Source organism: Caretta caretta, chromosome 1 (assembly GCF_965140235.1).
Source record: "Caretta caretta isolate rCarCar2 chromosome 1, rCarCar1.hap1, whole genome shotgun sequence".
NCBI classification, from domain to species: Eukaryota; Metazoa; Chordata; order Testudines; family Cheloniidae; genus Caretta; species Caretta caretta.
In genome coordinates this window covers 306,633,286-306,777,464 of record NC_134206.1, presented here as the reverse complement: position 1 = coordinate 306,777,464, position 144,179 = coordinate 306,633,286, and the positions used below count along the sequence as shown (strand labels likewise).

The window sequence follows — 144,179 nt, the reverse complement described above, 5'->3', positions numbered from 1 at the left end:
GGGGGGTGAGAAAACCTGGATTTGTGCTGGAAATGGCCCACCTTGATTATCATGCACATTGTAGGGAGAGAGGTCACTTTGGATAAGCTATTACCAGCAGGAGAGTGAGTTTGTGTGTGTGGTTTTTGGAAGGGGGTGAGGGGGTGAGAGCACCTGGATTTGTGCAGGAAATGGCCCACCTTGATTGTCATACACATTGTGAAGAGAGTGGTCACTTTGGATGGGCTATTACCAGCAGGAGAGTGAGTTTGTGTGTGTGGGGGGGGGGGGCGGAGGGTGAGAAAACCTGGATTAGTGCTGGAAATGGCCCAATTTGATGATCACTTTAGATAAGCTATTACCAGCAGGACAGTGGGGTGGGAGGAGGTATTGTTTCATGGTCTCTGTGTGTATATAATGTCTTCCACGGTATGCATCCGATGAAGTGAGCTGTAGCTCACAAAAGCTCATGCTCAAATAAATTGGTTAGTCTCTAAGGTGCCACAAGTACTCCTTTTCTTTTTGTAAATTTAGGTCAGAAATTAGGGTTGTTTCTCACAATGAGGGATGCAGAGCAGTAGCTGACTAATCAGCCTGGATTCCCTTTCGGAGAACTTGTATATCTGGCTTTTGATATACACTGAATATCTGCTCCCTGCTTTAGCTGATGGACATACCAACACTATTTTCCCCTGTGTTCTGCAAGTTTTGGATCCTTTCAATGGGTTTACTCCACTCCCTTTGTAATCTGCTAGTTTTGCTGATCGTGGACTCAAGACACAGTGTGGGGGAATTTCATACACAACAAATCACTTTCTGATTTTATATGTTAAGATATAACCGTGGCACTAAAATTTTCCAAAGCCATTTTTGCTCCCCTGACTTCTTCCCCAGTTTAGATTATCCAATCCACTTACCCCAATTTCTCTCAAAAGACATAGGCTACATCTACACTACAGCCCTTACAAACTATCTTATGGGACTAGATAGCTCAGGGGATTAATAATGTGCTATAGGGTTTGTGTCATAAATATAAAGGGAAGGGTAAACCCCTTTGAAATCCCTCCTGGCCAGGGGAAAGCTCCTCTCACCTGTAAAGGGTTAAGAAGCTAAAGATAACCTCGCTGGCACCTGACCAAAATGACCAATGAGGAGACAAGATACTTTCAAAAGCTGGGACGAGGGAGAGGAACAAAGGGTCTGGGTCTGTCTGTGTGCTGCTCTTGCCAGAGACAGAACAGGAATGGAGTCTTAGAACTTAGTAAGTAATCTAGCTAGGTATGTGTTAGATTATGATTTCTTTAAATGGCTGAGAAAAGAATTGTGCTGAATAGAATAACTATTTCTGTCTGTATATCTTTTTTGTAACTTAAGGTTTTGCCTAGAGGGGTTCTCTATGTTTTGAATCTAATTACCCTGTAAGATATCTACCATCCTGATTTTACAGGGGGGATTTCTTTATTTCTATTTACTTCTATTTTTTATTAAAAGTCTTCTTGTAAAAACTGAATGCTTTTTCATTGTTCTCAGATCCAAGGGTCTGGGTCTGTAGTCACCTAGGCAAATTGGTGAGGCTTTTTACCAAACCTTGTCCAGGAAGTGGGGTGCAAGGTTTTGGGAAGTATTTTGGGGGGACAGACGCGTCCAAACAGCTCTTCCCCAGTAACCAGTAATTGTTTGGTGGTGGTAGCGGCCATTCCAAGGATAACGGGTGTAATATTTTGTACCTTGGGGAAGTTTTGACCTAAGCTGGTAAAGATAAGCTTAGGAGGTTTTTCATGCAGGTCCCCACATCTGTACCCTAGAGTTCAGAGTGGGGGAGGAACCTTGACAGTTTGATTCTAAGCAGCACTCAGTTTTGTATGCTGAGTGCAGCAAAACAGAGATCTCCCTGATTCTCTGCCCCAGCCATGTCCCTGGCTCAGGCTAGAGCTTGCTCTAACTTGTACCAGCTGTCAGTTGTCTCCAACAGACCATTTGTGAATAGCAAGAGTGCCTGGCAATCTGGCCACTCCTCCTTCTGACCTCAACATACCACCCACCATCTCTGGCACAAACCCCTAGACTTGAGCCTTTGCAAAGGGAGGCTATGCTCCATTCCTCTTAGCTGCCTGAGTGTCACAAAAGGAGCAGGCCAGAAAATCTGGCCTCTAGAACCTTTTACTTCCAAATTGTTGATTCAAATGTAGCCCTGGTCACTATGCTACGCTATGCCTACACAGCAACTAAATACTCCCTTCTGGTCCGTGCCAGCTGACTTGGTCTCCCAGGGCTTGTGCTACAGGGCTGTTTCTTTGCTGTGTAGACTGCCAGGCTTGGACTGAAGACTGAGCTCTGGGACTCTGTGAGGTGGGAGGGTCCAGAGCTTGGGCTATTGCCCAAGCCCTGAAGTCTACACAGCAATGAAACAACATTGCAGCCTGAACCCCACAAGCCTGAGTTGGCTGGCACAGGCCACCCATGGGTGTCTAGTTGCTGTGAAGACACACCCCCAGTGATCAAAAGTTATTACCCACTGATGTCTATTCACTAGCCTATCTCAATTGCATTTTCCACTCTCAGTCCAGGCCCCAGTAGATGGGTGTCCACATCACAAAAAACAGCAGCAGAATTGCCATCCTGTTGGCAGGCTCAACAGACTAAAAGGGCAGGAGAAACTGAACCAAGCCGGTCCCTCCATAAGGCTTATTGGCAGAGTACTGTGGGAAGCTTGCCCATGCGGTACCTATTCTGTGGTTAATTAGAAGCATTGAGGCTCCAGGCATGTCAATTTAGCACCTTATGATTACTGAATTTAACCACATGTAACCAAGCCCTCACTTGCAAAGCTGAGAGACCCCAGCTGTCAGCGAGCGAGATCGAACATGGGACCTCTGGAACTTAGTGGATGAGCTTCTACCGCATGAGCTAAAAGCCAACTGCCTGTTAGCAAAGGCTATAGAACAGACTCATTTTATCTTTCTTTCTCTCTAAGTGGTCTCGGTGCCACTAGATGGGACAGAACACCACACCCAGGAGGTGTGTGGGTTACCTACAAAAGGGTAAAAAGAAATAAAATGATGAAAGTGTCATCTCAAAGGAAAATGATAGAGTGCCTGGAAATGGTCTTTGAAGCTTAATTCTGTGTGGCCAGACCATTTCTATGTTCACAGCTGTGGAAAAACCACTCACTTATACCCTGGTGGGGAATAACCACAGGGGGAAAAATGATTTCAGAAAATGAATTTGACAACATTATCTCTTATATCTTTATCCTTTCATTGGTGCATTTTTCATGTAGGCCACAAGTCTTCCTTTAATAAATTATATATCTTGACCCTGGGTTCTTTTCCTGTCAATTAACTTCTGTCTTTGAAAACAACCTTTTACATAGAGCTTCTCCTCATTGAATTTGGCTGGTTACTTTACTTTTAGTGTAATTTAGAAAGTGGATGCCCATTTCTTGTATCACATTTATTCACATTAGCTATTTTTACCTGTTCCTTTCCGATCCTTTGTTTACATGGTTTAGTGTCTCTTACCTCCCTGATGTCTATAACTGGCACAAATGCAGAAGCATGACTCATTTGAACATCTGATCTTAAGTGAAAATATTTGATCCATGTTGACAATTATGCCCCTCAGGCGATGAAGTTTTTTTAGACTGCAAAACAGAGACACTGTTTGTATGCTCCAATTCCCCTGTTCTGTTGTATTTAATCAGGGAATATGTAGAACCTCTTTGTTCTGTGAATCCTCATAGATAGAACTTCCTTTAAAAGTGGCTGGGATTGATAGATGAGCTGCCACTATTCTGATATTTCAACAAGGCCTAAATATTTTCTTAAAGGGCTTGTAAAGATGGTAAATGGAATGGAAATAACTAAATTCACCCCTTCAGGTACTTTGAATCAAGTCTGTATTGCCAATTTTATTAGAAAATAGCATAAACATTTATGAAAAAAGAACTTTAAGGCTGCCAAGTCAAGCACTCAGAAATTAGGAAATATCAAAATTAAGATTACACTCTTTATTAATAATACAGACATTAATGGTAGTCTTTAATAACATGATCACACACTCTTTTTAAAAACAGCACTGCTGCCTCATTTGGTGCACTAAATAAACCACGCTCACTGAATGGGTAGTTATTCAATATTTCTTTTTTTCCACATCATTTAGTGAGTAGCCACAAGCCTTATTTACTGTACACCAGCCAAACCCTGCACTGAATGCAGACTTATTTATTTCATCATGGGCTTTTCTATGGTGCTCTCACCACAGTAACAGAATGTTTCAGAAACATTAATTTATCTTCAGAACACCCCTGTAAAGGGGGAGGGTACTCTATTTCCCCCCTTTTTACAAATGGAAAACTGAGACATTGAGGCCCAGATTCTCAGAGTTATTTAGGGACCTAACTCCCACTGATTTCTATGGGAGTTAAGCACTTCAATATCTTTGAGGACCTGGGCCTGAGTGATTAAGGTAAAAATTGTCACATGTGCCCACTAACTTTGGGTACCTGATTTAGGAAATCTAGGGCCTAATTTTTTCAAAGTGCTTAGCATTTTTATAGCACAGCACCAGTTGACTTCAGATGCAGTTGTGAATGCTCAGCATTTCTGCTAATCTAGTCACAAGTGTCTCAAGTTAAGCACACAGATGAGTTAGAGACCACTTGTGAAAAATGTTGCTTAGTGACTTGCCCAGCATCACACAGAAACAGGGGCCCTATATCATGTATTTAAACACTGGATTGTGATGCATATGCACAAGGAATTGAATCAAGGTTTCACAGGCAACCTGAATTCTGGCATCTCCTAACATTTGAGTCCTTGACTTTGCAATCAATGTTCGTTTAAGGTAATTTTTTGGACTTTAAATTTCTAAAAAACTGTAAAAGCACAGTGAAAAACACAGAAATTCCATCATGTGGCAGCATATTAAACTCCACATGGATCATCAGCAGGGTTCGGACCTTTAGATTCACAGCATAGACCTCTGCCACTTGAGCTAATAGTAGTTGTTATCCTCAGTTTGGAGCACCCAGCAGAGGGTGATGAGACACACATTTGGTAGTGTGGTTTGTAGTCTCTTAGAGAAAGGTTGAGACTCAGGAATTCTGGATTCAAGTCTAGGTCCTAGAGAAGAATGTGCACTAACAGTTATACATGCTTCTGCCCCTGTATCCTCCTCTGCTCTGATCCCCTTTGCTCTTCCCTTGGCTGTCCTGCCTGTCTCCTTCCCTGGCCCTCCCTACTCTGCTCCTATTTCCCCCTCCCCGCAATTTGCTGCCTTTACTACTTCCCTCTCCTCAACTCCTCCCCATGCTCCTCGCTTCCAAACCACACTACCAAATGTGTGTCTCATCACCCTCTGCTGGGTGCTCCAAACTGAGGATAACAACTACTATTAGCTCAAGTGGCAGAGGTCTATGCTGTGAATCTAAAGGTCCGAACCCTGCTGATGATCCATGTGGAGTTTAATATGCTGCCACATGATGGAATTTCTGTGTTTTTCACTGTGCTTTTCCCTACAACTCGTTCCCTGAACCCCCTGGCTTCTGCCTCTATCTCCTTCCGTGCCATTGTCCCCCACAACTCTTTCTGTGTAGAGCCTGTGCACCCCCCCGACACACACACCTATCCCTCCCACGCCTCCTCCCTCTTCATTTAAGTCAAGCTGCTTCCCCCTTCTCCTCCACGCTACCTATGCACCTGCAATGGGCAGATGTGACAGTGTAGGAGAGAGAGTTTCAGTTGTGGAGCCCAGTGCTGCGGCTCCAGGATGAAACATGTTCAATCACTCTGTCGGGATGGTGCATGTCCAGTCATGCAGAAGAGCTGTGGGGGTATGGAGCATGCTCAGTGCAGATGGAATTTTTGAGACTTTAACTGCTAAACTCTACAAGTCTCTACTGAGCATGTGCAAATGGAGATTTTCAGAGGCTTTTTAACTTGGCCAAATTTGGACAGATTTTCATGGAGACAGCAAAAGGCACTTTCCTGACATCAGGTCAACCTTGCTGCCAACTTTCAAGTCCCTGATACATAGCATGGAAGTATTAAACTTCTCAGTGAAACAGCTGGAAGGAATTTATCACGTGCAAAAACAATGTTTTTTCTCTTAACCTCATTTGGGGAAAACAGCTGGATTATTTTAGCGGCAACTAAAAAAATTTGGTAAATTTGGCCACTTATATTTTACTCAAAGAAATTTCGAGATGGTAATACCTTTTAAGTACTTTTCTTAATGCATAGTGAAAAAAAGTGCCACAACCATAATTACTGCTTATGCACTGTAATACAGCATTGGATAGTACAACATTTTCTGTGGAAAACAACAGATATGAAATGATTTTGCTGAAAATCTGTTTGAAAACCTTACCCGTCAATCAAACCTTTTTTCCTTTCTGTGTTTTCCTCCTTGGGGCTGTGCTGGACTATCTCAGATCTCACATTGCAAGTGTCACATCCCCATGTGTTACTATAAACAATGTGAGTGGCGCAGGGCAGGGCAGTTCAGTGTGTGTGCAGCATCAGAGCAGTAGGTGACTGGATAAGATCACCCCTTGCTGGATTAAATGGAAATTGGGGAAACTAAGGCCATGGAAAGAGTGTGTGTCCACGGTGCTAGTAACTTTGTACAATGGCCCCACACAGTCACTGATAATCTTTAAAGAAGATTTAAAACATGTATTATTCACTAAAATAAAGAAAATATTAATCACCAGGCTACCAAGTCATTCTCTTGGTTAGGACACTCCCCTAGGATGTGGGAGACCTAAGGTCAAGTCCCTGGTCCTTCTGATCTCAAAGGATATTACAGACAGGGGGAGCAGTACAGTCTTCATTCATTCCTATCCATGGCTTGTTCCTCCACTAAGCTCAGCTGGTTGTGTGCCTGTGTATGATGTCCTGCCATCTAGCTGGTGGTCAACCTCTAAATCCAACTGAACATTATTTCTTTTCAGCATGTCTTCTACATCATCTTAATCCACACCCCATCCTTTTAATCTTTTTGACTGCAGCCAGTCCTGTTCCCTGACTTCACATCCAACCCTCCTTCTAACTTCTTCATTTGTCTTAATATCATTTCACTTCACACCTACCATCTTTTGAAGAACTCCTCTGTACTGCGTCCAGCCTTCAGGGAGGATAGGTCCATCAATGCCTATGAACCAAGATGCTAAGCGATGCAATCCCATACTCTGGGTGTCTCTAAACCTCCAACTGCCAGAAGCTGGGACTGCATAACAGGGGATGGATCACTTGATAATTGCCTAGTTCTGTTCATTCCCTCTGAAGCCTCTGGCACTGGGCACTGCAGGAAGACAGGATAATGGGCAGGATGGACCATTGGTCTGATCCACTCTGGATATTCTTATTTTCTTATGTTTATGTTCTTCTGATAGCTGTTTCACTTAATGCAGCTGCTTCTAGTCCATAGAATAACACTGTTAGAACACTGGGTTGATAAATTTTCACTTTGGTACCAAACGTAATGTTTTTATTAGTTCATAATTTCATTACCAGCTGGGAAGCTCTTGTAGCTAAAGCACAAAGTCCCAGCTCCAATGACTACTAAATTATTTATACACAGTGGAACACTTCAGCGGGAGAGCTTGAGAGAGACTCACCCCAGAATATCCAATAAGCCAGTGACTAGGGCAATCTCCTGCAATGTGGGAGACCCAAGTTTCAATCCCTTCTCCATGTCAGACAGAGGAGGGAATTGAACCCAGGCTCCCCACCTCCCAGATGAATGCCCTAACCACAGGGCTAACAGTTATAAGGGAGGTGGCCACCACCACCCAGAAAAATCCATTTTGGATTTTTGGGTCAATTTGTTCTTCCTGAAGTGTATTCTTTTGATTCACCAAAATTTATCATGTTTTTTGAATTTGGTTTGACCCAAACTTTTTTGTTTAAATTCAGAACTATCAGCAGACCAAGAAATCATTCATTTGCCCAGTTTTAGTATATGTGCTGGTCTGTCCTCTAGGGGTTAGCAGCAATGGGACAGGTGTTTTACTCCTATGGAGTGTCAGTGAAACACTGGTCTTATGCTATATTAAATATATTAAAAAGAGAGGGTTCATGGGGGCAGAGATAGAGGCTCTAGTGAAATCCAGCCAGATTGATCTCTCCCTTACTTACACTCACACACACGCTCTGCCATGAGCCTACAATTTTGACTCTGAAAATTTGGTGCAGTGTGTTCAGCAAAGAAGGACTTTCCCAGCTCTAGGAAGTCAGATGGCACATTCTTATGATCTGCTTGAATGACCAGGCTAGGTGTGGACCCAGAATACAAGCTAAGTGTCACTCTCATGGGGTTAACAGACATGCTGCAGCATCTCCTTTGCAGGCCCCAAAAAGACAAACAAATCATAGATAAGTTCAACAGCACTCAGAACACAGACTCCTTGTTAAGAAAAGTCCTTCCTTAAACCACGTGGTTGTAGGAAAATATTTGGTGGGATTTCTGCTATCTAGCTGGCCTTTTGGTGGAGTCAGTTTTGTTTAAAATTGAGGATTTTACAAAGAGAGCATTGAAGAGAGAAGGAACGCTGTTCAGAGCGCTCGTGGCATGAGATGTATGTTTTGTGTCACGGATACCAAATGGAGATGAAAACACAGTAATTCTGCTGTGTGTTTGGAGCCCCAGGCATGTTGCTGTGTTTCCTTTATTTGTTTTACTACTTCCCCTCAAAACTTTTTGCATCATTTTGGAGCTTTTCCCAAGGTGTGGTTTGTGTCTCCTGTTTGCTCGCTGGAGGCCTTGCATTCTCTTCAGTGGATGGCATTAAGTTGCGTTGCCATGGCAGAGGTTATTTGTTAAAAAGAAAGAAGGCAAAGAAACAAATACCATCTCCCTCGTGTTTGAAGGATGGTGAGGAAAATATGTAACATCTTAATCAAAAACTATTTGACTAGTGCATGAACTTTAGTTATCTACACATTGAACCATGGCAGAATTTGGCTCCTTCAAAGGTACTTGAACTGGGCAGAGCCCATTCCACAGCTCTGACTAATCCACTTGTCATGACTGGAATATTTAGGGTTGTTTTTTATGTCCAGGTAAATCAAAGCATAATAATGAAGGCTCTGAAAGTAAAAATACTTTAAAAGCCCAGGGTGCTGAATTGGGTGGCTCCATAGTGGTAAAAAATCCACGCACTTGACAAATGTCTCTGTTTATTGTTAGGATTTTTTCCAAGTGACTGAAAGCCTAGTTGAAACCTGACAACTCTTTCTCCCCCTCACATTCCAGCTAAGGAACCAGTATGTGCTAAGATAACAGCCTAGTGCAGAGACTCTGATTATGCTGAAATTTTACATGGAAGTTGACTTCATCCAATTAATAAGAGCAGGAAATAGGTTTTGTTTTCTCTTTGGAGGGAAACATTAAGTAATGGCTTTATCTTAATTGGGCAGGCATTGCCCAAGGGACCAAAATTAAGTGGCTGGGGGCCAGAGGAGTGCTCAATAACTGTAGAATTAATACCCTGATAAAAAAAGAATTCAAATTGGTTTTCCAGCTTAAAAATAATAAAGTTCTACATGCCAAAAAATGTAATACAATAATGGAAACCCCGGAGATTATACAATGGGACCTGATTGTGATCTCAGTGCTCCATTTGTATTCATTTGCAGTGTGAAACAAAGGAAGGTGTTTGGATCCTCTGTCTTTATATAAAGCCTCTGCTACAGCACTCAGGCAGGTCTTGAACCAGGCTTCCCACAGTCTTGCTGCCAAATCTACAAAAATTTTCCTGGCTGACAGTCAGGAAAGTACAGCTCGGGTGGTAGGATGGAAAGTTAAAACACTCTGCCTGGATACACTGAAACATATACAAACACTGCTTGACGTATGGCATTGATTCACTCTGCACAAGCTGTCCTAAGGGGAGAGAATTGTGAAGCTCTTTAAAGTCATTTCAGTTAAGAGCTTTAGATGTTAACAAGAAGAGTAACCTAAACACTCATCAAGGCAGTTTCACTCAGGGAATTAGCACTGTCCAGTCAGACTGTAACAATCTTCAAACTAAGGGTGGGTTTGACCCTTGAATGTACAGCAGCGGGTTTATTTTAAAAAAAACAATGATTGAAGTTAGTATTATTCACTGTGCGATTAAAAGATTTCCCTGAACATTAAGGACGCTTAAGGTTACTCTTCCAGACCAAGGTTAGATATTCTAATAGCATAGCCTGAGGCACAAGCTGGATTTTATTTACAGTAGTGCCATCCAGTTAGCACCAGTTACCACAGAAAACCTCTGCTCATGGGACAGGAAATGTCTCACTGCCATGGGGAGCATAACACACATTTGCCTTGTTTATAAAATATCACTGACCATGAGAACCGTATTAACTAAGGGGAAAACGCTGCTCTCTGCCTCCCTCGATTCTGCAGAGGATCCCCTGGCGGCAGAATGTGTGGTTCCACTGTGCAAGAGGAGGAGGATCTTGATCTGGGGGGCTGTCGCAGAGCGGGCCCTGCTCCATGTGAGTTCCATGCACAGCACCATGCAGGAGAAGATCTGTTGCTGCACACAGCTGCAATCTTCTGACCTGTAAGGGATTGTATTCAGGCTAGAATGCACTACTTCAGCTGCAGGACTGAAGCAACCTCTGCAGAGCAGATCCACAGCAACTCTGGGTGCCCGAGGGGGAAGCGATGGCCCTACCCCTACCTCTGTACATAGCCCAGCTCTGGGCTGAAGTTATGTCCTTAAGCACAAAATCCTGCAAGCTGCTATGTCAGAATGTTAGTAGGAGAAAAGAATGGAGGGCTATTTCTGCTGCCCTCTGTGACACACCAGGGTACAGTCCAGACCAGTGGTGGGCTGTGTCACTTCTGCCATGCAATCTTGGGTGCTTTACAAAGCCTTGCTGAAGTAGCTCCCAGCTGGGCTGCTGACAAACAGCCTTCCAACATGCAAGCCATGCCCTGAGTATTTGTGAGTAACTGCAGCCTGCCAGCCGCAGTTCAATTACACTCTGACACTCACCAGCCTTGGTTATACTGAAGGATGACCCTAACACATCTCCAGTCTCAGATTTCCCCCAGAAATGCCCAGCTCTTACCCAGCTCTTACCTGGACAGTACAAATATTTTAAGTCCGTTATTCCTTTAAGGGAATAATATGTCATTTAATTATCTCAAGTAGTTATTCAGAGACTTCAGTTCGAACACACTGGATTAGATAAAAGAGTAAAACAAGTTTATTAACTACAAAGAGAGTACAATAAGGCATAAAAGTGAGAAATAGTTGCAAGAAAAATAAAAATAAAATGCTCACTAATGCCTATCTTAATAAACTATATCAGTGTGATGCACTGTACCTCAAAGAAGCACCCTTTAACTCCCATATTCGTCATTTGTATATGGTTTTGATATTTCATACAAAGCATGCCTTGTAAGGAACCATATGAAAGGTCATGATTTGCTGAAACTCATTGTTCTGTCAAAATATGAATATAATTATTGTGTATTAAGTTATGAGATTTTTCTATATGGTTGTTATTGAAATTTGTGGTAAGATACCCACAGCTAGCTCTCCAGTGGCAACAAAGGAGGTGACCCAGACCCAGGTGGGTTTTAAATGACCATCACCAGCATTGACCAGCAGAAGAGTTACAATTTAGTAAGAGACAGTTGCGCAAGGACCACAACCTGGGGATTGCTCAACTCTGTGACTCAGCAAGGCCCACCAGGACATGTCTGGGCCAGTACTTTTCCAGGGACACGAATTGAAAGTGTAACATAAGGGACAGTGGCATCATGAGTCCACCTCTGTCCTCCCTCACCTACTCTGAAGACAACAAGAACACTGGGAAGACAAAGGTTTTGAACTGGGGAGATTGGTTTTAGGCTGAGAAGGGAATTCAGCCTGTGTATTAAGAACTGTAACCTGCCTGAAGTGAAAAAAGCTGTTTGATTCAAATCTTACTGAATCTGATGAAGTTTAGGATTTAGAATGTGTGTTTATTTTTTATTTCTTATGTAACTATCTCTGACCTTTATGCCTAGCACTTATCACTTAAAATTTATCTTTCTGTAGTTAATAAACTTATTTTGTTTTATGTTTACCAGTGAGTTTGTCTAAAATTCTTGAGGAATCTGCTCAGATTACAAAGGCTGATGCATGTCCACTATCCTTTGACGAAGTGGTGAACTAATTAATGAGCTTGCGTTGTTCAAGAGAAGGTTTTGAGCCCTGTAAAATGGTACATTTCTGGGGGTGCAAGGCTGGAGGCATTTGCTGGTGTCTCCCTCTGTTTAGTTCATGAACGGTTTAGAGAGCATTCATGCAACTTAGCTGGGTGTGTCCCTGCATGTTATGGACTGAGTGATCACAGCACCTGGAGGGGTTTGCTACCTGTCACTAGCAAAGCATCGTGAGAGACAGCCCAGGCTGGTGAGTTAAGAGGACACAGCAGTCCCAGAGCACCAGGTTGTACCCCAGGTATCTGTCGCAATCAGATTTAAGCAAAGTTTCTCATCACGTGCTTTCAGCAGTCTTACTGACCATACTGTGTAGATCAGGGACCTTTTCTTTCAGAGTCTAACAAATGCTTTTTATAGCTTCAGCCCCCCTTTTGAAAAACATTTCTAGCTGAGAACCAGGAGTCAAAAAGTCTATGTGGAAGGATATTCCCTGATTGTTTTTTCTCCTGTTTGAACGTCCTTTGTCTTTGCTTCCTGCCTGATGACTCTGTTTACCGCTTAAATGTAAATTAAGCAGTGCACACAATCCTTTGTTTAGGCCAGACCTGTTTGCCAACTTCTGTTTGGGCATGGCTGTGGGGTTTGGAACACATGTTAATAACACCATGCAAAGGAATATTATAACTTCTCATACAATGTTGCCACACATACTTTATCAGTATACTTTATACTGACTTGCAAATTATGAGTTTTCAAATGATAGCTTACAAGACATGCCTCATACAAAAATTATTACAGTAGTGTGGAGGGTGTGAACACAGGGGTGTATTCAGTCGCACTCTCCCCTTACAAAACTGCAATAAGGTTAGCCACTGGCTGACCTGGAGGCAGCAGGTGAGGCTTTGTCTTTGGGTATGTCTACACTACGGAATAAGGTCGAATTTATAGAAGTCGGTTTTTTAGAAATCGGTTTTATATATTCGAGTGTGTGTGTCCCCACAGAAAATGCTCTAAGTGCATGAAGTGCATTAACTCGGCGGAGCGCTTCCACAGTACCGAGGCTAGAGTCGACTTCCGGAGTGTTGCACTGTGGGTAGCTATCCCACAGTTCCCGCAGTCTCCGCTGCCCATTGGAATTCTGGGTTGAGATCCCAATGCCTGATGGGGCTAAAACATTGTCACGGGTGGTTCTGGGTACATATCGTCAGGCCCCCGTTCCCTCCCTCCCTCTGTGAAAGCAAGGGCAGACAATCGTTTCGCGCCTTTTTTCCTGAGTTACCTGTGCAGACGCCATACCATGGCAAGCATGGAGCCCGCTCAGGTAACCGTCACCCTATGTCTCCTGGGTGCTGGCAGACCCGGTACGGCTTTGCTACACAGTAGCAGCAACCCCTTGCCCTGTGGCAGCAGACGGTACAGTACGACTGGTAGCCGTCATCGTCATGTCCGAGGTGCTCCTGGCCACGTCGGCTGGGAGCGCCTGGACAGACATGGGTGCAGGGACTTAATTTGGAGTGACTTGACCAGGTCATTCTGTTTAGTGCTGCAGTCAGTCCTATTGAACCGTCTTATGGTGAGCAGGCAGGCGATACAGATTGCTAGCAGTCGTACTGTACCATCTTCTGCCGGGCAGGCAAGAGATGAGGATGGCTAGCAGTCGTACTGTACCATCTTCTGCCGAGCAGCCATGAGATGTGGATGGCATGCAGTCCTTCTGCACTGTCTGCTGCCAGCCAAAGATGTAAAAGATAGATGGAGTGGATCAAAACAAGAAATAGACCAGATTTGTTCTGTATTCATTTGCTTCAGCCCCTCCCCTGTCTAGGGGACTCATTCCTCTAGGTCACACTGCAGTCACTCACAGAGAAGGTGCAGTGAGGTAAATCTAGCCATGTATCAATCAGAGGCCAGGCTAACCTTCTTGTTCCAATAAGAACAATAACTTAGGTGCACCATTTCTTATTGGAACCCTCCGTGAAGTCCTGCCTGAAATACTCCTTGATGTAAAGACACCCCCTTTGTTGATTTTAGCTCCCTGAAGCCAACCCTGTAAGCCGTGTCATCAGTCGCCCCTCCCTCCGTCAGAGCAACGGCAGACAATCGTTCTGCGCCTCTTTTCTGTGCGGACGCCATACCAAGGCAAGCATGGAGGCCGCTCAGCTCACTTTGGCAATTAGGAGCACATTAAACACCACACACATTATCCAGCAGTATATGCAGCACCAGAACCTGACAAAGCGATACCGGGCGAGGAGGCGATGTCAGTGCGGTCACGTGAGTGATCAGGACATGGACACAGATTTCTCTGAAAGCATGGGCCCTGCCAATGCATGCATCATGGTGCTAATGGGGCAGGTTCATGCTGTGGAATGCCGATTCTGGGCTCGGGAAACAAGCACAGACTGGTGGGACCGCATAGTGTTGCAGGTCTGGGACGATTCCCAGTGGCTGCGAAACTTTCGCATGCGTAGGGGCACTTTCATGGAACTTTGTGACTTGCTTTCCCCTGCCCTGAGGTGCATGAATACCAAGATGAGAGCAGCTCTCACAGTTGAGAAGTGAGTGGCGATAGCCCTGTGGAAGCTTGCAATGCCAGACAGCTACCGGTCAGTTGGGAATCAATTTGGAGTGGGCAAATCTACTGTGGGGGCTGCTGTGATGCAAGTAGCCCACGCAATCAAAGATCTGCTGATATCAAGGGTAGTGACCCTGGGAAATGTGCAGGTCATAGTGGATGGCTTTGCTGCAATGGGATTCCCTAACTGTGGTGGGGCCATAGACGGAACCCATATCCCTATCTTGGCACCGGAGCACCAAGCCGCCGACTACATAAACCGCAAGGGGTACTTTTCGATAGTGCTGCAAGCTCTGGTGGATCACAAGGGACGTTTCACCAACATCAACGTGGGATGGCCGGGAAAGGTACATGATGCTCGCATCTTCAGGAACTCTGGTCTGTTTCAAAAGCTGCAGGAAGGGACTTTATTCCCAGACCAGAAAATAACTGTTGGGGATGTTGAAATGCCTATATGTATCCTTGGGGACCCAGCCTACCCCTTAATACCATGGCTCATGAAGCCGTACACAGGCAGCCTGGACAGTAGTCAGGAGCTGTTCAACTACAGGCTGAGCAAGTGCAGAATGGTGGTAGAATGTGCATTTGGATGTTTAAAGGCGCGCTGGCGCAGTTTACTGACTCGCTTAGACCTCAGCGAAACCAATATTCTCACTGTTATTACTGCTTGCTGTGTGCTCCACAATATCTGTGAGAGTAAGGGGGAGACGTTTATGGCGGGGTGGGAGGTTGAGGCAAATCGCCTGGCTGCTGGTTACGTGCAGCCAGACACCAGGGCGGTTAGAAGAGCACAGGAGGGCGTGGTATGCATCAGAGAAGCTTTGATAACCAGTTTCATGACTGGCCAGACTACGGTGTGAAAGTTCTGTTTGTTTCTCCTTGATGAAACCCCCCGCCCCTTGGTTCACTCTACTTCCCTGTAAGCTAACCACCCGCCCCTCCTCCCTTCAATCACCGCTTGCAGAGGCAATAAAGTCATTGTTGCTTCACATTCATGCATTCTTTATTCATTCATCACACAAATAGGGGGATGACTACCAAGATAGCCCAGGAGGGGTGGTGGAGGAGGGAAGGAAAATGCCACACAGCACTTTAAGCACAGCACTTTAAAAGTTTACAACTTTAAAATTTATTGAATGACAGCCTTCTTTTTTTTGGGCAATCCTCTGTGGTGGAGTGGCTGGTTGGCCGGAGGCCCCCCCACCGCATTCTTGGGCGTCTGGGTGTGGAGGCTATGGAACTTGGGGAGGAGGGCAGTTGGTTACACAGGGGCTCTAGTGGCAGTCTGTGCTCCAGCTGCCTTTGCTGCAGCTCAACCATGCACTGGACCATACTGGTTTGGTCCTCCAGCAGCCTCAGCATTGAATCCTGCCTCCTCTCATCACGCTGACGCCACATTTGAGCTTCAGCCCTCTCTTCAGCCTGCCACTTACTCTCTTCAGCCCGCCACTTACTCTCTTCAGCCCGCCACCTCTCCTCTGCTTTTCTGCACTCTGACATTATTTGCCTCCACGCATTCGTCTGTGCTCTGTCAGTGTGGGAGGACAGCATGAGCTCGGAGAACATTTCATCGCGAGTGCGTTTTTTTTTCTTTCTAAGCTTCACTAGCCTCTGGGAAGGAGAAGATCCTGTGATCATTGAAACACATGCAGCTGGTGGAGAAAAAAAAAGGGACAGTGGTATTTAAAAAGACACATTTTATAAAACAGTGGCTACACTCTTTCAGGGTAAACCTGTTGCTGTTAACATTACATACATAGCACATGTGCTTTCGTTACAAGGTCGCATTTTGCCTCCCCCACCGCATGGCTACCCCCTCAACCTTCCCCCCTCCCTGTGGCTAACAGCGGGGAACATTTCTGTTTAGCCACAGGCAAACAGCCCAGCAGGAATGGGCTCCTCTGAGTGTCCCCTGAAGAAAAGCACTCTATTTCAACCAGGTGACCATGAATTATATCTCACTCTCCTGAGGATAACACAGAGAGATAAAGAACGGATGTTGTTTGAATGCCAGCAAACATACACTGCAATGCTTTGTTCTACAATGATTCCCGAGTACATGTTACTGGCCTGGAGTGGTAAAGTGTCCTACCATGAAGGACGCAATAAGGCTGCCCTCCCCAGAAACCTTTTGCAAAGGCTTTAGGAGTACATCTAGGAGAACCGCGAATGCCAGGGCAAAGTAATCCTTTCACATGCTTGCTTTTAAACCATGTATAGTATTTTAAAAGGTACACTCACCAGAGGTCCCTTCTCTGCCTGCTGGGTCCAGGAGGCAGCCTTGGGTGGGTGCGGGGGGTACTGGCTCCAGGTCCAGGGTGAGAAACAGTTCCTGGCTGTCGGGAAAACTGGTTTCTCCGCTTGCTTGCTGTGAGCTATCTACAACCTCATCATCATCATCATCTTCTTCGTCCCCAAAACCTGCTTCTGTATTGCCTCCATCTCCATTGAAGGAGTCAAACAACACGGCTGGGGTAGTGGTGGCTGAACCCCCTAAAATGGCATGCAGCTCATCACAGAAGCGGCATGTTTGGGGCTCTGACCCGGAGCGGCCGTTCGCCTCTCTGGTTTTCTGGTAGGCTTGCCTCAGCTCCTTCAGTTTCACGCGGCACTGCTTCGGGTCCCTGTTATGGCCTCTGTCCTTCATGCCCTGGGAGATTTTGACAAAAGTTTTGGCATTTCGAAAACTGGAATGGAGTTCTGATAGCACGGATTCCTCTCCCCAAACAGCGATCAGATCCCGTACCTCCCGTTTGGTCCATGCTGGAGCTCTTTTGCGATTCTGGGACTCCATCATGGTCACCTGTTGTCATAAATATAAAGGGAAGGGTAAACCCCTTTGAAATCCCTCCTGGCCAGGGAAAAGCTCCTCTCACCTGTAAAGGGTTAAGAAGCTAAAGGTAACCTCGCTGGCACCTGACCAAAATGACCAATGAGGAGACAAGATACTTTCAAAAGCTGGGAGGAGGGAGAGAAACAAAGGGTCTGTGTGTCGGTCTATATGCTGGTTTTCTGCCGGGGATAGACCAGGAATGGAGTCTTAGAACTTTTAGTAAGTAATCTAGCTAGGTATGTGTTAGATTATGATTTCTTTAAATGGCTGAGAAAAGAATTGTGCTGAATAGAATAACTATTTCTGTCTGTGTATCTTTTTTGTAACTTAAGGTTTTGCCTAGAGGGGTTCTCTATGTTTTTGAATCTAATTACCCTGTAAGATATCTACCATCCTGATTTTACAGGGGGGATTTCTTTATTTCTATTTACTTCTATTTTTTATTAAAAGTCTTGTTGTAAGAAACGGAATGCTTTGTCATTGTTCTCAGATCCAAGGGTTTGGGTCTGTGGTCACCTATGCAAATTGGTGAGGCTTTTTATCCAACATTTCCCAGGAAAGGGGGGGTGCAAGTGTTGGGAGGATTGTTCATTGTTCTTAAGATCCAAGGGTCTGGGTCTGTAGTCACCTAGGCAAATTGGTGAGGCTTTTTACCAAACCTTGTCCAGGAAGTGGGGTACAAGGTTTTGGGAAGTATTTTGGGGGGAAAGACGCGTCCAAACAGCTCTCCCCCAGTAACCAGTATTAGTTTGGTGGTGGTAGCGGCCAATCCAAGGACGACGGGTGGAATATTTTGTACCTTGGGGAAGTTTTGACCTAAGCTGGTAAAGATAAGCTTAGGAGGTTTTTCATGCAGGTCCCCACATCTGTACCCTAGAGTTCAGAGTGGGGGAGGAACCTTGACATGGTGGCATAGTGGTGGTATTAACCTGAAATCATTTTGAGATCCAGTTGAGATTTTTTGAACTAGAAATACAGATTTTAAAAAGGAATTTTTTTTTTCCCTTTGGAAAGGAAGTCCAGAAAGCAGCTGAAACTGAAAGCAGCTTGTTTTTTCTCTGCTTTGTGGCCAAGCAGAGACAAAAGGGGATTATCTTTGTGAATCACAGGTTTTCTTTGCCTGGAGGCAGGGTACTTAACTCCTGCAGGGAAATTCACAGTCTTCCAACCCAGAGTTTTTTTTTTCTTTTCTTCCTAAAAGTAAATAGGGGGTGTGTGTTCTACCCATTTGCTTTTTCTTTGGGCTGGGTAAGCAGGTTTCCAAGTAGTTGGAGGTTTTTTGCTTTAATTTGGGCCCAGAGCAGAGACAAGGGAATTGTCTTTTTCTGTAGGCTGACAATCACTATCAGAGAATAGGTATTCTATTCCAGCACAGCAAAATTTTACAGCCAAGTTTTGTTTGTTTATTTCTAAACCTCGGGTGTAAAGTTAGTTAAAAACAGAGAGGTTAGAATGACAAAATCCGCAGCTCTACTACAGCTGGAATTAGCCAAATTTCAGGCTGAGGAAAAACAAAGGGAACATGAAAGACAGATAGAACTCATGCAGCTGGAGAAGGAGGTACAGGAGGCTGCCCACAAGAGGGAAATGGAGGCAAGGAAGCATGTGGAGGAGGAGAAGGAAAAAGAGAGGAAGCATGTGGAGGAGGTGGAGAAGATAAAGGCTCAGCAGAATATACCAACAAACCCTAGCAATCCTTCTCCAGGTACCACTTCCCAACCCAGAAAGTTCCCCACCTACAAGGCAGGTGATGATACTGAGGCCTTCTTAGAAAACTTCGAAAGGGCCTGCCTTGTTTACAAAATCTCTACTGACCAATACATGGTAGAGCTGAGGCCGCAGCTCAGTGGACCCTTAGCTGAGGTGGCAGCTGAAATGCCTAAAGAACACATGAACAAGTATGAACTGTTTAAATCCAAGGCGAGAGTCAGAATGGGGATAACACCCGAGCAGTCTCGTCGGAGGTTCAGAGCCCTAAGGTGGAAACCAGACATGTCATTTACCCGACATGCCTACCACATTGTGAAACATTGGGATGCCTGGATATCAGGAGCAAGTGTTGAATCTCCAGTAAATTTGCCCTTCCTAATGCAAATGGAACAATTCTTAGAGGGTGTTCCTGAGGAAATAGAAAGATACATCCTAGACGGGAAGCCCAAAACTGTAATCGAGGCAGGAGAGATTGGAGCCAGATGGGTGGAGGTGGCAGAGAAGAAGAAAACTGGTCGCAGTTGGAGCAGAGACCAGAAGGGACCACCCCAGACCACACCCTATTACCGGGGGCCGCCAAAAGCCCCACCTACCTCCCAAAGAACCCTCCAGACCCCTTATCGTCCCACCACCCCGTTCTCCAGCAACCCTCCTCGCCCCAGTGACCCGTCAGCTGGATGATGTTTTAAATGTAACGAGCTGGGGGCATGTAAAGGCCAACTGCCCCAAGAATCCCAACAGATTACAGTTCATTGCACCGGAATCACACCAGAGGTCCACAGGCCCAGATACCTTCCAGATACCCTTGGAGTGGAGGGAAACTGTGAGTGTGGGCGGGAAGAAGGTCACCGCATGGAGGGACACTGGAGCACAAGTGTCAGCTATCCATGCTTCCTTAGTGGACCCCAATTTAATCAACCCAGAGATCCAAGTGACGATTCAACCCTTCAAGTCCAACTCTTTCGATTTGCCTACAGCCAAGTAGCCTGTCCAGTACAAGGGCTGGTTAGGAATGTGGACTTTTGCAGTCTATGATGATTATCCCATCCCCATGCTGTTGGGGGAAGACTTGGCCAATCATGTGAAGCGGGCCAAGAGGGTGGGAACGGTCACCCGCAGCCAGGCTAAACAAGCCGTGAGGCCTAGCTCTGTTCCGGAAACTTCTATCAGGACCCAGTCAGAGGTGATGGACCCGGACCCCAGACCAATGTCTGCAACAGCAGTAGTGGATACAGTCCCAGAGACCCAGACGGAACCAGTCCCAGAACCAGAACCAGCCGAACAACCAACACCAGACCCCGTGTCAGCACTGAATCCAGTACTTGCAACCTCAACACCAGAGGGCCCCACCGAATCTGAACTGGCAGCAGCCAATAACCCTACACAAGAGGCTCAGCCGGAGCCTGAATCCCAACATAGTGCACCAGCGGAGAGCGGTTCACAGTCAACAGAAACAGCTCCATCCCCTATATCGCTTCCAGAGGGACCAAGCCTAGGTCCACAATCCAATGAGGGACTGATGTCTCCAGCATCAAGGGAACAGTTCCAGACCGAACAGGAAGCAGATGAAAGCCTCCAGAGAGCTTGGACGGCAGCACGGAGCAACCCACCGCCTCTCAGCTCTTCTAATCGATCCAGGTTTGTTGTAGACAGAGGACTTTTATACAAGGAAACTCTTTCTGGTGGACACCAGGAAGACTGGCATCCTCAGAGACAGTTGGTAGTTCCAACTAAATACCGGGCCAAGCTCTTGAGCTTAGCCCACGATCACCCTAGTGGCCATGCTGGGGTGAACAGGACCAAAGACCGTTTTGGGGGGGTCATTCCACTGGGAGGGAATGGGCAAGGATGTTTCTACCTATGTCCAGTCTTGTGAGGTGTGCCAAAGAGTGGGAAAACCCCAAGACCAGGTCAAAGCCCCTCTCCAGCCACTCCCCATCATTGAAGTTCCATTTCAGCGAGTAGCTGTGGATATTCTGGGTCCTTTTCCGAAAAAAGACAGCCAGAGGAAAGCAGTACATACTGACTTTCATGGATTTTGCCACCCGATGGCCGGAAGCAGTAGCTCTAAGCAACACCAGGGCTAAAAGTGTGTGCCAGGCACTAGCAGACATTTTTGCCAGGGTAGGTTGGCCCTCCGACATCCTCACAGATACAGGGACTAATTTCCTGGCAGGAACTATGAAAAACCTTTGGGAAGCTCATGGGCTAAATCACTTGGTTGCCACTCCTTACCACCATCAAACAAATGGCATGGTGGAGAAGTTTAATGGAACTTTGCGGGCCATGATACGTAAATTCGTAAATGAGCACTCCAATGATTGGGACCTAGTGTTGCAGCAGTTGCTCTTTGCCTACAGAGCTGTACCACATCCCAGTTTAGGGTTTTCCCCATTTGAACTTGTATATGGCCGTGAGGTTAAGGGGCCATTGCAGTTGGTGAAGCAGCAATGGGAGGGATTTACACCTTCTCCAGGAACTAACATTCTGGACTTTGTAACCAACCTACAAAACACCCTCCGAACCTCTTTAGCCCTTGCTAGAGAAAACTTACAGGATGCTCAAAAAGAGCAAAAAGCCTTGTCATAAATATAAAGGGAAGGGTAAACCCCTTTGAAATCCCTCCTGGCCAGGGGAAAGCTCCTCTCACCTGTAAAGGGTTAAGAAGCTAAAGGTAACCTCGCTGGCACCTGACCAAAATGACCAATGAGGAGACAAGATACTTTCAAAAGCTGGGAGGAGGGAGAGAAACAAAGGGTCTGTGTCTGTCTGTAGTCGTCTTGGCCAGGGACAGAACAGGAATGGAGGCTTAGAACTTTTAGTAAGTAATCTAGCTAGGTATGTGTTAGATTATGATTTCTTTAAATGGTTGAGAAAAGAATTGTGCTGAATAGAATAACTATTTCTGTCTGTGTACTTTTTTTGTAACTTAAGGTTTTGCCTAGAGGGGTTCTCTATGTTTTGAATCTAATTACCCTGTAAGATATCTACCATCCTGATTTTACAGGGGGAATTTCTTTATTTCTATTTACTGCTATTTTTTATTAAAAGTCTTCTTTTAAAAAACTGAATGCTTTTTCATTGTTCTCAGATCCAAGGGTTTGGGTCTGTGGTCACCTATGCAAATTGGTGAGGCTTTTTATCCAACATTTCCCAGGAAAGGGGGGGTGCAAGTGTTGGGAGGATTGTTCATTGTTCTTAAGATCCAAGGGTCTGGGTCTGTAGTCACCTAGGCAAATTGGTGAGGCTTTTTACCAAACCTTGTCCAGGAAGTGGGGTGCAAGGTTTTGGGAAGTATTTTGGGGGGAAAGACGCGTCCAAACAGCTCTTCCCCAGTAACCAGTATTAGTTTGGTGGTGGTAGCGGCCATTCCAAGGATAACGGGTGTAATATTTGGTACCTTGGGGAAGTTTTGACCTAAGCTGGTAAAGATAAGCTTAGGGGGTTTTTTCATGCAGGTCCCCACATCTGTACCCTAGAGTTCAGAGTGGGGGAGGAACCTTGACAAGCCTGGGATGATAAACATGCCAGAGAGCGTTCCTTCAAAGTAGGAGACCAGGTCATGGTCTTAAAGGCGCTCCAGGCCCATAAAATGGAAGCATCGTGGGAAGGGCCATTCACGGTCCAGGAGCGCCTGGGAGCTGTTAATTATCTCATAGCATTCCCCACCTCCAACCGAAAGCCTAAGGTGTACCTTATTAATTCTATAAAGCCCTTTTGTTCCAGAGAATTAAAGGTTTGTCAGTTTACAGCCCACGGAGGAGACGACGCTGAGTGGCCCGAAGGTGTCTACTACGAAGGGAAATGTGGTGGTGGTGTGGAAGAGGTGGAAGAGGTTTAACTGGGAATTGGTCCTGCTTTGTGCAGGGGGTTGGACTAGATGACCTTCTGGGGTCCCTTCCAACCCTGATATTCTATGATTCTATGATTCTATGAACCTCTCCATGACCCTTGGGCGTATGCAGCGACAGCAGATCCAGGAGCTGTGCACTAGATACGCGCCAACGTTCTCAGCCACCCCAGGACTGACTGAACGGGCATACCACTCCATTGACACAGGTAATTCTCACCTTACCGGGTGTCTCCTCAAGCTAAAACTGCTATAGAACGGGAGATCCAGGATATGTTACAGATGGGTGTAATCCGCCCCTCTGAAAGTGCATGGGCATCTCCAGTGGTTCTAGTTCCCAAACCAGATGGGGAAATACGTTTTTGCGTGGACTACCGTAAGCTAAATGCTGTAACTTGCCCAGACAACTATCCAATGCCACGCACAGATGAACTATTAGAGAAACTGGGACGGGCCCAGTTCATCTCTACCTTGGACTTAACCAAGGGGTACTGGCAGGTACCGCTAGATGAATCTGCCAAGGAAAGGTCAGCCTTCATCACACATCTCGGGCTGTATGAATTTAATGTACTCCCTTTCGGGCTGCGAAATGCACCCGCCACTTTCCAAAGACTTGTAGATGGTCTCCTAGTGGGATTAGGAGAATATGCAGTCGCCTACCTTGACGATGTGGCCATATTTTCGGATTCCTGGGCAGACCACCTGGAACATCTACAAAAAGTCCTTGAGCGCATAAGGGAGGCAGGACTAACTGTTAAGGCTAAGAAGTGTCAAATAGGCCTAAACAGAGTGACTTACCTTGGACACCAGGTGGGTCAAGGAACTATCAGCCCCCTACAGGCCAAAGTGGATGCTATCCAAAAGTGGCCTGTCCCAAAGTCAAAGAAACAGGTTCAATCCTTCTTAGGCTTGGCCGGTTATTACAGACGATTTGTACCGCACTACAGCCAAATCGCTGCCCCACTGACAGACCTAACCAAAAAGAAACAGCCAAATGCTGTTCAGTGGACCGAAAAGTGTCAGAAGGCCTTTAACAAGCTTAAAGCGACACTCATGTCTGACCCTGTACTAAGGGCCCCGACTTTGACAAACCGTTCCTAGTAACCACAGATGCGTCCGAGCGTGGTGTGGGAGCAGTTTTAATGCAGAAAGGACCTGATCAAGAATTCCACCCTGTAGTGTTTCTCAGCAAAAAACTGTCTGAGAGGGAAAGCAACTGGTCAGTCACTGAAAAAGAATGTTACGCCATTGTCTACGCTCTGGAAAAGCTACACCCATATGTTTGGGGACGGCGTTTCCACCTGCAAACCGACCATGCTGCACTGAAGTGGCTTCACACCGTCAAGGAAACTAACAAAAAACTTCTTCGGTGGAGTTTAGCTCTCCAAGATTTTGATTTCGACATCCAACACATCTCAGGAGCTTCTAACAAAGTGGCTGATGCACTCTCCCGTGAAAGTTTCCCAGAATCAACTGGTTAAAATCGTCCTTGAGATGTGGAAAATATTGTTAGTCTTTATGTACTTGGTAGTATATTTAGAGATGCATGTGTCTTATTAACTCTGTTTTTCCTAGAGCTCCAGGAAGAAAGCCCAGCCAGTGTTTCACCCTAGCTGAGATTTGGGGGGCGTGTCATAAATATAAAGGGAAGGGTAAACCCCTTTGAAATCCCTCCTGGCCAGGGAAAAGCTCCTCTCACCTGTAAAGGGTTAAGAAGCTAAAGGTAACCTCGCTGGCACCTGACCAAAATGACCAATGAGGAGACAAGATACTTTCAAAAGCTGGGAGGAGGGAGAGAAACAAAGGGTCTGTGTGTCGGTCTATATGCTGGTTTTCTGCCGGGGATAGACCAGGAATGGAGTCTTAGAACTTTTAGTAAGTAATCTAGCTAGGTATGTGTTAGATTATGATTTCTTTAAATGGCTGAGAAAAGAATTGTGCTGAATAGAATAACTATTTCTGTCTGTGTATCTTTTTTGTAACTTAAGGTTTTGCCTAGAGGGGTTCTCTATGTTTTTGAATCTAATTACCTTGTAAGATATCTACCATCCTGATTTTACAGGGGGGATTTCTTTATTTCTATTTACTTCTATTTTTTATTAAAAGTCTTGTTGTAAGAAACGGAATGCTTTGTCATTGTTCTCAGATCCAAGGGTTTGGGTCTGTGGTCACCTATGCAAATTGGTGAGGCTTTTTATCCAACATTTCCCAGGAAAGGGGGGGTGCAAGTGTTGGGAGGATTGTTCATTGTTCTTAAGATCCAAGGGTCTGGGTCTGTAGTCACCTAGGCAAATTGGTGAGGCTTTTTACCAAACCTTGTCCAGGAAGTGGGGTACAAGGTTTTGGGAAGTATTTTGGGGGGAAAGACGCGTCCAAACAGCTCTTCCCCAGTAACCAGTATTAGTTTGGTGTGGTAGCGGCCAATCCAAGGACGACGGGTGGAATATTTTGTACCTTGGGGAAGTTTTGACCTAAGCTGGTAAAGATAAGCTTAGGAGGTTTTTCATGCAGGTCCCCACATCTGTACCCTAGAGTTCAGAGTGGGGGAGGAACTTTGACACCTGTGCTGATGAGCTCTGCATGGTCACCTGCAGCTTGCCACGCTGGCCAAACAGGAAATGAGATTCAAAAGTTCGCGGTTCTTTTCCTGTCTACCTGGCCAGTGCATCTGAGTTGAGAGTGCTGTCCAGAGCGGTCACAATGGAGCACTCTGGGATAGCTCCCGGAGGCCAATACCATTGAATTGTGTCCACAGTACCCCAAATTCGAGCCGGCAAGGCCGATTTAAGCGCTAATCCACTTGTCAGGGGTGGAGTAAGGAAATCGATTTTAAGAGCCCTTTAAGTCGAAATAAAGGGCTTCATCGTGTGGACGGGTGCAGGTTTACATCGATTTAATGCTGCTAAATTCGACCTAAAGTCCTAGTGTAGACCAGGGCTTTGTACGTAGATCTGTGTTTGCAGATACAATGTCACTGCACCCCCACACAAACCTTTTGTAATTGTTTACCAGACGTATGAAAGACTGTACCTGTTTCTTTGGTTTGGGCTACTGGCCAGTTTACAATGACTTCAACTTTCAAGTGATGAGGGGATACTAGACCTCCCCCTACCCAGTGTCCCAAATAAGGAACTCTGGCTCCTCTAGTTTTACACTCAGAGGCTTTTATGGTTAGGCCTGATTCTTTGACCTTTGACAACACAATCTTTAAGTGTTTGGGGGTTTTTTTTTGTTTTGTTTTTTGTGATCAGCTCAAGTGGGAGCTACTTCAGCAAGGCATTGTAAGGCACCCAGACCCTGGTCTGGCCTGTACCCTGGCATGTCACAACTTCCCATCCAGATTCCTCCACAGGCGTGCATATATTTAGGAGAGCAACACTGCAACTTAATACTCAGGTGAGTCTCTCAAGTCAGGCAGCATGACCTCCAAGGGGCATGGTCACTGGTTTGGGGATGTGATCAGGCCCACAATCCATGCCAGCATACACATTATGACCTGCATCAGGTACTAGGTGGGAATGTTATCTGGTAATTTTTAAGAGTATTGACCTGCACAACACCATGCATTTGCACCCCAGCCCTCAGGATGGGTTTGGTCCCCTCCACACGGCGAACACTTGTTTGCTCCCAGCCCTGAAAGCAGCTCCAAGTAGTAAGCAGAAGCATTGTGATTAGTGTTATGATTTTCCCTCCACAAAGGGCAACCATACACTTCCCAGTGAGGATGACTTTAATATTATGTCAACAGTCCAAGTAAACAAAGTTAATAAATTATGAGCCCACTAGAAAGCACAGTGTGTACAGGAATGCCAACGCTTAGGGTTCGAAAAGCACAACCAGCTAAAGTTAGGCAGCAAAGGACAAATTCATTCCTTGAAGTTAGGTACCAAACTGAATAGTCTTATGCCAGAGATTAGGTTCTATATATTTTCCATATTATATTATATTTTCCATTTCAAAGGCCCAGGAAAGCATAAAGTAGATCAACAACTCCATTGAATATATGAAAGGAGGAATTAGTTTATTGCTTTATTCCATCTGACTGGGGTGCTTCATTTATTGTATAATGCTGAGTGTAGTTTTAAGTGATGTTGGGACACCCAATGTTTTGGATAAGCACCTTTTAGATGTAGAAATCAACATACACAAAGAATAAATTTATAGATTTTAAGGCCAGAAGGGACCAGTAGATCATCTCACCTGACCGCCGGCATAACACAGGCCATAGAATTTCATCCAGTTACTCCTGTAATGAGCCCAACAAGTTGCCTTTGACTAAAGCATATCTTTTGGAAAGGCACCCAGTTGTGATCTGAAAATAGCAAGAGATAGAGAATCTACCATTCCCCTTGGTAGTTTGTTACAATAGTTAATCACCCTCAATGTTACAAAATTGTACCTTATTTTAAGTTTGAATTTATCTGGCTTCAGCTTCCGGACACTAGTTCTTGCTATACATTTCTTGGCTATTTCTATACAGGTGTAACCACATGCCCTTTCCTGGTTACTTTGTGAGGCCAGTCTGCAGCCAAATCTGGTAAAGTTCAAATAGAACATCCAAACCCCTAGCTAAAAGTATTTAATAAAGTATTTAAAAACAATAAAAAATGAATAAAAACTGGATGGGAATAGAAATAGCAATGAAGACAATAGTACAAAGAAATAAAGCTCCATTGATTAAAAAGATTTAAAAACCAGATAAAATGTGGAGGGAAAAAATAAGGAAGTGTAAGAATAGTAGAATCAATGGAATGAGGATCCGTGATGTCTACTTAATAGCTATCATGTCAGCCGTGGAATATGAAGCAATTCTGCATAGATTTTCTTTAGACTGCTTATTTCTTTCCAAACCCAGAAGCTTAAGTAGTTCCATATTACATTTGCTCCATTTTCCACAAGCCCCAAGTACAAAGCCATGAAAGGAGACAATGTTACACCCAGAGATCTTTTTGATCTCCTCCTCCAGCTCAGAGTAGTTGTCCACCTTCTCCCCCTGGACTGCCTCCACACTAAAGGAATTATCCTCCCAATGGTCTGTAACATCAACCACAACAGCTTCACAGTCTTGTACAAATACAGTATCTGTGTTGTTGTAGCCATGTTGGTCCCAGGATAGTAGAGAGACGAGGTGGGTGAGGTAATATCTTTTATTGGACCAACGTCTGTTGGTGAGAGAGAGACATGCTTTTGAGCTTGTCTCTCTCACCGACAGAAGTTGGACCAATAATAGATATTACCTTGCCCATTTTATCCCTCTAAACACAATATCAGGCTTTCTTAAGTTACCATCCTTATTCCTGACGTGTGGTTCAAGAACTGCCTTTCAGCCCAATTTGATCAATCGACCAGGCATAAATTATCCAATTGTTTCTTATAATCCAGGCCTCTTTAGTTTTAAAACACTGCCCAGAAATATGGGGAATTGTCTCCTTGACCAAACCACACAATCTACACAAAGCATTAACAATTGGCCAACCTCTGGCCAGTGTGTCCCTCATAGGGTACAAGTTAGTTCTTAATTGAACTGTAGCTATGAGAGCAGATTTATCTAAAAAAGGAATTTTTTAGAAAGCACTACTTGTAAGATAGTTCTTAAAATAGTGAATACCAATTCCTTGGGATTTTAAAATTCTCCTCTTATTAAATTCCTCTACTCTCCATGTTTTGGGGTTGGGCATGGAGGCACTAACATTTAAAATCTTTTCCACTAGGTCTTTAACAGCATAAATAAATGACAAGTCTACTCAGCTGTCTTCGGAAGCCATTGGTCTTCTCCATTTCTGAATTAACATATCAGGAATTTATACCAAAAATTTAGTAACTGCGAGGCCACAATCCCTAATGCTTGAATAAAACAGCCCATCAGTAGTACATTATGAGAGAGGAAAAATATTTGTGATTGTCTTTCTAACCAATATATCTAAATTATTTAAACATTTAGAAGGCCCATTCAATAATAAATTATAAAATAATCTGCACGAAATATAAACTTTTAAATTATCAATTTTCAACTGATTTAAGAGGATCCCTATAGAAATTGTTATACCAGTCCACCAGTTTAATTTCACATGATGCATCAACAATCCCAGTCCAAGGTGACCTTGGCACCCAAATATTTTTCAAATTGTACTGGCTCCACATAGTCTATCAATTCAGTCTAATCTCCAATTATAATTTGGGTTAACAATATAAATTTTACAATGTGTACAATGTGGAATCCCATGGTCTTCTTGATATTAATTTTAAACTGGTACGGGTAAAAAATTGATTTAAGATTTCTAAATTTTCCTTCATATCCCTATAGCATCCACTAAGGATAGCTGCATCATCAGCAAATGCCAAAGTTTTGATTTTTTCCCACTGACATAAAATCTACCTTTGTCAAAAGGGGATCCAAAGCAATATAAAATAATATTGGAGATAAGGGATCTCTTGTTTCACCCCACTGCGAATTGGGATAGATTCAGAGTATTCCTTACCTACATACATTTTTATAGAGCAATTAATATAGAGATCTTTGATCATTTCTATACATCTTTCACTAATGCTGAATTTCTTAAAACAATAAATAATATGTCCACGGCCTATACAATCAGAGGCTTTGGCCGAATTTACAAAAACTGTCGCAATTTCATCCCTTCTATGTTTAGCTCCTCTAATTAAATTATTTAAAATAGATATAATTTCCCCACATCCCAGAACTGAAATAAAACCTTTTTGTCTCTCACATATTTAAATTGCGCAAGTTAGTTGGGTCACTAACATTTAGAATGTATCCTGAGCCAAACTAATCCAATAGTTATTGGTTTCCATGAAGAGAGATGAGCAAATTTGTCAGGCTCTTCAGATTTGGGGATTAAACATGTCTTATTTTCCTTCAAATAATCTCGGATTTGTAAATTGTATATATATACAATTATATATATACACACAATTTACAAATCAGAGATTATTTGATTTATATATATAATTGTTCTAATTATGGTAGAATTTAAATTAAAAATATCCCAATGATCATTAACTGTAACTTGATTGGGACCAGGGGCACTAGCTTTACAAATAGCTTCGAATGCCTCTTGAACTACATCAGCCGATATTGGCCTCATGAGGAGGTTGCTATCTGTCTGCTCTTCTGCATGGGGCCATCCTACCATTCTACCATGCCCATCTTGTCCAAAATCTCTAAGTAATGTGGTTTAACCTTATTCATAGAAATACAGCGTTTAGCCCTATCAGGATCACTCATAATAATATGTGCTAATCTCTATCAGGGTCAGACAATGGGCAGCCTGTGTGCACCGATCAGCTACTAAATTGTGGTCAGGAGTTGAGTAGCAAGGTCGGGTCGAGCCAGGTCAGTATACAAGGAAGATGGGGTCAGGCACCAAGTTGCAGACAAATAGCAGAGATGAGGTCAAGCCAGGTCAAGATATCAGGAAGTCAGGGTTAGGCACCAGGTTATAGACAGCAAACAAACAGCAGAGTCAGGGACAAACCAGGGTCAGAAGCCAGAGTCTAGGGTCTATAGCAAAGCAACGTTGGTGCAGAAGGAAGCAGACAGCCTGCATTATTGCTCAGAGTGCTCCCCATGATGGCTTCCTGGTTTAAATACCAGCATAAGCCAATCAATGGGCTGTGCAGGGCCACCACTCAGGCCCTGCTGGGTGGTACTTCCTGCAGAGCCTAGTGTCACGGGGTTTTCCATCAGAAACCCAACCAAAGCTTCCAATGGCAATGCAGAAGCAAAAGCAACTCAGAACCCTCATCATTGTTGGTTCTTACACTCTCTTCCCTTTGCATCTATTCTTATTTCCATTAGTATTATTTCTAGCCCTAATGGGATGCTCGATTAGGTGAATGAACAGTTCTCGGAATTTTCAGCAAGGATTTACACAGCTCTTCCATCATTCCCCAACCAACTGAAGTCATCTGCAATCTCCAAAGGCTTTCTTTTATCTCTTTCAATAGATTTAAGATCTGTTCTACATTGCTGTCATTATTAAGAGCCTTAAGCACGTTGATCTTAGGATGTTCCTTTAATAATTTAATGCTTTCATGTAGCGATGGGACTGTTTGTTTTTTCAGAGAAGCCTGGCTGTTTATAAATAGCCAGAGCTTCGCAAACCAGCTGAGCGGCGGCAAACCAGCAGAGCAGCACACAGCAGGAGTTTGCCTGGGAGTTTGCCTGGAGTGAGCCCAGTGAGGCTTACATCTTGCCAACGTCTCTGAGGAAGCTCATAGTAGGAAGGTGATATGGAAGGGGAAGGGGGGTTCAGCTGTTGTGACCTGCACTGGATGTGCCATGTTTGTCTTTCTTCCACAGGACAGAAGCAACTTTGTCTGTACAAAGTGCAAGCTGGTCTCCATATTGGAAGAGAAGATTGAAGGTCTGGAGCAACAGATAATGACCCTGCGTTGCATACGAGAATCTGAGGATTTTCTGGACAAAAGTCAGGATATGCTTCTATGGGCACAAAGCTCTAAAGATTTAGAGCAGGTTGCACAGCGGAGCCAAGAGGCCAGTGAAGAAGCTTGGCAACATGTGACCTCCAGAAGAAGAAGGGGGAATGTCCGGGTTCCAGCAACGCAGACACAGGTAACTAACCGCTTTCATGTTCTCTCCACAGGTACCATTGCGGAGAGTGGACTAGATGATATGTCTGGGGGGAGAAAGCAGAAGGAGACTCCACTGGTTGGAAGGCATGAGATGCACTGTCCTGAGATTGGGGGTTCCACGACCACCACTCCCAAGAGAAGGAGGCAGGTGGTGGTGGTCAGGGACTCTCTCCTCCGGGGGACTGAGTCATCTATCTGCCGCCCTGACCGGGAAAACCGAGAAGTTTGCTGCTTGCCAGGGGCTAAGATTCGCGATGTGACGGAGAGACTGCTGAGACTCATCAAGCCCTCGGATCGCTACCCCTTCCTGCTTCTCCACGTGGGTACCAGTGATACTGCCAAGAATGACCTTGAGTGGATCACTGTGGACTACATGGCTCTGGGAAGAAGGATAAAGGAGTTTGAGGCGCAAGTGGTGTTCTCGTCCATCCTCCCCGTGGAAGGAAAAGGCCTGGGTAGGGACCGTCGAATTGTGGAAGTCAATGAATGGCTACGCAGGTGGTGTCGGAGAGAAGGCTTTGGATTCTTTGACCATGGGATGGTGTTCCATGAAGGAGGAGTGCTGGGCAGAGACGGACTCCATCTTACGAAGAGAGGGAAGAGCATCTTTGCGAGCAGGCTGGCTAACCTAGTGAGGAGGGCTTTAAACTAGGTTCACCGTGGGAAGGAGACCAAAGCCCTGAGGTAAGTGGGAAAGCGGGATACCGGGAGGAAGCACAGGCAGGAATGTCTGTGAGGGGAGGGCTCCTGCCTTATACTGAGAATGAGGGGCGATCAGCAGGTTATCTCAAGTGCTTATATACGAATGCACAAAGCCTTGGAAACAAGCAGGGAGAACTAGAGGTCCTGGTGATGTCAAGGAATTATGACGTGATTGGAATAACAGAGACTTGGTGGGATAACTCACATGACTGGAGTACTCTCATGGATGGTTATAAACTGTTCAGGAAGGGCAGGCAGGGCAGAAAAGGTGGGGGAGTAGCACTGTATGTAAGGGAGCAGTATGACTGCTCAGAGCTCCGGTACGAAACTGCAGAAAAACCTGATGTCTCTGGATTAAGTTTAGAAGTGTGAGCAACAAGAGTGATGTAGTGGTGGGAGTCTGCTATAGACCACCGGACCGGGGGGATGAGGTGGATGAGGCTTTCTTCCGGCAACTCGCAGAAGCTACTAGATTGCACGCCCTGGTTTTCATGGGTGACTTTAATTTTCCTGATATCTGCTGGGAGAGCAATACAGCGGTGCATAGACAATCCAGGAAGTTTTTGGAAAGTGTAGGGGACAATTTCCTGGTGCAAGTGCTAGAGGAGCCAACTGGTGGGGGAGCTTTTCTTGACCTGCTGCTCACAAACCGGGAAGAATTAGTGGGGGAAGCAAAAGTGGATGGGAATCTGGGAGGCAGTGACCATGAGTTGGTTGAGTTCAGGATCCTGACACAGGGAAGAAAGGTAAGCAGCAGGATATGGACCCTGGACTTCAGGAAAGCAGACTTCGACTCCCTCAGGGAACGGATGGGTAGGATGCCCTGGGGGACTAACATGAAGGGGAAAGGAGTCCAGGAGAGCTGGCTGTATTTCAAGGAATCCCTGTTGAGGTTACAGGGACAAACCATCCCGATGAGTCGAAAGAATAGTAAATATGGCAGGCGACCAGCTTGGCTTAACGGTGAAATCCTAGAGGATCTTAAACATAAAAAAGAAGCTTACAAGAAGTGGAAGTTTGGACATATGACCAGGGAAGAGTATAAAAATATTGCTCGGGCACGTAGGAATGAAATCAGGAGGGCCAAATCGCACCTGGAGCTGCAGCTAGCAAGAGCTGTCAAGAGTAACAAGAAGGGTTTCTTCAGGTATGTTGGCAACAAGAAGAAAGCCAAGGAAAGTGTGGGCCCCTTCCTGAATGAGGGAGGCAACCTAGTGACAGAGGATGTGGAAAAAGCTAATGTACTCAATGCTTTTTTTGCCTCTGTCTTCACTAACAAGGTCAGCTCCCAGACTGCTGCGCTGGGCATCACAACATGGGGAGTAGATGGCCTGCCCTCTGTGGAGAAAGAGGTGGTTAGGGACTATTTAGAAAAGCTGGACGTGCACAAGTCCATGGGGCCGGACGAGTTGCATCCGAGAGTGCTAAAGGAATTGGTGGCTGTGATTGCAGAGCCATTGGCCATTATCTTTGAAAATTCGTGGCGAACGGGGGAAGTCCCAGATGACTGGAAAAAGGCTAATGTAGTGCCAATCTTTAAAAAAAGGAAGAAGGAGGATCCTGGGAACTACAGGCCAGTCAGCCTCACCTCAGTCCCCGGAAAAATCATGGAGCAGCTCCTCAAAGAATCAATCCTGAAGCACTTACATGAGAGGAAAGTGATCAGGAACAGTCAGCATGGATTCACCAAGGGAAGGTCATGCCTGACTAATCTAATCGCCTTCCATGATGAGATTACTGGTTCTGTGGATGAAGGGAAAGCAGTGGATGTATTGTTTCTTGACTTTAGCAAAGCTTTTGACACGGTCTCCCACAGTATTCTTTGTCAGCAAGTTAAAGAAGTATGGGCTGGATGAATGGACTATAAGGTGGATAGAAAGGTGGCTAGATTGTCGGGCTCAATGGGTAGTGATCAATGGCTCCATGTCTAGTTGGCAGCCGGTATCAAGCGGAGTGCCCTAAGGGTCAGTCCTGGGGCCGGTTTTGTTCAATATCTTCATTTAATGATGTAGAGAATGGCATGGACAGCACCCTCAGCAAATTTGCAGATGATACTAAACTAGGAGGAGTGGTAGATACGCTGGAGGGCAGGGATAGGATACAGAGGGACCTAGACAAATTGGAGGATTGGGCCAAAAGAAATCTGATGAGGTTCAATAAGGATAAGTGCAGGGTCCTGCACTTAGGACGGAAGAACCCAATGCACAGCTACAGACTAGGGACCGAATGGCTAGGCAGCAGTTCTGCGGAAAAGGACCTAGGGGTGACAGTGGACGAGAAGCTGGATATTAATCAGCAGTGTGCCCTTGTTGCCAAGAAGGCCAATGGCATTTTGGGATGTATAAGTAGGGGCATAGTGAGCAGATCGAGGGACGTGATCGTTCCCCTCTATTCGACATTGGTGAGGCCTCATCTGGAGTACTGTGTCCAGTTTTGGGCCCCACACTTCAAGAAGGATGTGGATAAATTGGAGAGAGTCCAGCGAAGGGCAACAAAAATGATTAGGGGTCTGGAACACATGACTTATGAGGAGAGGCTGAGGGAACTGGGATTGTTTAGCCTGCAGAAGAGAAGAATGAGGGGGGATTTGATAGCTGCTTTCAAGTACCTGAGAGGTGGTTCCAGAGAGGATGGTTCTAGACTATTCTCAGTGGTAGAAGAGGACAGGACAAGGAGTAATGGTCTCAAGTTGCAGTGGGGGATGTTTAGGTTGGATATTAGGAAAAACTTTTTCACTAAGAGGGTGGTGAAACACTGGAATGCGTTACCTAGGGAGGTGGTAGAATCTCCTTCCCTAGAAGTTTTTAAGGTCAGGCTTGACAAAGCCCTGGCTGGGATGATTTAATTGGGGACTGGTCCTGCTTTGAGCAGGAGGTTGGACTAGATGACCTCCTGAGGTCCCTTCCAACCCTGATATTCTATGATTCTATGATTCCCAATATGCTCCCAACAAGTTCATTCTCAGGAACTTGAACCACACTCATTGATGCTTCTTTAACCCTCTTTAAAGCTAAATTCCTCCTCTAATCTGCTATCTGTTTATTGGTTTTGGTGTTCAATTGTCTGTCGATACATCTATTAATATTCCTCACACTGGCATATTTTATTTTTGGATTAAAAACTCAATTTCTTCCTGTGACCAGACCCTAGAACAGTGGTTGGCAACCTGCAGCCCGTGGACTGCATGCGTCCTGTCAGGGTAATCCACAGGCGGGCCGCCAGACCATTCGGCATCTGGAATATTGTATCCAGTTTTGGGCCCCCCACTACAGAAAGGATGTGGACAAATTCGAGAGTCCAGCAGAGGGCAACAAAAACGTTTAGGGGACTGGGGCACATGACTTACGAGGAGAGGCTGAGGGACCTGGGCTTCTTTAGTCTCCAGAAAAGAAGAGTGAGGGGGGATTTGATAGCAGCCTTCAACTACCTGAAGGGGGAGTTCCAAAGAGGATGGAGCTAGGCTGTTCTCAGTGGTGGCAGATGACAGAACAAGGAGCAATGGTCTCAAGTTCCAGTAGGGGAGGTCTTGGATGCAGGGGTGGCAGATTCGTAGAAATTTTGGTGGTGCCCAAACTCCGCCCCCCCAAACTCCGCCCCCCACCTGCCCCAGGCTCTGGGAGGGAGTTTGGGTGGGAGAGGAGGTCTGGGGTGCAGGTCCTAGACCGGGGCAGGGGATTGGAGTGCAGGGTGCAGGCTCTGGGAGGGAGTTTGGGGATGGGAGGGGATGCGAAGGGAGAGGGTGCAGGGGTGAGGGCTGTGGGGTGTGGCTGCAGATGAGGGGTTTGGGGTATGGGAGGGGCAAGAGTAGGGGTGTAGGGGGTGAGGGCTCTGCCTGGGGCTGGGAATGAGGGGTTTGGGGTGTTGGAGGGGGCTCAGGGCTGGAGCAGAGGGTTGGGGTGCTGGGGGAATGAGGGCTCTGACTGGGACTGGGGATAAGGTGTTTGGGGTGTTGGAGGAGCTCAGGGCCAGGGTAGAGGGTTGAGGGTGCAGTTGGGGGGTGACAGCTCTGGCTGGGAGTGTGGACTCTGGGGTGGGGCAGGGCTGGGGATGAGTTTGGGGTGCAGACAGGCTACTCCGGGATAGGGGCCAGAGAGGAGGACTCCCACCAGCCCTTTCCCTGCCAGCAGCAGCGAGTTCTGGGGGAGGAGCCCCCCTTTCCCGCCCCCCAGCAGCTCACTCACCCCCAGCACTGTCACTGCATGTGCTCCTAGGGCTCCTCTCAGGTCCAGGAATCTCCCTCGCCTCCCCTGTGGTGGATGCCGGGGGGTGCTGCATGTGCCTCCTCCTCTGCTGTTGCCCCTGACTGTAGCCTCACTGGGGCTGAGGGATGGGGCTGCCTCCTTGCCCAGCATGGGGCAGGAGCGGTGACTGCGGGTGGAGGGGCCCCCTGTGCTGGTGAAGCGTCCCTCCAGAAAAGGGAAGGGTCTGAGGTGGAAGGGCAGGCTCAGAGGCAGTGTGCCCTGGCAGTGGAGATGGGAGCACTAGGACGCTGCGGCAGCAGTTGCTGCAGGGAGGCAGCATGGAGGTGCACAGAAGAGGCAGAAGCAGGGATGCTTTGCTCTGCGGCCCGGGGAGGCGCGCGGGAGGGCCGGGGGCAGCAAGAGGGGGCTGGGGGACACTCAGGGGAGGTGCAAGGGGGGGGCAGCAGGTGTAGTCGGGGGGGACACTCAGCCCCAAATACCGGTGGAGATGGGCCCCTGGGCTCTGAATATCGCTGGTGCTAAGGCACCATGTGGAGATATAACTTGCCGCCCCTGCTAGGTTGGATATTAGGCAAAAGTATTTCACTAGGAGGGTGGTGAAGCACTGGAATGGGTTACCTTCCTAGGGAGGTGGTGGAATCTCCATCTTTAGAGGTTTTTAAGGCCCTGCTTTACAAAGCCCTGGCTGGGATGATTTTTGGGGTTGGTCCAGCTTTGAGCAGGGGATTGGACTAGATGACCTCCTGAGGTCTCTTCCTAATCTTCTATGATTCTATGGTGTGATTTTTGGTTTGAGTGACCTTTTATCATAAAGTTCTGGATGGCAAGATAAGCTGGAGAGTCTAAGGGGACTGCCTGTGACTATATGGTAAGACTGGTATAGTGATCCAGGAGTTCACATTTGTTACTGACTTGGTGAAATCTCAGTATAGAACACACCACCAGCTTGGGTTATCTGCCCTGTTTCTGACAATCTGCCCTGAGGTAGGCACTCACAGTTGTGAGGCATTCCAGACAGTGTGACAAAGATCTTCATGAATAGGAACTGTAACCTCTATCATTCCCCTAACATACTTGTTGGTTAGAGCATCAAAGCTGGCAGTGGGGACATTGTTAATCTGATCCAGTGCAAAACTGCTCTAAATAAAAATATTAATTAAAATCTCCATGGTTTTTAAAGGTATAACCCTTACCACAGGGAGGTTACCCTTTCCAGGGACGCAGATGTACATGGGGCTGCCCTGCCCAATCCCCAACCCCCCAACCTAAGGGGAAGGTCACCCTCTGAACTCAGCCCAGCGACTGGCACTGGTTTCCCACTCTCACCATGAGAAGGTTTGTGGTAGGACATGCCACTCAGGGTCTTTCCTGATCGCAGGGGCCTTGAAAGCTATCTGCCGAGTCCTAATGGGAGGGTGAAAGAGGGGTTGGATCTTCAGAGTGGTGCCCCTACTTGGTCAGACTTGCACCTCACCTTCCCTCCCCAATTACCCAATCCACCTCTCCCTCTCCAGGCAATTTGGGGGTGGGGGTCCCTCAATCTCCCAATCATCGAGACTTGACAACTGCAAAAAATCCAAAACATCTATTAAAAAAATCTGATGACAGCCATAATCAGAAACAAAAACAAAAAGTGGAACCAACTGCAACTATTCCACAACCCACTGAACACCACTTCTGGGAGAAATCATGGCACCAATACCTACCACATGGACTCTACATGACACTCAAACAACCTCAGCTTGTCAAGACTACCCCTAACTGTAGCTGAAGTATCTGTTTGCTCTAAGGGACTGAACTTCTGCCCAATCAAAGAATCTGATATCATACTAACATGGAGAACTAGAAGAATTCTTCACTGACTCTGCCTCGAAGAATTCTTTCACAACAATGACAATGCCACTCACAATTATCACATCCCCATTGACAGTCATAAATCTGTTCTCTACAGCCAGGCACTCAGATATCATAGAATAAGCTTGAGGAGAAGGTCTGGGATATACAGCTTAACACATTCAAAATTCCCTTTTTCTGGCCTTCAAACAACCCCCCGGCCCTCCAAGCTCATCATCAGAAGCAAGCTCTCCACACACCAGGACACACCATTTCAAAGTGGTACCAGACCCTGCCAGAACAAGAGATGCAAAACCTTCAGACATATCTCCCCTGCTACAATGATCCACACACCACAACGCACCTTTCAGGATCCATGGTTCCTACATAGGCTTATCACAACATATCATCCTGTGCACTAAATGTGGGGGAAACCAGACAACCACTAGGCTCTCGAATGAACTCACACAGGAAAATAAAAAAAGAGAAAAACACCCTGCCACCTGTGGGTCAATACTTTTCATAAAGCAATCACTTGATATCTGACCTATCAGTCCCCACCCTCAAAGGAAACCTGCACATAGGGTGACCAGATGTCCTGAATTTGTAGGGAGAGTCCCGATTTTTGGGTCTTTTTCTTATATAGGCTCCTATTACCTCCCATCCCCTATCCCGATTATTCACATTTGCTGTCTGGTCACCCTACCTGCACAACACTTTCAAAAGATGAGCCTTGGAGCTTAAATTCATAACTTTGCTAGACACTAAAAACCATGGACTGAAAAAAGACACTGGATTTATGGCTTATTACTACACTCTGTAACCCATTCACCCCCTTTTTGTCCTGTGACTGCAGAAGAGTTAACGGGCCACTTCACCTTGAATGGTCCCTTTAGAATATGCGCTAACCACTTAGGCTAAACTATCTGTTCCATGTTGTATTGAGCTGCAGCACACTAAAGGCATGTCTACACGACCCACATTACAGTGTGGCCACGGCAGCGCTGTGACATGGGCAGTGTAGACCGCTTTATCGCTGGGGGAGAGCTCTCCCAGCAGTAACCCCCCCCCCCCCCCCGAATGAGTGGTGGTAGCTTTATCAAGCGCTGTCTATACTGGCGCTTTTAGCGCTAAAACGTTTGTTGCTTGGGGGGGGGGCTGTTTTTTCACACCCTTGAATGACAAAAGTTTTAGTGCTGAAACTGGCAGTGTAGACACAGCCTTAGTACCTTTCCCAGACCTCAGGAAGATCTTTCTATAGCTTGAAAGCTTGTCTCTCTCAGCAACAGACTTTGGTCCAATAAAAGATATTACCTCATCCATCTTCTCTCTCTATTGAAAAGACACTCAACAACTCATGGTTCAACTAGAATGTTTGATGCAGAGATCACTGGGTGAAATTTTGTGACTTGTTCTGTTCTATTATATACTGATTCTATACTGCACTTATCACTACATGCAGGAGGTCAGACTCAGACTAGATATTCATAGTGGTCCCCTTTGCCCTTACAGTCTATGAATAAATGAGATTAATATTTAGGCACCAGTGTTGAAAATGTTGGCCTGTGTGAACTGCCCAAGATTGTACAGTGACTATGTGGCTGAGCTGGGAATAAAATCCAGGAATCATGACCTACAGCACTCTGCTCTAACTCCTAGAGATCACTGCCTCATGGCTATTATGGAAGTGTCTGAAAATGTTACACCAATAAAATAAAAACCAGCCGGATCTTATTAAAGGGGAAAAGGCAAAATGCCACATTTATTGTGAATACAGAAAGAATCATAGTAAGCAGTTAGTTATAGCTATAACATTCCATTCAATTTCATATTTATTCACACATTCATTCACACACAAACACAGGTTCTGCAAGGTTGTTATCATAGTTACCAGCCTTAGAGTTGCCCATGCCAAGCCACTGGCCAGGTGGCCTGGACATGAGGAGGGAGCAGGGCCTTGTCAGGTGCACATCTGATGCTCCTGGAAGTTGGTTTGCAAAATCAGACCCCAAAGCTCTCACTTTTTAGAGTCCAATTTTATAGGAATTTCTTCCTATGCCAGTCTGTGGGAATTGCTTCATCATGCTGTTGCTGAATCAATCAGCAGATGGCACATTCCTGACGGCTCCGTGCTGCCAGATGTTATCTTGTTCTTTGGTTCTCCCGTTCTTGAGGCTGTTGGGTGGATTCCAGTCTGCCCTCCGGGGGTCCTCTGGTTATTTCCACTTGATGTCTTCTTCAGCTGATGGACACTGGATTCTTAGGCTGGCACCTCCCTGATCATTCAGTTATTATCCACACCAAGCATCCATCCACATACATCCTCTAGCTCTATTTTAATCACAATTGTTAACACAGCGAGATGAATACAACAAAAGGGTGGGGAGTCTCTGGGTGCTGTTTCTGTTGTTACAGAGTATTGCTTTGAGTCTCTCTCTGTGTGAGTAGTTGTTGTTACAAAGAATTGCTTTGAGAACAGACTCTGTCTTAGAATGTACTAACACAATTAGCAGCTTGCAAGTTTCACACAGAGAGGGAGAGAAACAGTACCAAAAACCAAGAGACCTCTTAATTAGTAATACCCTGGAATTTTAACAATGGGGAATCAAACTCATTTGTGATTTTAATACAGAACTTCTTTAATATGATCCAACATTTGAAAATACCAATGAGGTTGGAAGATATGAAATTCAGAGAAGTTTCAGTAATACCACAAGGAAGAGGTGGTATCAGTACTAAAGAGATTACAGGACCTTATTCTGAGGCTTCAGACTGTAAATCAACAACTTCACTGGAATCAAGGAGCCCTCCTTTTAATATTTTGGTGGCCAGAAGGAGCACTTGGTGTGGTATTACACTAGATCAGCTTTTCTTTGAAGGATTGTTATTGTCTTGCCAATCAGCCTGCCCTCCAAAAACTAAACTTTTAGCTCTACCATCAGAATCATAATAAATAATAAACTATACCTACAATTTCCTCATTTTCCCCTCCTCAAAATATAAAGGTAAATTTGCAGAGCTAGGATTAAAACGCTTTATTCATTACTGCCTTTGCAAGAAAATAATAATTTTTTAAAAAAGAATAAAAAGGCAGAAAAAAAGTATAAAACACATTTGTAGAAAGGAAAAAGGAGCTGTCAAAAACAGGAAGTCCCTGCAAATATTTCAACTTCTTAACCCTAAAGTATTATTCAAGACTAACAATATAATCTTTAAGAATAATGTGTCCCATGAAATAGCCATTAGAAGGCCAAACAAAAAGGAATAGTTGTAAATCAGAGGGGAAAATGCCCAAGCAAATAAAATGCCCCTTAATCTCTGAATGTTACATAGAATTTACCTTAACATCCGATCCTGATTTCCTTGTTTGCTGTCTAGAAGAGTCATTAGTCATCTTTTGGTCTTACAAATAAGGGACCTGAGTCTCCTATACTTACACTTGTGTAAAACAAGAGTCATTCCATCGAAGTCAGGAGGTGAATCAGGTCCAATATGGTGGTAGTTGTAAGCAGAGCATGATGATAGCATAAGGGTTGGGTTAAGGCTTAGTGCCCCTATGGTCTGCTTGACATTTGGGAAGCTCTTACGCTATAAGTTTTTAAACAACAGATCCTTTTGGATAGGGACTTTTAATAATTGTATGTTTGTACAGTGTCTAAAAACAATTGGGTCCTGAACTAGTTGAGGTCACTACACACCACTGCAACATGAATAATAAATAATAGCAAAAATAATGGTGTATATGGTTTAGAAAGGTTGATTGATTTTAGGTCATGTTTTTTAACTTTGGGATTGGGATTCAGGACGCCTGGGTTTTATGCCTGGGTCAGCCACTATTTTCAATGCTATCTTAGGCTCTTAACTTCACAGTGCCTCACTTTCCCCAACTGTGAAATAGATACAGTACATTTCATGAGCTGTCATTCATTAAAATTTTTATGCAATGTGAGAGTGTTGGGTGAAAAGTGCTATAGAAGTACAGATTAAGATTAATTACTATTATGAAGCAGGCATCTGACATAATGTGAAATGATGTGGCTAATAAAATCCAGGAAGCTCGACTTCTTTGGTTTGGACATACACAAAGGATGAATGAAGAGGGCCTGATGAAGATAGCATGCCAGGAGAGGGAGGTAGGAAAAAGACCCTGGGGAAAGCCCAAGGAAGTGATGGATGGATTACCCCATAGAAGATGATAAGCAGGTGGACTTTAGTGCTGTTTTAGAGAGACGACAGAGGTGACACTTGAAGGAAGGGGGATGTGGGGTCATGTTCCTCCATCCCCCGCAGATTTCTGCCAGGGTTTATATTTTTATTTCCTTTTTGTGGGAAATGGGTTCAAAATTCATGCCCCCACATTATCAACAGTTTCTTGTCTCCTCTGGCATTGATGGAGGATCCTTGCCTGGGGACCTGACCCCAGTTGATGGGATAATGGAAAGAAGAAGAAATTTGCCATGAGTGTGGCTTACATTGTATCTGGACATTATAAGTAAAGCTGTGTGGAGGAGTCTCCTGGCATATAAGAAAAAGAAATTTTGTCCTCCTGGAGGATTTTGAGATTTCAAAATTTGTCTTTGTTCCAAATCAGAACAAAGAGCAAAATTTCCAAATTCTCCATGAAAGAACATTCCATTTGTTTTTGTTTTGGCTCAACTGAAATATTTTATTTCAACTTAGACAGTTTTATTTTACATGATAATATAAATTATAATACAACATTTAAAAAAATGAAACAAAAAGTCATTTCAAAATGAAAAATCAAAACATTTCATTCCAAAAATGTCAAAATGGGACATTTCAACATTGTCAAAACTTGTTTTTCAAGTTTTGTCCAAAATATATTTTTGTGTAAAATTGACACCATTTTTCAAAGTGTTTCAATTTTGGCAGGACTGCATTTTCCAATGGAAAAAATGGTCTCACTTAAGTTTTTCCAACCAGCTCTAATTATAAGACCGCACCCAGTGCAAAAATGAACTACTGGATATGGAACTCTAAACCTTGGTGTTCATCCTCCAATGTCATCAATATGTTACTGAAACCATTTGAACAAACTCATCCCTACTGTAACTCCATTGAAGGGAAGGGCTTTAAGCTAAACCAAAAAATGCCACTCTCATACCATAATAAGAGTATCCATACACTGAATTGTTATAACTGGTAAAACTTTCCTGTGTTGACAAGGCCCTATACAATCAGCTCTGAAGTGGCTTGCATGATCACTGTTAATGACACAAAGATCTTCTCCAGGAAGTGAGTTTGCTGCCTCTACAAGTCTCCTTGTCTCTGCAAGACTTAGTTGTTTTGGTTAGCTGTTTGATCTGATCTGGAGGTGATGGACACATTTCTCCGGGTCTAGAGTTTACCCTGTGTTATAGGGTGCTTATGCTGCCTCCCACTCTTGGGAGCTGGAATAATGCAGAGTAACTTCAGCAGGGTTTGGAGAAGAGAACATGCTGCAAACGGTATGGCTAATTTCCTCTCTCCTCAGAAACAGACTCCTCCCAACATGTGGCCACAAAGGGTAACATGGGGTCCAATTAAGGGTTGTAGGGGTTAGCATATGTTATCAGCACTTAGTCTCTGTCCCAGTTCACAGCTACCTGTGCATTAACAATGCAATAACCAATATAATGGTAGCTTTTTTCCATTGTTTTTGTATAAGAAATGCAGTATTTTGTGTATTTAACTATGTATATTACTATGAACAAAAAATAATTGTTGTATATGTTTAGGAAAGGTTGAGAGGATAAAGATGAAATAAGCAAGTAAAACTATAACAGCAAAGAATGGAAAAATGGAAAGAAGTCAAATCAAAATTAGTTTCCAAAGTACACAGTACATATATCTATCACTAGTTGCTAAGGTAAATGCTTCTGCTCCTAAATATTTTCCTTGTATCTGCAATTAGGGAATCATTAATTTAGTCACTGAAGTTATTAAATGTACCCCTTACAGCTTTTTTCCTGATAAACTCGACTAGAATTTTAATATTTGTGATAAGATTGTGCTGCATGTCATGGCAAATTGCAGTATCTGAAAACAGATCATAGACATCCATCCTCCTTCTTAAATAACAACTTCTACCAATATGGCTCTTGAGATGCACTCTCCTCATTTATGGGGTTTTCATTACTCCATGGAAAACTTACTGGTTTCCAAAGATGAAATTAAATGGACAAAACTCTGCCTGTAGCAATAGTTATAGCTTATATATTAGGCCCAGATCTGCAGCTGGTACAAATTGGCATAGCTCCTTTGATTTCTGTGGAACTAAACCAGCAGATGATCTGATTGTAGAAGTTTACATTTTGTCCAAAAAATCATGGCCAGACTCGAGGTTTAGGAATGCAAGACAACCTGGGGCTCATGTATTTGGGGGACCCCCTCTGTGAGTGTGATTGCTTGGGCAGTCTCACCTTCTGGCAGCAGAACCAGAGCTGGAGGAAATTCACGGTCTGATCTCCTCCTCTGGAAGAAGAAATGAAGGGGACAACTCATGACGACTCAACCACACCACTGGCACGTTGGGGTTTCACAAAGCACCAGACCAGCTCTGCCAGATACTACTATTGTAGCTCACAAAGTGATTAAAATAATAGAATCTTTCTTCCTTTCACCCTCCTTCTCTCATTCATCAAGACTACATCAATCCCCACATTCACATATTCTTATCACAGCTATGACGGAAACTGTTGGCTTTTCTAATATCTGCTCAGGTTTGGTAATTACTTTTTTATCTCATCAAGTATGGTTAATGAATTGTACAGGCTGGTAGGCCGGAATTCCTATGACATCATTTAAATTAGAAAGTGAATAAATTAGAAGATGATGTTAGGCATACACATTTTCCTTTCCCTGCAGTTTCTGCTTGATCTCTGCTAGATGTGCGTTCTAGTCAGTGCTCAGATCTTCATTCCAACAAGTCCTCCTGGTGTTTGGATCATTAACTCACACCCACAAGCTGACATATCAATGGTTGGTGAAGAATGCCAAATAGAATATTTGGGAAAATGCTTGTGGTTTGAGTTTTACAACAAATGGCAGAGGATTTCAGCTTAATATGCCAACTTTATGTCCCAGTTAGTAGTTCCTGCCATCAGTTAATAGTTTTCCTCTTACTCTTAACTATTGTGGTTTTCTTTCGTATTCTTATTTGTCAGAACCTGAATCTGTATTGTTCTGAAACATGTTTGAACTGGGTGAGCACATGCTTAGTGTGGGAGACTTAATGAGTGTTAAATATTAAAAAAAACAAAATGGAGGTAAAGGGGGAGGAGAAGAATTACTGCTCCAATTCTCCATTCCCCATCTCCCCTTATCTGCAGTTTGAGAGCTACTGCCACTTTTTTGACCCCCATGGATCTGCACCTCCAATGCCTCTCTTTGATCAGCTGTCTGCTTTCCATGTTGCTTGACACAGTGTAAAGCAGAGTGGATTGTGCAGCACCAGACAGCAGAGGTGCAGGATCAGGTGTTGTACAGAAAATGTTGTACAGAAAACACTGTTTGCTATAATCCTTCATGGGCCTACTCATCTCAAATGTTATGAGAATGGATCATCCCTTTGAGGCCCAATGAGGGTCAATATATGTTGAGAGCAGGAAGTTCTTGAATTCCTCTAGGAAAAGACAAGGTTTAACACATAGGACTGGGAAACAGCTGAAAGCAGTTAGCCAGCCTGCAGCTTACTTTAAGAAGAGGAAGTCAGCTGGGAGTAGAGAGCATAGACCTGGAAAGGTACTTTGCTCCAGAAACTAGTTTGTATGAAAGATGTTTTACCAACTGCAAGTTTAATACCTGTTAGAGAGGATGGATAGTCAAGCTGTGTTTGAGTCTTTGCTCTGCCATGGACTTCCTATTTAACCGAGGGCTAAATCCACACTGTGACTTCAGTGTTGCAGCACCTAACGTTTAGCCCCCTTGCCACCTGCTGGAATCCACAGCCTCAAGTTAGGCGCCCATGCTCCCTGTTCAGTGCATAGAGAGAGAGAAGTGCCTAAGGGCAGGTCTACGTTATGGTGGTGGGCAGAGCACAAACACTGCATGAGTAGCTAGTGCAGATATAAATAGCCAGGTAGATGGTGTGACACTACTTAGGCAAATAGAGTTGAGCAGAGTGCCCTAAACACCTGAACCGTAGCATATGTACCCTGCACTGCTCTTCAGACCCAAGTTGTGCCTCTGACATCTATACTGCTATGGTTAGCAGTGTAGAGTCCCACTGCCTCCCTACTGACCACTGGACCCTTTCCCCACTGCAGTGAAACACTCTGGCAGCGGCAGAGGCAGTGGGGAAAATCTCCCTCATCTCCTCACTGCTGGAACCTTTCACTGTGGCTGGGAAAGGATCTGGCAGCTCCCCCCAGCCAGAGCCTTTCCTTGTTACAGTGAAAGGCTCAGGTAGCAGGAGCCTTTCCTGCTCTACCCCCCACCAGAACTTTTCACGGCCGAGTATAGCTATACACTGCAGTGAGCGTGGATACAGGCTGCATTTCACTGCGGTATGTAGCTACATATACCCTACACACTGTCACAAGTGTAGCCAATGTAGACAAGGTCCAAGAACGGGATCCACAAAAGCCATCATGCCTAGCATGGAGCTGCCTATGCTAGCCAATAGGAAATGCCAAGAAAAAGGGTGTGGCCTAAGTCCCACCCCTCAGAGGGAGCCAGCCATCTATCTCCACATGTGATTCACAGCCATGAACCTTCTTCTGGAGATAGGCACATCAGCTGGTTTTTTTTTTTTTGGAAGAAATGCAGTGGCATCAGGAGAGGAAGAGGCCTTTCTTAAAAATCTTTACCCCACTGGTTAGGGCACTTGCACAAATTCAATTCCCCCCACTCCTGATGTGAAAAAGGGCTTTCAGCTTGGGTTTCCCTACCTCTGAAGTAAATGCCCTAGCCACTGGACTGTAGAGTCAGTCATGCTTTCCTGGTGGCCCAGTGCATATTTAATTATTTATACAATGGGACAGCTTCATCAGGAGAGACTGAGAATAACCCATGCCAGAGTGTTCCCTAACTCAATGGATAAGGCACTCACCTGAGGTGGTGGGAGGTGAAACCCAAGTGCAAATCCTTTCACTGTATCAGGCAGCAGGGGAAATTGAACCCAGGTCACTTATTTTCAGGGTGAGGGCTGTAACCACTGGACTAAAGGTTATTGAGACCTTTTCTGGCCATTTTGTGTGGGTTTGGCATGCTCAGAGGATGCCGACTGTGTCAGGTCCCACAGGCAAGATAGGCACAGGAATACTTAGCTCCAATAGGATTCTCAAACTAAGATATGAGATAGGCATCTGTACTGAGACAGCTGTACTCATTGGTAGAAACTGAGGCACTGAGGGGACTTATTGGTAGAAATTTAGGCTCTCAGGGACTTTGGGTGCCTACAGCATTATGCAGCAGCTGAGCAGGGGCTTTGAAGAACTCAATGATTGCTGAATCACTTAGATGCCTAACTCCTTTTGTGGATCTAGACCTTATTCTCTCTGTACCTCAGTTTTCCATCTGTTAAATGGGGATAAAAGTACTTCTTTACCTCACAGATATGTTGTGAGGATAAATACATTAAAGGTTATGAGGAGCTCAGTTATTATAATAATGGGTACCTTAAATAGGTCTGCTGGTCATATACTCTTCTTTCCAAGACCTTTCTAAATCTGAAGCTCTTTAGAGTTCTCTGTGGACATTCCTTATTCCTTTGACTAGGAATTTCTTATGCAAATATATTAATCTTAGCAAACACAAAGGGAATGAGCGACAGGGGGTGGATCACTTAATGATTACCTGTTCTGTTCATTCCCTCTGAAACACCTGGCACTGGTCACTATCAGAAGACAGGATACTGGGCTAGAGGGACCTTTGGTTTGACCCAGTATGGCTGTCTTATGTTCTTATATGTTCTAAAGTATGTTTAGACAGCTAAGTTATGACATGACACATCCTATCTGCCTAAAAATATTCAAAGCATGGAAATAGGAAGGGGAAGGACTTGTGCATTCCCTTCTTCTTTCTGATAGCCTCTAACACTCAATAACACTCCAATGCTCGATAAAGCTCTCAATTCCAACTCCAACAGATACCCGAAAGCAATACATATCCCAACTTCATCAAACTTGCACTTTAACATAAAACCTTGACAGTGACAATGAGAAATGACTGAAATGTGAATCTGTTTTGGTGATTCATACCATAATTTATAGATTATCATAGTTTTTAAGAATAAAACCTGTTTTAAAGTGATCTTTTCACTGTTAGAAACATCCCATATCCCCACATAGATAAACAGCCAGCATTAAACCCCTTGACCTTCAGATCCCTACTGTAGGCCCTTCCTAATGGATTAATTGCTAACCTCTTTGTAGACAAGCCACAGGAGTAGGACTTGATACAAACGTTCACAGTAGGTTATACAACTATTTACTAGTCAGCAGTAGAATACTGGTAAGCAGGAATCCTAGATTCTTTCCCCAGCTCTGGAAAATAATTATATTAGCGAGACATAGGCTAATAAAAACTGGTTTGATCTGTCTGACAGGGTAGTGTGGTTCAGTAGCTAAGACGGAGGTATGCCCTGATAGAAACCCGGGTTTACGGCCTGCCATGACCTTGCATAAACTCTCTACTAACTTATTTTAAAAAACGCAGGAGTCTTCAGCAGCTCTTCCCTTCCTGTGTTCTAGATTGGGGTTCATGGCTGTTTCTATCTCTGGACAAATAGGCATTTATTTGCTCCCTCATTTTGCCTGAATGAAAAGTGGCTAGCATGCCTATCAGCTTCAGTAAGGTCTGTGATTGGCCATAGATCAAAGACACGTTTGCTGATAGCCACCATATCAGTCAAACCCTCTCGGATGCTACTCTTGCATTCAAAAAGTTTGACAAATCCTTGTTAATTTATAGCAACAGCATTTGATTTTTTACTTTTCCATTAACTTTCTATTGAAGTGTTTCGTTTTATTCATATCATTCTAAGTATTTCACCTGCTTCCTCCTGTGAACAATAAAAGATAGATAAGGGCTCAAGCTGCAGAATTCACATCCAGATTTTGATCCTTCCAAATTGAGAAGGCAATTGGATCTGGATTTTGGATCAGGCCCTTCCTAATAAAAACATTCTTTTGCCTGCTGCTTTTATTTTCCAATTTTATGTCCACCAGTTTTTTCATGAAGCCAGTGATAGCATGAAACTTACATATCAAGATGGTAGACACCTCAGAAATACCTACAATGGATAGATTAGATAGAACAAACCTTAAGCATTTGAGTTTAAACAGGACTGAAACTGAAAATGATATGCACTTTACATTAATTAGAGAGATTAGGTAATATAGATTAGAATGAACAAAACTCAAGGTAGGTGAGGTAATATCTTTTATTACACTAACGTCTGGTGGTGGAATGTATAAGCTTTCAAGCCACAAATACTCCTGGGGGACTTCTGTGCCAAAAATTAAAAAGTCTGCTCACAATTCTGCAAAATTCTGCATATTTTATTTGTCAAAATAACACAATATAATCACACCAGTTTCAGTTATTTTGGTAGTTTATTTCAAATTATCTGTCAGCAAGTATTTCTGTAACAATATAGACAAAAAATAAAGGAAATTGTTTTTTGACAAATAGATTCCTTACTAGCCACATTAATACAGAACATTGAGTAATAATTAATTTAAATTACAATACAGAAACTTTTTTTCTGCACCCCTCAGAAGCAGTGCAAAGGCTTGGGGGAGTCAGGGGAAATGGAGGAGCTCAGGCAGTGGAAAGGAACCTGGAAGTGAACCTGGAGAGTTGTTTGGTGTGGGTGGGAGAAGTATGCAACAGGATTTTGGGGGGAGGGATTGTAGGGAGTTGGGAGCTTCCCCCATGCAGACCCTGGCCCCATCTTTTCCCATTCAGTCAGGCACATCTTCCCCTGTTCCCATATGTCCCTGCACCCCCAACCCCCATCCCCGTATGGCCTTGCAGCCCCCCTCCCATTCAGCCCCTGGCTCAATGATGTCATCCCACTAGCTCCTGAGCCCGCGCCTCAGTCTTTTCCCCTGCTAGCCCTTCTGAACCCCAGGCTATGACAGCCCAGTAGCCCCGTGTGGCCCGCTCTATCCAGTGCCTCCTCACCTGGCCCCACTGTGAAGAAAACAGCCTCTCCTCTGGCTGGCTGCCCTCTCTTCTAACACCAAAGCAGCAACTGGTGGTGAAAGATGTAACTGCAGTGCCTTGCCAGCAGAATCTATATTCTGCAGAGAAAAAATCTGCAGGGGACATGAATTCTGTGCATGCGCAGTGGCCCAGAATTCGCGCAGGAGTATACACAAAGCTCTTCTTCGGGTCTGGGGATGGAAATCAGAGTGTCTTAGCTAAATACAAGTTGGGACAGATTGCTAAGCGTAAGGGGTAACGTTGTAGGCCACTTGAAATGGAGTGGGCAATAGGAGTTAGATTGTTATGCAAAAAGATATGAAATGTGCCATTAAGGATTAGCATGAAGATGTGTGTTACAAATTGTCATAATGAGCCAGGAAACCAGTGTCCCTCTTGAGTCCATGATATTTAGTGTCTAGGGTTGGTCTATGCCAAAAAGTTACATCAGCGTACCTACATTGCTCAGGGGAAAAATCTAATCTATCCCCTGCTGTAGACAGCCTTAGGTCAACGGATGAATTCATCCATTGAACTAGCTACTGCCTCTCACAGAGGTGGATTACTTACAGCGATGGGAGACCCCCCCCATCCTGTCTCTGTAGGTAGTGTCTACACTGAAGTGCTACAGCAGCGCAACTGTAGCTGAGCCACTGCAGTATTTTAAGTATAGATAAGCTCATAGCCATGCAACATTATGAATTTATGTTCCCAAGCTTGCCTTTTGAGGGTATTGTGCAGATTTCATTTGAAGATGAGTATTGAAAGATCAGATATGGATTGATTATTTTGTGCAAAGGGTTCTCCCATTGGTGATACAGTGTTTTGGTCTTTTGTCATTTTTCAATGTGAGTTCATTTGCGAGCATAGTTTTTGTTTGGTTTCACCCACATAGCTGGTGGGGCCTTTGATGCACTGGATGAGGTACACCACCTGTTGTCATAGGCATGTGTAGGACCCATGCATCTTGGAAGGTGTGTTGTGAAGTGTATTGATCATCATAGCAGTGCAGATATGTCTTCAAGTTTCACATCTGTTGTTCTGGCAGGGTCTGAGGCCGAATTGAGTTGGTGTGCCTTGGTCTTCAGGGAGCTTCCTTCTGATGATGAGCATTGTGAGGTTGGGGTGTTTGAAGGCCAGAAGAGGAGGGTTCAGGAAAGATATCTGTTAGGAAATCAAATACTGGCTGAAACTGTTTGATATAGGATGATAAGTGACACCTAGGCACTTATGCTCAAATGGCTGTGTAAATCAGGTTTTCCTGAATCCATTGGAGGGAGGGAGTGCTATTGATATGACTTGGCCTTATTGACACTTTGTGGGGAGGTACAGGTAGGAGAGAGGATGAACAGTATAATTTTGGAACGTGATATCTCTCACTAGCTTTGAAAGCTTATGGCAGTGGTGGGCAAGCTGTGTCCTGCAGGCCGCATGCGGCCCATCCGGGTAAGCTGATTTTGGGCCACAAGACATTTTGAGGACATTGACCATCCACAGGCATGGCCCCCCCACAACTCCCAGTGGCTGCGGTTCGCCATTCCCGGCCAATAGGAGCTGCGGGAAGTGGCGGGCCACAGGTTGCCTACCACTGGCTTATGGCCTAGTTTGTATGTGTATGAATAAACAAACATGAGGAAAGAACCTCATGAGAATGCAGGTCAAGGAGGACAGAACTAAGAGTAGAAGAATGGGGGTTTTCTTTGTGTGAGAATAACAAGAGAGAGCCAAGACAGTGAAACATTCAGACTATATTACTTCCTCTACATATACTGTCATCCTCCTCAAGCATTTCCTGGAAGTAAAGTTCTCCAAGTTCCTATACATAACCACACTATAACGCCCCCTATTGGGAAGTTATTTATCATTACATCCCTTTTGCTAATGGATACCATAATCTGCTTATGCATTTAGCATTCCCACATAGAGTCTATCTTATCCTATGTATAGCTCAACATCAACTTAGTGCTGCTAACATGGGACATAGAATTGGAATTCTTTGCATATGAGTCACAACTTACACATATTGCTCACAGCTTTGGTAGCCAGTGAACAGATTGCAGTTTATAACCTCCTCAGGGATTTCTACTGACTTTCTCTGATGGGATCTCCAGCAAAAAATAAAAATAAAGCCTAGGAACTCGGTATCCAAACAAATGTTGGTTAGGTGGGTGATCTTTCCATCCTTCTAAGACTATGTCGACACTAGAGAGCTTACAGCGGCGCAGCTGTACCGATGCAGCTGTACTGCTGTAAACAGTGTCGTGTAGCTGCTCTATGCTGATGGGAGAGAGCTCTCCTGTTGACATAATTAATCCACCCACAATGAATATGTCCATGAGAGAAGGTAGGTATGTCCATGAGAGAAGCTGTCCCGCTGACATAGTGCTGTCCACACTAGCACTTATGCCGGCGTAATTTGTGTCATTCAGGGAGGTGGAATATTCACACCCCTGAGCAACTTAAATTTTGCCGACATAAGTGGTAGTGTAGATGTAACCTTACTGTATAAGCTATATATCTTATGATACTTAACAGAGTACTACTTTAGGCCAGGTCTTACAGACCTATATTGGTATAGTTATGTCGCTCAGGGTTGTGAAAAATCCATACCCCTCAGCAACATAGTTATATCAATCTAACCGCCTCCATTCCCCAGACAGCACTATGTTGATGGGAGAGCTTCTCCCGCCGACATAGCTGTCAATGAGGTGGATTAATTCTGCCAATGGGAGAAGCTCTCCTGTCAGTGTAGGAACGTCTTCACTAAAGTGCTGCAGCAGCTGCTGTTGTGCTGTACAAGTGTTATAATTCCTATGCCACATGCTGTGAAATGCAGTTTGTCATAGTAAATGTGATGACCCACTTTCTAACAGAATTCCTTTTACAGTCGATGGCATTTTGAAAAATAAAGTAGTTTTAATATGGAACTTCATAGCTCTGGTCATTTATTTTTAGAAGAAAAACAAACAAAAAAATCCCCCCCACGAATAAAGAAAAGCGGGGGACTGAATAAGAGAGAAGAGTGGGAAGAGGATGGTAGAAAAAGAAGATTGCAGGTCATACACTCAGCTGGTGTAAATCAGCCTAGGTCCAAGTTAGAAGGGTACTGTCAACTCTGATGTTCTGTGTGATCAGAATGATCTACCTGTGTGAGGAGCATTACAGAATGAGGATTTTAGACCATTTTTATGGGGGTCTTTCATACAGCAAGAAGGAAGGGGAACATGTGTTTTTAAAAATAGCAGTATACGATTGTAAAAAACACAAACATTATCTGAGGATTTAAAGGTAGGTATGGTACCTAAAAGCTGTTTTAACATTTCTTTACACAATGTTTTAGGTTGATGATGTCTTTTTAAGATTGGCTGAGGAGGGCATGAGAAGAAGGATGGTCCATTTGTTAGGATCCTGGATATCAATTCTCTCCTCCACTATTGACTCTCTCCAGAATGCAGGGAGTTAGGCTGTGTGACCTTCAATAAGCTCTGGTCTATACTACAGAATTAGGTTGATATAAGCGTCTACATTAAAATTTCTTTTCTACCAATACAACAAGGAGTCGGATGGCACCTTAAAAAAGGTTTAAGGTGCCATCGGACTCCTTGTTGTTTTTGTGGATACAGACTAACACGGATACCCCCGATACTTTTCCACCAATGTAACTCACCCACTACATCAACTTAATAACGCTGCCACCACGAGAGGTGTAGTGGTTAAATCAATGTAGTTAGGTCAACATAGTGTCAGCATAGACACAGCATTGCTTATATTGACTGTGGCTGCCTTTTGAAAACTGTCCCACAGTGCCCCACACTGACAGTTAAAGTGGTGCAGCGCTCCTGCTGAGGACACACACTGACGACACAAGAAGTGATTTAATTACAGTGGTGGCTGTACGTTGACTTAACTTAGGTCTACTTAATTTTGTAGTGCCCAAAGTCACTTAGGCCCAGATACTCAAAGGTACTTGCTCTGCTCAATGTTGCAATGCCTAATGCCTAGGTGGCCTGCCCCCTAGTGGAATCCTCTGCCCTGAGTTAGATAGCCAGTTTCCTCTATGCAATGCATGGAGAGAGTTAGATGCCTAAGGAAGGGATCCTCAGAAGCCAGGAAGCTAACTAGGTAGTTGTCTGAGCTAGCCAGGAGTGAAATGAAGAGTAAAGGGGTGGGGAGAGGAGAAGGTTTTAGGTGCCCTTGCTGATAGGCTAGAGATAGGTACCTCCTTCCTCAGGGGATCCTCTCCCCAAGTAAGGTGCCTAACCCAGGTGACCTGCTTAGGTAGCCTGTGCCCTAGCATCTGAAACCCATTTGGACATGACTGAGATCTTTAACAAGAGAGAGCACCCAGAATAGCCCAGTGGCTAGGAATTCAGAGCATGGACTTGAACCCACATCTTCCACATTCCAGTTGAGTACCCTAACTAGGCTACAGGCTATTCTAGGGTAGATCTTTTGCAAGCTTTCCTGGTGAAGCTGTTCCACTTTGTATAAATAATTAAATATTCCAGGAAGCCAGGACTTGACTACGGGTCTCTCACATCTGAAGCCAGGGCTCTACAAACACACTGAACTTTAATTTCCCCAATACTAATTTCTTCCTACTGTTACTCACACCTTCTTGTCAACTGTCTGTAATGGGCGACTCTCTTACCACTTCAAAAGTTATTTCTCCTCCCTTGGTATCCTGCTGTTAATTGATTTATCTCATTAGACTGACCTAACACTTGGTAAAGCAACCCATCCTTTCATGTATTTATACCTGCTCCTGTATCTTTTACTTCACACATCTGATGAAGTGGGTTCTAGCCCATGAAAGCTTATGCCCAGATAAATTTGTTAGTCTCTAAGGTGCCACAAGGACTCCTCGTTTTTTCATAAAAATGTCCAACTTGCTCAACCCTGGCTGGCTTTGGTGGCAGGTATCAAGTCTTAGCTGTGCTCTGAGCATGCATACAGGATTGGGCTACACTGGTGACATAGGTGTTCCCCCACCTAGTTAGAGAAACCCGCTCCAGGGCTTTGGCTTGAGCTAGGACTCTGAGCTAGAGAGCAGCATCAGCACTTAGGAGGCTTTGTGAATGTCGACCTGTGGAAAACTAGGTGCCTATGGAATTAGGGAGCAGCTGAGTGGTGGTTCTGAAAATGTCAGTGGTGCCTAAATGGTGGACTTAGGCAAATAGTCACTGAAGTGCATTTGAGGAGCTGTATATCATGTTCAGTGGAACTAGAGTCGGAAGGCCTGTGTTCCCTGGAGGGACTGTTATTGAAAGGATACCAGAAAAACAGGGATGCAGGGAGTTAGGCAGGAAGCAATGCAGCCACATGGATGTAGCAGTGCACATGGCTTAATAAAGTCCCACTTATTCAACTTAACGTGTTCAACTTCACTCTTTGGAAATGAAACAATCTGGGCCTTAGTCTCTCTATGCCTCAGTTTCCTATCTGTAAAATAGGAATAATAAGACTTTCCAACCTCACTGAAGATAAACATCTTAAAGATTGTGAGGTACTATGGTGATGGGGGCTATAGATAGACTGATTTACAACTGTGGTGATTTAATAAAAAATATGAATACAGCTGGTGAAATCCTGGCTCCTTTGGAGCCAATGGGAGCTTTATCATTGACTTCAATGGGTCCTGCAATTCAGCTGTTTTTTATAAAACAACAGAGCAAAAGAAATGAATTAACAACTTTGTATCTTATTTATCCTAACTCATTTTAAAAATTTAAAAAAATATTAAGTAACCATTTCACTTTATACTACTTTTATTGGCCTTAATGCATATGCTTTCCCAATTAGATTAATCTTCAGATAGTTCTTTAACTCAAAACCCCCTTGTTATCTGAACGAGCCTTCTCAGGTTTTTCTGATTAAAACCCTCTTATCTTCCAAATGCAATTCATTAGGGTTGCAGACACTAACCTAAAGTTACAGTATGTTCGAAAGCGAGCTGGAGTTGGGGAAGGAAGCTTGAAAGGAGGGTGTTGTATTTTCATAGGTTCTAATTTTCCAGACTAAGAATCTAATTAGCCAACTCCTCCACTGCTCTTACAAATGTGTGTACAGTAAATGTGTGTCAGTAGCTTGTACATGATTGAAGTAGAATAAGCCATTGGTTCTAATTAGCAGCAGCTGGGATGGTTTAGTTTTCCCCAGCAACACCTGTTTGATTGGGGTCCTACACGGAGTGAACTATTTTAGCAGTACAAAACGAGGTTATATTATTTGGTACATTTTAATATTTGTGGGTATTAGTCACAGTTGCAGTGACTCATCAATCTGGCTCAAAAAGTGAAAGCAGATTTGCCCTTTATTGGGTTTGACAGTTGGCAAATAATTGTTTCCCCTCCCTGAATCAGACTTTTATTTACTTAGAGTAATCAAGAAGGAACTGCCTGTTTTGTGACCTTCTAGGCTGGTGAAAGGGAACAAATGATTTTTTTTGGCATCAGAAAGTTAACAGAACAATGCAAAACAATACACAAATGGCTGTGCTTCATTTGGCTGATTGGCCTGGGCATATCTGCACCTCACATTATTCCACTTGGTCTGTAGAAATTATTTTCCATTAGCAAAACCAACCATTTGTATATAAATAACAGGGATTCCATACCTCATAAAACAGTGTCAGACTTATTCCCCTTCTCTGGTAACTTGGATTGCCTTTTCATATATAAGGCATTGATGTTTCCCCAAATGTCTGTCATTGAGTTTTTGTTGGAGAGCCAATAATAAGGAAAGTTTACAGCACATATGGCGATTAGACAGCAATGCTGCTGCCAGATTATGAATACTTCTCATGCAAATTATAGAGAAGAAAATTGGATGACAATAAAGGAAAGTTGAAACCAGTTCATGGACAGTAGTACTGTGGCCAAGAAGCAATGTGGATAACAGACTTAAAATGTGTACAGAGATTGCTTAAGGACATTGGAGGTGAAAGAATTTAGAAGAGGCTAAGAATAAACTATCCAGAAATAATTAACTGCTCAGCGCTTTTTTAACCAGATGAGGAAAATTTGAGGAACTAATATTAGAAAATTATATGAAGGTCCAAAAAATATTTTTTTAAAAAGAATAACTTAGCCAGAATGAAGTACACAAATCCACTTCTGAATGCTGGAATCTTGTAAACATTTTACTGAGACCGATCAACGAGCTGCAATAAGTTCGGTGAAATCCAGCTAACATTTTTTTCATTGCTTCAGATGTGTTTATTGTGTGGCCTTTTCTTTCTCCAGTTTGAACTGGAGAATGCTTTAAAATGCAATTAAAATATTGGTACTTAGTGAAACTAACAAGATGAACAATATGAAAATGAGCTGAATGTGAAATCTTGGCTCCATTGAGGTCAACAGGAGTTTTACCATTGATTACACTGGGGCCAGCATTAAAGTTAAGCACTTGGGCCCAGAGTTTTAAAGGTATTTAGATGTAGCTGTGCTCAGCAGTTGATGGGAACTGACAGTTGATGGGATGTAAGCTCTTATGAACCTAAATCTCTTTTGAAAATGAAATTTAGGCTTCTAAATCAGTTAGGCCTTACAACACTGAGCACAGAATGCCAGATTCACAAAGGTACTTCGGCACCTAACGTCCATTGAAATCAATGAGAGTTTGTGAATCTGGGCCTTGCTTAAGTGCTTTTCCAAATTAGGGACTAATTAGAGTTGCCAACTTTGTAATATTTAAAAACTGGACACTCTAGCAGGAGTGCTGGAAACTCCCCTGTCCCGCCTGTTCCACTGAGGCTTCACCCTGCTCCACCTCTTCCGCTGACACTCTGCCCACGTTCACTCCTCTTACCCCCCCCTCCCCAGCACTCGCTGCTTTTCCCTGCTCCCCCTTCCCTCTACCGGGGTCAGGAGGATCTCACTTGCACAGCTGGGGCTGGGAGCTGCAGCCACCCGACGCAGGTAGGAGGCAGCCCTGGCTGAGTAAGGGCTGGCGCGGATGATGACCTGGTGCCTCTGCTGCCTGCAGTAACTGGACTTCAGGTGTCCAGTCAGTAGATCTGACTGGACACTGTCAGATCCCCTTTTTGACCAGACATTCTGGTTGGAAACTGGGCACCTGGCCACCCTAAGGGTGATGTCAATCAATATTATCCACAAGGTGTTGGACTTTGTAGCCCTTTCCCAGGTACTAAAGTTAAGTTGTCTCCTAACAGCATCCTCGGATCACGTTTTCATTCCCTTGTGTCCATAAACTAAATCTTTAATAAAAATGGAGACTCTTGAATCCCTCAGTCTATCCCCATGTTCACATGGACCCCAGCAGGTCTACATAATAGTAAAATGAGCAGGATGTGTCCTATTGGATTCATTAGGAACAGGATTAAACCCAGAATGACAATTGTTTGTGATGGATGGTGTACAATGGTGTACTATGTAGCTGCTGTTTTTCTGTGTGCCCCAGAGCCATTGGGCATATTGGTCATTTGATCAGCAGAATCACAGGACTTTCCAACAACATGACAGTACATATAATATATGGCACTTAAGAACAAACAACAAGGAAAAATGCTTGCAAAATAGTTAAGATTTCTAAGGGCCTGTCTGATATGTCTGTGATAATTCCTAAAGGAATTTGGTAAGGGGGAAAAAGGCCACACTGTTTTTGTTTTGTTGTGTTTTGTTGACAATCTCTACTAAAGCTCCGTTGTCTTTAAGGAAGGAGTATGAAATGCTATATAATAACTGATTTTCATTTTCTTTCCTGGGGTTGGATTACTTGTAAATAGAATGAGTAACAGGGCCAACCACATAAGTCATCTCAAACCAAGGTATCAGGTATTTGTTGTGTAATATCTTGGAGGATGTTAACTGTGCATTAAGATTTAGATCATCATTTGAGGCATTCAGTCTTTTAAAGAAAGAACTCTTTTTTCCTGATCACCACAGTAAGTGACTAAGTAACTGAGAGACACGATGCATGCAGAGAAATTCTTATGCAAGAACATACTGTATACCATATAGACATTTAGACTAAATTTGAAAGTGCATGCCTAGGTTGCACTTTCAGAGCGTGTTCCAGGTTTCAGATGATGGTTAAGGTCCCATCTACACTAAGTAATCTGTGTTATAGCCAAGCAAGCAGACAACTGTATTATCTAATGACTTGGTTTTAACTGTAGTGCAGACAGACGCTATATATGGGTCACTATTTATGCTTTTCTAGCCCACACTTTTCCATTAAGCAACCACATAAGGAACTGTCTAGGCCTCATCCCATGCCAAACAGAACACAAACCTATATTCCCTTCTACACCTTTTTCTATCCATCTAGACATTTTAGGTGCTTTACATGACCCTCGTTACCGTGGTATCTGGCACTTCACACTCTAATTTATTTGTCCTCATGGCACCCCTGTGAGGTAGGAAAGTATGTTCATTTACAGATGGAGAACTGAGGCACGGAGAGATTTAACCTCCAACCCTGCAAACATATGTTTGAACACATTACCCATATGGTTAAGGTCAGGGCCTAAGCAACTTGCCTAAGATCTTATAGGAACAGCTGTTCTACACTACAAAGTTAGGTCAGCATCGCTCACAAAAGTGCAGTGTAATTAAGCCAACCTAAGCCTTGATGTAGACGCTGCTACTTCCATTGACCTAGGTATGGCCTCTTGGAGAGTTGCTTTTACTACAGAGACAGAAAAATCCCTCCAGTTGCTGTAGTAAGTGTCTGCACGACAGAGGGAGCAGAGGTGGAGCTGTGCTGCTGTAGTGGTTCTAGTGTAGACATACCCTCAAGTCTGCAGCAGAGCCAGAATTGAACCCAGTCTCCTGAGTGATGGCAGACTATCTGCAAGGTGCTAGTGGAGCTGTCCCTAAACCCCCTACTCTGCTTAGAAAATCACTCACAGAATTCTTAGATAATTCTTCTGGATGAAGATCTACTACTGTCATCTTTACATTTGTTAATTGACCGGATACTGTCAGGTCCCCTTTTTCTTCTGCAGTGCACTGTACATAGTGCTATATCTTAAAACCCAACCAGTAATTGAATCTTGTGCAAAATATCACAGCTCCCTGGCTAAGTAGTATGATTCATCATGAGCATATTACACAGCTATTCTGTGTGCTTCACTAACTGCCAGTTAGGACCTGTGGCCTATCTCCCTGGACGGCCACCCTGAACATGCATCCACAGTTGCAAGCCTTTGAGACATTCAGGTTGGGGCTCCCTTGGTGTGCAGAGAAAGAGGGGTTGTTGGCAGGATTGTCCCTAAAACAGCTTCTCAACTTTGAAACTTGCTTTTCCCCACCTTAATCCAAAACAGCTCAAATCTGGTGACTATTAAGGCATGCTGCAAAGCCCACCTATTCTCCCTGTTTTTGGGAGAGAGGAGAGAAATCTGAGGTTGAGCACTGGTGGGAAGAGAGATTTTTCATTGCCTCTTTTTGGCTGTGCTATTTTTGTTCAGGTTGGAGAGGAGAGGGTGAAATGGATGGCATTGTAAATTAAAATAATATTTGTATTTGCAAATATTGCCAAGGGCACATAGGGCCATGAAGAAATACTGTTATCCTTTTTTGTAGAGATCAGAATAAATAAATCAAAGGAGGCTTGTAGTCATTTTGATTTTGTCTTTCAGAAGAGTTTTTTATTCTTACAATTAGGAGAAAACATGGGGCCAGATTCTCAGCTGGTGCAGTTCCACTGAAGTCAATGGCTCTATGCCAATTTATATCAGCTCAGGATCTGACCCATAGGCTGTTGGGAGTCTACTCACATGCCAAGTAGCTGCTGCAGCTGCAAAGAAGTTCCCAACGATTCTCCCTTCCCAGTATCTGTCAGCTTTACAACCAAACCAAGGCTGCGTGCTTTCACCCATATCTGGCTATGGTATCTCTGAATCACTTTTCTGGAATGTAGCATAGGGAAGCTGGTGCTGTCATAGATAGGGCCAAGTGCTTCATTAGCAAGGGAAGACTGCACCACACTGGAAAATCTTTTCCCCCAGTATACACTTGATGGTACTCAGAATATAAGATTGTAGAAACTAGTTTTAGAGCCTAATAAAAACCATCCGTATATTATCAGCATTGTTCGTCATCAGTGTGGAACATATTCATTTGGGTAGAGAGCCTGAAAGCACTCCAATGATATTCTGAACCCACTTCTAGGCAAACAAGTAAAGACCCAGATCCTCAAAGGTTAGGCTCCCAACTTCCCTTGATTTGAAATCAGTGGAAGTTACAAGCTTAGTACCTTTCAGGATCTGAGCTTAGGCCCCAATCATGCAGTGAGCTTTATGTGGGCTGATCCCTGCACCTATGGATATGTCTACACTGCAATTAGACACCCCTAGCTGTCTGATTATGGTGTATAATCAGGAGTATTATTACATCTATACTTGTGTTTTGATCGTATTTCATAAATACCTGTTTTTTCCCCATCCTGCCTACTAAAAAGTATGACATTTAAGAAGGACTAAAACAAAGTTGCTAAATATGTGAAACATATTTCCACATTGTGAAATAATCAACTCAATTTTTAAAAATAAAAAATAATAATCTCAAAGTACAGAGAAAACAAAAAGAACAAAACCACGTGGCAATTTTCTATTGACTCAAGACCAAGAAGTTAACACCAGGATGTGCGTGATAAAAACAAACATGGGGGAATGCAAATCAATAGCTGTCTTCAGACCCATTTACTCAAATGAGTGAGGAGTTACTCACCTAAATAATTCAATTGATTTCAATGAGTTCTTCCTCAGTGAGATTCAGGGGTGCACAATCTGATTCAGTTATTTGGATTGACATTCAGTGTATACCAGGGATCGGTAACCTTTGGCACGCAGCCTGTCAGGGAAATCTGCTGGCGGGCCGGGACGGTTTGTTTACCTGCAGCGTCCGCAGGTTCGGCCGATCACAGCACCCACTGGCCACGGTTTGCAGTTCCAGGCCAATGGGGGCTGCGGGAAGCGGCGTGGGCCGGGGGATGTGCTGCGGGAAGCGACGTGGGCCTTTCTTGTCCATGTTACTTTCCAGAGTGATGGGAATTAAAGGAGTACCCTGAGTGCGTGCATCTCTTGGGATTTGGCCCTAAACTAATGAATAGCTGAATATTAAACAACCAAATAGTATTTTCAGTTAGGTTTTGATTAAAATCTACAGAGACAAGAATATTTAGAGCAGAGACATAATCTCCATCATTAGCTCACCTGATGTTCACCAGTAGTACTGATGCATATTTGTCTTATGAGTTGTGTAGTGGGGTAGTTACCCACTCCTGCCCTGTCGGGCTTAAAAGCCAGCCCTGGGAGAGAGCCAGGACTGAGAGCAAGAAAAGCTAGGCTGATTGGGGAAATGGGCCACGCTCCAATCAGGCCGCAGCTGGGCCTATAAAGGGGCTGCTAGGCTGATGCTTAGCCAGTCTCTCTCTCTCTCTGTGTTCAGAGAGGGAAGGGCCTGGCTGCAGGGACCTGAGGGAATACCTACATTGGGGCAGGGCTGAGGGGGAAAGGCCAGGGGAGCTCCGGCCTGGAAACCCCCAGCTGCGAGGCCTAGATTAGGGCCTATTAGGTACTGGGGTTTACTGCCGGGGGCAGCACCCCAGTGGGAGGAGGCACTGGGTTCTGGGAGGGACTGGGGCCGGCGGTAAGGCGGATCACCAGACGGCAGAGGGTGCTCCAAAGGCTGATGAGCTAATTCCCAAGGACAACCAGTCGGAGGCGCCGCCGGGTAAGTCTGGCTCTATTACAAGCTGGTATAAAGTGGAAGTGGGAAAAAATAGATATCTGAACAACGTGGAGGACACACACTTTCCCATTCCACTACTCTGTGAGGTGATGAGCCCCCATAACTTCCATTTAAGTCCTCCCACTGGATCAGGCTGCTAAGAAGCACAAAATTGTCTGTCGCTAGGTATTTTCCATACTTTTGATTTTAGCATGTCGACTTACAATCACAGTCTCATCCTCGAGGCTTTTTGTTACATAGCAATCTGGATAAGTGTTATGCAGAAAATATGTTGCACTTTGACCTTGAAAAGTTAAAAGGTATTTATACACAGTAGACAGATGATAACATTGTTCACTTACTGACTTGTACGTCTGGGTTTTGAACATGGTTAAAGTGGCACAAACATTATTGTGCTACAGCAAGTACACTGCATTTGTAACAAAGCTCTAGAAAATATGACTGATTTATTTAAGCTGCCTGGTTTAGTTTTCAAAATGGCATGAAAGAGTAAAATACATCTTTTCCAACAACATCCTTGTTTTAAGGAAGAGGAGGACTGAATAAGCAACACTGCCTTGCCTTTTATTGTATTGTTTGAGTTGTTACAGATATAATCAAAACAAAGTGAAGAAAACACTTCAGATTTTGAAGATCATGTTACATGCTAACGTATTTACATGTTAGGTAAAACACCGCTTTACAGTCTGCAGGCTACAGTGCCACAGTAACTGTATATCAGTCAAATCAATGGGTTCTGCCTATAGGGAGAAGTGGGCTGAAGAAGGAATAAAGAAACTGTCTTAGGGTATGTCTACACTGCAATGTAAGCCCAGGGTTAGTGGAACTTGAGTGAACCAACCCTGTGTTTCAGCGTCTACACTGATTGCTGAGTCCCCGTTGAGAATTTTTGACCCTGATCCCCCAACCTGGGGCACCAGTGTCCACACTGCAGTACACAGGCCTGCATCCAACCAACCATATCCCAGACTTCCTGGTGCCCTCCAGATATGTGGCCACCATAGGCGCCAACTCCATGGAGCACCCAGGGAAAAAAATTAGTCCCTTCCCCCAGCACCTCCCTCCCGCTGAGCAACTCCTCCCCCTTGCTCCCAGCACCTCCTGCACGCTGCAGAACAGCTGTTCAGTGGCATGCAGGAGGCGTTGGGAGCGAGGGGAACGAATGGGAATGGGGCGCACTTGGGGAAGGAGGCAGGGAAGAGGCAGGGCAGGGTTTGGAGGAAGGGATGGAGTTGGAGCAGTCCTGGGGCAGGGGGTGGGGTGTAGGCTGAGAGGAAGTTGGCACCTATGGTGGCCACTCTAGGTTTTTAAGATGACAAGAAAATTGGACAAAAATTTAAATTAATTTCACTTTCATTTTCTCTACGATTTTGTCTTGCGCAGGTGAATGCAACTTTGTTGTTGCCTGACTTTTGAGCACGTCACTCTTAATTTAGGTTTGTGTGTGGAATTTCCTAGGTTTTTAAAAAAACAAACAACAAAATGAAGACAGATTCCATGATGCGCAGTTATTTTCTAGAAAAAAGAAGATCCCTCTGCCCTATACAAGAACATATGCATACTCAGTGAGGGAAGGGTTTTCTATTCCTTCTTTATGCACCTTTAAATATTTGATAGGAGGAGGTAGCACACTTTCTTAGACCTTTGTATCCACCCTACATATTGTGTGTAGTGAAGCAGAGTTTCTTCTCACCCCTGCCTCCATCCATATACATGCATTGATTGAAAGAAGGTAAGATCGGGTGGAGGCCTGCTACCTTCCACATGCAGCACCATTTAGAAAAAGGCTGTTTTCCTTTGGACATCTTCACCCTCCCACAGACCCCTCTATATCACAAGCACACATACAAATCTGGTGAAATACTGAGAGATCTTATTCATCTGAAGTTTCCATTCCACTGATCTATGCGCACATGTGCTGTGCCAGTGGAATATTGGTATATCCTTAGGTTATTGTAAAACAAATATAGTTGACATGCATGAAGTACATTTTTAACCCTTCATAACTCAGCTAAATCTCAGTACTGAATCTTCTCAGAGCACTAAAAGGCACATAGGGATATCTCTGAAATTACAAACCCCTCCAACGCGTTATTAAGGATCTACAACCTATCCTGAAGGATGACCCAACATTCTCACAAATCTTGGGAGACAGGCCAGTCCTTGCCTACAGACAGCCCCCCAACCTGAAGCAAATACTCACCAGCAACCACATACCACACAACAGAACCACTAACCGAGGAACCTATCCTTGCAACAAGGCCCGTTGCCAACTGTGCCCACATATCTATTCAGGGGACACCATCACAGGGGCTAATAACATCAGCCACACTATCAGAGGCTCGTTCACCTGCACATCCACCAATGTAATATATGCCATCATGTGCCAGCAATACCCCTCTGCCATGTACATTGGTCAAACTGGACAGTCTCTACGTAAAAGAATAAATGGACACAATTTAGATGTCAAGAATTATAACATTCATAAACCAGTCGGAGAACACTTCAATCTCTCTGGTCACGCGATTACAGACATGAAAGTTGCGATATTACAACAAAAAAACTTCAAATCCAGACTCCAGCAAGAAACTGTTGAATTGGAATTAATTTGCAAATTGGATACAATTAACTTAGGCTTGAATAGAGACTGGGAGTGGCTAAGTCATTATGCAAGGTAACCTATTTCCCCTTGTTTTTTCCTACCCCCCTCCCCCGCCCCTCAGACGTTCTTGTTAAACCCTGGATTTGTGCTGGAAATGGCCCACCTTGATTATCATACACATTGTAAGGAGAGTGATCACTTTAGATAACCTATTACCAGCAGGAGAGTGGGTTTGTGTGTGTGTGGGGTGGGGGGGTGAGAACTTGGATTTGTGCTGGAAATGGCCCAACTTGATTATCATACACATTGCAAGGAGAGTGATCACTTTAGATAAGTTATTACCAGCAGGAGAGTGGGGTGGGGGGAGGTATTTTTTCATGCTTTGTGTGTATAAAAAGATCTTCTACACTTTCCACAGTATGCATCCGATGAAGTGAGCTGTAGCTCACGAAAGCTTATGCTCAAATAAATTGGTTAGTCTCTAAGGTGCCACAAGTACTCCTTTTCTTTTTGCGAATACAGACTAACACGGCTGTTACTCTAACATCTGAAAATGATCCTCCATAATGAAAATGTTTGGGCAGCTTTAATGATAGGTATTAGTACACACTCTGCCGATATGAAAAAATGAAATAATACCCAACGCTTCATCTTTAAAGCATTTTACAAATGTCAATTAATTCCAGAAGATTCCGTTAAGTGTTGTCATCCCTATTTTTAAAATGGGGACGCTAAAGCAGAAAGGTTTTCTAAGGTGGGTAGTGGTGAAAGGGGTTAATGAAAGAGCCAAAGAGTATCTGGTTCCCTGTCCTGTGCTTATACCACTAATTCTTTAAGTGACCAATTAGCCTGTTATGCCAACATAAGCACGTCTGATATGACTCGAAGTTTATTGCTGTAGTCGCTTGCAATATAAGTATGCCTGAGGTTTTTTTTTTTTTAAAAAAATCCTATCCTTTCTATACCTCATGCACTACCACTGAACTTACTTTTTGGTTGAAGACCAAACTTAGGCCTTCAAAGAATATTAGGGTTGGAAGAAACCTCAGGACATCATCTAGTCCAACCACTGCTCAAAGCAGGACCAGCACCAACTAAATCATCCCAGCCAAGGCTTTGTCAAGCCAGGCCTTAAAAACCTGTAAGGATGGAGTTTCCACCACCTCCCTATGTAAACCATTCCAGTGCTTCACCACCCTCTTAGTGAAATAGTTTTTCCTAATATCCAACCTAGACCTCCTCCATTGCAACTTGAGACCATTGCACCTTGTTCTGTCATCTGCCACCACTGAGAACAGCCTAGCTCCATTCTCTTTGGAACTCCCCCTTCAGGTAATTGAAGGCTGCTTTCAAGTCCCCTCTCACTCTTCTCTTCTGCGGACTAAATAACCCCAGTTCCCTCAGCCTCTCCTTGTCAGCCATGTGCACCAGCCCCCTAATAATTTTCGTTGCCCTCCGCTGGACTCTCTCCAATTTGTCCACATCCCTTCTGTAGTGGGGGGCCCAAAACCGGACGCAATACTCCAGGTGTGGCCTCACTAGTGCTGAATAGAAGGGAATAATCACTTCCCTCGATTTACTGGCAGTGCTCCTACTAATGCAGCCTAGTATGCTGTTGGCCTTCTTGGCAACAAGGGCACACTGCTGACTCATATCCAGCTTCTCGTCCTCTGTAATCCCCAGATCCTTTTCTGCAGAACCACTGCTTATCCAGTCGGTCCCCAGCCTGTAGCAGTGCGTGGGATTCTTCCTTCCTAAGTGCAGAACTTTGCACTTGTCCTTGTTTAACCTCATCAGGTTTCTTTTGGCCCAATCCTCTAATTTGTCTAGGTCACTAGTCTACACTACAGGGGAAATTCGATCTAAGCTACGGAATTTACCGACGTAGCTTAGATCTACTTACCACGGGGTCCACACTACGTGATGTCGACGGGAGACGCTCTCCTGTCGACTCCCCCTACTCTTCTCGATCTGTTGGAGTATAGGGGTCGACAGAAGAGCGATATGCGGTCGATTTAGCGGGTCTGCACTAGACCCGCTAAATCGACCACTGATGCATCGATTGCCACTCGTCAATCCCCCGGGTAAGTGTAGACAAGCTTTTAGTAAAAGCATTATTAGGCTATATGCTACAGCAATGGTTCCCAGACTTTTGCAGTGGTTCATCAGCGGCATTTTTGTTTTTTGGGGGATGGGCCTACCTCCCTGCTCCAGGAGTTGCCGCCTAGACATGACAAAGGGGAGGCCAGCCTAAATGTGAGCAAGGGGCATTACAACCTAGCACACAGGGTCACAGTTCCACTCCGGTTTGGCCTGGCTGACCCTCCATCACCCCATGCACAGGTCACAACTCCTGGACCAGGAAGCCAGGCCTAGCCCTGCAGGACTGGAGCCACCACTGTGGGTTGAGTGTAGGGTGTGCTTGCTCTCCAACCCCCACCCCTCCCTCTGGGACCTCCCCTCTACACTGGGCCATCGACCTATCTAGAGTCTGGTCAGGACCCTCTGTTTGGGAAACACTGCTCTACAAGAATTTTTTCCTCCCCCCTCCACTATAAGCAGAATCCAGTTAAAAAAGTAATTCCACCAACACACTCACAATGCGATTACTATAGAAACCCTCCTTGCTGAGTGGTAATAAATCACCAGCTGTTTAGGATACCAGTTTTGGAAAGGTTTGCATGTGGCGTGACCCTGTACCACTCTGGAACACAGTGTGCATTCCAAGTTTGTTCAAGTGCACATTTTATAATTGTGCCTGAAGGCACGTTTAAAGAGCTTACATTAAGAGCAGAACTGAGCTTAGGGCAGTGAATTCTACAACTATCAGAACAAAATAAGCTTTCCTTCTTTCTCCTTCCCCAGACTCCACCCGGTTCCTCAAAATTGCTGGCCTATTTACAGATGTTTAAGAGAACCTCTGTGTTGTTAGAATGTTTACACCACAGAGCATTTCAAATGCAGTCTGAGCTACACAATCAAGGCCCACCCCAAAGACAAGAGTTGTACTGTACTATTGAAGAATGTACTGGTTCTATGCTCTACCACCATACAAGGCAGCTCTGCATTCCTGCTGGTAACCTTTCATTACCTCTTAAGTTTCCAGATCACTGCCAAACTTCTTTAACTCCACGGAATGATTACAAGGCTTTATAAACATAAACCTCAGATTCTGTTTTGCGGTTCTGTACGGGAATGCCAAAATGAAGGTAATAACATATAAAAGAGGACTGAGGCCCTATTTAATAATAGTAATAATCCTTTGTATTTCTACAATGTTGTATATTTCTAAAAAGCTTTACAGGTTTTAGTGAATCAAGCCTCAAATCATTACAATGAGGTAATGTATTTATCATGCCCATTTTACACAGGGCTAAACTGAGGAACAGGGAGTTTAAGGGGTTTAGCACAGGAAGTGAAGGGGGATGTGGGATTAGAGTTTAGGAGTTCTGGTTTCCAGTCACACTGCTTAGTCTAGTGGTTCTCAACCTTTCCAGATTACTGTACCCCTTTCAGGAGTCTGATCTGTCTTGCATACCCCAACTTTCATCTCACTTAAAAACTACTTGCTTACAAAATCGGACATAAAAATACAAGTGTGTAACAGCACACTATTACTGAAAAACTGCTTGCTTTCTAATTTTGTCTGTATAAAATTTTAGTTTGTACTGACTTTGCTAGTGCTTTTTTTGTAGCCAGTTATAAAACTAGGCAAATATCTAGATGAGTTGATGTACCCCCTGGAAGACCTCTGCAATATGTGGGCCCCTGGTTGAGAACCACTGGCTTAATCTACTAAAACCATGCTGCCACCTCATTCCTTAGCTCTTAAAAAAAGTACTCCACCATAAAGATCCAAAGGCTTCAGTTTGCAGTAATGCTGCTGTGGTGTTCTGGAAGATTGAGTTGGAACAGGCTAGGATTTTCATTTTGTTTTTAAATAAGGGATTTAAGATACAAATACTAGGATCTAGAACTAAGTTCCCTGTAAGGTGTGCTCTTGCGCAGGAAGCCACCAAGTGGTACACACTTAACTCCCCCACCCATGGGGCTGCTCATGTAATTACTTATGACTGTGGGGTGAGGATGGCAAAATCAAGGCCAGAGTGATGTGGCATTGTTAACTAGTAAACCAGATGGCTTCATTATTTAAAATAGTTATTTGATAGTACGTGGCTTAACCTAGCCTTGGATGTATTTTATTGGGTTGCTATCAAACCCACTGCTCTCAGGGCCCCACCACTATCATCACAGTGGAGAACTCTGCATGGAGCCCTCATTGGTGCCACACCAGCATGACTCAGCTGGGGTAGTGTCTGCAGGGACAATCACATACAGGGAGCTGGACTGAGCCCAAATCTTCTGTCTTCCAGGACAGATCCCAGGTTGCCTGAACATGCTGGTTCGAGAAAGGGAGAGGCCACCCTGTCTCCACCAACCCAGCAGATGGCTCTCTGCAGGTGACTCCTGTTCCGGCCTTGTATTTTTATATAGGTTTTTGCACCACACATCGCTGTAGTCTCTGAGTGCCTTCATAACTGCATTAAGCACTGTGACCACACATCTGTCACATGTTTGTTCTCTCATCCTTCCCCCCCCCCCCCCCAGGGAGAAGCATGCGCAGTGAAGTGTTTTGTCGTCAGGGGTTTATGTTTATTTTTTAAATGTATTAGATAGATATAAACACATAGCACCAGGTATAACGGAGAAGGTAAGGTTAAAGAACTGTGCCTTGCATTTGGAGCAGAAAGTGGCAAGGTTTGTGATGGCCCTTAGGCTCGGGGTGAGTTCATTCCGGGCTCAGACCATTCCTGAGAAGGTTCTAGCTCCTGTACAGACAAACTTGACTCTTATGGTTGAGAGTTTCATTGTGGCTGAGGAGTGAAGTTGTTGACCGTGGTGGTCTTCATCCCAGAGCTTGACTGGTTTTGGTATCCTAGACCCAGGCCATGGAGTGCCTTGAAGATAAAGACCAAGACCTTGAACTGGATTTCAAAAGTCTATCGGAAGTCAATGCAAAGTGTGGTGGGAGGGGTGGGATGTGCTCATGGTAGCCTGTGTTGCTGAGGGGATAAACTGCAATATTTTCTACTAGTTGGAGTTTCCTAAGTGCTGGAAGTTTCATGCCCAGGTATATCAAATTGCTGTAGTCCAGCTGAGAGGCAATGAAGGGACAAACAACTAGGCTAGGGTCTTTGTCCCTGGGGATGGGGCAGGGGTTGGGTCACAGTGCATGGGTGCATAGCTATAGTGAAGGGGAAGGGTCCCAATGCAGGAGTGGAGCCTCAGCTTAGCTTAAGTCAGCCCTGAATACAACAAAAAGGTATGCCTACACAGCATAGCTTGTGGGGTTCATGCTATGGGGCTCTTTTCATTGCAGTGTAGACTTCTGAGCTCAAGCTGGAGCCCGAGCTCTGGGACCCTCCCACCCTGCAGGGTTCTAAAGCCTGGGCTCTAGGCCGAGCCCGGAAGTCTACAAAGCAAAGAAAACAGCCCTGCAGCCTGAGCCCGAGTCAGCTGGCACAGGCCAGCTGTGGATTTTTCTTGGCTGCGCAGACACACCCAAATTGTTAACAGGTAGGTAGATCAACTTTTGCTTTGGAAGCACCTGGGACCCAGGCGGGCATGGGCATCCCAGGAGCATGAAGCAGAGAGAGAAAGTAGATTAGTCAGAGAGCAGCATGTCTTTAGGCTAGCTGGAGAAGAGAGCCAGGCTGGCATGCTTGAGAAAGCAGTGAGCTCGTTACTACAAAAACACTGGCTTCAGCTTGACCAATTTCATTAACAACTGTTAGTCACTCATAAAGATGAATGTGCATTGCCTCAGTTTGGCAGTTTTGCCTAAAACCCACACACAGTGCCATCTATAAGCCTCAAGGTCTGAAACCGTATCACTTAATCACTACACCCAGCCCCTCTGGGACGTCTGAATGTTGCCATTAACCTGGGAACAGCAAAATCACATGACAGCTGAAGGACAGAAAGTGAACATCTTGGCCAATTAAAGGATCGTTTAGGGAGGTCACATGCTATTACTAGAATGGAATTTGGTCAGACATCAAAGCAGATTCACCCACCACTTGCAAAAAAAGCAGCAGTTACATCATTAGAAGCGATTGGGACCTTGTTTTATTCTCATTCAACAGATGGCATCTCCAGCAGCATGACAGCTCTTTGGTTAAGTACTAATTCAAAGAGTTATTCATGGAATCACCTTCAGCACTTCCTATAGCACATTTGTTTTCCTTGGATGTCTCCCATCTAGCTACTGACAGCCTGAACCTGGTTAGCTTACAAGATCACAGTCCATGGTGGTACAGGTTCAGGGACATGCACTTTAGGTATGTCCTCCTGGCCATTAGGATGTCCCAAGCCCAAGAAGGTGGTACAATTTTCCATAAAGGGTCCAGGGAACATATGTTTGTGTCCTGCTAGACTTGTAATACTAAATTGGTTATTGTTCATGTAATTTCAATGGTATTATTTTGCAGCACACTCATAGGCTCTCAAAGCACTTTACAAAGGCCTCAATGCTTTTGTGCTGTTCTAGCATATCATTCTCATTCAGCAGACAAGCTGAGAGAAGTCCTATCCCACAGGGCTCCCACTCCTGTGCCTTAAACACAAGACCTTTGATACAAAATTGGAACTAGTGGTATTTGAACAAAATTGTATAAATTCATATCAAGATCATGATCACTACAGAGTTTGAACAGACCTTTCCCTTCTGTATTCTAAAGTGCATACAAAGACAACACCAACAAGTATTGTCTTCAGAACAGCGTGAAGCTTAAAATAGTTACCCAAAGACTATTTTTTGTCCTTGAAGTTAACTCCCCCTACTGCAGTAAAGGCATATTTACATAAATTAAAAGAGTGGAATAAAAATTATGCAACTTAAGTTCAGCAAAGCTTTTTTATTTGTGAGCATTAAGGTACATACATAGACGTGCAATTCTTAAAGAGCTGAATTTGAAATTTGCATAGTTCTTTACAAAGCCAACATCTCTCTCATTCATGTTTGGCACCTGTATTACACAGATTAAGACATTTCAGCATACAATTGTTATTCTCAGAAAATAAACGAATTTAAATTTCAGTCCCCCTCCCCCCAGAATCAGATCTCCCCAAAATAATCACAATATTTAAATCCATTTTGAGTTCCAGAGTAAGACAAGTTAGTATACAACTGTAAAGTTTTTGTTCAAATATAAATACTGAAAGGGTCTTGTGAGAACTATCCATTTTGTTTCTGCTTCTGCTCAGAATTTACAACATATCCCATTAACTTCTGGATAAAAATTCAGATCACTTAAAATGTAAAGTCCTTCACCTTTTGTAAAATGCCAGATTCTCAGAATGAAATAGAGGTGTCATTCTGTGCCATGCCCCTTGATAAACTGCACAAGTTTGGAAGAGGGCATTCATAAATACCGGAAAAGCCAGTTTAAAATTCTTTTTGGGCATATCCTTTCTCCTCCTCCAATAATCAGACTGGCCTAATCTTTTTGAACTAGCAGAATGAAGCCTCACTCATATATTCCAGCTTGACAACAGTTTTGTTTAATTTTCATGTACACCTACTAAAAAGTTAAGTTGTTTTCAGGGAAAGTAAATTAAGAAGATTAAGTGACACATTGCATTCCACTTTTATTGAGTTCTATAAATCTGGGTGCATTTTTGTTTTAGACAAAATGTGTGGCTTTAGCCAAGTGCTTGATGAAAGCAGGAATGCTTTTAAAACTGTTAATTTACTGCCCTAACTGAAGCGAGAAACCTGTATGTATCATTCACAAAGACAGCCACACCCAGGAAATATGATCTGTTAGTTCTAAGCTTGTTTTCTATCCTACATTGTACGAGAGGAGGAAAGTCTTCTTGGTGAAGACAGCTGTTAAGGTATGTAGCTCACATCACATTTTTCTACATATCTGGGATATGAAAAAGTTAGCATTAAGTGCTCAAAAGCAATACCATAAAGAATAGAGAAATATGAAACTTTCACAAAGTATTACTTATAGTTAAAGAAAGCAAGTTACAGAGCAAGTTTCTTGGTTATTCATTCAGAGTCTTTGGGAATAGGCCAATTTTTAAATGCCCAGATATTACATTTTACAGTAGAAATGCAATGACTTTGAAACATGGTGATACTTCATTTCATGTACACATACCACTCTTAAGACATCATTTTTTTCTTACATTCTACTGAGCAGAAGACCATTCCTTCTATTGGCATGAATTTCTGGCCAATTAGACTCTTGCTACAACAGGAACACAGGAAGCACTCTGTTGTGGCATGCCAGTTGAAGTTGTTGTAGGTTACACGCTGAACTTCTGGATCAATAGCATTATGGCAGCCTTGGCAGACCTGATGAGTGAAAACAGCAATCAAATTATAAAACACATTCTCTCTCCAATTTGTGGAAAGGGTAGAACTCATGGAAGGCAATAGGAATTACTAGCTGTGAATGACCGATGCACAAAAGGGAATAAATACTGTAAGAACTCTTCTGGGCCAAAAGGAAGCTTTAAAGCCTAATTCAGCTATCAGATGGTTTCAAGTAGTCAGCGTACATATTAAAAAAATAAGCAAATGAGCAGGCACTAGTGTTTAAAAATTGAAACAAAACAATGAATCAAAGAACCCATTGCAATAGAGCCTAACCTTAAAACATTTATATAGCGATGGTGACTTGAGGCGCCAACCAGGACAAGTCCTCATTGTGCTACATGTTTTATACAGCACCATATTAAATGCCATGGCCAGGGTCAGTGTCATTTTTTGGAACAGCTTGCCACTGACAACACAGCATTGACAGACCTGATGAATTGCATAGCCACCGTAGGGGAAGTTACCTCACACCATCACTGACCTCCGCAATTACTTGCATTGTTCATCCACTGATTTCTGTAACACAATTCAGTATGGTCAGTAGCTTCTGTTGTGACAGATATGGCAATCTCCTGAAGTATTCTGGACAAACCTTACTGAATTAAGTTTAAGTATCTTAGGAGTTCATTGTATTACAAATGCAAATGTGTTTGTATTATTGTGGAATTTTAGGTAAGGTCTGTGGAGGGAGACCTGACTAATGTAAACTCTGGAAAGTGTTAGGAGCTTCAGAGAACTGTCTGAAACAATGTACCCTCTCCAGTTATACAAGAACTCAGCCTTTGGAAACCCTGCCCTGAGGAGGGGGCCTTTGTCAGCTGATCACCTGTTACACGAGAACAAATCAGAATCCCAAACTGTATAAAGGATTTTTAGATTCATGAACATTCTTGGTCAGAGCAAAAAGGTGTTATGAACTTGTGACCACAGAACACCCCCTGTATGGGGTTTAAGGATGTTTCATCTGCCAGACCCCTTGTTGGAATTGGAGTGAGCTTTGGTAAGCTTATTAGTATGTGTAGGTTCTTTCACCTTAAGAATAAATGTGCTTGCTTAGAAAGGGCTGTGCAGTAACTTAACTGGGGGCAATTATGCTGTTTATAGCCTCCAAGGAGAAGGCAAAGCAGGGCTGCCTAGGCAATCTGACCTGCTGGGGAACTCATACAATGAAGGCAGGACCCAGCAGCCTGGAAATACCCAGGTCAGTAGGGAGAGAGACATGTGTCTCGGCCCAAGAGAGGTGACGGCTGGGGAGCTGGAAACCTGAGAGCAGATGCCCTTGATGGACCACAGAGGAGGAATATGATTGCAGTTGCCCTCAACTGTCACACTTGTGAGCAACCTAATATTTGTCTTACTACCACACCCCTCTTCCCTACTGGGATTATGGCCCTAAGTTTCTTGTGCAATTCCACACCTCCTCTCATCCCTCTGGTAGCATTGTGCAGCCTTTAAAGTAATAGGAACTGCAAAGACTACTTTGGAGTAGATTAATTTGCTTTTCACCGTAATACACTATAACTCTTTGGCCTGTATCACAAACCAGTCCTGAAATCCTTACTCTGGTAAGACTCCCATTATAACCACGTATTATGGTGAATGGTATTACGGTAACATTTCCAAAAGATAAGGTCCAGGTTTGGATGGTCAGTTACAGTCTTAAAGCCACACCATGACTAACAGGTTTTCAGAATTTAAAGGGATATTTTATTTTCATTGTATACACTGGATTTAAAATGCCCATTAAAAATATTCTCTCAAAATATTTTAGTTGCATTCTTAAATGAGCATTTTCACTCCAGTACGCACAATGAAGATTTGTTTTTAAAATTCTATTACACACATACTCACTCTCTCACCATATGGAATCCCCAAGTGGAATGTTTGTCTTACCTATTGTTATTGGACATACAACAGTCCACAGAATAAGATTCCCTATGATGCTAATTCTAAATATCTGGATCTATGTAACACTGCAAAATATAAGACAGAAGCAGGCTGAAATAAAAACTTGCTAATTTGGCCAGCCCAAAAGAAGAGGAGAGAGTCAGGTCAACATTTGACAAATAAACGTGCACAAACTAGCAGGAAAAGGCAAAAGTTTCTGGATAGATAATTTAAATGTTGAAGTTAAAAAAAATGGTAGCAAAACTCTTGAGTAACTAACATACACAAGCTCATGCCCCCACCCCTACTTTTTTGATTAGGCCCTCTAGTGCTAGGTTTTTTTAACCTCACAAAACTACTCCAACATTATCCACCCTCTAATCTGTTTTAAACCACTTTCAGGTGGATGAAATCTGAGGCGTGGATTGAATCTGCAGATTCATGAAGATCTTAGGGTATGTCTATACTGCTTTTTAAAACCCGCAGCAGTGACTCTCAGAGCTCGGGTTTACAGACTTGGGCTTGTGCTATGGCACTAATGACAACTGTTTAGATCTTCAGGCTCAGGCTGGAGCTCAGACTCTGATACCCACCTTCCTCCCTCGGCTTCAGGGCCAGAGTGTCTACACAACTGTTTTTAGCATGTAGCAGAAGCTGTTGTGGGTTTTAAAAATGTAGTGTAGACACACCCTTTAGGGGCCTGTATACAGGGAGTTGTACAGTTGCAGTTGAGGTGACAGTCTGACCAAGGAGATTCAAGCTCAAAAGTCTTCTTTGAAGAGCTTGCTTCAGTTCACAGTTATATTGTGCCCAGACCTGGCCTGCAGGCATTGTTGTTGTTGCAAAGTTAGTTAAGACTATTCAAGGACCAAAATGCTGAATGTTGTTGGCACTGTTCCAAAGGAAGAACAGCACTCTGATTTTATATTTCCTTTCCCAAGTGATGCAACAGCTATGGATGCACCACCAGAGGAAGCCGGACTCTTATCAGTCGAAGTGTTTTGTAGTTTATTTCTACGATATATTGTTTCCAAGAATCTTAAAGTGATTTACAGTCAGCCATTCATGAACTGAGCCTCACACCACCACACCATAATGGCTGTGCTTTAGCTACTAAACTATGCATTCTCCTCAGACTTAACCGTTAAGTAACCAAGCCTGAAGTACAGGCCTTTTGGAGTTATGCAACATTCAATTAAAACAATGTTATGAAAATGGAAAGACAGGTTTCAGGTCAGTTCATTTAAGCTACAAGGACAATGGTCAGACTGAGAAGAAGGAGGACATGCTCTTTCCAACAGTGTGTTTCGAAGGAAGCATCTCAGATAGCAGGAGAAACTCCACAAATTAAAAAATCTGAACTGAGAAGTACTGGGATTATATTATATAAACTTCTGAAGCAGCACACACGTCACATCCATAAAAATCGTTTCCCAGAGCTGTAACTGCCATTGTGTTCTTACTTTTACGTACAGTAGAACCTCAGTTATGAGCTGACCTGTCAGTCAACCACACATCTCGTTTGGAACCGGAAGTACACAATCAGGCAGCAGCAGACAGACACTCAGACACAGACACAAAAGGGTGGGGAAGGGGGGGAATACAGTGCAGTACTGTGTTAAATGTAATCTGCTAACAAAATTAAGGGAAAATTTAAAAAAAAGATTTGACAAGGTAAGGAAACTGTGCTTGTTTCATTTAAATTAAGATGGTTAAAAGCAGCATTTTTCTTCAGCATAGTAAAGTTTCAAAGCTGTATTGAGCCAATGTTCAGTTGTAAACTTTTGAATGTTCAGAGTTACAAACATTTCAGTTATGAACAACCTCCATTCCCAAGGTGTTTGTAACTCTGAGGTTCTGCTGTAGTACCACACACACACGCGTGATCGTATTATGCCTAGACACTGTATTCAAGGAGCTGAAAGTAAATCCTTAAGCTCCAAGGCAATTCAGAAATGATGTAGAAAAGACATTTTAAATTCTTGGTACTATATAGAGAAATCTTGTAACTTTTTTTGCCCATACATAAATTTAGGAGCTGTTCTTGCCCTCAATAGAAACTGTCATTCACTTCAGTGATTGCAGGACTAGGTCTATAGCAGAGACAAAAGTAGGCCGATACGGGCCGGTAAGAAGTGTCCACCGGTACCGGCCCGTACACAGCCGATGTTTAAGCGCTGTGTCACTGCCCCCGCCCCCAGGGCCGCCAAAGGGGTTGGGGGGCAAAAGGAGCATCTGCCCCAGGGCCTGGTAATTTAAAAGGGCTACTGCTACCGTGGCGGCAGCCAGAGCCCTGGGCCCTTTAAAATTGCCACTGGAGCCCCAGGCGGCGTAGGCCAGGCAGCATGGAAGGGCTGGCTGGGGGAGGCTGACCCCCCCTCAGTCCCGCCCAAGGCCGGGCCCCCATACCAGTAAGTAATTTATCTTACTTTCACCCCTGGAAAAAAAAGCCAAGAAGAAAACATGAATGAAAAGCATTATTAATGCTTATAGCTTTTCCTGTGTGGATTTCATCAATCATCAACATACCTACAACAGATGTTCTAGTCATTTAATAGATGGGTACACAGAGGTTAACTAACATGCAACATTACAGATACTGACAGAATTAGAAAGTGGGAGTCAAAATCCCAACTCTCTTGTTCTTCCCACCAGACCACACTCACTTCCTACTTTATGATAATCTGCACTATTACTTTGTGAGTAATTAGTAATACTTGAAAGGTAGTGGTGACATCTGAGATATAAAAACCACTGATGGTGTGGTGATGAAACTGACAGTGTGAAAATGGCGGTAGCCGTGGTTTATGTTAGCAAAATGACTTAATGTCTCCTATATCTTAAAACCATCCTGCTAGCCTGGTAAGTTACACAAGTCGTTATTACTGTATACAGTGTTGTTGTAGCTGTGTTGGTCCTAGGATATTAGAGAGACAAGGTGGGGGAGATAATATGTTTTACTGGACCAACTTCTGTTGGCGAGAGAGACACAAGCTTCTGAGCTTACAAAGGGCTCTTCTTCAGATCTGGGAAATGTACTCAGTGTCAAAGCTACATTTCCCAGACCTGAAGAAGAGCTCTTTGTAAGCCTGAAAGCTTTTGTCTCTCACCAAAAGAAGCTGGTCCAGTAAAAGATATTACCTCACGCACAAAATCATCATTAACCCATTTTCAGATCTTTCAGTTTCTAGGTAGTCTTAGTCCAAGTTTACATACGAAATGCTCTGTAAGTTGCCTAGTTGGTTAACAGATTGCATTCTTTTAAACTGCTTCTATATATACACGAATTAGAAAATTATTTCGGTATCAAGTGAAAGTAGAAGACAACTGATGGACTTTGACCCAAACTGAAACAATTCATACCTTAGATAATATGGATGAGAATGTGATTGTATACTGCACCATCAAAAGTTGTCACTCTCATTTCTACAAATCAAGATAACTTCAAGTATCTTACCACAGCATGGTTCTTCACGTAGCATGGTTTGCAGACAGGCTTGTCATTTACCATGACATAGATTTCCCCAGCCAAGACGCAGTCACAATCAAAGCAGCAAAAGTGTTTCAGGTGCCAGTTTTGACCCTCTGCCTGGGTATATTCATTGCTGAATATCAGCTATGGGGGGAAAAACAACACAAATGTATGATTTGAACAGTATTTCTGTCTAGGAAACTTTATACCACTAACAAGGCATGTTGCCAGGTTTCCAAAAATTGGACATTTGATTACACTGTTTCTGAATCCAGATTGTTCATGCACATTTAAATGTACATTCCATGCACATTTAAAGTTACATTTGCTTGGCTTTGTTTCAGATACCCTCCGACTCTGTTAATGCAGTAGATTCCAATGGCATTAATATGTCTGCTCTCTGCATTTTGCATTAAGATATTTGTGTAATTTAGCAAGGCACTCCACCTAGCGTCCTCAGCAAGAAAGACAAACAAGACCTAGCTAACTGCATTATATTCCACATAAGTCAGCTCTCATTTAATTGATGATTAAAATGGATCACTCATCCCTTTGTATAGGACTGTTTTGTTAATATTCAGTTACTTTCAGAAGGAAAGACTGGTTCGCAGTAAAACACCTATATTCTAAATATGTACGGGGGGGGGGGGGCTGGGGGCTTTGCCTACCTCATCACATCCAGCACATCGGGGTTTCTCACTGTCACAGTAGTGTCTTCCACAATATAGGTTTCCATTCTTCCAGAAGTAGATCATGTCCACCAGAAGTTCATTACAGGTGCAGCAGACAAAGCAAGCGGGGTGCCATAGTTTGTCATATCCAGCACGCTCAGCATAAACAGCTGGATCACCTTCTTTCATGTTTAATTTGCAGCGGTAGCAGGACTATAATGAAGCCATCCAAATTAAGTCAAGTTAGATATAAAATGAGGATATATAAAATATCTATAAAAAAAACTCCACAATTTGTATTTCAATAAATCCTAACTTCCTAGCTTAAAATTAAGGAGGTGGAGTTACTCCCAAGGTCAACGTTAGTAAGTTTTATCCCAGATCAAATAATAGGTTTAATTAAGCAATAATACAAGAAGATCAGTGCTATGCCAGCATAGCACCAATACTGATTAATTGGATGGTGGTTTTTGCAATGTGTATATTTATCCACTGGAACTGAACTGAGACCACCAGAAAATTTCACATGGTTCATGGAACAGTATGAAAGTAAATTAGTACATGTTACTACAGGAGTTCTATGGGCTGTATCATATAGGAGGTTAGACTAAATGAGCACAGTGGTTCCTTCTGGCCTTGAAATCTATGAATCTGTGCAGAGTCAAGAACAGCACCCAAGAGATGAGTGACCATTATCCTATTAGCTAATCTAGTATTCTGTGGACCAACTCTTCATGAGAATGAGGAATAACTAGTGAAACCAATAGTTGCTGGAGTAAAATTGGATCACATGAAATAAGAATAAGGTCATATACTTTTTAGTATTGAAAAGATTATAAAATAGTGGCTGTATCTGCTAAACAGAAGGCACATACTGTTCCTATTTCAAAAATCTGTGTGTTAAGCCTACACTCCTCTGCTTCTGAGCCACTCATGGCTGTTGTCCAATTATCTATCTTTGGGCAGGGGGAAGGAAAAGAAAAGTATAAACACAATCATACTACAAATAGGCTCCAAGAAGTCTAGGCATATTGTTTTACTAATATTTATATTCTATACTGAAGTGGTTTTGTCCGCCAGTTGGAGTGTAGAGATGGTGTATGCTATACAGTTTATTTATCACTTACGCACTTCCTGCACTGATTGGTTTTATTTCATTGTGTGCCTCTTTTCCTCTCTCCAATAGCTATACTGTGAATATGAAACTCTCCACTGACTAGCTACTGTGATCCCTCTATTCTGATTGGCTCCTTTCATTTCCCCCCCCCCCCCACAACTGAAGTCAATAAAATATTCTATTCTGCTTTTCGCTCCTTTCAAATAAAATATTTCCAGGAAGTGTACATAAAAGGGAGAGTCCAAATAACCTAAATAAATAAATAAAAAATGGGGCAGTGAAACTGCTGAAGGGGTAAGTACTAGAAGTAATAAATATTCTTTTGGCTCATATCTTTACTTCAGGCCTGCTTCTGTTCCCATAGGAAAACTTCCCACTGGCTCCAGTTAGTTTCAGTGTGAGCCAGAGTAGGACCTCCATGTACTCCATCTCCCCTGCAACCCACTAGCCTTGTGGGAAAAAGAGGGGTATTATTCACACAAGATTTTTTTCCCTCCACCAGATAGATAAAGTTTGACTCACTGAACCCTGACTATCCAATCTCCCTGCTCTACAAGGCTTCTTATTTATAGCAAAACAAAAAGTTCATTTTAATGAATATGTATTTGAGTGTGCCCTGATACCTTGATAAAACCAATTTTTTACCTGCATTGGGAGAGTCCCAACCACCCCCTTTTCAATTCAGTTTGGAAACACACAAATGTATATGGGTCACAATGTCCCTATTTGCCCCCTTCCTACCTGGGCAAATCATGCTACACTGAGGTGCTTTAGGTTACACACTCCTAGGAGATTTAAATGGGAGAGAACTGGCAACAGGGAATTTTCTGTAAATGCTCCTCCACAGGGGGTTGTGAGCTACGTTTCCCTTGATCCAGTGTAATCCAGAGCAGTTTATCATCACACTTTACACAAGGGGGTGCTTCTAAGAAAATATTAGTTTATTTTGTAACAGGAAAGATATTGATGCTGCAGTATCACAAGAAGGTGGTTCTGACTGCATGACATCTTGTTGTATTATAGCTTAATTTCACCATGGCCTGTTAATAGGGGTTTTGCTACACATGGGCATGTTATTTTAACATGTGGTAGTAGCAGCCCTTATTGCAATGGGAGTCTTGTTATTTATTTCAAAAAGTAGTTTCCAATATCTAGTTTGCTGCAGCAGTTGAATAAGAATTGCAGAGGTGGTCAGATAGAGTTCCTTAACTGCATCAGTCCACACTTAGTTTAAAAGCTTTGAATATACTAGACAAAATGCTACAGAATCTAGCCCTATGTTAGGAATAACTTCTATGATACACTTACAAAGAATGAACTCTAAAGTTAGATTCCTCCCCCACACAGCCCCATACAATCCATGCATTATTCCATGTTTTTTTTCCTGAGATATTCCAAAGTTACTAACAACACTCATTCAGTTGTAGCAGTTCCTTGTAAATAGCTCATGTGAATAATAGGAATTCCAGTAATTTCACTATCTGCTCTTTGAACCCCAATAGCAAGGCTAGGAGGGGCAATCAGTAAGAAGTCCTAAATTCTGGTAACAAGTCACCTGTGGTTCAGTCTAACCCCCAGTTAAACTGCATTGCTTATACACAGGTATCCGAAATATACACAGCTAGAGTTTGTAATCTCTAATCCTAACAAAGCAAGTATGGTTAAAACATACTTGTATAAGAATATAAAGGAACACAAGAGGTAGTACTTATTTGCTTCATTTTTGTGGAACTGTCAACTAAGATCTTATTCAGATCCTTCTTGAGACAATAAAAATTTACTCCCCAATTCTGGGAATTAATGGCTTTTCTTCAACACTGCATAGAACTGAAGACCATACTAGAGAAAGAAAGTGTAGTTCTCAACATGAAAATTTGACTAGTCAAAATATCAATGAATTTCACCGTCTGGTGAGGAAACTTACTTTATTAGGAATATATAATCTTTTGCTCTTCTTTAGTTTTAGGTAAAAATCAGCAAGTTAAGTTACCTCAGAAAATCTTCCCTTCCCAGCAAGAGAGAGAGAGCACGCACGAACAGACTACTAAGAGCATTCCTTCCCCTTAGGGGATTAGTTTATAGCATAAAGAAAGAACACTATTCTCATCCATGATCACTTCATTAAGAACCACACTGTTATATTACTTATGAGAATAAGGTAGGATAGTCTACATAGTTAGGAAGCTTAGAGGTATTTGCTGTATACTTTTTTTTTTTTTAATACTGCCAAGAGTCATGTATTTCAATTAAAGGATATTTCAAATACATTCAATGTACAAGCTCAGTAGGTTAAAATTGTAGTTTGCATGGTATCTGACAGCTGTCTACTTGTAGCCTTTGATATTGCCTGCTGCTATCTTTATACTTACATACTGGGATCCTTTTTGACCTGATGACTTGTCCTCCATTGCTCCTACAGGTGCTGAGGTGCTTCTGTCACCATTAGCATTATTCTTGTCAGTAGCTTTAGCTTCCACCTCACTAGGGAACTTGACATCTCCCACACCAAGTGCCTCATTCTTGTATTTCTTCACAAACTGTTCCATCTGCTTCACCTCATTAGGAGATAACTCATGGCATTTCGAAGGATCCTGATCATGAGCAGGCAGCTGCTTAGCCAACTGTTTCTTCCTGTACTGAGCACCTTCTGAGCCAGCCACAGGCTGTTTCTCTTTTGGAAGCATCTGCATATACTGTCTAGCCTAAACCAGAAGAATTAGATATCAGATGCCAATTATGGAATCTAGCTTTTTAAACAAGTGGCTAAAACCAACAACAGTTGAATTAATCACTAGCAAAATCTTCTATATAAACATTAAGCTTCCAAATTTTAGTAGATCTAGATAAATGCAGTAGATTAACTGACTTCTGCCCAACATGAAAGACATGCTTGATTCCAAGCCTATAACTACGTTAAAAAAAATAGTATTTACTCCTGTAAATAATATCCAACAATGCTTAATATTTATATAGCATTCTACATACATGTTGACAATGTTTTCAAAGTAGTTAAGTATTTTGCAGATGGAGAAACTGAACCAAAAAGCATTGGGCAGCTTGCCCAGGGCACAGAACCAATTACAAATAATTGTGGCAAAGAGGAAGATAGTTTCAGGAAAGCAAGTACAAAACTAAAAATACAAATCGATAAATGAATGTTAAGTACTGAAGGGTTTAGCATATGTAGTTTTAAGAAAGTCACTAAAAAAAGATACTGCATCCTATCATAGTTAGAAGCAGGCCACAAAGAGAGCATCTCCAGCTATGGATCACATTGCAGTCCAGTACATAAAGTCAACAATTCAAGTTAAAAAGTAAAATAAAAATCCCCAGAAGGCTATCTAAGTGTCTCATCTGGTTGAGCTGCTAACAAACTAAAAGGAGCTTTTCTTTTAGAGGTCAACACTGAGCTTGTTCTTACCATATACAGTAACAGAAACGTGCAGCATTGAGTGCTTCCCCTTACTTTAAACAATGACATAAATTGTATTATTTTTTTTTTAAACAGTACATCCCATTTCATTCAGTCCTTCTAGAAAGGACAGATTTGGGCATTTGTAAATTCTCTTAGTGCCATTACTAAAGGCATATGCCTAATGCAATGTTTAATCCTAACTATTAGATAAGAACATGGCCTCTTCCCCACCACTTCCAAAGTAAAAACCTCAAACAGACAGACAGCGTGCAGTAAACTATAACCTACTGAAATCCATATGAAGACATCGGGGCCACAGGCTGAATACCAGCACACTTTTATTTGAGAGGTGGAGGGGGAAAAAGGAGGAGAGAATCAGGTTTTGAAGCAACTGGTAATTTTAAAAGCTATGAAACAAGGATCAGAAATACAATCAAATCAAAAACAAGGACTTGATCCTATACAAGATCCACAAATGCTGACCCTTATTGTGGTTTCCCTCTGCCTCCCCTTCAACCACCAAAATAGGAAAAAAAAAAAAAAACCCAAAAGCCCCACACCCCAGTTAAATGTTATCACTAAGCAGAAAGTAAGTTCTGCATTTCTTACCAGTGTCTGATTCTGAACAGGAGGAGCCCATTCATATGTCACAGTATTGATGGATATATTCTTCTTGGCAGACACTGGATTAGTCAGTATCATTACGTTGCGTTTATACATGGGAATTCCATCAGTTTTCAGCTTTGCAATAAGGGTTGTGTATTTTGTGTCTTCAAAGAGCTTCCCCACTTTACGATCTTCCTCGTTGCTTGTGAGGACATCATGTTCTTCCTGGCCACATTTGCAGTTTCGACATATTTTTCTATAATTTTGGAGGAATATAGGCAGTTAGCACCCTAACTGCAGGCCGCATCTCACATTATTTACATGCATCAAAGTGAACCACTAAGAAAGCACATCTGCTGCCTTCCAAAAATGTAGATCTATCCCTATAATAATTTTGTGTTTTTAAAAAAGGAATAGAGCAGAAACTAGGTGACCCTTCTGAAATTAAAGAGGTTTTCCATCATTCCTGTAGTAATCTTCTTTGCCCTTAAAAGACCCTATCTTTATAAACCTCAAGTGGTAATTTCTCTACCAGTTTTGACACTTCCCTTTTATTGCACATACCCACAGTGGTTTAAAACAAGGTCAGATATTGCAATATTCACTCAAGAGGACAAATGCAAAATCTATATCTGAAGTGGCTACCACAAGAAAAGAACATAAGAATCGACATACTGGATTAGACCAATGGTCCATCTAGCCCAGCATCCTGTCTTCTGACCGTGGCCAGTGCCAGATGCTTCAGAGGGAACGAACGAAACGGGGCAATTTATCGAGTGATCCCTCCCCTGTCATCCAGTCACAGCTTCTGGCAGTCAGAGGTTTAGGGACGCCCAGAGGGAGCTGCGATCAGCCGAACCTGCGGCTCCCACTGGGCGTCTCTAAACAAACCAGCCCGGCCCTCCAGGGGGCTTACCCTGGCAGGCTGCGTGCCAAAGGTTGCCAATCCCTGCCATATAGGATTTTGAAGACTATCCACCTTCAAGATCACCATCATTTTCTACAGTTTCAGAGTTATCTGCCAATGATAGTGTTTCAGTCACATCATGTATGTCACATAGCACAGTATATCACCTGTAGCAAAAAGAAAAAGAAAAATCTTCATCATCCAGAAACAACCATAGATAAATTTGTGATAAGAACCAGCAGATTACAGAAAGAGGTAATTGATGAAAAAATTGCCTAGTTTGTTTATGCAACAAACTCTTTCTGTATGATTGAGAACCCACACTTGATTAACATGATTCAGTCATTAAGACCAGGATACAGTCCACCCAACAAAGCAGATGTTGCAGGCAAATTGCTGGATAAAGTGTATGAAAGAGAAATTGAGCAGTGTGCAAAAGGCCTGGAGGGTGAAATTGTTAACCTGAGTCTTGATGGGTGGAGCAATGTCTACAATGATCCTGTTGTGTGTGCTGGTGTGACAGCAGAAGAAGGGAATGTCTTTCTTACAGAAAGAATTGATACATCAGGAAATGCACACACAGCAGAATACTTATAAGAAGTAGCAGTAAAAACTATAACAAACTGAAAAAAATTTCAAATGTCTAGTACGCAGCTTGGTCACAGACAAAGCTGCAAATGTATCCAAGATGAGAAGAAATTTAGAAGAGAGTCCCAAGCTAACAACATGCGATTGCAGTGCTCATTTGCTGTACTTCCTAGCCAAAGACTTCAGTGTTTCAGAAATACAGTAACTCCTCACTTCACATTGTAGTTATCTTCCTGAAAATGCTACTTTAAGCGAAACGATGTTAAGCAAATCCAATCTCCCCATAAGAATTAATGTAAATGTGTGTGTGGGGGGTTAGGTTCCAGGGAAATTTTTTTCACCAGACAAAAGACTGTGTGTGTGTGTGTGTGTGTGTGTGTGTGTGAGAGACTCTCGCATTGCCCCTTTAAGTACGCTGACCCCACTCTAAGTACACTGCCTTTTTAAGTAGATCAGCAAGTTGAGACAGCAGCTGCTGCTAGCAAGCTCCTTCAGTCCAGAGCCCTTTGTGTCCCCCCCGCCCCCGCTCTGTGGAGATGGGGGGACAGGAGTGGTGGACAGGAGCAGGGAGAGGAGGACACCCTGACATTAGCATCCCTCTTCCCCCTCCCGCCCTGCACAGCAAGCGGGAAGCTCCCAGGAGCAGCTCCAAGGCAGAGGGCAGGAGCAGCACAGGGCAGTGGGGGGAGGGACAGCTGACCTGCCAGGCAATGGATATCCTGCTGAGTGGCTGCTGCACAGGGATCTTAGGGGAGCGGGGAGCTGATAGCTAGCTAGGAACCAGGGTGGATTGGCAGCCCACCTATCAGCTAGCTCCAACAGGCTGCTCTCTCTGCAAGCGGTGGACAAAGCAGGGGGCTGCCAAACAACGTTATAAGGGAGCACTGTGCAACTTTAAACGAGCATGTTCCCTAACTGATCGGCACCATAATAACAAAACAGCATTAACCGGGATGACTAAGTGAGGAGTTTCTGTAAAGGCGAATGTTATTGAAATTGCAAAATACTTCCGTAACAACCACTTTGCAGCAGCTGCTCTGAAAAAAGTGGGAGGAACCAAGCTAATGCTCCCACAAGATGTGTGATGGAACTCACGATTGGACTGTTTTGAGCACTATACCAAGAACTGGCCTAATCTGATGATAGTCTGAACAAAATTGTGAAAAAAAGAGATGGTACTGTCACAGCCAAAGTTCTCAACATTGGGCTTAAGAGAAATGTTGAGCACATGCCGAATACCCTGAAGACTATTTCTGTAGCCTTGAACAAAATGCAGGGAAACAGCTGTTTTATTGCTGATGCTGTTGAAACTGGGAAGGAACTGAGTGAGAGCTTAAAAAGAGAAATATGCAATGACAGAGTTTAAATTACAAGCATTAAAAAAAACAAATGGAACAAACACTATCTCCAGCTCATTTCTTGCAAATATTCTCAATACTCGGTTCCAGGGTCAAACCTTAACTGCTGAAGAAGAGGAGTTGGCTCTGACATGGATATCCATCAATCATCCCTCCATAATGCCAACTATAATAAACTTCAGAGCTAAGTGTGAACCACTCAAGAAATATACGTTTGCTGATGTTTTAAAGAAAGTCACACCAGCAGGACAGTGGGGTGGGAGGAGGTATTGTTTCATATTCTCTGTGTGTATATAAAGTCTGCTGCAGTTTCCACGGTAAACATCTGATGAAGTGAGCTGTAGCTCACGAAAGCTCATGCTCAAATAAATTGGTTAGTCTCTAAGGTGCCACAAGTACTCCTTTTCTTTTTACCAGTGAACTAGTGGAAGTCACGTAAGCACTTGGATTCAGAGACTGTTGAAGTGATAATCTCACTTTTAATAGCAGTAGCTTCTTCTGCTGGTGTAGAAAGAATATTTTCTTCCTTTCGAATAATTCATTCCAAATTGAGAAATCATTTGGGACCTGTAAAAAGCAGGAAAGCTTGTTTTTCCTTTTTCAGATTATGAACAAAACAGGAAACTGAAGGTGAAGACGACTGAGTTAGCTGTAGAAGCCAATATTTTAAGTTTCTCATGTTGACCTAGCCGACAGTTGATTTAATTTTTATTTTTATAAAAAAAATTTAAACTATTTTAGTTAAACAATTTTAACAAAAAGAAACCGGATTTTAAAAATCTTGAATGTTTAACTAAAGTCAAATGCTTGTTTTGTTAAAATATTATGTTTGCTGTTGAAGAAAAAAATCCAGAATATACAACGTTGTTGTTTTAGTTAAATAAAACAATGTAAACGTCTGTCTGGTGATATTCTCCTCCTAATACAGCATGGCAAGAAAATCTTCCAAATATTAATGATTAACCTATTGAATTGGAGATAGTTGGATATAGTTCACCTCCCAATGACTTCAAAAATATCTACTTCAATTACCTTTGGTAAATGTAATAACCAAACAATTCATTTTCTGATTTAGCTAACTAATCTGAAAAGTTTTCAAAATAGATCACTTTAAAAACATATAGTGTGTACCTTCTAAAAATGAAACCTACATCTGAGTTGTGAAGAATATGTATTAAGGTTATAACAACCAACAAGAATGCATTTATGTAGAAATCCATGATTAAATTGAATCTTCATGACTAGTGATTTAAATCATGATTTAAAAATCAAAATTTAAATCAAATCCACCCTGTTGCAGAGCCGCTGGCCATTATTTTTGAAAACTTGTGGTGATCGGGGGAGGTCCTGGATGACTGGAAAAAGGCAAATATAGCACCCATCTTTAAAAAAGGGAAGAAGGAGAATCTGGGAACTACAGACTCACCTCAGTCCCTGGAAAAATCATGGAGCAGGTCCTCAAAGAATCCATTTTGAAGTACTTGGAGGAGAGGAAAATGATCAGGAACAGTCAACATGGATTCACCAATGGCAAGTCATGCCTGACCAACCTGATTGCCTCCTATGACGAGATAACTGGCTCTGTGGATATGGGGAAAGCAGTGGACGTGATATACCTTGACTTTAGCAAAGCTTTGATACGGTCTTCCACAGTATTCTTGCTGACAAGTTAAAGTATGGATTGGATGAATGGACTATGAGGTGGATAGAAAGCCGGCTAGATCGTTGGGCTCAACAGGTAGTGACAAGGGCTCAATGTCTACTTGGCAGCTGATATCAAGCAGAGTGCCCCAGGGGTTGGTCCTGAGGCTGGTTTTGTTCAACATCTTAATTAATGATCTGGATGATGGGATGGATTGTACCCTCAGCAAGTTTGCAGATGACACTAAGCTGGCGGGGAGAGGTAGATACTCTGGAGGGTAGGGACCGGGTTCAGAGTGACCTAGACAAATTGGAGAATTGGGCCAAAAGAAATCTGATGAGGTTCAACTAGGAAAAGTGCAGAGTCCTGCACTTAGAAGGGAAGAATCCCACGCACAGCTACAGGCTGGGGACCAACTGACTAAGCTGCAGTTCTTCAGAAAAGGACCTGGGGATTACAGTGGACGAGAAGCTGGATGTGAGTCAACAGTGTGCCCTTGTTGCCAAGAAGGCTAACGGCATATTGGGCTGCATTAGGAGAAGCATTGCCAGCAGAGTGAGAGAAGGGATTATTCCCCTCTATTTGGCATGGGTGAGGCCACATCTGGAGTATTGTGCCCAGTTTTAGGCTCCCCATTACAGAAAGGATGTAGACAAATGGGAGAGAATCCAGTGGAGGGCAATGAAAATCATTAGGGTGCTGTTGTACATTACTTATGAGAAAAGGCTGAGGGAACTGGGCTTATTTAGTCTGCAGAAGAAGAGTGAGGGGGGATTTGATAGCAGCCTTCAACTATTTGAAGGGGGGTTCCAAAGAGGATGGAGCTAGGCTGTTCTCAGTGGTGGCAGATGACAGAACAAGAAGCAATGGTCTCAAGTTGCAGAGGGGGAGGTCTAGGTTGGATATTAGGAAACACTGTTTCACTAGGAGGGTGGTGAAGCACTGGAATGGTTTACATAGGGAGGTGGTGGAAACTCCATCCTTAGAGGTTTTTAAGGCCCGGCTTGACAAGCCCTGGCTGGGGTGATTTAGTTGGGGTTGGTCCTGCCTTGAGCATGGGTTGGCCTAGATGACCTCCTGAGGTCTCTTCCAACCCTATGATTCTGATTGTTGAGCTGGCAGCAGCACTTACAGTGTGTATGTTTGGGGGTGGAAGCGTGGGGAATGAAAATCAGCTTCTTTCCTATATTTCCCACCAGATCTACAGGTTGTGGAAAGTGGTTTCCCTTCCCTTCTATTCTCAGGGGATGGGTTTATTAACTCAGAACAAATTAAAAGTTCATGAAGGTCAGGTTCAGTGCCTCTGCCCTCACCTTCCCCCTGCCTGGATGTGTGTGTTAGGATGAGGTGGAGGGAAAGTGGGGATTGAAGAAGTTGAGACAGCCAACCTATTTATACAACTCTGGGACATATCCTGGTCTTTACCACATCCATTTTGTGCTGGCTCCTGGCACAGAGCAAACAAAGCTGGCAGATTCAGCTGCCCAAGAAGAGTTCCATATCCACTGTACTACATCGGAGCAATAAATATGTTGAGCAAAGGGAAAAGAGTTCTGTAGCATGCCCTCCCCTTCCTCTCACTAGCACAGGTTTGGTTTAACAGCCCTAAATCTCAGGGTCCTGGCCTTCAGTATAAAGGAAATACAAATACTCCACACCTCTTCCCCCTGTAGGTGTAGATCTTGCTGGGAATGAATAAACTTGAGTGCAAGGTTAGATCGTAAACAAGGGTGTGACAGGCTGTGTGCCAGAGATAGTGTTTTCAGGCTAGTTGAGATAAATGAGAACACCCTGAACCGATACGTTTGAAAGTAGATAAGGCAAGGACATAAGCAATTATCACACAATCTGCCCAGTGTCCAAACCACTTAGATTCAAGAATAGATGTTCGTAGCTAGGAAAAGTATACATAAATGGTACAGTGACACACATGATTTGGTATTATGGCATCACCTTATATGCAAGCCCCACGTCTGGACCCGTCCAATGTGGGCATAGAGCTGTTACATGCCTAATTAAGTAACCTGAGTTACCAGAAAACAAGATGAAATGTTCTCCTAGAACTGGATGAGGTGTTCTGGATAAGCAGAGCGGAAAAGGTCTCGAAGGAAATCCTAAAGTCCCCCTTCTACTGGTATAGCCCCTTGGAGCAGTGCAATTTAAAACATCCTCAGTGCTGCTGCAAGATGCACCTAAGGACCTGCCTTTTGGCCCCAGAATGAGGAAAGATATGAAATGTGGCTTAAGCCACCATATTTTCCACCCAGGTGCTGAAGGGTTACATGACTTTGAGGAAAGTACTGGTCCCAAATAGTGTTTTTGTGAATGTGGCAGGCTATTAGCATCTTTTGGTAGTCACACAGCATTGTGAATTCTCAGACTGCATTTCAAAGGGCAAGTCAGAACATTCCCCGCTACTTGTAATAGGTTACGTTACATGACTCCAGTCTTACTTTCCCACTAGATGAGAGCGTATGCAATCATACTGTAAAGGCTCGTCTATACTGGCAAGCCGCGGCAGCACCTTAACATGGCTTGTGTAGTTGCAGCAGAGCGCTGGGAGAGAAAAAAAAACACCTCTGTGAGGGTTGTAGCTACCAGTGCTGCTGCCCTGTCTACACCAGTACTTTACAGCACTGAAGCTTGCTGCACTCGGGGGGTGGGGGGGGTCACACCCCTGAGCAAGAAAGTTGCAGCGCTGTAAATTGCCAGTGCAGACAAGTCCTAAGACAGTGGTTCTCAACGTTTTTTACATAGGGACTCCAAAAACATAAATAGACAAACCTGCAGACCCCCAACCAGAGGCAACACATGGGGGTAGGGCATGTGAGGCCAAATGCCTTCCTCCCTCCCTCCCGATTTCTGCCTTCCATTTGGCCCTGCTCCCTGAAATGCTGATGTAGCAGGACAGAGCAGTGGTGTGTCTCCTTGGCTAGTTGCTGCCTGCTCGTGGAGTCAATGGCTGTAAGGCAATTCCTTCTGATAGCAGGGGGGAGATCTTTCTTCTGCAGTAATTTTGAAATTTTTGGTTGCACTCCTCCCCAACCCAGACAGGCTGGGTGGCCTCCTGGGGTGAGCTGGGGGTTGAGATAGTGCTTCCTCCCCAAATCTGCCCATCTGAGGCTGAAGCCCAAGCCTTGGCAGACCTCCTGAAACATGTTCATGACCCCACACCCCTGGTTGAGAAGCAGTGCTGTAGAAGATTAATATTAGACAATGCTGGTCAGTGTATAAAGTTTTTTTCCCCCCCTTACAGGGAGGTTTTGCCAAGTTTATAGAAGTCTGCATTTCAACAGTTTCCTTGACTTCCAGTAGTGGCAAAACCCTGCAGGAATAAGTCTATCATCAATTCACCTGATACTTTAATTTGAACAGTAGATTCCATGCTGCCTTATTTTAACAGTTTAAGTCTTTATTTTACTTATGGTTTTTAATAGATCTCTTAAAAAGAAAAACCCTGATGGTGATAGTGGTTCAGAAATGCCACAACAAAAACAAAACAAACCCAAAACAATTAGCCTGATAATGCTAAACTGCTCAGAGAAAAATAAGTGTTGTGGACAATTGTGAAGTCTTAAGACTACAGTATTAATACCCCACCGAGAAGAAGTGGGTGCATCCCTGCCACTCAGTATTGTTGTTGGTTATTTGCAGACACCACTACATTGTAGACATTGACTTACACATAGTTATGACCTTGAAGCCTAGACAGTTTTTTTTTTTAAAAGCTTAGACTTTCAAATAGTTCTGTAGCAATTCGAAAATAACCTGTAGTTACATGACTTCATAATCACACCATACATGAGGCCCTATTTATGACAGATCCTTTCACCTCTGTCTTCCAAGCCATCCTGTGCTTTGAATAGAAAGAGGCTTATAGTTTCCAAACCTGGTCTGTTCCAAAGAAGGGAAATGACCTGCCACCAGCTAGCCATACAACTCTCAATCTTGTTCTCCAGAAAAAGCCTATAAGGTCTTTCACAAAAACATAAGGAGAATCCCCAGCAGCTCTTTCAAGCGTGTTATATTGTTTTCAGGCCTGACACTACAGCAGGGGTTTTCAAACTGGTTGTACCATCAGCAGTTGGGGGTCGCTGCAATCCCTAGTGTGTGGATGATGCCATTTTACTCTTCACAGCGTGACCTCTTATGTATGGTGCACGCGAGGTCACGATGCATGGAGAATACCATTTTGCTCTACAAAATGGCATCCTCCACACAGCGTGACCTTGCACACACCACACATACAAGGTGACACTGTGAAAAAGATGCCATTTTGTAGAGCAATATGACATCATCCATGTGGCATGACCTCACAGTATGGGCATCCAAGGTCATGTGTGGAGGGATGCCATTTTGCTCTTTTTAAAAATGGTGTCCTCCATGGTGTCTGGGGTCCTGGGAGGAATTAAAATGGGGTTACATAGCAAAAAGTTTGGGAACCCTTGTACAAGAAATGAAGGGAAGCCACTGAATGCATCCGATGAAGTGAGTTGTAGCTCACGAAAGCTTATGCTCAAATAAATTGGTTAGTCTCGAACGTGCCACAAGTCCTCCTTTTCTTTTTGCGGATCCAGACTAATACGGCTGCTACTCTGAAACCAATTAAAACTGAAACACTGGGAGAGCAGATTCAATTCCATCCAGTAGAGGGTAGTGCTACACTGGTATCATGCAGAATGTAATCAGACAGTAGAGCAGACAGATGTTAAAAACATCCAAGCAGAATAAAACAGAATGGTTGGGTTTAGAGATCTCATTTAAGCCTCCCAACCTTAACAGCAACTCAGACTGCAATCCTCGCCACACCTGTTACCCACATTCTCTTGTCCCAGTGAATAGAGAACCTTGAATTTACTAGTTAACATAAATGAAAAAGCTGATCGGGTTAAGGTTTTGTCCATTTGTGATTACATCCTATTTAAAATATGAGCATTTTTATTTCAAACTAGTATGATCAACTGAATCCATTTTCAGGTGTGTTACCTCCTCCTGACTGATGAACTGCTGCAGCACATACTCATAGGTCTGCATTTCCTTTATCAGCAAAATCTAGACTTTCTTTTCTTTTCTTTTCTTCAGTACCCATTTATACAGCATGGTTCACTTTACAGACTACTTGCTTCACTTTTAAGACCATTCAAGAGAAGGATGGATCAGTAGTTAGGGGCAATACACTGAAATAGTTATACTGGTAAAACCCTAGTGTGGATCCAGAATCCAACAGATTGAGTTTACTCTCTGATGCAGCAGAATGTCTAAAAAGAGAGTGAATGTGTCTGCCCTAGAGAGTTTTGCTGCTTTAACTATAGTGGTATAGTCAGAGTTGCACACCCAACCCAGCGTGATACAGTTATATAGTATAAAAGTGCTTATACTAGTATAGCTTATTTCAGTTCAAGAAGGAGACTAACCTATATTGATGCGAGACTGGTATTCTGTGTCCAAACTAGAGCTTTTACAGTAACTATTTCAGTTAAGAAAAACCCACATTCCTAGCTGACAATGTTATACCAGTAAAATTGAAGTGTAGTCAGGCTTTAGTAGAACTCAGACTCTGGTGGGTGGGCGTGGATGGTGGAAATGACAATATGGGAGAAGTGAAAGTTCTCCTGCTCAGTAAAAAAACAAAAACAAACAAACAAAACCACTCACAACCTTACAGAATACTAATTCTATGCAAAGCCTCATAAAGCACTAACGAGCCACTATCTGTTTATTACACAGAAGATAGAGGTCATAGCCAATTTTGGATTCAGGAACAGCATACCATCCGAGTTCAAGCAATATTTCAAATAAATTACTTTAATATAGCAAAAGTCAAGTTAGCAATTGTATAAGACTCCACAAACATTAACTCAATTTCAACGTAAATTAAAATCATTTTAACTACAGCTCAGACAAATGCTTATGTATTTTGTTGGAAGCAGGGGCACAACACATTTTGTTATCAAAACAAAGTGTTTTTCCCCCCCCATATCTCTCATTGTATAAAATAGAGGAATGGAGTTCCTATTTATTGCCTTGATTCAGCAAGATTCTTAAGTATGCACCTAACTTTTAAACACAAAAGTAATTCAATAATCCATGTTGAAGACAACTCAAGTACTTGAAGCTAGGCACTAGAGCGGAGTGAATTTTTTTCATCCAAAATTCTTTCTTCCCCAGTGCAGTGGGGCAGTTACCCCACTCCTAGAGAAGAAAAGCTAGGCTGACTTGGGGAGCAGCCATAACTGGGGCCATGCCCCAATCAGGCCACAGCTGGCCCTACAAACGGGCTGTGAGCGAGGAGCTAAGTGAGTCTCTCTCTAGTGATGGAAAGAGAAGGATCTAGCTGCCTGGGAGCAGGGTACCAGAGGTAGAGAAGTACTAGGGAAAGGCAAGAGGAGCTGGGGAGCTCCAGGCCTTGTTCAAGGCCTAAAGAGAGGTACTGGGCTGCAGGAAAAGGCAGCAGGTCCAAACCCCACTTGCTAGGGATGAGTGGTTCACAGACTGTAGTGTGCCCCAATGAGCGGGGGCTAGATGATGACTAGCAGTAGCCACTGAGGCAAGGTGGGGATAGAGGGTTGGGGGTTCCCCTGGGAGGGGAGACCCAGATTGTGGGTTACTGCTGGGGGCAGCATCCCAAGGTAAAGGGCACCAGCATCTGGGAGGGACACGGGGCCAGCGGCAGGTGAGACACTGGCCAGGAGGAGGCGCTCTGTATGCTGGAGAGCTAATTCCCAAGACAACAAGTAGGAGGTGCTGCACCAGTGAGTCTCGACTTCGCTACACCCAGTTAAAATGTTTTGCTTGACCTGAATTTTTGGTGAGTTTGTGCTGACTTTACCAAAAATTGTTCCAACTGAGTTCTGTTTTTTCCATTCAAAAAGGCTTTCATTTCAAAATTTAATTTTTGTGTGTGGCTTTTTTAAAAAATTAAAAATGAACAATTATTTGGTTTTAAAGAATAGCCAGCAGGGTTCTCCCCCCCCCCCCCCCCAAAAAAAACCTATTTGCACAGCTCTACTAGGTGCAGCTCAAGTACCTGCCAAATTGTGGCCCTCATCCTGTAAACACTTGAGCATATGCTTTAACAATGAAGCATGTGAGTAGTCTCATTGAAGACAACAGCATTACTTATACAGTAACTCCTCCCTTAACCTTGTAGTTATGTTCCTGAAAAATGCGACTAAGTGAAACAATATTAAGCTAATCCAATTTCCCATAAGAATTAATATAAATGGGGGAGTTAGGTTCCAGGGAAACTTTTTTTGCCGTACAATACTATAGTTGAGAGGTGCCCCTGCCTTACCCCACACAGGCACTGCCCACTGGCACTGAGGACAATGAGGCAGGCAAGGAGGCTGAAGGTGCCGTAGGCTAGGAGAAGCGGGTTGTGCAGCGGCAGCTTCCCCTACTCTGCAAACACCAAGTTCGGGGGGCTCAACCCTAGGCCTGCCCACTCCACCCCTTCCCCCAAGCCCCCACCCTTAACCTGCCTCTTCTTCCCTCCCCTCCACACCCTTTACTCTGCATGCTGTGTCTTCACTCCTCCCCCCCTCCCCCCGAACGCTGCAAGCCAGCTATTGCCATGGGCAGGAGGTGGGGGGAGGAGGAGGAGGAAGGCACCGATCCACAGGGTCTGCTGGCAGGCGGTGTGGTGGGGGGGGGAGGGGGGCATAGGGGAGCTGATGGGGAAGGGGGCTGCCAGCTGTGGACAAAGCAGGTAGCCAAACAACATTATAGCGAAGCATTGCACAACTGTAAATGAAGCATGTTCTGTAATTGCGCAGGGAAGTAAGATCGAAACGTCCTGTCGCTTAACGTTGTTAAGTGGGGAGTTACTGTACCCCAGAAGTTAAGTATGTGCATGAGTGTTTTTAGGATCAAGCCTTACATTTTAGCCAAGTCACACTTGTACTCACCTCCAGAAGTGTAGTTCAAATCCTTCACATTTATCCTTGCATTTTAAGCATGGTGCACCAAATCCTTGTTCATGACCTAACCCCATCTGTTTAAAAGTAAAGTGAAAGCTTTTATGAAACTTAAAATTATTTTTCAAGAGATTATATTTTGCATCTCAGTTTCCATTTTTCCCTTACCTTTTATGATCGAGGTCTTAAGTGTCAAAGAACAAAAGTTTGAATAATCAAATGACAACTTATGGAGGATGACATTTTAGTGATTGAACCAAGAACAGAATCATAAAAGCTATTCATCTAGTTTTGAAAGGTAAATACAGAAAACATTGAAATTGTACATATGTTCAAATGAAGGATATAAGCTAGTCAAGAACTCCCTCAAGACATTTATATGCATTAACTTCAGTCAGAGGTCAGGACTAAAAGAATACAACATAACTAGGATAATGCAGGTTATTGCTTAGATGTTATTAGCCATTGGGTAGCTGAAAGTGTGGCATATCCCATCCTCAACAGTGTTGTAATGAGTGTAGCATATTCTGTTCTCAGTCATTACCATTGGCCCACCTTTATTGGCCCACAATAGAAACAGAATATATCTAGAGAAGGGCAATGAGAGTAAACAGTAGGGGAATGTTTTCATATGGAGAGAATAAAAGGGGCTTGTATTTAACTTGGAATGCAGAAGAACAGGAGAGAGTTTAATAAGCGGTATGATAAAGGCCAACAATTGAGTGATATTTGCTATTCACATAATACAGCAACATAGCAGTGAAATTAAAAGGTTGAATACATTTTTTCAGCTATCAAAAAAGTTAAAGGGTGTATCAGGGTAATTCATGGAATCACCAACATAGATTACTGCTAAGGAGTTTAAGATTCCAAAAAAGGACGAGACACTTGAAGGAACAGAATTCTATTTACACTAGCTAGAATGACAATGACCATCAATTCTTATCCTCGTACAGTGCAAAAAAACCCACCTTCTCCACCCACTAGAATGCATGTGTGTACACACAATTCAGATAGTCAGCAGTATATTTGATGGGGGAAGAAAGAAAGCAGTGCTGTCAAATACTACTATACCAGATTAGACTAAATTATTGGTTAGCTGTAACATGGTAATTCTTATGTCTCTAAAACAATGAAGCAAAGCAAATCTTTTTATAGTTTAGTCCAGGGTTTCTCAAACTTCATTGCACTGCAACCCCCTTCTGACAATAAAAATAACTACATGACCCCAGGAAGGGGGGACCAAAGCTTGAGCCCAGCTGCCCTGGGTGACTGGGCCAAAGCCCAAGCCCCAATGTCCTAGGTGGGGGGAGGGGCAAAGCAGAAGCCCAGGGCTGAAGCCCAGGGCTGAAGCCCTTGAGCTTTGGCTTCAGCCCTGGGCAGTGGGGTTCTGGCTCCGGCATTGGGCCCGGGTGGTGGGGCTCAGGCTTTGGCCCTGGGTCCAGCCAAGTCTGTGCCAGCCCTGGCGACCCCATTAAAATGGGATCACGACTCTCAGTTTGAGCACTGCTGGTTTAGTTAATAGTTCCAATTAATTACTCAGCAGCTTATGTTGCAGTGTGCCATCTTAGACAGAGACAGTCATTCTTACTGCAGTATTTGTGATGAGTAACATATCTGGAATTGAGAAATCTGCACTTGTTAGACTGATGAACAAGCCTTCCAGGAGGGAACTAAATAAACAAACTAGCTAGTGTCACAGGAAATGCCATTTCTGGCAGTTGAAAGATCAATCAAATGTCTTGTCACCTTATGACCCTTGAACTCTTCTGATCCGTGGTCTTTGGGCTTTTCCCATGCATTCATAGTATAGGAGAGGACATATTTTGCCCTCTACCATTAGCTACTGCCCCATAACTTAACATCCCTGTGCAAAGCTCTGGAGCTATTTTCCCTCCTATTTTTCCCAAAAACCTAGCATTTCAAAGGTGCATCCCTTTGATCATGGCTGCACCTTTGTCACCCTGAAGATTCAAGGTGATGGATCCTAGTTTGCACAGTCAGTTACCTCTTGCTGGATGTGCTAACGTGAACCCAGCTCAGCAAATGTTTAGAAGATGATGAATTAAGAGACAGGGCTTCTCTCAATCATATTCTACTCTATTAAATAAGAGTGTGACAAATTAACATCCAGCTGACTTGGCTAAAACAGGTCCCTGCAGGGGGCCTTCCAACTGAGGTTCAGGGATAAGACATGCTGATGGGAAAACTCACTGATGATGTTATTTAATGGGCAAATCCTAGCCCCTGTCTGGTGGGGAGGTAAGGTGACTCTACATCAGCCTAGCTTAAGTTTTAAATGGATTTCGCAAGCCAACCCGAGGGCAGGGAGATGTTTGGAAATACATGACTTTGCTGGGTGCCTTTGTATATTTCACAAAACCTTGGCTGCATTATGCATTTCTTTTATGGAAAATAAGATTGTTTGACAAAACCTATTAAAGAACAGAATCAGAAATTTGGTTGATAAAGGAAACTGTGTGGACTTAATATACCTAGACTTTTTGTAAGGCATTTGACTTAGTACTGCATGACATTCTGAATAAATTAGCACTATGCATTATTAATAAAGCATATGTTAAATTGATAACAAAGTGGCTAATGGATCTCAAAGCAAATAATTGGGAACCATCTAATCAGGGTGTTTCTAGTAGGGTAACAATCGCTGGGGTTACAATCTGCAGATGACAGATTGGTGGAATGATAAATAATTATTAGAACAGGGTAGTCATACAAAGCAATCTGGATCACTTGGGAAGATGGGCCCATTGAAACAGAAATATGAAAGTTAAACATCTAGGAACAAGGAATTAAGTTCATATCTACACAATGGGGGACTGCATTCTGGAAAGCAGTGACTTGGAAAAGGATTTAGGGGTTAGTGAACAAGCAACTCAATAGGAACTCCCAGTGCACAGCTGTGGCAACAAGCGTTAATAAGATCTTTGGATATATAACCTGGGGAGTAGTGAGGCAATTTTATGGATAAAAATATGGAAAGAGTTAGAAAGGGACAGCCTAGGATCCTCATGAACTAGTTACTTTAGAGCGCTTGAGTTGTTTGATACTTAACCCCGTCTCCATTTCTGCCCCTGCCCCCCTCCCCCCCCCCAAGAGGGAATTCCAAAGTTTCTGTAAAGAGGTTAAGCCTGTAAATTCATATAGATTCACAGGTTCCAAGGCCAGAAGGGACTATTATGATCTACTCTAACCTCCTGTACAACACCGGCCATAGAATTTCCTCAAAATAGTTCCTAGAGCAGATACTTTAGAAAAAGATCCAATCTTGATTTAAAAATTGTCAGTGAGTAGCAAGTTGTTCCAATGGTTAATCACTTTCAATGTTAAAAATGTGTGCCTTATTTCCAGTCTGAATTGGTCTAGCTACAACTTCCATTCACGTTCAAAAATGCACTAGTCTCTACCCCACTATATGGTCATACTCAGTGCCTTTGTTGACAGTAGAACTACTCATTACATCTCCCAAAATAGTATTTAGCATCCATAAACAAAATTGTTGCAGAGTTTTGTCCTTCACATGTGTATTCTGCACTTGCCAGCATGTGTCAAGTAATATAGTCAAAGAATATTTAACAGATGTGTCTTTTGCTTCAGCAGTAAGGACTGACTATATACACAGAACTGTAGTCAATATTCGTTAGCTGACTAGAACAGACCACATTTGGTGCATTCAAACAGTCTCCAAATTGGAAAGTGAAGCTAATGAAATGCATTGCATTTTCTCCATTCCTCTTCTCAAATGGCATGCTTCTGAATAGCACTTTATGTTGGACCTGTGGTGCTGTTACTCTATGCCAGACTAGTCTGTCAGTGTATCTAAAAATATAACAAAGTGGACTGAATATGTGCATAAATAGAGAATGAGAGTTTGAAAAGAGGATGGAATCAATTTCTCCATAAATGGAATTATGGAAGTAATTGGATAGATAGGTCAAATAAAATGCTGCCAGAGGAAGGCTTCTTCATGTCAACTGCTGTCAAAGAAAATGTTTAAGAAAGCTATCTAAAAATATTTGGTATTTCAAACAAGATTGCTGATTTAGGGACAGGTTGGGTATGGAAGATAGTATAAATATAATGAACAACTGTTTTATGCTCCTTTCATGACTCATGGGCAGTGTTTTAAATGGTTACAGCTAAGCAAGTGCTACCAGAAGTAGATAAGGAACTGTTAAGAAAGTAGATAAGGCAGTGTTGTTTAATACTTCTCATAACATAAGAATTAGGCGTCACCAAATGAAATTAATAGGCAGCAGGTTTAAAACAAAAGTATTTCTTCACACAACACAGTCAACTTGTGGAACTCCTTGCCAGAGGATGTTGTGAAGGCCAAGACCATAACAGGGTTCAAAAAAGAACTAGATAAATTCATGGAGGATAGGTCCATCAATGGCTATTAGCCAGGATGGGCAGGAATGGTGTCCCTAGCCTCTGTTTGCCAGAAGCTGGGAATGAGTGACCGGGGATAGATCACTTGATTACCTGTTCTGTTAATTCCCTCTGGGGCACCTGGCACTGGCCACTGTCGGAAGACAGGATACTGGGCTAGATGGACCTTTGGCCTGACCCAGGAGGGCCATTCTTAATGTTCTTAAGAGACTACTTTACTCCATTCCAAGCTGAACCAACTGTCACAGCTGACAATCTATACATTTCAGAACTTTTAGCAACCCCAGTGGCTATACATAAGCACTTAATAGTTTGTTCATGTGTGTGATATTATAGCAGCCCTGAATTTCTACTATTCACCTGGATTATCAGGAATTTATAACTAGACCACAAATATTAGTCTGAGGCTGAAATTTGGCATAAAAGACATCTTCAGAGTTTCCTACCGCCTTTTTACCAGATATGATTTTAAATCAGGCAGACAGCATTTTTTAAGAGATTTTAGCACTTGCAAAAGGGCCACTACACTGGAAATAGAGGTGTGGTTTTTTTTGTTTTTGTTTGTTTGTTTTAAAAACACAGTTAAGAGTATGGACAGTGGACACTTCCTCACATTGTTTCCCCAGTATCTCAGCGTTGAGGTAGGTAGTCCCTCCATAACAAGCAAAAGTGCAGTTTAGTCTCTGACCATTCAATCTGTAGCTTATAAGCCAAAGTCACTAATGAAAGGATGAAATTAGAGTGCAGAACATCCTGACCTTTCCGGATTCTGATTCATTCTAACATGCCTGCCTTGGTGATAACTTATTTCAGGTCTTAGCATGTTACCATCAAGTATCACTTTCAGTTGCCATTGCTGTTTGTGATTATTCCTACCTAGCACAATATGGATGACTAATGCCACACACAGTGCTAGAAACAAAGAAGTCATTTGTAACTACTATGGAGGTTTTTTTTTTTTTTTTAAACACATTTATGAAATACAAGCCCAAGAGTTATCACTTCTAACGTTAGGTACAAAAAGAGATGGAAGTCATATTATAAGAAAACAGATCATCCAGTGGTACCTCATCTCAGGAGATGTAGTCAAGATACCTAAAATCTGACTGAATTTCTATTACAAATAAAAATTCTAGAGTCCACCAGAATTCTAGCACAAGCTATTTGGAAGTCTCTTTAAAGAGGAGCATAGTCAGAGTCTCACCCTCTTCCCAACATAATACCCACATCTAGGGGTTAGCACTCAGAATTCTCACCTTTTCTTGGTTTTCCTTTATGCTTAAAGGAAGAGAGCTAGGTGAAGGAGGTAAAGGGCAGAAGAGACATAACTTAAAATGTCATTTCTAGAGAATTTCTACTGCAAGGCCCCCTTTCTCACTCCTGAGTGCCTCTCTTCCTTTAAGAGCCACCTTCTATACTGGAACCAGTGAGGCCTATTTGATTTGGCTGCCTCATGAATCACAGAAACTAAACTAAACTAGCTCCATGAAAATGTCAACCTCCAGAATCTCCAGAAACAAAATACCTAAATACTTCCATTGTTTTCAGATCTTTCGAGAATTTAAGAAGTTGTACAAAACATTCTCCAAAGTTCTCAACCCAATGAAAACAGAGGTTTTCCCTCAACTCTTAAAGCAGCTACACAAGGAGAAGTGTCACATTAAGGTACGCAATACTTCATGTTGGAAGAATCTTCAATATGCTGTATTCTTGGATACATTATTTTGCTCTTGAGAGAGAGAAGAATCATCCACGTTATTCAAGTCTTCAATGCAAACACGAGGGAACATACTTTACCTTCATTCTTTTATACAGGTGTCCTTGGGAGCTTGGCAGAAAACTACAAGTTCTTCTGCTTCAAGCATCAACTATTCATTTATATGGATGTGGAAGAGTCAACAAAAAAAAGGGGGGGGGGGGCTTTCCACAGTGCCCCACCACACTTTAGAAAAAGTCACACAAAACAGATTACTGACAGACCCCAATTTAGTTTAGGAAATGTCTAAAGTGTAAAGACATGGACAAAGGATAAAATCCACACAAGAGATTCAGCTGCTGGAAATACCATATTGATGCTATTTTGATTGGGTGATTATGTTTACCTTCATTGTTGAATTGGCTTTTACAATAGATAAACTTGATGAAATGGAATTTGAAATGAAATCCAGCAACAGATAAGAGTTGTTAGATTTCACATTCCATTTCTTATGATTGCAAGTTAACTACAATTTATAGAAATTGAAAGAGTTACTGTCTTGATGTAGAGCTTTTCTATGTAGGTGTAGGCTTCTGAGACAATGACTATGAAATTTAGTGGCAGCTGTGTGTGTAACAAGGAGCATCATGTTACACCCTCCCCCAGTAGAATCATAAAACTGTGGCATGTACTCTGTCTAAATAGGATAATGGTTTTATGAAGGTATGAAAAAAATAAAAAACATACCAAAAAGTTTGCCTAGGATTTAGATTGGGTCCAGTTCTGCCCAATATCTTCAGCTGAGGCCTTATCAGTGTAAAGTTGATGGAGTATTGCGTTCTCGGCACCACATTTCAGAAAAGATGTGGAAAAATTGGAGAAAGTCCAGAGGGGAGCAACAAAATTGATCAAAGATCTAGAAACCTTAACCTACGAGGAAAGATTGGAAAAAATTGGGTTTTGTTTAGTCTGGAGAAGAGAAGATGGGGGGGAGGGAACATAACAGTTTTCAAGTACATAAAAGGTACTTTGCAAGGAAGAGGGAGAAAAATCGTTCTCCTTAACCTCTGAGGATAGGACAATAAGCAACGGATTTAAATTGCAGCAAGGGAGGTTTAGGTCGGATATAAGGGAAAACTTCCTGTCAGGCTGGTTAAGTGTTGGAACATACTGCCTAGAGAAGTTGTGGAATCTCAGTCATTGGAGGTTTTTAAGAACAGGTTAGACAAACACCTGTCAGGAATGGTCTAGCTATTACGTAGTCCTGCCCTGAGTGCACTGGACTAGACATACTGAGGTCCCTTCCAGTCCTACACTTCTATGATTTAGGAGCATTGTGGGGGGAAAAAAAATCCATTTAACAATATTAAGAGATGCCAGAAAAATGTTTGTATCTAAGGAGGAGAACATTAGTGAGGATGCTCATAGCAGCACAGACAACAGTATAAATCATGGAGCTGGCTGCAGCAGTAAAATATTAGTACACAAGTAGTCAAATAATTCACTTGTTACAATTTTTAGCTAGAGAATGTTGTATGTAAGAGCCAGAATGTAAACATTAAGGCACTGGTACACAGCCTAGCGATAAAGTCTAAGGCTATTAAGGAGACTTACATAATCTTAAAATTGTCAAAGAATGCCAGTAGTGTTTATTCAAATTGTACAAGTATTTGCTGGCTATATACACACCCAGCTGTCAGATGTGGGAATTATAACCATGGTCATAACACAATACAAAACCATCATCCACCTTTCAATTCAATTCTAGTGATTTTTAGTCTGAGTACTCGTCTTTGAGAGGGTGGGGAGGGGGCATAGGAAAAAACTAACTAGCCACAAACACAAAGCAGCACTGTCAGTTTATTTTAGTCTATTCCTACTTTAGTGAGTTCAGTAGCTTGCATCCTGCACAACAATCACTTTATGCAATCAATTGGACAATTGTGTCAGGAGAGACTTTTTAAATACAATCCTAAAGGAGGGGTGCTTGATGTAACAGTACTTTTAGTAAAGTAAGAAAAATCAATATTTCCTTCAAGTTCCTCTCATGCTTTGTTCAATTTCAGTAACTGTATAAAAAAATTATGACTCTGAGATCTGCTCTTTATTATAGTCATAAATATAAAGGGAAGGCTAACCACCTTTAAATCCCTCCTGGCCGGAGGAAAAACCCTTTCACCTGTAAATGGTTAAGAAGCTAAAGGTAACCTCACTGGCACCTGACCAAAATGACCAATGAGGAGACAAGATACTTTCAAAACTAGATGAGTGTGGGCAGAAAGAAGGTCACCACGTGGAGGGACACCGGAGCACAGGTGTTGGCTGTCCATGCTACCTTAGTGGACCCCAATTTAATCTAACCAGAGATCCAAGTGACAATTCAACCCTTCAAGTCCAACTCTTTCAATTTGCCAATAGCCAAGTTGCCTGTCCAGTACAAGGGCTGGTCAGGAACATGGACTTTTGCAGTCTATGATGATTATCCCATCCCCATGCTGTTGGGGGAACATTTGGCCAATCATGTGAAGCTAGCCAAGAGGATGGGAATGGTCACCCGCAGCCAGGTTAAGCAAGCCGTCATGCCTAGCTCTGTTCCAGAAACTTCTACCAGGACCCGGTCAGAGGTGATGGAACCGGACCCCATGCCAGTGTCTGTAACAGCAGTAGTGGATCCAGTCCCAGAGACCCAGACAGAGCCAGTCCCAGAACTGGAACAGGCGGAACAACCAGCACCAGACCCATTGCCAGCACTGAATCCAGTACTTGCAACCCCAACACCAGAGGGCCCCACCAAACCTGAACCGGCAGCAGCCAATAACCCTACACCAGAGGCTCAGCCGGAGCCTGAACCCCAACATAGTGCACCAGTGGAGAGTAGTCAACGGAAACAGCCCCATCCCCTACATCGCTTCCAGAGGGACCAAGCCTAGGTCCACAATCGAATGAGGAACTGATGTCTCCAGCATCAAGGGAAGAGTTCCAGACTGAACAGGAAGCAGATGAAAGCCTCCAGAGAGCTTGGACGGCAGCACAGAACAACCCACCACCTCTCAGCTCTTCTAATCGATCCAGGTTTGTTGTAGAAAGAGGATTTTTATACAAGGAAACTCTTTCTGGTGGACACCAGGAAGACTGGACTCCTCAGAGACAGTTGGTAGTTCCAACTAAGTACCAGGTTAAGCTCTTGAGCTTAGCCCACGATCATCCTAGTGGCCATGCTGGGGTGAACAGGACCAAAGACCATTTGGGAAGATCATTCCACTGGGAGGGAATGGGCAAGGAGGTTTCTACCTATGTCCGGTCTTGTGAGGTATGCCAAAGAGTGGGAAAACCCCAAGACCAGGTCAAAGCCCCTCTCCAGCCACTCACCATCATTGAAGTTCCATTTCAGTGAGTAGCTGTGGATATTCTGGGTCCTTTTCTGAAAAAGACACCCAGAGGAAAGCAGTACATACGGACTTTCATGGATTTTGCCACCCAGATGGCCAGTTCTAAGCAACATCAGGGCTAAGTGTGTGCCAGGCACTAGCAGACATTTTTGCCAGGGTAGGTTGGCCCTCCGACATCCTCACAGGAACTAATTTCCTCACAGATGCAGGAACTAATTTCCTGGCAGGAACTAAGGAAAGCCTTTGGGAAGCTCATGGGGTGAATCACTTGGTTGTCACCCCTTACCATCATCAAACAAATGGCCTGGTGGAGAAATTTAATGGGACTTTGGGGGCCATGATACATAAATTTGTATATGAGCACTCCAATGATTGGGACCTAGTGTTGCAGCCGTTGCTGTTTGCCTACAAACCCCAGTTTAGGGTTTTCACCATTTGAACTTGTATATGGTTAAGGGGCAATTACAGTTGGTGAAGCAGCAATGGGAGGGGTTTACACCTTCCCCAGGAACTAACATTCTGGACTTTGTAACCAACCTACAAAACACCCTCCAAACCTCTCTAGCCCTTGCTAAAGAAGGCCTACAGGATGCTCAAAAAGAGCAAAAAGCCTGGTATGATAAACATGCCAAAGAGCGTTCCTTCAAAGTAGGGGACCAGGTCACGGTCTTAAAGGTGCTCCAGGCCCATAAAATGGAAGTGTCGTGGGAAGGGCCATTCATGGTCCAGGAGCGCCTGGGAGCTGTTAATTATCTCAAAGCATTCCCCACCTCCAACTGAAAGCCCAAGGTGTACCATATTAATTCTCTAAAGCCCTTTTATTCCAGAGAATTAAAGGTATGTCAGTTTACAGCCCAGGGAGGAGATGACGCTGAGTGGCCTAAAGGTGTCTACCAAGAAGGGAAAAGCGATGGAAGAGGTGAACATCTCCATGACCCTTGGGCATATGCAGCGACAGCAGATCGAGGATCTGTGCACTAGCTACATGCCAACGTTCTCAACCACCCCTGGACTGACTGAACTGGCATACCACTCCATTGACATAGGTAATGCTCACCGAATTAAAGTCCAACCTTACCGGGTATCTCCTCAAGCTAAAACTGCTATAGAACAGGAGATTCAGGATATGCTACAGATGGGGGTAATCCGCCCCTCTGGCAAAGCATGGGCATCTCCAGTGGTTCTAGTTCCCAAACCAGATGGGGAGATATGTTTTTGCGTGGACTACCATAAGCTAAATGCCGTAACTCACCCAGACAACTATCCAATGCCATGCACAGATGAACTGTTAGAGAAACTGGGATGGGCCCAGTTCATCTCTACCTTGGACTTAACCAAGGGGTACTGGCAGGTACTGCTAGATGAATCTGCCAAGGAAAGGTCAGCCTTCACCACTCATGTCGGGCTGTATGAATTTAATGTACTCCCTTTCGGGCTGCAGAATGCACCCACCACCTTCTAAAGACTTGTAGATGGTCTCCTAGTGGGATCAGGAGAATATGCAGTCGCCTACCTTGACAATGTGGCCATATTTTTGGATTCCTGGGCAGAACACCTGGAACATCTACAAAGTCTTCGAGCGCATAAGGGAGGCAGGACTAACTGTTAAGGCTAAGAAGTGTCAAATAGGCCTAAACAGAGTGACTTACCGTGGACACCAGGTGGGTCAAGGAACTATCAACCCCCTACAGGCCAAGAGCAAAGACCTGCGTTTTCGAATGTTCAGATTCAGCCTGTGATTTACAGGTTGAAAATTCAGATTGCAATTGTTACAAAAAACACATAGGAGGAGTTCAGAAACTAGGATACAGATTAAAACCCCCCCTACCATGTTTGTTCTGTTTTTAAATTATTTCATGACATTTAGGCAAACCTCATGAATTCTGGGGTGCTGATCAGTCTTTGAGCTCATGTGTTGGGAATATCATAGAATCTCATACACAAAGATTGAGTTAGTGATAGCCAAATGGGTTAAGGACAGCCAAAGAATTTTACAGTGCAACAGAGGGAGGTGAAATGAGTACTACAGAGCAGGCAGATTCATTATTAGGTTAAGATGAAATAGCCAGCGCCTGATCCTGAATTGCTTGTGCCCCTAGATTCCCCACGGCGTCCACTGCAGCTCTCCTCAAAGAGGATTTTAAAATAACAACTACAGAACTGTTTTAAAGAAGAAGGGCGTGGCTCGAGAGCACAGCTTCCTGCTACTTTGTATCCTCCATCTCAGAGCTCTTGGTCTGGAGGGGAAGTAGAGTCTCTGGGTTTGTGTATATTAGGCTATGTCTATACTGCACAGTTAACCCAAGTAATCACACCTGAATCTGAGCCTAGCTTGGATGTGATCTTCCCCCACTTCACAGATCTACCCACATGACTGCTTCCTCACCATTTGTGCACTTGCCTGTGTGTCTGGGGCACATCCCATGGCTCTTTGTTCTGAGATGCACTAGGAACTTTCAATTGTGAGAACACTTGTCTATCCTGGGGGCGGGGGAGATGGGAAGGGAGAAACTGTGGGAAGTGCATAGGGCTCAGTGATTTTTTTTGGGGGGGGGAGGAGGAGTAAGAGAGCCGGTATATCCTCTGCAAAGTGAGCAGGTACCAGCCCAACTTAAAGTGGAGCCCAGGCTCTCACCCATGGCCTCCACTCAGCCAGCTAGCTTAGGCTTAAAGCTCCTCCAAACCTGTATAGATGGTACAGGGGATAAGGCTTAACCAGGGCTCTTACCCAGATTTTGTCCAGCATAGACATTCGTAAAAAAACGCTGTGCCAGTGTACCTATTTTTAAAATGGATCTAGTTACATCAAAGCATATCCCTAAAATAGTGTATTTGAACCAGTTTTAAAAAAAATAAATAAAACCCACACTTGAACCAATTCGGCAATTCAGTAAGCATTTGCTTTGATATTATTTTTAGCCTAAATTAAAGGCAGTGAAAGATTTCATAAAAAATGGTCATACTGAGTCAGACCAATGGTCTGTCTAGCCCAGTATCTTGTCTGATGACAGTGGCCAATGCCAGGTGCTTCACAGGGAATGAACATAACAGGTAGTCATCAAGTGATCCATCCCATTACCCATTCCCAGCTTCCGGGAGCAAACAGAGGCTAGGGACACTTCAGAGCATAGTTTTGCATCCCTGTCCATCCTGGCTAATTGTCCGCCTTGGCTGTCAATGGCTATGTGTGTGGGAGTAGGGAGGAAGAATTATAGGCTCTAATTGTGTTCATTAGAGCTTCAGGAGTCCTAGAAGTATCATGTTAGAAGTTTCATCACTTGATGTATTTAGTAGCAATGTAAACAAGATACTCAATGTATTATAGAAAAACCAATACTGAATGGTCAAGGGACGTCTCTTTTCCATTTCTAGCTTCTATCAACACCATCTTTTGGAGTTTTCATGTCACACACTGCTCAGTGTATGCTCAGTCCATTGTCCCTTGTTCCTTTTTAGAACCTAAGTCTTTCAGGACAATGAACTACTGTTGTGCACCAACCACATTGTAGATTTAGGGCATCAGATACAACTACAATGACATCCATTTCTTACTTCTGACTAAAGATCAGGCCAAGTTTCTCTTCTCCCGCCAAAAATGAATAGGTTCTTCAGTCTGGACATAGTGATTACTCAGTTACCTTTCAGAGTGGTAGCTGTGTTAGTCTGTATCCGCAAAAACAATGAGGAGTCCTTGTGGCACCTTAAAGACTAACAAATTTAGTTGGGCATAAGCTTTCATGGACTAGAACCCACTTCATCAGATGCATGGAGTGTCAACTGTGGGGTGGCAAACCTGACTGGCATTTTTGAGGTTAGTTTTGATTGTTTTAGAGAGACAGCTGGAGAAAAGTGTGAAGAAAATAAAGTGAAAAGGGGCTTGGAGAGAAATGGGAGAAAAGACAATGGGGCTCAATAAAGAGTAGGAAAGGCATGAGGAAGAAAGGAGACAGCAGGGATTCATTTGCTGTGTAATGTGGAAATTCAGGGCTGTGGCCTTTTGTAAGTTCATGACAGTATAAAACAATTTTAATCAAAACATTTCACTCCCCCCCACCCCCATTAGGGAAAGAAAAGCAGTTGTACAACTAGGGCTGGTGATTTACTACTAAACACTGGATCACACAGTGAAGCTTTCAGTTCATCAGCAACAGGATCTGTCAGGGGGCCACTTTCTTTCATTTTGAGAAATGTAAATGTATTATTCTTTTGTTTAAAAAAAATTGAGGAGAGGTGATAAAAGAACGATGGAGAGTTTATTAATGTATACATTTGGGAGGGCCGGGAGGAGTCCTCCGTATCCCTGACTTCATCAGGTTAATTTATGAAAATGCAGCTATGCTGCTCTTTTTATTGTGTCCACTTCAAAGTTTGTAGGTCTCTCACCAAAGACTTTTCTGCTGATATCAAAGACTAGTTTTGGAGTCTGAGAGAGAAGTGAAAGTTGGGTAAAAACAAGACAGAACAAACAGAAAAGCCCTTCGTGTAATAATATTATCTTTCACTATTTCCATTTCCTATTGTATGATTTAAAGCAGGTGTTCACCCATGACAATTTTGCTCAAGCCAAGACCAAACTATTAAGCAAAAGTAGAACCTGATACCACCCGTTTTCACAACTGATATGCTAAACTATGAAAACACAGGTGTGAAATTTTAGATTTATTCTTTCCCCCACCTCTTGATCTTATACAAAGAGGAAGTAATATTTCAGAAAGAGTGCGGAACCTGAGGTTCCCCCAACATCTAAATATCGTACAGGGGCTTAGAGTACATTTCATAACTGCATTCAAAAAGTTTGGGCTTTTTTACTAATTAAGGTTCCAGACATACAAGAGACTGTGCAGGCATATCTCTGCCCTTCTGTACAGCCCCATGAAAATCAATGGATCTGTGTGTGGCTGCACCCACCCACAGTCAACTGCAGGATCAGGGCCTACGTAACATTCTATGCAGATTCTATAAAGTCAATCAGGCTTTTCATACAGATTACATTCCCCACACACTAACTCAGTGAAAGTTGGTTATACTTGAGTAGGAATCACAAATGAGTTGTTAACCCATAGTCCCATGACACCCTTGTCATTTTGGTAAGTTTCTGGCTCATAAACCAACATTTCTTAAGTCTCTTATAAACGTCATTTCCACTTTTTTCTCAATAAAGGAACATTTTGGATGTCTGCACGTTTGGATGAAAGAGCAATAAAATCATTTATAAATCTCTGTACCTAGCCAAATACAGTACCGGAAAAATGTAAAAATTCACGCTTGAACACAACCTTTGTTCCTCAAGACAAGTTTTGACATAACTATTTAAGATGCTTCCAGGTTTATGTTTATCACACATGCAAGGTTTCTTCTGCATTTGTGATATTTATTACTAGATATGAGATTCTCAAACTTCATTGTACCGCAACCCCCTTTTGATGACAACAAATTACTACATAACCCCAGGAGGAGGGGCCAAAGTCTGAGCTGCACTACTGTGAGCTGGGGGGGGCCAAAGCTGAAGTGCAAAGGCTTCAGCCCAAGGCAGGTGGCCTGTAACCCAAGCCCCATCACCCAGGGTTCAAGCCCTCAGGCTTCAGCTTTAACCCCAAGCAGTGGAGTTTGGGCTTTAGCTGCGGGCCTCAGAAAGTCTAAGCCAGCCCTGGCGAACCCATTAAAATGGGGTCCCGACCCACAGTTTGAGAACCACTACACTAGATAAATGAAACAGCAAGGTTCCTTTTTAAATATGACATCAGTTTTAAGTTGAGACCACACTAGAAAAAAAAATGATGATTCCTCAAATCTATTTAAGATGTTACAGAATTCCACATATGATATTCCATCTGCCTTTCCAAAATTCATTATTGAAGAAATTTGCATTAAACTAAAACTTTGACTCTCCATCAGCTTCTCTTACTTATCTCCAAATCAAATAACTGTGATGTCCCAAAGAAAAGTTTGCTATCAGGTAGCAAAGAGCCTGTTTTCCACATCAATAAAACAAGTTCATCAATGGGTAAGACATACAGAAAATGAAATCTATAACTGACTCAAAATGGAATATTCTCTCCAAAATGAGTCAATTGGTCTTTAGAGTATCCTTAAGCTATACTTACTGAATTAGCTAAAGATTTAATTGAAGATACCCTGTATAAAGGTATATACATGAACACAGGTTAGCATGATAGGTATTTTTTATTTTTTCAGGATTCAGTTCTTATATGGCACTAACTTTTCTGGTTTTCCTATCAGATAAAAAAATGTATGGGCTGCATGATCATAGGCCTGCAGTCAGGAGAGCAATTTTCTGTATTTAAATAATTGCCCCTGCAAATGGAGAGAAACGTTCTTTGGCTGGGGGGCTAGGGAAGGACAGTGGGTGATGGCAGTGAGTTGGTTAGTAAGCCAGTCATTCAGTGCCTCTTATTTTGTACGAGTTTATTCTGGTCATATTAAACAACACTTCCTCTAACCTTCTACTTTAAAAAACAGAAACAAGTTACCCAACTTCCTCCCAGCCACCACTTTCACACACATCCTCCACCACTACCCACATTTACGAGTCTTTGAACGCTAACAGCAAAGCTAGTAAACCTGAGCGAGAACCAGGGAAGGGCCATGCATCATGCTCTGTGGGTCTGGAGATCTTCACCTTGTATTCTAATCGGATCCAACTCGGAGCCCCAATTAACTGGCCCAACTCTCGCTCCCTTGAGAAGTTAGCAGCAGCTTGAGGGGCAAAGACAACATAATTCAAGCAGATCCTGCACAACATAAGATTTTGGGGTGCGTGTTTGTGTGTGTGTGTGGGGGGGTGGTTCCCACTCCGCCCCTCCCGCATTAGCTATGACTGAACCAGGAGGTGCATACTCCGTGTCGTGAGTTTATCTATCCCCTCCCGATCAGACACTATAGACAGGACAGCGGCGGCAATGGATCTGGAGGAAGGAGGGAGAGGAGAGCAGCTGCTATATAGGAAAAGAACAATGAGGAGCAGCAGCGGGGAGCTGGGGCGCTGTTCGCCCCAGGAGCGCCCGGAGCAGGTAACCCAGCGGCCCGCCCTTACCTTTTTCACTTTGCTCTCCAAGTCCATTGTCTCTCTCCGCTAGGAGCAAGGCTGGGCGAGCGAAGGGTCAGAGCAGGGAGACGCTCACCAGCGGCACGCGGATGTGGTGGGGGCTGCGCTAGCCTCACGCCTGCTTGCACCCAGCCAGCCGCTGCAGCCAGCGTAGCTCTTGCACTCAAACTTCCGCTGCCCTGCGGCAGTGGCTGCCGTGGAGGGAGTAGAAAGGGAACAAAGGCAGCTCCCCAGCCAATCCCCCTCTAGCGGCTCCCTGGTCTGCGAGCCAATCAGAGTCTCACACCGGGCTCCGGCTAGCTTGCCGGCTGAGCAGCCGCAGCTCGGGGCTCGCAAAAGGCTCGACTCGCGGGGGAGGGGTGCCGGACTGCCGCCTCCCCGGTTCGGCGCTGTGCAGCCGCAGCACCGGCAGACCGTGGCAGCCCTCTGCGTGCTCGCTGCCAGGTGTCGGTCTGGGAGGAGCTGCGAAGTTGGATGGGGGCAGAGGGGTCTGTGAGTTTGGCTTTTGAATCATTCACAGACTGAGTCAGCTGATAAGGTCATGGAGAAGGTATTTGCTGGCACAACTCTCCAGCTTTGGGCAAATCCGCCTGGAAGTTTGGTTCCTCCCAAAGAAGGGGAAATGGCCTGAAAGCTAGTGATGTATTGGCAGGCGACAGGATCACGGCCTGCCTCTCTAAAACTGTCCTCATATGTTGGATAACTTCCCAGCCAGAAACTAGTCTCTGTTTTGATTTCTGGGGTTTGCCTTGTCCTTTGATAAATGTATTTCCTCTGCCTTCAGCTCTACTGCCTGTGGGCAGCTTGCCCCACTCTAAGGAATTTCACCGGTAAATCACTGCGGTCACAAAGCAGCTCAACTGAATGTCAAGATGACACAAGCTCTGTGCAAAGAAAACGTCAGAGGGTTAGATTTTGGCTCTGTCTATGCTACAGTTTGCGCCATCTGGCTAATTGTAGGCTGCTTGGCTGGGGCATCGCTTTTTTGCTCTTTTATGATTTGTTTATTGTATTCTAATTTGTATTCTAATAGCGCCTAGAGGCGATTAGAAAATTGGGGAGTTAGGCACTGAGGGATTTAGTCAGATTTTTCAAGGTATGTAGGTATATAAAACTCCATTGGCATTCGGCACCCGGACACCCAGGCACTTCTAAAAATTCCATTAACAATGGGATTTACAAAAGTACTTAGGGGTGGAATCCACAAAGGGATTTAGGCATTGCAACACTCTCCTAATTTGTAGGCACCTACAAAATCACAAGAACAGCCCTCAAGTGAGCTGTAGCTCACGAAAGCTTATGCTCAAATAAATTTGTTAGTCTCTAAGGTGCCACAAGTACTCCTTTTCTTTTTAAGAACAGTTCTGTGATCCACAAAGCAGAGTTAGACACCTAGACTCTATAGAATGGGGAGAGAGAGGTGCCTTAAAATGTGATCTACAAAAGAGAGCATGCCTAACCTGACTAATGGGAGATGCTGATGTGTTAAGCCCTGCCCCTTTTTCAGAAACAGGCGCCTAAATCCTGGCTGCAGGGAGATGTCTAGCTCTGCTAGTGATCCACATCCAGGACCTGTCTCCGTGCTTAGGTGCCTACATAGTTTCTTGGGGGAAACAGTTATGGGCCTGTCTTGAACCACATAAAGATAGAGGTGGTACCCCCCTTATAACTTTTATCCCAGTGGCTAGAGCATTCATCTGGGAGGTGGAAACCCAGGGTTCAATTCCTGCAACCCTACCTCTCAGGAGGCTGCTCTAACCACTGAGCTGTGGGATAGGCTGATAGGGGCTCCCTCCATCTCTCCTGGTGAAGAGAGAAATAAAGAGTGATTGGCAGAGGGGGGACTCTACACATGGTCTCCTAATACCTGGGGCCATTGAGTTATTCCCACTCTTTCTCTCTGTGGTCCATTGACCATTTAAGGATTTATCTACAGTGGAACAGCTTCAACTGGATCTACTGAGAGAGCCCTACATCAGATTATCCCAGAGCTCAGTTGTTAGAGCACCTTCCTGAGAGTGGAAAGAAGCACTCTGTATCCATTCACTGAGGTGATATATTGTTGAGTGGGAGTGTTTTTCATGAAAGATTAGATCCTGGTTCCTGTGAAGCCAGCCAACTCTGCAACAGATTGAAGTTTGGGGGAAATCCTACTTTATTAGATAGGAAAAGTAACTGCTAATAAGTGTAGGCCCTAATTCACATTTTGACTTTTTTTTGTATTGTAACCATTTGTTTCCATCACTGTCACTTGTTTCTACTGGAGTCTCTATTCTTTCTTAAATAAACCTTCTTTTGTTTCATTACAAGTGTTGTGTGTGATACAGGAATGGTGATTTAAGGTAAAACTGGGATACAGTGCTCCTTTGGTGGAAGAGGATCTGGGATTTCTGTGAGTAGCTATTGTCAGGAGCTGGATATCACAGGGGAATACTTCAGTGGATTCAGCAGGGAGGAGGGGGCGGAGAGGAACGAGCAGCGGGTGGGGCCTCAGGGTGAAGAGGCCGAGTGGGTGGAGTGGGGCCCCTTCTCCCCTTCTGAGTGTGAACTCTGCGCCATGGTGCCATCGGCACCCTTGTAAACCTGGTCCTATGTACCCTGAGAATCATCACAGTTTCCCACATCCCAGGTGACTAGTCTAACCACTGAGCTAAAAGTTATAGGGTGGGTTCTATCTCCTTGGGTGGTTTTTAAATGGGGCCTGATGCCAGTAGGTGCTCTCTGAACATGCCTGCCAGATGAAGCCCCATGGGAAAATTAGGTGGTCAAATGCCTACATTCCCTGGTTCATGAATCTCTTTGGGCTTAGGCAGAAGATAAGAGTCTGGATGCCTTGAGTGAGGTAGCAATGTGCATGCCCAGGAGCAGAAACTTAAGTGCCAAGAGAATTTTTACTTTGAAAAACTTAGGCACTAAGTGAGTTTTGGTGCCTACAAGGTTTGGTGGGAGTTTTGTGGGTGGTAGTATGGGACCTAGGTGCCTACATAGCTTTGTGGATTCCACCCTAGCTGCCTAAATCCCAGATTTAGGCACCTAGAGAATCAGCCAGATTCACAAAGACTGAGTCTGGCACCTGGGCAGTAGTTTACACAATCCCATGGGAGACTATGGGGGATTCCAGCAAGAGAGATGTGTCCTAAATTACACATCTCTCAAGGAGTTCAGTGCCTAAGTCTGGGCTGCAGGGAGGCGACGCCTTCTTCTTTGGAAAAAAGAAAAGGAATATTTGCGGCACCTTAGAGACTAACAAATTTATTTGAGCATAAGCTTTCGTGAGCTACAGCTCACTTCATCAGATGCATTCAGTGGACTGAATATGGCTGCTACTCTGAAACCCTTCTTCTTTGGGTTGTTTAGCCCTCTCTTGGAGGTAGGTACCTCTATGGATAACTAATGAAAGAAGAAAAAGCAAGAACGAAAATGCCTCTGTAGCCTGGTGGTTTGCGCACTCACTTGAGAGGTGGGAGAGCCAGGGTCAAGTCCCCCAGCTACAATGACTTTTTAAACAGGAGAGATTGAGGGATCCCTCCCCATCAGAATAACCCAGTGGCAAGGGCACTCACCTGAGAGGTGACAGATCCCTGTTCAACTCCTTTTCCCACTCAAGCAGAGAAGGGATTTGAACTGGGGTTTTCCCCCATCCTGGGTGGGTTCTCTAATCACTGGGCTACAAGTTTTGACGAAAGTTCTTTTCCTCCAGACGTTTTGTGTAAGCTCTGAGCACACTTATTGGATTGGACCCTGCAGGCACGTTAGGCTGAGGAAAACCTATCTGTCCCCAGTTTGTGCATCGCTCGAAGGAAGGGCTGATGGGAGGGAGAAAAGGGAGACAATTGTATTGGGGCTCTGAGCTCGGCCCTCCCCACCCCCAAAAAAATCTGTAATGGGGTAAAATGGGAATTGGTGGGGCCCCTGCAAATACCATGTACTGGGCCTCAAATGTCTCTCGATGGGTCTCACTTTAGGGCTTAAGTGTCTAGATGTCCAGCGTGGGGCTGCAGTATACATGTGCACAGTGAGAAAAACAGGCTTCTAGGGAACTTTTACTGCAAAAATTTAGGTGCTGAGCAAGTTTAGGAGCCAAAAGGCCTTGGGGGCAGCTAAGTGGGGGTTTTGTGTATCTCAGTGGGGCCTGATTCTGGGATGTAGGTGCCCAAAGTGGCAGTTAGGCACCTAAGTCCTTTTGTGAATCTAGCCCTGAGAATCTTTCCATTGAATGAAATGGGTTTTGGATAAGGCTCTTAGCATGGAAGCAGTTATTCTATTTATTTAGATCTGAAGCAATACATTCCACCTTTCCTGGTTGTTTGAAATAAAACATTTATGTGTGTCATAGTTACGCTCTGAACTCTTGAAATTTGTAAAGAAAGTGCATGTAAAGTAGGAGAAGGTGTGTCAATTGTTCCTATTTACAAAAAGGACGGAGGGAATCTGAGTTTTTTTTAAATGTTACTACTACCATTGTTTGCTGAGACATTATTACAGGGAAAGGAAGATTAATATAGGATCCTGTGGATCTTGGCCACATCACAGCAGCTGTTGAAGGTTCAGTCCTGCTCCCATTGAAGTAATGACAAAATTCCAATTGACTTCTATTCTGGAACTCTAGTAGCAGGCAGCTGCTCCTAATAAGGGATCTATAGAGTAGATGCAACCTAGATCTACAGTGGCTCTTTAGGTCATGTCATGATGAGAAATGAAAGAAAAGGCAATGTGGAAGGCACCAACTGGCAGTTGTGATGCTGACATAACCAGCATTTGCATCATGTTCCACAGCGATGAGGATGATGATTTTTTTGGATGGTGTTTTTTTTAGGAGGGCAGGAGGGCTAGGTACCAAAGTAATGAGTGCATTATAAGTAACAATCCAGATGCAGTAGGTAGATTAAACAGATGCCTTGATAAATCCAACCCTAAATCTGATGTAGGATGATGTCATAATGGTTATTCATAAAGTTTAAAATTCACTTCTGGTGAAGCTGATATTTAATAAACAGTTCTTTTATTTAAACATTTAAAGTGGCTATGTCACTTTAACTTGCAGCTGAATTCTTCTGGTTGTGTTGTTTACTCAAAGCTTCATATGTTATAGAAAATGACAGTGTTGTGCTTTTACATTTTTTTTCTTAAGTATAATCTGAAGTGTAGCATAAATACAGATGTCTGTTTTACCTCAACATGGATTAATACATTAATGTAGTTTTCAGAAAACAATTCAGCCCTAAAAAGGGATGACATTTATCTTGTTATATTTAAACAGATACAAATACTGGTGTAATGGCTTGAGGAGAGATCAATTACTGGGAAAATGGAGCTGCTTCTTTAGTCCACTTATTAGTGCTCTAGCTTTTATTCCTAATAGCAAAATCAGTAGTTAGGTACATTCTGAAGTGCACTGCTCCTACCTGAACACGATTTAATATGTTCAAACAATCTATAGTTTAAACAAATAAAGTTAGCCAAAAAATGTCAGAAAAGTACCAAATAAGGCCAGAGATACTCCCTGGCTCTGTGAAAAGCTGATTACACAATAATAGTTTCCATAATATTTCCTTTGGTTTTTGACAGTGCATAGAAGTGCCATTTGCTTCACATGAAGATGTGAGAAAATAACCAAGAGACAGCTAGGTTAATTTTACCTGTGCTTTTTGTTGTGTTGTTGCTTACCTTGTTTCCATGTATTTACTATATATACATACTTCTATCTTATCTTTATTCAGAACACTTATCTAGTTTTCTGCATCTTCTGCCCTAAGAAGCACAAAGACAATGAAATAAAAAGAAACCGGCTTTCAGAAATGCACCGACTTTTAATCAAGTCAGTAGCGTAGCATTTTTTCTCGTTATAATCTGGACCAAAGGTCACTGAAAGAATATCCAATAGCAAAAAACACTAATATGAAATCATGAGACCTTACATTTGGACTCCCTCCTTTGCAAGGTGACTCCAGCACTCATCATAGCTCCCTTATTTTTTCACTAGTAGTAATTTAGAGATTAACTGCATTTTTTTTCATAAGGGAATAGTGCAACGACCAGCTAGTCAGAAAAATAGTTATTCTTATGGCATAAAGTATCATTTAGTAACCTCTATCTGCCAGAAGGGCTCAAACACTATTTAAGAAGAGTCATCACATAACATGAGATCATGCTTTCTGGCTACAAATGCTAAGACAAACAGTAATTGACTTACATATTCTGTCCATTCGGTATTACAGGCTATTGTGAGCTTTGCCAGCCACACCCGAGCAGACCCAGCCAGCTAGGTCTTAGGAAACAGTCTCTTTGCATCAACCCTCCTAAATACTGATTCCTTTTTTAGCCCTAGGAAAAACTCCAGGCTTGGCTGCACAATTAGAGCATTTTCTTGAAGTGGATTAATAATGCCGTCAGGGTCATGCATTGCCAGGCTAGTACTTGAAATACTGAATAGCTCAAAGTCTCCCCTCTATTTATTTCATTCCCAGAAAAACTAACTAGACTGGAAAAAGAGGTTCCCAGCTGAGAAGTGGCCCCTTGCACTACCCAATAAATCAGAGAGAAGTTGTAAAATCCTGATAGAACAGTCCTAGAAGAAGCTTTGATCAGAATGATAAGTAGTTCTCTCCCTACATCTGCAAATAAACTGGAAGTAGTTATCTAGGGTAAACGCTAAAATGTTTCCCTCCTTTCATATCCTTCATCCTGTTATTCCAGTACTTTAACGGTTACTGTCATACTCAAATCTTTCTTCAGACTCTCATGACGGAATAGTAAGGCATAGTTACCCTAATGTAGCTATAGGTATCCACTTTAAGTACCAATTTAGGCCCCAGTCCTGCAGATTGCTCTGGGTGGACAGAATCCTGTACCTGCAGAACCCTTTCCTGTGGGCACTGAGACCCATCCATGGAAAACTTTTTCCATATTTGGGACTCAATTAAAATTTAAAACTGGAATTACAGCAGTAATTGCTGTAGGTAGCAATAGCAATAGGTTTTTAGCTTCTTATGTGTAATTCACCACATCCCTCATATGCTGAAGTGTTTCTAAAGGCAACTTGGACAGCCCCTTGTTCTTAAGCCTTTTGCTGGAGAGACCTCTAGGTCTATTATGAATTAAAAAAACAGACTCAGTATTAAGGTTGCCAGGCGTCCAGTTTTCGACCAAAATGCCTGGTTGAAAAGGGACCCTGGTGGCTCTGGTTGGCATTGGTGACCGGGCCATTAAAAGTCCAGTCAGCAGTGCAGCGAGGGCCCGGGGCTAAGGCAGGCTCCCTGCGTGCCCTAGCTCTGCATGGCTCCCGGAAGCAGCCGCCAGGTCCTTGTGGCCCCTAGGCACATGGGAGACCAGGGAGGCTCCGTACATTACCCCTGCCCCAAGTCTCGGCTCTGCAGCTCCCATTGGCCAGGAACCGCAACCACGCCTCTCCCCTCCCCCGACACGCCAACCCCCATCTCGATCCTGAGCCCCCTCCTGCACCCCAACCCCTTGCTCCAGTCCGGAGTCCTCTCCCGCACCCAAACTCCCTCCCAGAGCCTGCATGCCTCCCCCAACACCCCAACCCCTTGCGCCAGCCTCCTTTACCCCAAACCCCTCATCCCTGGCCCCACCCCAGAGCCCGCACCCCCAGCCAGAGCCGTCATCCCCACCCCCGCCTCAACCCATTGAAAGTGAGTGGGGGTGGGGGAGAGCAAGTGATGGAGGGAGAGGGGCTCAGAGAAGGGGCGGGGCAGAGGTGTTTGGTTTTGTGTGATTAGAAAGTTGGCACCCCTACTCAGTATCTTTCTTCTAACACAGAAACCTCTCACAAGCAGCCATGAGCCTAACCACACCATCATGTTTTACACTCACTTCTTGTGCCTTGTCTGTAGTTAGGCCTTGATCCTGCAAAGACTTACATAGGTGCTTCACTTTACACTCTAGATTAGTCCCAGTGCTTTCAAAGGGAGTATTGACAGGCTTAAAGTTAAGCACAAGGGGTAGGATCCATGAAAGGACTTGAGCATTTGCAATGCTGAGGCTCACAGCACCTAACTTTTAAATGCCTAGAAAAGCACAGAAATATCACTGCAGTACACAAAGCCAATTGCGATACCAAGTCTCCCTGTACAATGAATGTGATCCACAAAAGTCAGCACGCTAGGCAGGGAGCCACTTCAGCTTCCGATGGGAAATGCCAACAAGAGGGGTGTTTGCTAAGCTCTGGCTCAGAGAGAGGCACCTAAATCTGGGCTGCAGGGAGGTACCTATGTTGTCTTAGCGATCCAGGAACCTGCTGCCTGGAGGTACCTGCACCCCGTCTTGAGGGAATGAGTTAGGTGCCTGCTTCGCTTCACACATAAAACAGCTGGAGGAAAAGGAAAAAGGAGGTGTCCCCAAATAAGAAAATCCCATAGCTCAGTGGTTAGAGCAGCTTCCTAAGAGGTGGGAGACTCCTATTCAAATCGTTTCTCCCCCTCTGGCAGAGAGGGGTGAATTGAACCTGGGTGTCCCACATCCCCAGCAAGTGTTCTAACCACTAGGCTAAAAGTTACATGACGAGCAACTCCTCCTCCTCCAGCCAGACTTTATGTGGGACCTGGTTGAGTAGATGTGCTTAGAGACTATCTACTGGATATGTCCCCATGTATGAGCTAGGCAGCCAAATGCCCGTCTTCTCTTGGTTTGTGATTTGCTCTGGGGTTTAATTGGGAGATAGGCATCTGGATGTCTTGAGGGAGGAAGCAGTGCACGTGCTCAGAGGCAGCTACTTAAGTGTGGAGGGAACCTTTACCCTGAAAACTTAGGCACCGAGTGAGTTTAGGCACCTATGGGGTATGGCAGGAGTTTTATGGATAACAGTGGAGCCAAAACTGGGATTTAGGTGCCTAAATCTGGAGTATAGGTGCCTACGTACCTCTCTTAATACTGACTGAAAAGGATTTGTAATACATTAGTAAGATAAGACAATAAAAAAGTCAAAATAAGGGTTTTTTCACAACGTTTGCTTATACTTTGCTTTATACTTCCCACATATCTTCTCTGTCCTTCTTGTCCATGTGCTGCTCTATTAACTGCATCTAAATTCCCTTGTATCTCTCTCTCCTAAAGGAATCACTAAGATCTGAGCTCACCTATCCCATCCACCTCTTGATTGCTTCATAACCAACATATTTTAAATACAGTTTTTTAGCATCAGTTCTTTATCACCAAACCAGCTGATCAAGACACAAAAAGCAATGAGGAAAGGAAATATTTAGTTGAAGCAGTGTTCCCAACCTCATTGTTTCTTTTCTCTTCTCTTTCCCCTCGCCCTTCATTGTATAAATAAAAGTAGCAGTTAAAGTTGCTGAATACTTTTCATTGTAAGACCCTTGCTTTCAAGTTGCTTTTACCTTTGCCATACGGAATCCCTTTGGGCTGAAATTTTCCATGCCGGGTGTCTGCTTCATGCTATTTTTTTATTTGTTATTTTCAGCCAAAAAATCTCAGCTGTTTTCAGAACGAGAATAGGGGAAAATACTTTGTTTTGCCCATGAGCTCATGCTCAGAGGAGACTTGTTACAGCTGAATTCTCCCAAGCTTCTGTCCTGAGCATTCTCCAGCCCAGGGGATGAGCTGGACTTTCCCCTACAATTGCTGTTACCAGCTGCTGTGGCTGGAATGGAGAGCTGGAAGACTGTATCTCCCATGATCAATGCCCCCCTCCTGGCAACCAAGAAGCATGCAAGGAGGAGAAGGTAGACACATCTTGACTGGAATGCAGAGGTCAAAAAGCCATGCCTGGAGAGCTGGTGATGGTCGTGGATGGTGGTGGTGGTAAAGACCGAGATGGAGGATTGGGATGAAGGAATGAGGTGAGCTGAGGAATCAAAGACTGGTGAGGAGTGCTCTAAACTCTGCTGACGAACTCTGCTACTGGAATTTCAGATCTTTTCTTTTCTTTCCACCCTTTCAGTCTGCTTTTTTAAAGACCTAGGAAATTACATACAAACTACTGCATTAAAAGGACATTCAGGTTGCAAAGCCAAGCAGTCAAAAGTTAGGAAATGCCAAAAGTAAGGCTGCTGATGTGATCTTAATTTGCCCCCTTTATGCATAAGTTTTATTGTAAAGTGATTACATGATCACATACTATTCTTTCCACAGGGCCATGGCCTCATTCAGTATACAGAATGAATAGTACCTAGATAATGAATCAGGGTTGAATGTTGGATCCCCGAAATGAGGCAGTGGATTGCAGGGGGGGAAAAAGGATGGTCTTGTGGCTTAGGCAGATGAATGCCACTCTGGTGAACTGTATTCTATCTTTGCCTCTGCCATAGAGTTTTTATGTGATATGGGGTGTGTCACTTAAACCAAACTCTTCATAGGTGGCCACTGAAGTGTTCCTCATTTTCTGAGTTCCCAAATTGAAAGAGTAGCATGTTCCAACCCTCCAATGATGAATGCAGAACCAAGGGCAAATGTGATGTATTCTGAAATGCCTTTGTAGTCACATTTCTTGAAGAACAATCATGGAGCAGAAAGAGTTGTGGCTGAGCTGGGAAATTTAGTTAATTAACCATTGGAACAATTTACCCAGCGTTGTGGTGGATTCTCCATTACTGACCATTTTAAAATGAAGATTGGATTTTTTTTTCTAAGACATGTGCTCTAGGAATTATTTGGGAAATTTCTATGGCCTGTGTTATACAGGTCGTTAGAGTAGATGATCACAGTGATCCCTTCTGACCTTGTAATCTATGTATCTATGAATGATTTGTCATTTATTTATTTAAATTGATACATTCTCTAGGTGTAAATTCTCTATGTTTAGCCAAAAATTAAAGAATACAACATAAATGTCTGACCTAGTTCTATAATATAAAACTATAATCCACTGAAAATGGTTTTTCACAGTCAGCTACCCTATTTGGATATATTTCCTATCCAATTTTGCCTAGTTGTACCAATGAAAAAATTTACTAATCAGTACTAAAGACAAAGATATGTGGGCAAGATCCCAAAAATTGATGAATTTTTAAGAGAATTAACCCATCATTCTTTCATCTAGGACAGGTAGGATTTTTTGTCTCGATAGGTGAGCAGCATACACCACCAATTTGGTCAACTTAATGTACCCTCTCTGCACATATGTACATTAAACATTATTTGAAAGCTGCTTATGTCTATTTTAAGATGAGGTATGATGTGGAGCTGTCAAGTGGTGCTGTTACCATAGAAATGGAGATATAATGACATAATTAATAATGACATAATTAACATGATAAAATGACCACTTTGGAATATTTGCATTATTTTCAGTTTGTTTAATTACTTTTTTATTAATTCAAGACATAAAATTAAATTTCGTTGTGACCTCAAAGCAACACAACAACAATCTAAAGGGTAAAACAAAATCTAGTAATTAATTTGTGCAAGTATCATTGAAATTTAATAGCACTGTTGACACTTCTAGTTCACGTCATTATCATCATTTTGTTATGATCTCTCTTGAGAGTTTGTGGGTTACCATAATCTTCATTGCCTTGGCATGTGCACAGTTCCATGCAGGGAAGATTGTTCTGACTACAGACACAGTTGATTGTGCAGCAACCCCTACTGGTACATGCACAGATAAGGTTTTGTAGAAGCTCAGAGGACACTGGGCCCTTGAAGAATATAGGAAGTGGTTAATCATCCATATTTTTCCACTCATGTTGCAATGGTGACCCAATAGCTGGTTTATCTATGCGTGAAGACATCCAAATCTTTGTTTGCCAAGATGCTTTTCTGACATGCTCTTCAGAACTGTCCTTACATGGTGGGAGTTTGGCCAGTGACTTGTCCTTTTGATGGCTCAATTGAGGCACAAGCAATACATGTCTCCATGAGTCTCCTTTTCTTTCTCACTCTGGTCATGCAGCGCTGCTATCAACTTCCTTGCTGCAGAAATCACAGCTTGTCCATCACTCTCCCAATTTGGCAAGATATTTGAAGTGGTAAGCAACCTTTGTTTTGACAACAGTAAACAGATTTTTTCCCACTACCAAATTTGGATGACAGTCACATCCTTAATGTGCATATAGCAGGAAGTATGTTGCAGAAGTCAGAAATGAGTGTATCATAAACTGCTTGCTTGTCGGTTGTGCTGTTAACAGTGCCTGTTTCAATCTATTTTATCTTTGTATTCCATTCTTGGAAGCAGTGAACAGTAAGGGCGAAAGCATCTGTATCAGGTGATCTAATTACTATGATTCCTTTGACAGCAAGTGACCCAAAAGCCATATTGGCACATACATCATGCATAAGCATCCTTCTGTCCACTTCCTCTTGAGTACTGTACGGGTCTTGGGCTTCTTCAGCTCCTGTACTGGTGATGGACTTTGCTACTTCACCATTGGAAAACCATCCAGCAACGAGGAGTGTTTGTGCTGGGTGTACTCCTACACTCTCAAGTGCATTTTGAACCATACATTCACAGAGGAATTTTACAAGTGACTGCTTGTTGGATGCCATGTTAGAAACTTTTTCCTTGGAGGCTTGGGGTGTCCACCAGTCACCTGGTATGTCTTGCATACAACCTTAGATCCTGTCCAGTGCTATCTTTTACAGCTTTCTTAGAGTTACTGTTGTCAGATCTGTCTCAAAGACTAAGATTACAGAATTAGCTTTGTCAAATCCTTCTAGGATCTGCGTCAAATATGCAGCAGCCAATTCACTGAATGTGTGGAATTTGTCTTCAGCCATCATTTGTGTGACAGCTATGGCATCTCTGATCCACATGGTGGTTTCTTTGTTGCATGTTCTTAGCTGATGGATTCTTTCAGCTTGAACTTCCAGCTGATGCCCTAATTCAACTATGTCCTTCTCATTGTTCCATCAGTATGGAAGAGGGACATAGGCACAAGTCCTATTCGGTAACAAAGAACAGTTGCCATTGAAACATCATCTTTGCATCTTGCTACGGATACAGCTCTATGGGAAAACAATTTATAGACTGATAGTTGCTGTGATTGTCTGTCCCTTAACAGACTTAAATTTGGTCTTCTTGCCCATGTCAGCAAATGTTTTGATGCCAGGTAGCTTCTCTAGCCCTATCAAGACATATGTCCCACCAGAATCAAAGTGCATCTCTCACAAATCTCTCCATTTGTTCTTGACCATATCTGCCATTTTCAGTAGGGATTCTTGTATCCTTGTTAGACGTATGCCATTTGTTTTGATAAGCCACCTCTGGATGTGATTCACAGTTGAATGGGTTTGTTATATCGTTGATGACATCGTTGGTAAGAGCTATAACATGGTGTTCATCCCTCTTCAGTGCACAGGGTTTGTGGATTTTGATCTTCACTATTTCTTGTTAGTTCATTTCTTTCTCTCATAGCTTTTGAATATTTGTAATATGAAGCTGAGTATTGTCATCTCTAACACTAATACTGACCTATGCATAAGTGTCACTGAAAGCTAGTTTCTAGATTATTCCAAAGGCTAATCCTGCATGCCTAGGCAATTTCAATTTAAACCTTCTACCAGGCAGAGTAGATGCTACATTGTATGTACACAAGCTTACACACAGAGAAGCATCATATTAGGAGTTCATGTACATTCATGTCCACTCACTAAGAAGTACAAACTATGGGCACGTAATCTACTGCTATTGGTACACAACCTGATCTGGTCAGCAAATTTCACTTGAAAATATAGACAACTATTATAATCACTTGTGAGATACTTTGACCACTAGGAATATGTCCTGTGAAAACATATCATGTTAGTATATTGCACAATGTTGATATTCGCCACTTTTGTCACATGCTAAACAGCTTAATCATAGGACTGGAAGAGACCTCGAGAGGTCATCTAGTCCAGTCCCCTGCACGCAAGGCAGGACTAAATATTATCTAAACCATCCCTGACAGGTGTTTGTCTATCCTGCTCTTAAAAATCTCCAGTGATGGAGATTCCACAACTTCCTTAGGCAATTTATTCCAGTGTTTAACTATCTTGACAGTTAGGAAGTTTTTCCTAAGGTCAAACCTAAACCGCCCTTACTGCAATTTAAGTCCATTGCTTCTTGCCTATCCTCAGAGCAGTGGTTCTCAACCAGTGGCACATGTACTCTTGGGGGCCATGCAGAGGCCTTCCATGGGGTACATTAACTCATCTAGATATTTGCCTAGTTTTACAAAAGGCTACATAAAAAGGACTAGGGAAGTCAGTACAAACTAAAATTTCATACAATGACTTGTTTATACCGCTCTATATACTATACACTGAAATGTAAGTAAAATATTTATATTCCAATTGATTTATTTTATAATTCTATGGTAAAAATGAGAAAGTAAGCAATTTTTCAGTAATAGTGTGCTGTGACTTTTTATGTCTGATTTTGTAAGCAAGTAATTTTAAAGTGAGGTGAAACTTGGGGGGGAGGGGTACACAAGACAAATGAGACTCCTGAAAGGGGTACAGTAGTCTGTAAAGGTTGAAAGCCATTGCCTCAGAGGTTAGTCTCCCTCTTTCTTGTAACAACCTTTTATGTACTTGAAAACTGTTATCATGTCGCCTCTCAGTCTTCTCTTCTCCAGATTAAACAAACCCAGATTTTTCAATCTTCCCTCATAGGTCATGTTTTCTAGACCTTTAATAATTTTTGTTGCTCTTCGCTGGACTTTCTCCAAATTGTCCACATCTTTCCTGAAATGTTGTGCCCAGAACTAGACACAATACCCCAGTTGAGGCCTAATCAGCGCAGAGTAAAGTGGAAGAATTATTTCTCGTGTCTTGCTTACATCACACCTGCTAATACATCCAAGAATTATGTTTTATTTTTTTGCAACAGTGTTACACTGTTCACTCATATTTAGCTTGTGATCCTCTATGACCCCCAAATCTCTTTCTGCAGTACTCCTTCCTAGGCAGTCATTTTCCATTTTTGTAGGAGCACAATTGATTGTTCCTTCCCAAGTGGAGTATTTTGCATTTGTCCTTATTTAATTTAATCCTGTTTACTTCAGACTATTTCTCTAGTTTGTCCAGATCATTTTGAAGTTTAATCCTATACTCTAAAGCACTTGCAACCCCTCCCAGCTTGGTATCATCCACAAACTTTATAAGTGTACTATCTATGCCAGTATCTAAATCATTGATGAAGATATTGAGCAGAACCAGACCCAGAACTGGATCCCTGTGGGACTTCACTTTATATGCCCTTCCAGCATGACTATGAACCACTGATAACTACTCTCTGGGAATGGTTTTCCAAAAGATATGCACCCACCTTATAGTAGCTCCATCTAGGTTGATTTTCCCTAATTTGTTTATGTGAAGGTCATGCAAAACAGTATCAAAAGACTTACTAAAGTAAAGATATACCACATCTACTGCTTTCCCCCATCCACAAGGCTTGTTACCATGTCAAAGAAAGCTATTAGCTTGTTTTAACACAATTTGACAAATCCATGCTGACTGAAAAAATATTTGCCCATACAAAACCAATAAAAATCTTTTAATACATTATTGTTTGCTAGCTTTGACCAATAAACATCAAATTAAGATGCTGAAATTAACTTAAACATTGAAAACAATAGTTATAGTTATGATGCAGTGTTTTGGGGGCTATGCAAAAAATTAGTTTCTCATTTTGGGTACCATTGTTTCACCTTGTATACAGGCTTACAGCACCACCTAAGATCTTCACATGAGACCTCATCTAAACATCCATAAAATAAACGTTCAAATGATATATGATGTGGGTGTGTGTAGGGTGGGTATATTAAACTCCAACAAATAGCTCTTTCTGGGGAATTACGACATGCCTATGAAGGTTTATGTATGAAGTGATTTCTGCTGGAAGGAAATGGTCAGTTGAGATCGCATGTAATTTCAAGTTATCTGCATTCCTGCTTCCCAAGAGCATAGGAGCCATCTCTTTCAGGATTGAAATTGTCACTCATCTGTCACCTAGTTTCAAAATCGCATTCATTGTTACTCAAACTATATTATCCTACTTATGCATGTCAGTCTTTAAAGAGAGATGACATTGTAAGTTACATGTTTGCTTTGAAGTGAGACAATGGTCAAGTATGTTCGTCTCAATGATCTGCTAGTGAATCTAAAATGAAAATTTACAATTTAAAATAATACAGTGAATGTATAAGTCTCCTGCACACTTGTGGTGTGGGAATAAAGGTAAAAAATGGACACACAATGTTCCTGAGTCACCACTGCATTACTCCAGTTTTATAGTTGTAAAAGCCATTCTGGTTAATGGAGAGGCAGGATTGTCCAGTGGTTGGGGAACTAGCCTTGGACTCGGGACACCCAAGTTCAGTTCTGTGGTCAATCCCAGGCTTCTTATGTGGCCTTGGAAAAATCACATATGGTAAAAATTTCCAAAAGGAACTTGAGTGCTTCACAGAGTGTCATGGGAATAAATACATTACAGACTAAGAGTTCCTCAGATAATGTGGTAAACAGGGTCAATCTCAAATAGATTATATGGCAGTAATGAATCCCAGAATTTGAAAATGACCTGATATTAGAAACAGCTGATAAGACGTTTATCTAATTCTGCTGTTCCAGGCTATTCTCCTCTTTTGAGAGGATAACATTTTAAGGAGGAGAATTCATTTGGGGTTGGATGCAAAACCGATTCAGATTAACAGAAAAATTCCCACTGATATCTACAAGTTTTGGATCAGATCCTTGGCTAGGTCAAATTACTACAAGTGACAATGGGACTTGACTTATCCCGTGCCCCAATTACAGAGGTCTGTTCATAGCTATATGCAAAGATGCTGCTGTGCATTTGGAAAACCTGTATTTTTTCCTTTTGAATTTGAGCTGCAATTCAAACCCTGTTTTCAAAACAAGATTATCAAACATCAAATATAAGCAAAGCTCTTAGTAAATCTGAATGCAAGTTAGCAGTCATTCATTTGCACATTATTTAACATTTTTCACAAATCACAGTGTTGTCACTGTAATTAGAAGCCTCTTTATACTGCATCAGTGGCTTGTTAATCTGACACATACATTATTAATATCAAGGTCTTAAATATGGCATTTACATTAAAAACATTCTTGCTCTTGAGACATCTGTGATTATTCTGTTTACTTTAGAGACTTTCACATCATTTAGGAGAACTTCATAATATATTAGTGACTTTGTATTAACCTCCTGGTATAATTCTGATTTAAATTTGTAAAGCCAGAAATAGTCTAGGCTGATTATATTTGCTATTTTCATATTCTAATTAAGGCTGGACTTCTGACATGGCTGCCATAAGAGTTTTGGAACCAACAATTTTTACAAAAAACGAAACAAACGAACAAAAAAAAAACAGCCCATGGTTGGTGGGGGGTTTTTGTTTTTGCTTTTGTTTTTTGTAATTTGTATTTTCTGCCTGTATATGAGTGGGCGGGAGGAGGGTGAATGACAAATAGGGGAAGAGACTTCAATGCGAGCCTTGAAAGCTGCAAATTTAAGTTTTGGGCTGCCTAAAGGGTTATTGGAGAAAAGGAGCTTACCAACAACTATCTTCAAGAGATTAAGTCCTCCAATGAGTCTTAAAGGTCCCCCCCATCCAGAAAAAAAGAATTTGGAGAGTCAGACTGGGTTTTAAAATGTAGCTCCAATACGGCAACACGTCTGTTCAGAATTGTCCACTGTTACCCACAGAACTGTCCACTTGGCATATTTTGTTATTTGCAATAAAAGTAATGGAAAAAATAAAGGTTGTGGTGGGTGCAAAATAGTGCCCAAGACTTTTGACATTTTGAAAACTATATTTCCTTTACTTTTGCCCTTCTTGTCACAAAACCCCTCTGATTCTCTCCGATAAATAAAATTAAAATTAAAAAGAGCCATGAGAAAATGACAGTCCTAATTACAATATAAAATATATATGGATCAGATTGTGGCACAGCTGTTTAGGGAAGGAAGACATGCAACCTCTGTGGTTCTCCAGAACTTGGGATTCCTTTCTTGCACTGCTCCTGCACCACCCCTTGTACAGGGCAGATTGTAAATATCAATGCAAGAGTAAAATTAGAACTAAAAATGCCAAAAGTTATAAAACAGGGACCGGGGAAATAAGAATGTCACAATAAGATTAACTCATCCACATTCAGCAGTGCAAGTGGAATCCATTTCTTAATGGTACAGGGGATATGGGGGGCACATGACCTTCTTACGTGACCCTTCACATGACTCCTCCCTACCTTGTTCCTGGGGCCCCCACGCTCTCCCCGTCCCCTCCCCCTGATCACCCCCCCCTTACTTGGGGCGGGGCTGGGGCGGGTACAGCCACGCCATCAGGGCTTTCCTGGGGACTGCAGCGGGGAAAGGAGCAGAACGCCGGCAGCCTCCGGCAGCTACACCCACCCCAGACCCGGCCCCAGCCCTGTCCTCTGATGGGGCTGCTGTACAGACAGAGGAGACCCTCCATGGAAAGTCTGGGGGCTGTACAGCTGTGCCAGAGGAGCTCCTGGGTGAGGCCGCCCAGCATACCGGACCATTCTGCCCTACTTGCACTGCTGTCCACATTACATGTACAGGGCCAAGTTCAGCTGAGATGTAAGTGTACCTAATTCATATTGACTTGATGGGAGATGCTCTCATTTACGCAAGGGCTGAATTGGCCCTATGATACAAATATTTCTGTTACTAGTTAGGTTGTTAAATGTATACTTTACTAAACAGGGGCCAAATTCATCTCTGATGTGACTCCACTGTCTCCAGCTGAGTTATACCAGTGATGAATTTGGCCAAGTACACGCAGTGTGAGGCATAGTGTCTGATTTTGAATGTTTGAACTTTGCTTTCATTTGGAAACAGATGATTGAGCATAAATCGCATTGAAATCTTAGTCCAGACTTTGAACTGACCATATCTTGTATACCCCAATTCCAGATGCATTGTGTACAATATTGGCTTGGCCTTGGCTTTGGCCTCTACAGCAGAGGTCTCAAAGTCCCGGCCCGTGGGCCATCTGCGGCAACCTCCGCACTGCGGCCTGTGGAAGAGAGACACATGCAGCCATGCTGCTGGCAATGTCTGCTGCAGGCACTGCCCCCCGCAGCTCCTATTGGCTGGGGGAGAGGGATGGAGATACCATCACTAGTCTCTGGGCAGAGTCAGCCATGGAGGCAGCATCACTTTTTTCCACAATAAATATAAACAAGTCAAAATACCGAACACAGCTATCCGATGCACACCTTGCTGCAGCCCTGAAGGTTTCAACTGCTCAGTCACTGAGGCCAAACATCAACAAACTGACAGAACTGAAGTGTTGCCAGGTGTCTGACAAACACTAAAAACTCTCTAGCAGGCAAAGAATTGTATAAAGTTGTATGACAGTTTTATTATTCCTAAGAAATTCGAATTAAAAAATACAGTTTTCTTTTCTGAACATCATCTTCAGTGACATTGGCCTGCTGGAAGGATTTGAAGACTGGCACTGGCCCTAAGGTAAATTGAGTGTGAGACCCCTGCTCTACAGGCCTCTTCAGGCTCCCTGGCCAGAGATGTCCGTGACCTCCAACAAGTATGCTAGTGATGGTAGTATTTTTGAGGTACTGCTGCTCCTCCCTGAGAGTCTACCTGTGCAGTGTCACAGGTTCAGTCCTGTCTTCTTTTATCAACATAATTGTTAGATCACTAAGGCAGATTCTGAGACACTGTCTACAATACATCCACATTGTAACAGGGTGGCTTGCCCATTAAGGCCAGGGCCCGGGCCCACCAACCCTTGTTACTAAGGAAGCTTGATCAGGGATTACCTGATGGATCTATAACAAGCAGTGGGAAGCTGCAGAGAGGAGGATCTCAGGGAGAGGAGAGTGGAACAGAGAGGCTGTTGGGAGTAAGCAGGCTCCATCAGAGAAACCTTGGAGTTGGGGAGTGAAAGTACAGGTAGGAAAGGTCTGGGAATGACTTGACAAAGAGGTAAATGGAGGGACTTGAGAACTTTGTTTTTGAATGTTTGTTATTTTAATAAAGGAGAAGCTGAGAAGGGGCATGAATGGACAAACTGATTTGTGTTTTATTGAAGTCCCTTGAATGGGGAGACTGAGACAGGGGCTTCCCTGAGGCCATGAGAGGCCACTTCTAGGGCACCCCATCTGATGACACACATCTTTCTCTCTTTGAAGACAGTGCTGTCACTCAGATGATCAAATACCTGACTGAGACAGGTACATGAATGAAAGGCAGCTGGTCACGTTTAATCCAGATAAGAAATAATTTTGGTAGAAAGGGGGGATTACTTCAAGAAATTAGCAGGAACTATGGCCTCGATTCACAAGGGATTTAGGCATTGCAATGCTGAGTGTTATGGTGCCTAAAAAATCACAGGAACAACAGTGCAATCCACAAATCTTGAGGTAGGTGCCTAGCCTCCCTGTACAATGAATAGGGAGAGAGAGACACTTAGAATGCAATCCACAAAAGACAGCATGCTGGGTGGAGAGCTGGCTAAACTAGTCTATGGGAGATGCCAAAAAGAGGAGTGTGTCTTAAGCCCTTCCCAGAGATAGGTACTTAAGTTTGGACTGTAGGGAGGTGCCTAACTCTGCTTACTGATCCCTGAACTGGAACTTGTCTTGTGGTGTCAGGTGTCTAATGTGTTTCTTTCAGGAATAAATTAGATGCCTGCCTTGCCTTGCACAAAATGACTGGAGCAGGAGGAAGCAGTGCTGCTGCATACCTTAAACTTTTAATTCAGTGGTTAGAGCACTACCTGGGATGTAGGAGACCCAGGTTCAATTCCTCCCTCTGCCTGAAGGGGAGAAAGGATTTGAAGAGGGGTCTCACACTTCTCAGGAAGATTCTCTGACTGCTGATCTATGGGATATTCTGATGGGAGGCTCCCTCCATCTCTCCTGTTGAAGTTGTTCCACTGTGGGTAAATAATGAAAGTGATTGAAGCAGGAGGACTGGACTCTGGGTGTCTCATCTCCCAGATGGGTGCCCTAACCACCAAGCTACGGAGTCATTCTCTCTGTGGCCCAATGACTGTTCCGCTGTGGATAAATACTTAAATAGTCTTTGGGCCAGAGAGAACATAAGAACAACCATACTGGGTCAGACCAGTGGTTCATCTAGCCAAGTATCTTGTCTCTGATAATGGCCATTACCAGAGCTTCAGGGTTAATGTACAGAACAGGGCAATTTTGGAGAGATCCACTCTTGTCTTCCTTTCCTAGCTTTTGGCAGTCAGAGGCCCTCAGCATGGGTTACATCCCTGACCACCTTGTCTAATAGCCATTGATGGACCTATCCTCCAAGAACTTATTTAGTTCTTTTCTGAACCCAGTTATACTGTGAACATCATAACGTCCCACGGCAATCAGTTCCACAGGTTCATTGTGCATAGTGTGAAAAAGTATTTCCTCTTGTTTGTATTAAACCTGCTGCCTTTTAATTTCATTGGGTGACCCCTGGTTTTTGTATTGTGGGAAAGAGTAAATAACACATTTTTCCCACACCATTCATGATTTTATAGACCTCTATCACACCCCCTCCCTTTAATTGTCTCTTTTCTAAGATGAACAGCCCTAATATTTGCTGTCTTTCCTCATAGGGAAGCTGTTTCATACCCTTGATCATCTTTTGTTGCCGTTATCTGAACCAATTTCACTATATCCTTTTTGAGATAGGGTGACCAGAACTGGATACAGTATTCGAGGTGTGGGGACACCATGGATTTATATCATGGCATGATGATATTTTCTGTCTTATCTATCCCTTTCCTAATGGTTCCTAACATTCTGTTAGCTGCTGCATATTAAGTTTTCAGAGAACTCTCCACGATGACTCCAAAATCTCTTTCTTTAGTGCTAACAGCTAATTTAGAACCCATGTTGGGATTATTTTTTCCAATGTGCATTACTTTTGCAGTTATCAATGTTGAATTTCATCTGCTATTTTGTTGCCCAGTCATCCAGTTTTGTGATCTCCCCTCCCCCGCCACTTCAATCAGCTTTAACCTTAACAGGTGAATGAGAATGACTTGGTAGCTTGGTGGTTAGGATACCCAGCTGGGAAGTGGAGAGTCTAGTTCCTCTGCTCCCAGTCATTTTCACTAAGGCAGATACAGAGAAAAAAAAATCTGATTAACAGATTACAGTATGCAAGACTCTCCTACCAAAGGTAGCATCTAGAGCAGGGGTTCTCAGGAAAAATCCTTTGGTGGCCTCAGAGTGTGGCCACCAACTCTTGCTGGTGTCCGCTTTCATGTTTTTTTCTAAAATACTTGATTAGCTTTAGGAAAAACAAATAAATATGCAGATATATATGTCCAAATCATTGTAATTTATTTATGGCTAGCTAGTAAGTCTGTTGTGAAAAGTGATACTTGTATGTCCGTTAATATCACAACAGACTTACTAGCTAGCAACAGACATACAAGTATCACTTTTCACAGCAGACTTACTCATCCCAGGCAAGCCTGGGGACAAACTAAATCCTGGATAGGGGTTGGGTGAGGCAACGGGGGGTGAGGGGCAACCGGGTGGATGGCCAGGGGAGGCAGTGGGAGGCTGGAGCCTGAATCCCTGTGGTCAGATCCCAAAGCCCAGCGGCTGAGGAATGGGTCCTGGGGATGGAGCCCGAAGCTGTGCAGCCCAGGGCCTGCTGCCACACAGCCAGAGCCTAGGGCTGGAACCCGAAGACCTGTGGCCAGAGCCTGCAGCTCCACCACACCAGGGCTGAAGCCCAAAGCCTGAGCCGCACCACCCCGGGAAGATGGGGACTCGCCAGCTGCCTGCACCTCCAGTGTTGTGCGCCAGGTGTCTCCGGAGGGGGCAGGGCCCAACCGCTGCTGACAGCCCCAGCAACCAACACCAAGGTGGTGCATCCAGGAGCAACAGAGAGGGGCCGCTATTTTGCCACTTCCCCGCATTACAGCCCAGGAGGCTGTGGCTGCAGGAAAAGGCCTTGGTGGCAACATGCAGCCATGGTGGCCGCATTTGAGAAATGCTCACCTAGAGGTTGCCTCTTAAATCCTGTGGTGGCCTAGTAAGGTATTTAAGGATGGTTTGCAGCTTTCTAACACAGTTCTTGAGGGTAAGTATCCCTTCTACTGACCCTTGAGATAGAGACATCTCTCATGGAATAAACCTAGATAGGAGGCAGAACCTCGTCACCCCAGACAGTGTAAGCTTCCTTAATGCAGTCTCTCATTCTGTGAGACTCAGAATCTTTAGAAGGCTGTTAAGCTTTTCTGGGGAGCTACGAAGAGGATACATTTCTCTACATTGAATTGCATAAGCTGCTTAGCTGCCTGTTCTCTTAGACCATCAACATCATTTTGAATGATATTTCCATTTATCGTTGTGCGCAGTTGGAATGAATGTTACTTTGCTGTATTGTTAAAAGCAGAGTGCTTTGGCTAGCTAGATTCTTCTGGTTTTCTCTCTGTAAAGTTGGTTCTTAAGATTAGCTTCTTCAAAAGCTTCTGGGTTAGATCCTGGGGTTTGGCTGGTCTGCATAGAATACAGATTGATGTGAGTGTGTACACATGTGCAAAGGTGGTGTAAAAGCTCATCCTTGTACTCTCCTGATTCTGCAGTAGTTCTGTACAGGTCAATCCCCTGACTGCTAGGCTAATGCAACCTGAAGGCTGCTCTAACTTACTTGTAAACCGTACCAAGGTACAGCTGGGGATTAGTACCTCCTTCTATTTGGGCACAACCCTTTTCTCCTGCTACACAGACAGCAGAGAAGATGACTGGAGTAAGAACCCCTGTTTTGGCTCTACACAATTGAGAGGATCATCATTATATTCAAGTGATTTTTCCTGGCTGATTATACTGGTTTTAGAAACAGTTTATACTGACAGTTACACCACATCAGCAAGTTAAAGAGGTATGAGCTGGCTGAATGGACTATAAGGTTGATAGAAAGCTGGCTAGATCGTCTGGCTCAATGGGTAGTGATCAATGGCTCCATGTCTAGTTGGCAGCTGGTATCAAATGGAGTGCCCCAAGGGTCGGTCCTGGGGCCAGTTTTGTTCAATATCTTCATTAATGATCTGGAGGATGGCGTGGATTGCACCCTCAGAAAGTTTGCAGATGACACTAAACTGGGAGGAGTGGTAGATATGCTGGACGGTAGGGATAGGATACAGAGGGACCTAGATAAATTAGGGGATTAGGCGAAAAGAAATCTGATGAGGTTCAACAAGGATAAGTGCAGAGTCCTGCACTTAGGACGGAAGAATCCCATGCACCACTACAGACTAGGGACCAAGTGGCTAGGCAGCAGTTTTGCAAGAAAGGACCTAGGGGTTACAGTGGACAAGAAGCTGGATATGAGTCAACAGTGTGCCCTTGTTGCCAAGAAGGCTAATTGCATTTTGGGCTGTATAAGTAGGGGCACTGCTAGCAGATCGAGGGACATGATCATTCCTCTCTATTCGGCATTGGTGAGGCCTCATCTGGAGTACTGTGTCCAGTTTTGGGCCCCATACTACAAGAAGGATGTGGAAAAATTGGAAAGCGTCCAGCGGAGGGCAACAAAAATGATTAGGGGTCTGTAACACATGATTTATGAGGAGAGGCTGAGGGAACTGGGATTGTTTAGTCTGCAGAAGAGAAGAATGAGGGGGGATTTGATAGCTGCTTTCAACTTCCTGAAGAGGGGTTCCAAAGAATCATAGAATCATAGAATCATAGAATATAAGGGTTGGAAGGGACCCCAGAAGGTCATCTAGTCCAACCCCCTGCTTGAAGCAGGACCAATTCCCCGTTAAATCATCCCAGCCAGGGCTTTGTCAAGCCTGACCTTAAGAGGATGGATCTAGACTGTTCTCAATGGTAGCAGATGACAGAATGAGGAGTAATGGTCTCAAGTTGCAGTGGGGGATGTTTAGGTTGGATATTAGGAAAAACTTTTTCACTAGGAGGGTGGTGAAGCACTAGAATGAGTTACCTAGGGAGGTGGTGGAATCTCCTTCCTTAGAGGTTTTTAAGGTCAGGCTTGATAAAGCCCTGGCTGGGATGATTTAGTTGGGGATTAGGGCCTGCTTTGAGCAGCGGGTTGGACTAGATGACCTACTGAGGTCCCTTCCAATCCTATGATTCTACCAGAGAATCTGCCCCTTTCTGTCTGACAGGAAATCATCAAAGATCTTGAACATAGTGTTGGACGAGGAAGGTTTCTTTGTAAAGGTCATTTGCTTCTGTTATTTTAGTCTACTAGTGACACAACACTTCAGAACTGAATCACTGTGTTTATTACAGTTTCTTTAGAACTGTCTCAAATATATATTTGCTGGAGGCAGGAGCTTCTTCCAGGCCTTGAAAGATTTACTTTTTGTTACACAGAGAAGTTTTATTTCTTGTCCTGCTTTTTCCCAAAAGTCAAAGTTAACTTAGCTTTTGAACAAAGTCCAAAAAAGAAAGTACAGTACTGATGAAGAATCACAATTCTTCAAAGTAAAATTTCAACTCATAAATTTTCTCAGCAATGCTTTTCTATTTTCGGCTCTATATTTCAACAAGTTTAGCCAAGCTAATATCACATTAGGTCATTGAGCAGATGTGAAGTTTGTTTTCTTAAAAAAACTCATTTCCCGCATCTTAATTTTAAAAATGTATAATGATTAATATTGGTACTTTGTACATGACAAGGTAAAATAAGGTCACTATATCTGCATTAAGTCAGGGTAGTATAAAAAACAGATGGTTTACAGTAATACATAAAATAGAGAGGGAAGAATGACATTTTTCTAAGGTCAGGGACAACTTATGTTTCCATATCAACAAATTCCATGTTAATTTATTTTTATCTTAGCTATTAAGAGTATGTTGCATGCATCATCCAATCATTCTTTACTGCAGTTAGGACAGTAAAGTCCTTACAGGAGTTAGGACAACAGTGTTACTCATACCACAAGTAACAGTAAGAAATTAATTGAGGTCTAGACATGGGAAACACCTGTGTAAAGGTCAGGGAACCATAAAGTTGTCCCTTCACAGAATAAGCAAGGGGTGAGATCTGCTAAAGCTATAGTTGGAAATCCTGTGGATCTTGGACCCTCATGGAAAGCAGAGATATTCAGATGAAGGCCCATTGTCTCTTCCTTAGTCCTAGCGCTAAGCATCCCTGTTGTTATAGCCTTCCCACAATGCGCTTTCCCATTCAGTTGAAGTTACCTAGCTTGCTGGAAAATCCATGGAAGATAATGCTGACTCAGATTAACAGGCTTTATTCCTGGTGATGGTGCACAAGCCAAAAAGAACACAGCTTGGCTTTCAAATCCCAGGCTGAGTGTGCAGGGCTGGCAGCCCAGGGAGAAAAATCGTTTATTTGTAAGCTGAAGAAAATTGACTGGGGAGACATTGAGAGATATTTAACATGGAACCCTACAGCACTTGTCTTAGAGAGTAGCTTTTTGGAGTAGAATCATGCCTTTATTGTGGAACCGCATTTCCTCCACCAGGTATTAGGGGATTTCTGTTTATGTGATGTCACATGAAGCACCCAGATTCCAGCAAGCAGTACCCAAGTGCATCTAGCAGAAAAAACTTCCAGGACCAGCCAGAGGCCATGATATCTGCATGTGACAGATGGTACAGACCCTTCAGAACCTGAAAGGTGGCCTTCCTAGTCAGCTCTCCCATGTCCTCGTTTTCCTAACAAAGGGAAGCAACATTTGCCTGGAATGGGGTAAGCTAGGTCCCAGAGGAGTGCCTTTCGGAACTTGAAGAAAGGCAGCAGGACAGTTGCATCCAGTCTTCAAGAACATATGCAAAGAACAGCCTCGGTATTATCAACTCCAAGTGTTTAAAAATCAAGATGCAGGCCCCAAAAAATCATGAGGCTGGCTTTTTTATTTTTAAAGCGGGAACTTTTGCATAATCCGTGCTTTTCGTTTTTCTCACTTCAGTAGCCAAAGCATTTTGATATTGCTGTAGACCTAGGACCAATAGATTTACATTGGATTGAAACACTTGTCAATTAGACTGAAATCTGGCACATGGTATTTCTATCATACAAAACTTTCCAGCAGGCTAACTGCCATTCAGTGTCAGTGCACCGAAACCTCTAATGTTTCTAGTAAAGACTCTAGTTTTGTGAGTCTTTACTGTGGAAAGCTATGTGCTTAAAATAAACTTCAGTATATCAGTAACTCTTTTTGTTTTTTTCCTAATGTAGAATGAAATACATCAAACTGCAGAATCTCTTTGCAAGAGACAGCAGAATGATGTTACTAATTCCCAACTCCTGCTACAGAAGAAGTTTGCTGCCACCTTATGGGTCTGTAAAGTATTTTTGGTGTTCTTTGTAATAATTCATTGCTGTTGTTAATGGTTATGATGATTCCTTTTCTTTTAATTTTTATTCTTTATTTGTATTAGAGAATCATGGAAAAGCCCCAGTCAGGATAGAGGCCTCATTTTGCTGCAGTTAAATAGAAATATACACATTTTTATTTATTTTTGCTATATTTATTTTTTTAAATATCACAATTTTTATTGCTTCCTTGTCTGACATTTTAAAAAAATTATTTCCTGGTATTTTATTTTATCCCTTGCAGCTTTCCCCATGGAGACACATTTGTTTAGCTACTATCATCTCTAGAAATTCTTCTGGGGAAATAGATCTTTAAAGATCTATTGGGTGTAACTTTTAAAGCCATTAATAGACTGGGTCCACTACATACTTTATGACTAAAATGTCCACTAGGAGAAGGCTGATGGAATCTAGTCTTGCATATGCAGAAGATGTACCAATCTTATCTTTTCTTCTATAGCCCTATAACTATGGAATATCCTGTTCCCTGGCCTGGGGAGAACTAGAATTAGCCCCTTTTCAAGGGGCTTTAAAGCCTTTCATTTTAGAAGATAGTCATCTTATGTATTAGGTACATTTTCATACCCAAAAAACGTATAATGTACTAGTGGCTGGTTGATATAGAATAGGAAACTGGATGGCAGGAGCCATTGGGCACTTGAAACAAGTGACCACATGAAACACCAAGGAGGAAAGACAAATTACAGGTGCCAGTAATATTTTATATTTGTCTGCTGGTTCAGATGTGGCATTCACCCCCCTCCCACCTCCATCTCAAACTCTATTGTTTTGGAGGTCCAGCATAATTCATGGATGGCTTTAAAGAAAAAGTTCAAAGAAAATTGTTCATACTGATTGTTATTACTCTGAACATAAAGAAAAGAAGTACTAGTGGCACCTTAGCCCTGGTCTACACTAGGACTTTAGGTCGAATTTAGCAGCGTTAAATCGATTTAAACCTGCACCCGTCCACACAATGAAGCCCTTTATTTCGACTTAAAGGGCTCTTAAAATCGATTTCCTTACTCCACCCCTGACAAGTGGATTAGCGCTTAAATCGACGTTGCCGGCTCGAATTTGAGGTACTGTGGACACAATTCGATGGTATTGGCCTCCGGGAGCTATCCCAGAGTGCTCCATTCTGACCGCTCTGGACAGCGCTCTCAACTCAGATGCACTGGCCAGGTAGACAGGAAAAGAACCGCGAACTTTTGAATCTCATTTCCTGTTTGGCCAGCGTGGCAAGCTGCAGGTGACCATGCAGAGCTCATCAGCACAGGTGACCATGATGGAGTCCCAGAATCGCAAAAGAGCTCCAGCATGGACTGAACGGGAGGTACGGGATCTGATCGCTGTTTGGGGAGAGGAATCCATGCTATCAGAACTCCGTTCCAGTTTTCGAAATGCCAAAACCTTTCTGAAAATCTCCCAGGGCATGAAGGACAGAGGCCATAACAGGGACCCGAAGCAGTGCCGCGTGAAACTGAAGGAGCTGAGGCAAGCCTACCAGAAAACCAGAGAGGCGAACAGCCGCTCTGGGTCAGAGCCCCAAACATGCCGCTTCTATGATGAGCTGCATGCCATTTTAGGGGGTTCAGCCACCACTACCCCAGCCGTGTTGTTTGACTCCTTCAATGGAGATGGAGGCAATACAGAAGTAGGTTTTGGGGACGAAGAAGATGATGAGGAGGAGGTTGTAGATAGCTCACAGCAAGCAAGCAGAGAAACCGGTTTTCCCGGCAGCCAGGAACTGTTTCTCACCCTAGACCTGGAGCCAGTACCCCCCGAACCCACCCAAGGCTGCCTCCTGGACTCAGCAGGCGGAGAAGGGACCTCTGGTGAGTGTACCTTTTAAAATGCTATACATGGTTTAAAAGCAAGCATGTCAAAGGATTACTTTGCCCTGGCATTTGCGGTTCTGCCTTTGCAAAAGGTTTCTGGGGAGGGCAGCCTTATTTCGTCCTTCACGGTAGGACACTTTACCACTCCAGGCCAGCAACACGTACTGGGGAATCACTGTAGAACAAAGCATTGCAGTGTATGTTTGCTGGCATTCAACCAAAATCCGTTCACGCGGTGGGAGGAGGCAAAATGCGACCTTGTAACGAAAGCACATGTGCTATGTATGTAATGTTAACAGCAAGGTTTACCCTGAAAGAGTGTAGCGACTGTTTTATAAAATGTGTCTTTTTAAATACCGCTGTCCCTTTTTTTTTCTCCACCAGCTGCATGTGTTTCAATGATCACAGGATCTTCTCCTTCCCAGAGGCTAGTGAAGCTTAGAAAGAAGAAAAAACGCACTCGCGATGAAATGTTCTCCGAGCTCATGCTGTCCTCCCACACTGACAGAGCACAGACGAATGCGTGGAGGCAAATAATGTCAGAGTGCAGGAAAGCATAAAATGACCGGGAGGAGAGGTGGCGGGCTGAAGAGAGTAAGTGGCGGGCTGAAGAGAGTAAGTGG

The 144,179-nt window shown here is 43.3% G+C and overlaps 2 protein-coding genes and 1 long non-coding RNA gene across 3 annotated transcripts in view; 2 read left to right on the top strand and 1 right to left on the bottom strand.

Annotated features, from left to right (window-relative positions):
• Window positions 1-72,835: 72,835 nt before the first annotated feature.
• TES (testin LIM domain protein) lies at window positions 72,836-114,907 on the bottom strand. The gene is made up of 7 exons (XM_048836133.2): window positions 114,454-114,907; window positions 97,896-97,981; window positions 85,497-85,749; window positions 83,842-84,174; window positions 80,353-80,568; window positions 79,670-79,828; window positions 72,836-74,301 (listed from the first exon to the last, which is right to left on the bottom strand). Exons 1-7 carry the CDS (start codon window positions 114,478-114,480, stop codon window positions 74,110-74,112), a joined length of 1,266 nt encoding a protein of 421 aa, XP_048692090.1. The 5' UTR covers window positions 114,481-114,907; the 3' UTR covers window positions 72,836-74,109.
• Window positions 114,352-116,774, top strand: LOC142070619 (uncharacterized). Its single transcript, XR_012666523.1, has 2 exons — window positions 114,352-114,430; window positions 115,250-116,774. It is a non-coding gene; the product is annotated as an uncharacterized LOC142070619 (long non-coding RNA).
• A 25,861-nt stretch (window positions 116,775-142,635) lies between these two features.
• The window catches only part of LOC125630348 (uncharacterized), a 1,962-nt gene continuing 418 nt past the window's right edge, over window positions 142,636-144,179 (top strand). Inside the window, exons 1-2 of the mRNA XM_048836135.2 lie at window positions 142,636-143,553; window positions 143,941-144,179. The exon at window positions 143,941-144,179 is cut by the window's right edge and continues 418 nt beyond it. Of these exons, the coding sequence (XP_048692092.2) occupies window positions 142,974-143,553; window positions 143,941-144,116 (756 nt within the window). The 5' untranslated portion in view covers window positions 142,636-142,973 and the 3' untranslated portion in view covers window positions 144,117-144,179. The remainder of the gene's footprint in view (window positions 143,554-143,940) is intronic.

Coding starts and splice junctions, on each gene's coding strand:
- TES (XM_048836133.2), bottom strand. CDS start 114,480: ATGGACTTGGAGAGCAAAGTGAAAAAG. Junction 79,829..80,352: donor GATGTGCTGGATGTGATGAG/GTAGGCAAAGCC, acceptor TTCCCCCCATAG/CTGATATTCAGCAATGAATA. Junction 74,302..79,669: donor ACGTGAAGAACCATGCTGTG/GTAAGATACTTG, acceptor TTCACTCATCAG/GTCTGCCAAGGCTGCCATAA.